The sequence below is a fragment of the Rhinolophus ferrumequinum genome, chromosome 19 (assembly GCF_004115265.2).
Source record: "Rhinolophus ferrumequinum isolate MPI-CBG mRhiFer1 chromosome 19, mRhiFer1_v1.p, whole genome shotgun sequence".
Lineage (NCBI taxonomy): Eukaryota > Metazoa > Chordata > Mammalia > Chiroptera > Rhinolophidae > Rhinolophus > Rhinolophus ferrumequinum.
Genome location: NC_046302.1, coordinates 54,775,502 through 54,919,680, shown reverse-complemented (window position 1 = coordinate 54,919,680; position 144,179 = coordinate 54,775,502). Strand labels below are relative to the sequence as shown.

Below are 144,179 nucleotides of genomic sequence, written 5' to 3'. Positions count from 1 at the left end.
ATGAAATGACATTTCCAAGTGGAAAGTGATGGATCTATTCGTTACAACTCAGTCCTAGTCTTAAATCTCCACCTAGATATGGGCTGCTACAACTGATATTTGTATACTCACACTAAAAATTTTACCTTTCTCATCTCCCTATTTAGTCAGTCAACAAGTATCTTTGAGCACTTACCGTGTGCTCGGTACCATTGTAAGCAAGGAAGATACAAGAGTGACCAAGATAAACCAGGGCCCTGTCTTTAAGGAACCAATACATTGATGGGCTCAAAATAAACATTTATAAGCCTTTTAAGAAAATTAAAAGTTCTCATACATTCAAAAGAATCCACTTAAGTAAATCCTGATGACAGATGATAATCCAATGATCTAGAACTGCCTGTCCGAACAAGGTATCCACCAGCCATATGTGGCTGTTTAAACTTGAAATAATTGAAATTGAATAAAATTATTTTCTTTTTTTATTAGTTTCAGGTGTACAAAACAATGTAATAGACATTTATCATTTATATCCCTCACACAGTGACAACCCCCTCCCCCCATTCACTACCCCTCTGACATGGCTCACAGCCATTACATTTCCACTGTCTCTATTCCTAATGCAGAATTCCGCTTCTTGTATGAAAGAGGACTTCCAGAACTGCTGCAGAAATAGGCAAGAACGATGAGATACATGTGTTTGAAACCAGGGGAAGTATTTTTGAGGGGGATTAATGGCAACATGTCTGTCACTGTAATTTTTTTTTTTAATTTAAACATTTATTTAAACTAAAAATGGTAATACAATCAGTCTGGGTTGGAGGCAGAGAAATTTGGTTCAGTGATTCAAGGACATTGCTCACAAAACAGTATCTAAAATTGATAAATTAAGAAATAAAAATATAAACACATTATTTAGCAATATATAGAGGGTAATAGCAGAGAAAACGGTTAATAGAGTTAAAGTGGCTCCCTATAAGAACTGGAACTAGAGAAGGGGGAGGGATGTTGCTTTTCATTATAAATGTCTCTGTACCTTATGATTGTTTTAACCACACCCCCAGGACATACTGAATCAGGTGCTGTGGGAGTGGGCGCCAGCCCTCTGGTTCGATTGGCCTCCCAGTAGATTCAAGTGTTTCTACTTGAAACGCATGTATGCTATGAAACGCATACATGCGTTATAACAGTCCCTAGTCTCTGAGTCTTCCTTTCCCTCCTCTCCCCTAGAAAGACATAACATCCTAGCGGTTTTGTTATCGGGACCATGTCTCTCCACGTCTCATGTGAAAGAAAACACTCAACTGTTTGTCTCTTTCCTGCTCTCACTAAAGGATGGTTTATCAGCATCCGCTTGCTTTGTTGAGTGGGCTCTTGAATCACTCAAGTTCAAGAGCCACGATTAAGGACACAGAGAAAAAACTGGAAAGAAGAGACACCCAATCATTAATGAGTAAAGCTCCAGGGAGAAGGATTTCTCTGTTCTTGGTTTTTAATTGGCAGGTGTTATTTTCATATTAAATATGGTGGGCAGATGTAAGTATGTATAGTGTGTGTGTGTGTGTGTGTGTGTTTGTGTGTGTTTGTATGGAAAAATGTAGAAATTTTTCAGAATCATCAAAATGCCCATGTAAATATGCTTTCTTCCCCGGAAAAATAGATAGGAAGTTACAGAGAGATGTGCTCTCTAGACACTGGAAGACAGACAACCGAGAGAGAGTTGAACATACGTACAGATACAACAAGCATACCAGAAGTTGATTAAAATGCTAAATAAGTGCATATACAGCAGCAGAAGTATTGCTCACCACCTCGGTCTGGCATGACGATACCTATGTCTCTGGGATTCTTCCATGCCACATCCATACAACATACACCAGTAAGATAACTGTGAACTAACCAAAGTAGATTTCGTTTCTTCCTTACAAATGTTATTTCAATTCTGGCAAGAGACCCAATTATTTTTCAAATATCTTTAGTGTACTGCTACTCACCTTTGATTTTCACAAAGTTTAACATACTTAATCACAGCCTTTTTGATCGGTGATTCCATTCAACTCAACACTTTTTGGATTGTGTTCTAATATAAAGAAAACCTTTAAGTTCGAGAAGTTCTCAGTACTTGGGATTAAAGCTATTTGTGTATAAAGTAGTATAGGAAGAAGAGGCAGAATTGAAAGAACCAAAGCAAAACTAAAAGGAGAACAAAGAAAGAACAGATGACAAGGATGGCTTACTGTGATTCAAGTTCAAATTAAAGAGTAAAGCAGTTATAAAATGAAAAGAATGAAGAAAAAAGACAGAGGGAGTCTGCATGCCCCCAAAGAAACCTGACGTTAGAATCATAAAATGAAATGGACCTGGAAAAAATGGAAATTTTAAAACCATCGTTATATTTGATTTATATAATCCACTTTAACTGCCTGTTAAAAAAACATTTGGTGCACATCTAGTTGCAATTTTTTTTAGCTGTTCTCTTTTTAGAAGATTTATTTGCAACAGTGCTGTGTGGTTAAAATTCCATAACAAAAGGTGAATGTCTGTGTAAGTATTTCCCAAGTTCCGAAATCGGAAAATTTTTCTTTCTCCTCTTTTGGAAGCGCAGAAAGTTCTGAGATCTATTTTTAAATGATAAAAATTAAAGATGAAATATTTATTAAAGTCAATCAAAGTAAATATACCTTAAATCTCCAACAGCGGCCCATGGCATATTAAATGTCTTTTTTAGATTACTCCCTCTTCAGGAAGTAATACGCTGAAGGAATACGCTGTAATAATTAAAATATATGTGTGTTTACAGAAGTGCAAGTCATTAGACAATGTACTTTCAATTTTGCTAATGAAATAAAACCATAAACATTAACGAGCAGTCTATTCTAACTGATGTTTGGGGTGAGCCACATCCAAGGATTCTTCCTGTACAGCCATCTCTTTTCTGGCCTCACTGCAGTGCCTATTTTTGTGATCATTATTAGTACTGAAATCTCAATTCAACATCCATAGCATACAGCCTTAAAATACAAGCGAACACTTTATAACAAAATTATAGACAAACATTACATAAAATTGAAATTGCCTTTGATCAGTTAATTAAAAGTATCTGTAATTCGTCCATTTCCCCTCAAACTATCTTTCGGACAAGAACACTTTATTCCCTCATGTTGATCTAATAACAAATCCCCATGCCTGACACACAGCAGGCCTCCAATAAGTGGCTGTTGCACCAAATTGAGCCCAGGTCCATGAAAACTGTTTCCTTAGTCCTTCTGTATTGTACCTATTTATGTGTTGCTAAGAAATGAATGTCTGCATCCCCCCAAAACTTCTGAGGAAACACTAACCCTCAATGTGATGGCATGAGGAGGTCATGCGGGGGGAGCCCCATGAAAGGGATCAGTATCCTCATAAAAGACACCCCAGAGAGCTCTCGTGCCCCTTCCACCATGTGAGGACACAGCTGAAAACAGCATCTATGAACCAAGAAACACCCTCACCAGACACGAATCTGCTCACGCCTGGATCTTGGACTTCCACCTCCAGAACAGTGAGGAATACAAGTTTGTTGTTGAAGCGCCCCGTGTGCAGTTTTTGTGTTAGAGCAGCCCGGACAGACTTAATGAATAAGATTTGCTAGATTTTATGTGGTCCTCGGCTGTGTAATCATCAGCATATACGTATATGATCACCAACACATTTCTCTGTTTTTTAAAAGCCTTTTTTTTTCAGTTGAAATGAGGCCAGGATATTTTGAAATAAAAGTGGAAGAATTGCTTCTGACATCGAAGTGTAAACACTATGATAGAGCAGAGCACAAATATGCACGTTGAAAAAAAAGACTGCTAACAAATTGCAAGACTAGACATCACCCTAATTGAACACTTAACTGTTTTCGTCCAAAAGGTAGACTGTGCACCCCGAAGCAAGGAACCAGTCACAGGCTTGCACTCACAAGTACAGCCCAGGAAAGAAATCTCCACCAGTGGGCGAGTGCTGAGTCCCCCAGAAAAGCAGCCCCTTTTGTGGAAATGTGGGTGACAAACCTTTCAAGCATCTAAGCCCCTCTGCTCATAACCCATGCTTGCTTACAGACCTTATGATTAAGTTTTTATATTTCCACTGTTAGTCGATTGGAATCCTGATTTTATAAAAAATGGGCTTTATAAACCTGGTTCATGAGCTTGACCAATGTGACAGCTTTGTTCTCAGAATGCGGACAGGATCAGCTTCCCGGCCCTGGTCCATTTCCCAACAATAAGGAATCCAGGCCAGTCAGGTACCTTTGGGGACAAGAGGAGATCTCCCCAGGGGGTGCCCTCTGGCGCCCGTTCTTTGAAGCTCCTCAGAGAGAGCGTCCAACTTCACATCACACGGAAGGAAAATACATATTTTATGTCCTATTTTACCAGATTGACTCTTAGAATTTTATGCAACTTAGATTTTTCCAAAAGTGGAGGCCACTGAGACATAGAGATAATCATTGACTCCCAAGCCACCTGTTGGCTTCTTAGCACTGTCCACTCCACTGTGCCTCAGGCCAGATGAACCAGAGCATGGCCCATGGGCTGCGAGAGTCCCAATGACACCCCTGCTCCCTGTTATGTACTGGGGGGTGTCTCTCGGCTGCCATGGAAACAGCGGGCGTGGGGTGGAGGGGTGAGTGACCTTGCCTGCAGGGGTGGAGAGAGACGTAAAGTTTGCCCTGTTTGTCATAACCACCCTTAAAGTGCCCCGACGTCTGTGCCCGTTGCCCTGTGTGAAGCCCACATGTTTGGCAGGTAGTTGCTCTGCAACACTGGGTAATACTTGCACTAAAGAAAATACCATTCTTACAAAACTAAACAGACTAGTACAATAACACCCAGCAATCCCCCTCCTTGGCATTCACCCAACGGAGTTGGGAACAAGCCCACACAAAACCTGCACGCAGATGTTTACAACAGCTTATTTGTGATTGCCAACACTTGGAGGCAACCAAGACGTCCTTCGGCAGGTGATGGATAAATAAACGGTGCCATCACCAGACAATGCGATATTATGTAATGCTAAAAAGAAATGAGTATCCAGCCATGAAAAAAGCCTGGAGGAGCCTTAAATGCGTGTTGCTAAGTGAGAGAAGCCAATGTGGAAAGGTGGCATACTGTCACCATTCCTACTCTGTGACATCCTTGAAAAGGCAAAACTATGGCGACAGTAAAAAGATCAGTGGTCTCCGGGCATTGTGGGGAGAAGAGGGTTGGATGGGTGGAGCAGAGAGGATTTTAGGGCAGAGAAACTACTCTGTATGATACTGTAATGTTGGTTATGTGTCATCACACATGTGTCCAAACCCACAGAACAGACAACACCAAGAGTGCACCGTAAGGAACACTATGGACTTGGGGTGACTGTGACGTGTCAGGGCAGTTCATGGACTATAGCAGATGTCCGCTCTGTGGGGGATGCTGACGGGGGCGGGGAGGGGAGGCCGTGCATGAGTGGGGGTGGGGACAGTGGGAAATCTCTGTGTTTTCTATCCAGTTTTGCTGTGAACCTAAAATTTCTCTTCCGAAAAATTAGTTTATTAAAAGTGAAAAAAAAGAACTTGCTCATGGTTGATCTGAAAATCAGTTTTAACAGCTGTCCTGCATTTTCACTTGCTAAATCTAGTAATCCTGTTGGTTAAGCACAGAAATTTCAAGTTATAAAAATCATGATGAATATGTGAATGTATTGGACATATTTTGAGCCTCCTTCTCTACCGTAGGCAGGTGTCCCCCATTATATATTCAGCTGAGACACCCCAACTGAGTAGAGGGAAAGGTTTAGGTGGGCTGGGTACCCAAAAACTGGAGTTTGGCTCCCTCTCATAAACCCCAGGATTTAAAATAATATTTGTACATTAATTTCTAATCTCCTGAACCCTCTTTGTTTACATAAGGTTTACATCTGTTTACAGGCTTTTTAATTTATGTGTGTTGTTTCAGTAATTTCATTAAATCATGAATCCGTGAAATCAAAAACTGGGGGTTCAATTAGTGCAGCGCTCCCCAGTAACCTAATGTGACACCCCAAAAAAAGGCTCTCGATAAATACTTGCTAAATATTTCTTCTCTTGTCTCAGATATTTTCAAAGTAACACATCTGCCTGTACCGTGACATGCTTTCTTTCCATTAATAGGGCTACTTCTTAGAAGACCATTTATGAGATATCCATATAAATGTAATACATTATTCATTCAAGCTGCAATCGCCACCGAACTTTGCAGAGCCCAGATTAGAATCTCTGTATTTCTGGAGTCACCTCGCCACAGCCACAGTTACACGATTACATTTGGCAAACGAAACTCGGAGGCAATTCCAGTGGCGACAGCTATGCCTAGTCTGAGACTTCAGGGGTGGGCACATCACCAAGCTAACAAGAAAGCTCATAAACCTGGCCCTGTTATCTGCCAAACACATCTCTGGATGCTCACATCTGGAGAGAAGTCTACTAGAGAGATGCTGACGCACATCACAGCCCCCACCAGCCCACTGCAATATTGTAATATTGTAACACAATTGTAATATTGTAACACAATTGTAACAGCTACAATATCACTACTGATGGGACACGCCCACTAAAGCTTGTCATCGGCCGTCATCAGCTGATCTGCCGGGACAGATTTAATTTCCTGACACAAAACATTCTCATTTTCTGCTTTCCCAGGTGAGGCAGATGCCTGAGAGGTCGTGGGGAGTAATAATTCCCACCCTGGGGGGCTGACTGGGGGTCACCGATTACGGCCAGACATTGGAAACTCTTTGCTACAGAAAAAAAGAAAACTATTACGAATATGAAGGGACCTTCAAGCTATTCATAGTCTTTCTTAGATGCTTTTACTGAGAGGCTTTTCCCAAACCCAAAGCCCAGATAAAATAGCTCAGCATAGCATTCATTTTTCATGACTCTCAAGCCAGAACATAAATCCATGTTCAGTGTGCATTAACTCTCATCAGGATTTTATCAACTAGCCTCAATCCTGCTTTGCCCACACGGGGTGAAAGTCGTCCTCCCACTCACGGGGCTCCCAAGGCAGGCCTGGGCAGAGAGCTACAAAATCCCTAACAGCTGACTGGAACTAGGGAAACGTACAAGCAATTTTCACCCAGTGAAGCGCGCCTCTCCTTCACCGTGTAGTCCTGTGTGGACCTCGCCACTTACAACCCTCCCGAAGAAAGAGAGACAAATGAATGAGGGGCTTGGTTATTCTCAGTGAACAGAGGAGCCCTTAGGGGAGCAAATGGGCTGCCAATGATTCAGGACAAGCAGCCCACTTAGGAACCAGAGCTTCAGTCTTCAGTGCTTCTGGAAAGAATCTAGAAAACAATGCTCTTGAGCAAAATCTGAGAATTCAGACCCAGCAATGTCAGCGTATGTCATTGAGAGCATCCTTGGAATGATGTTGATACAGCAATGCCCAGGAATAAAAATTATCGCTGACGTCAAGCTGCAGATGTTGGCAATGCCATGCTAGTCCAAAACACAGGCTAGTCCAAAACGCAGTAAACGAACGGCACGGCCTATCGACAGCGTCCTGGACTTGACGGGACGAATTAGCCACAATGAAGGAAACGACCAACCCTTTACCTGTGAGCTGACGTGTAGATATCATTCTGTGTGCCTTTGGGGACTATCTATGGGATACGGAAAATCCCACCAGAGGATAAAATACATTATTGAGAATAAATGAAAAGTCCATATCTGCGGAAAGAAATTGTTCTGTGCTAAATTATAGCCTAAACTTGCTTTTACACGTAGAAGTTCAGTACCCTCATGTAAAACTGAACTTCAGGTGTCATGTCTGGGACACGAAGCATCCACTGCTCGTAAATCACCTGCTACGGGCATGCAGTGTCTCTCTGAGACTTTTCATTTGCTCTACTAAGTGAGGTGTGTACGTCTTATGAATCCTCTGTGATGATGCTCCGAGGACAGGATGGAACTGTGCCTGAAGCACAGGCAGCCACGTATAACAGGAAAAAAGTAAGCTGGTTACTCCAGCTGGTGATTTAATTATTTTTCACTGTCATCCACCTGCCACTCGTCCTGTCAACCCTAAGCCACACCCATGTAGTAGAAGACTTAACATGAAGACTCACTGTCACATGCTGTCTTGACCTTTGGTGAGCAAGAGGGCCTTGGATGGGTTGACCTCAAGTTCCATTCCCCACTCAGTTCCTGAAGAAAAGACCCCCTTGCAAGTGGTGCTTTCACAGGGACCAGGTACAGCAGGTGCTTCCCTCAGTCGTGGTTTCAGTTTCCAGCCAGCCTGTGACATTACTCAAACAAGCCAAACACATCCTCCCACAGGCTCCAAGGGGCACCTCTCCCTCCTGTTACTAGGAAGCCTGCCTCCCACAGCCCCTGCTATAGTTCACCCTGCTCCCGAGTGGTCCAGCAATGGCGTGTGGTGTCCTCTGGGCTGTGACTAGTAAGCTGCTATCCATTCATCTGCCCAGCAGCCGGTGCTGTGTGTTCAGCCATCCCCATTCCCTAGGGAGGGAATCTCTCCCTCATCAACAGGGTGAATAGGAGGAGATTAAAATGACACATTTCATAACTGGTTATTTCCCTAAATTTCCCTCAGCTTTAGCCACATGAAATCTGAATTGTTGTGACCTCCCAAACGGGTCAGGGGTAATTCAGGGGCTCCTCCCCTCGTGCCATGCCAGCTGACCCTCTGTTATTCAATTTTTAAAAAAAGAATAATTATATGTAGAATCTGATCCTCTTCTTGAGTAAGTAACAATTTCTCTACAGGCACAAGTTCATGGAAAAAACATGTTTCCTCTGTTAAAAAAACGTTCCGGGCAAAGGTTTCTTTCAGGTTAGTGCTACGCAAAACAGTAGCTTCTTCTCCCTTCCTCATCTTTCTTGCTTATAATCTTGATTTTAAGAACTTCCCACTGGCAACATGATCTTAATTCATCTGTGACAGCCATTAAAAAAATGAATACAGCTACGCTTTTAGCCATGGATGTTCCATGGCTTAAAGAGGGATTTATAGGGATCCCGGAGAACTACAATTTATTACATTATATACTGTGTTTCCCTGAAAATAAGACCTAGCCGGACCATCAGCTCTAATGTGTCTTTTGGAGCAAAAATTAATATAAGACCCGGTCTTATTTTAATATAATATAAGACCGGGTCTTATAATACAATGTAATATAATATAATATAATATAACCCGGCCTTATATAATATAATATAATGTAATATAATATAATACCGGGTCTTATATTAATTTTTGCTCCAAAAGACACATTAGAGCTGATGGTACGGCTCGGTCTTACTTTCAGGGAAACACGATACCAGCTCATCTCCATACCCCATAACCACTTGCTGTTCCCTAAGCAGATAAGTGACAGTCACCACTGAGCCATCTTCCAGGGAGCACAGGGGTCCTCCCAACAGCAGTATTCACTGGAGAAGCTGGAAATAACTTGTCTGTGAGCCAGGGCAGCTCCTGGGGACGTGTGTGGCCGCCCTGCAGGCTCAGCACTGGGGGACGAGGGGGGGGTTTGCTCCCAAGACCACGCAAACCTCCAGAAAGAAACAAGCTAATGATTAACACTATTTACACAGCCCTTTGAAAAATCTGCCACTTCGGGGCACCTACCAAAACGCACGCTATTGGAGCTTTCTTGCCACTTCGCTTATTAAAAGGAACATGTATTGCAGACCTACTATTTAGCATTGTCCCAGAGTCTAAGGCTACGAGACGTGAGGCTGCAGTTCTTCTCCTCTGCTGGCTCCTAGTCATGGTGACACAGGGAAAGAAGCAGTGGCGATTACATAGGAGACCGGAGGTGAATGCGTGAACAAACCGTGGTACAGCCACACACGAAATGTTACTCACCGATAAAAAGGAGTGAGCTATCCAGCCGTGAAACGGCAGTGAAGGAAACTTAGATAGAAATTGGGATGCCTGAGTTCTTACTGTGTTAGGGGCACTGATACTATTGAGACAATGAGACCTGAATGCCTGGCCAGACAAGTGGGGTCCACAGCCTTCGTGCCCCCAAGATAAAACAGAGCAGGCCTGAGCTGAACATTTCCAGTAACTAGGAAGCAATGACTTTTTATACTGACTCCACGACCCTTCACTGTTGATCTGGGCGGAGAGAAAAGGCCTCCTTGGGATAACAATAATTTACATGCATTAATCACTTTAAATAAATGACTGTACAAATTCAATGATGCAAAGCTAATCTTTAGATCACTGAGCTATAACAGCCCCAGGCTGTCGCTAGTCTTCCCAAAGGAGTCTGCACCAATATTCTACCTGTCTATAATGCACCAGTCCCAAGGAATTCCTATTCCAGTAGTGTCACCGGTCCAGAAGGAAATGTAAGACACCGAACACCTAGTGGCACAGCAGAAGTCTATCTGCACAGACACACGGCCACAGAGCGCGCTCAGAGACCCAGGGGGTTGCTCACTGCACAGGGGCTAAAGATCATTGGCTTTCCAATTTTAAGACAAATCACGATTTAATCTAAAGTAGTTGCTTCATCTATATCAAAATCTCAACACACTGCATAACTGTTATTTGGCATTATTCCAAGTTAGAATTATTTCCCTTAAAAGCTTCCCCAGAAATATTTAATGGTCTGAGTTAGGCGATATCTTATTTATACAACTGAACTTCTATTGTGCCAAGCAATAAACCTACGTGCAATAACTATATTGAGCATGGATTAAAGCATCAGAGATGGTCTTTTTGATTCCATATAACACCTATCAGAGTAGGAACTTGTTACAAACTGCCACTAAACATATCTGATAAATTAGTAAGAAATCATCAGAACCCAGGTTTGGGCATATGGGATCCTGTAAACAAAAACTTTCTTGAATATTTTCCTACTCTGAGAAATTTGAAGTAGGTTCATGCCAGGGTTTATGACTCAGGCCTCGGTTCCTGGAGGCTGTCTTCGCTCTGCAAATGTGATGGAATCCATATTTACATCAAACAGATGAGCTATGGCAAATCAGGTCAGCGGCATTTCATGGGCCAGTTCAGTTTGCTCCTTACATGAAAAAGCACAAATACCGTGCACTGACCTAAAGCGCCAGCCATGGCTGCAGAGGGCTTTCCACATTGCCAAGTTTAATCATGTGCAGATGGGTTCAAAACTATGATACCTTGAAAAAGTTTTAATGGGAAGATGGAGGGACAAAAGTATGCTCGTTAAAATGTTTTAGAATCCTCAGATTCCTGGGGGGAAATGTAAATTATCTTTGTAAACAGGTATGAGAAGAATTTATGCAGAACCACAATATTATTATACTATTAAGACAATAATGTCTATCTCAATGTTTAATATTAAAACAATAATATCTATCTCTATGTTTAAAAGAATGTAATACATTAGGAATTGGTTTCTTTAAGATTCAGAAGTAAACCACATAATGAAATAAAAAAACATTCTCAAGAGAATTTAGAAGTAATGCTGATTTATCAGAAAATCAGTATTATATTACCTTCTCTTAATAGATATAGCTACATCCATTAGCCATGTAGACATGGACATACATTTTTTTCCTCTTTATTAACAAATAATGAGAAATTATACTGTTTATCTCATTTACTTTTTCGCACTCCTCTTTTAATTTCCGACAGATTTTTATCTGAAACAGTAGCAAAACCCTTGCAAACACATGAGTTACACTGTAATACTTCTGGAGCATTTGAGGATTTGAGCAGCCTGAGTAGACACTGTCAGTATGCAGTGCCCTCTGCTGGCCGATTTAGTAAACATTGCAATAAAAAAAGTTTGAGTATCAATATTATGTATAGTGTGAAGACAAAAAAATAGTAAGGATTTTTTTATATTAGAGATATAATTCCAGGTAGTCATTATCCACTGCTGTAATTCCTTTATTAAGCAAAAGGTTACTGAACAAAACAAATGAAAAGTTACCGTGTATAAATATCCATGCAAAAAAAAAAGTACAGAGGGTGCCAAAAAAATGTATACACATTTTAAGAAAGGAAAAAACTGTATTAACATTGTAATACTCAATATATACAGATAACAAAAGATGGATACAAGTCATGTGTATACATTATTTTGGCACTTCCAGTATTTAGACTCTAAGACTTCTTACACCTGATTCAAGCCCCAGGTCAAAAGTTACCCGACCTGTGCCCACTTTCTCACTGTCTTTCCCCAGTGTTCTGTGCCTGTCCGTGGTTGCACTAAGTACTTGTACTCTAATATTACAGCTTGTGTCTTTTCCTTTGGAACTGTGAGCTCATCCACGGCATGGACACAACTTGCTGATCTTTGAAACCTTGAGCATTAAAAAACATTCAAGAAATGTCTATCTGATTTTTTTTTTTTTTTTTTTTTACAAAAGATGTAGAATTAACCAAGGGGTCAAAATGAGCAATACTGAGATAAGCTTTAGAAAGTTGTCCTGGGCTCCAGAGGTATATGATTTCTAATCCTGAAAGGTGGTGAAGAACAGAGTATATACAGCATATTAAACCTCTGGTTGTGAATTAATTTAGAAAAGAAAGCAAGCACAACACTGTGCTTAGATGGGTTCCTGCCTGACGCCCATTGGAGTTCCAGGCCAGACAGGATGGGGGCAGGGGGAGGAAGAGAAGGCACCCCTCTGTGACAAGGCGAGCAGACCTCTGTGACAGAGGGCAGGGAGGCAGGGCTCTGGGACAAGGGAGAGAGCACTCTGGGCTCCTCTCTTGGGCGCAGATTGACCTGATTTTATCGGGAGTAAAACAAAAGAAGTCATTTTAATAAATCCTGATGCACTTCCATGTTCGTTGCAGCATTATTCACAATAGCCAAGACATGGGAACAACTTAAGCATCCATCAGGGGATGAATGGATTAAAAAAAAAGTATATAGATATAGATATAGATATAGATATATAAAATGGAATATTATTCAGCCATAAAAAAGAAGGAAATCTTGCTATTTGTGACAACACTGATGGAACTTTAGGATATACATTAAGTGAAATGCATCAGACAGAGAAAGAAAAACACCAGGTACCGACAACAGATTGCTAGAGCACGGCAGGTGGTGAACAAAACGAGTGAAGGTGGTCAAAAGGTACAAACTTCCAGTTCTGAAATAAACAAGTCCTGGGGGTATAGTTCACAGCATGGTGACCATAGTTAATATACTGTATTGTATGTTTGCAATTTGCTGAGAGAGTAGATCTTAAAAGTTCTCATCACAAGAAAAAAATATATTGTAACTATGTTTGGTGATAGATGTTACCTAGACTTACTGTGATGATCATTTCACAATATATACACATGTTGTGCTCGCTTTGGCAGCACATATACAATATACACATGTCAAATCATTATGTTGTACACCTGAAACTAATATAATGTTATATGTCAGTGATCTTTCAAGAAAAATAATTTTTAAAAAACTAACAACATAAATTTGAATAAAATTTGCAAATTGAAAAAAATGTTAGTTTGTTGAAAGGCATAATTTTAAAAATAAATGTTATTTGAAAATATACAAATAAATAATTTCTATGGGAGCACTGGGAAAATCAAGTCTTTGTTGATGATATTGCAAACAATATACCAGGAAGTCTTTCAAATAAGAAAGGTTACAAAATTATAAAGATAAAACTGTGTGATTTGACTACATAAAACAGCAAGTTTCACCCCAGTCAGAATGGCTATCATCAACAAGACAAATAGTAACAAGCATTGAAGAGGCTGTGTAGAAAAAGGACCCCTCATACACTGTTGGTGGGAATGCAGACTGGTGTAGCCACTATGGAAGGCAGTGTGGAGGTTCCTCAAAAAACTACGAATAGAATTACCATATGACCCAGCAATCCCTCTCCTGGGTATCTACCCAAAAAATTTGAAAACATTTATCCATAAAGACACGTGTGCTCCAATGTTCATTGCAGCTTTGTTTACGGTGGCCAAGACATGGAAACAACCAAAATGTCCTTCGATAGATGAATGGATAAAGAAGTTGTGGTATATATACACAATGGAATACTATTCCGTGGTAAGAAAAGATGATATAGGAACATTTGTGACAACATGGATGGATCTTGAGAGTATGATGCTAAGCGAAATAAGTCAGACAGAAAAAGCAGAGAACCATATGATTTCACTGATATGTGGTATATAAACCAAAAACAACAAAAGAACAAGACAAACAAATGAGAAACAAAACTTCATTGACACAGACAATAGTTTAGTGGTTACCAGAGGGTAAGGGGGGTGGGGGTGGGAGATGAGGGTAAGGGGGATCAAATATGGTGATGGAAGAAGAACTGACTCTGGGTGGTGAACACACAATGGGATTTATCGATGATGTAATACAGAATTGTACACCTGAAATCTATGTAATTTTACTAACAATTGTCACCCCAATAAATTAAAAAAAAAAGAATAAAAAAAAATAGCAAGTTTTCACTGGGTGAAACAATATTACCCAAATGTCAAAACAGACGTGACACACAGGGAATCTTTTTGCAACATATAGAAAGTCTTTACTAATTAAAAAGTATTTATGCAAACCAGTAAGAAAAACACCAGGCACCTAAAGAGACACACATGGGCAATTTTCAGAAAGGAAATACGGAATGTCTTTAAACATTGTAAATACACTCAACTTCACTAATGATTAATGAAATACAAATAAGACATACTTTTAATCTAACAACTATCAAGTTGATCAATACAAAAATACTTTGTAATTTTTGTGTATAATGCAGGTATGGGCAAAAAACCTCCCTAAATATGTTGTTGGCAAGAAAATAAATTTCTGCAATCTTTACAGAGCACAGTTTGTCAATATTTATCATAATCAACCTTATAAATATGCCCACACACATCTATTCACACTGGTACAAGGATAGTCATTGTATCCTAAGTTGTAGCAGTAAAACCCTGGAAACAACCTAAATGTCCATCTGAAGAGGCCGAATAAATAAATCCTGGTACATCTATACAACCGAATTCCATACCATGTGGAGTGGGAATAGAATTAGATATACCAAAATGAAAAGATTTCTAAGACACTGTTCATTGGGAAAATGTGCAGAATAAAGAATATCATCCAGTCCCATTTGTGTTTAAAAACAAACAGAAATGCTTATCAACAGCACGGCTCTGGCAGAGTGGAGTGACCCCTGGGGGGCGGGGTTGGGGAGGAAAGACCTGGGGACATCTGGGTTCTACTGTGTAGTAGATATACTCTGGTGCTGCTTGATCTTTTTCGACCTTATTCTTGTATTATTCTTTCAAAACATAAAAACCATATGAGAAAATTAAAAAGAACTATCTCCCTCAATTCTACGTCTGCGATGTAAATGTCGTGTGTACAGCAACAAAGAAGTCATTCTGCCCCAGCTTCTAATGTGTGACACGTAGCAAAGGGTGGAAGGAGGGCGAGAGTGAGCAGACCAGCACGCAGCCTCCTTGGAGGGGGCCAAGGGGTGTGTGAGAGTGAGAACAGGACTGGGGGACCTAGGCAGGCCGCTGATTCCCCTACGGACCCCGCCACCTCGGGAGTGGAGCGCCCCCAAGTGGCAGTGCTGGCGTAAGGCTTCAGGGCGTCGGGTGGTGCGGAGGGCTGTCTGAACGCGCTGCGGAAAAGCGCCGAGCGGCCATTGGCTGCTGCAAGACCTGCCAAGGCCCCACAAAGCCTCCGGCTCCCTGGAGCATGGGGACCGCGTACCCCGGTACAGCCTGACCACACACACACACACACACAGCTTGGAGGCCGAGGGCCAGCCTCATGTTGGTGATGGATGGACGCCTTTCACCAGCGTGTGAGGTTTTTCCAAGGGCATCTCTATCCTGGCAACACACAAAGTTTGATGGGCTGCAAAGTTGATGTGATTGAGACACTTTTTAAACGGCTTAAAGGAAGCGAACAGTGCGGACAATACAGAAATAGATATGAGTTATTTCTGATGAGTTTATCAACTGTTGTCAACCATTTTGACTGTGGCGCCCTATCCATAAAAAAACTTTTGAGTATGCACCACAATCTATGTATATTCTCATAAAACTACGTATGTGTCATTGTACTCGATATAATGCACCTTATAAAAGACACAAAACAGAACATTTTAAAGTTGAAGGTGAACTATAAAGATGAATAGCAGTTTTGCTGTTTTCACACTCAGCATTTGGAAACCATTAATGGCTGTTAGGTGCAAAAAGGGACCACCGATTATTAGTGAAATTTTTTTAAGTTGTAACAATTTTTTTAAAAAATAAATCCATGTTAAACCTGAAACACGTTTTCTTTCCTGTCACTGAGAAGCATGGCATCCAGTTCCACGGGCTGCGTCATTCACAGGACACTAGGTTCATCTCCTCCTAATAAATAGAATATTCACAGTTTTCTGGAAAAACAGCAAGTGTTTGGTGACTACCAGTTAGTCAGATTACTCGGCTTGCTCCTGGCTTCAGAAATGGTGAAGAAATTTTTACTGCAAATCACTTGCAGGATTGGATTGATGCTAAATTGAAGGCTTTTCATAATCAAAAGCTGGAAGTTTGAATTACATAAATTTAGGAAATCACAGAAAATAGATTCCTAATCCTCTCTTTGATTGATTTGACTCTGGAAAGTATTTCTTCATGTTCTGTGGCAGCTTTAGGACGTGGATTATAAATATTCCCAATAAGACCTCATTGATTTCTTTCTCTGCGTAGTAGAGGAAATCATCAAGGACCGGGAAAGAGTGAAGCTCTCACAGGCCGGGTTATTTGTGTACCAGAGTTTGGGCTCTGTAATAAATCCTGATATTATATTCTCAACAATAAAAACTGCGATCATTCAGTCGAAGGTGATAGATTCCGGCTAGCCCAGAAATTACATCCTTAAACCACCCAATATCACAGAATCATCTTGACTGGCTTTATCAATAACATGAAGAAGTGTTTACCTCAGTGAAAATTTATGTGAATAACTTTCCCATCGGTGAACAATGTGTTTTGGTACAAAAAATAAAACTAAAAATGCAGTTTCAAAGCCTATTTCTTCACTCAAAATATTGTAAACAAAAACAGTCAATAACTATGATTTCATTTGACTCACAATTTTCAGTACTTCCTTCAAGAACAGATCAAAATGGGGAATCACGCTGTTGACCACTGACTTTTCTCTTTGCGTCAAGACTGCCCTGTAGGTGTCGTCTCTTTATGTTTATATCAAAACACTTGTTGACCAAAGCCATCTTTGCTGCCTTAAAAATGCAGCTTAGGTTCCAGGCTCCATCAGAGCTCATAAAGTGTGCACTAAACAAACAATACCTCTCACATTCTGTGTTTAAATATGTGTGTAAAGAGCCACCACGTGCTTCCGACCTGCTTCCTTCCCACTTCACTGGAGGTCAAGTCCAGACTCCTTCCTGTGTGTGGCTCAGGGCCGGGGTCATGCACCTGCAATGCCGCAGCCCCCTTCCGTTCCGTTCTGCTCTCCTCACACTCACGGTCCTCTGGCCACACGGCCCACATTTTGGGGTACACGCAGTGTCACTTCCCACCGAAAGGCCTGACAGGTGCTCTCCCTTCTCTCAGCCCTCTCGGGAGGGGCCTTCCCTGACCCCACCAGGAAGGTCTGTTCCCTGCTGTTACACTGTGCCCAGCTCTTTTTCCTTATGGCACTAGTTACGTGTTATAATTTTTCTGTTTGTTAACTAGTTTACATACAGTGTGTCTCCTCCGCCAAATTATACATCCCGTGAGAGCAAGAGCTGCATCCATTTTGTTCATTGCCTCGTGCGTGGGACAACACATGGTCTACAGTGAACTCGATGTATGATGAATGACTTAATGAGTGATTTGGCCACTGACTGGCTGTGGGAAGCAAGGCATGACCTAGTTTAGAGCAGTGATCCCTGCAGTGCCATCTTCCCAGCGGTGTGCTAGTAACTGGGCTCTCCTTATGATGCCCTTCCCCACAAAAGCCTATGACACTGGCTCTTCCGTTGTCCCCATTGTAAGGATGAGGAAACTGAGGCTTAGTGAGGTCATACAGCCAATTCACAGCAGCATCAGAAGTTGAACCACGTCTATGTGGTTCCAAAGTCCAAAGTCTCAAACATTCATTTAGATTGTCGGTGGTCCCATGTAACTCCATTCAGAAGCACCGTCTTCAGCCTGCCCTACAAATGTGTGTTCCCTCCCCCTTACTGCCACCATAATTACTGACCACCGAGGTCAGCATCCAGGGTCCTGAACTGGGTTCTTAGCATCTTTGCCAAGAAAGGTCCCTGTATTATACTGTTCATTCATCCACAGGCTTATCCATCCAGGTTTATTCCAAAAATAATCGAGATTGCGGATATTCTTTTTTTTCTCTAAAAATAGATGGTAATATCTTAAATAGCAACGCTGACTGCGTGTTAAGAGGAAGAAGAGAATAGACAGAAGATGGTCCAAAACTTCTGCCTGCAGAAAAAGGCATAAGCTGAATGATGATTAGTAAATAAAAAGGCCACATTAAAGAAAATAGGTTTAATAAAATGTTGATGAGCTCCCTTTCTTCAAAGGTTAATAGCCGGTAACACTTCCAGGCTGGTATTTCACTGGCACCTCTAAGTTGTAAACACGAAACTCACTCACAGCTCTGATGCTCTTCATCAAACCAGAATTCAGAGCTCCTTAAATGAGCGCTGGTTGCTGCCATTAATGGCAATAAAAACACACGTACATTAATCATGAACATAAGCTGATCAGGGAATGAATTTCTTCTAAATCATCTTGCTCACAAGAGATGATCTCCTTATGAGAGTCATAATTCCATAGAATTATTAGCTGCATTTTTTGTTTAAAAAAAGCATCAATTTCTCCTTCAGGACATGTGTGGTTTTGGCATTGAAGAACTCGATTAATCCTACATTAATCCTGAGGCTGTAATCCTCTTTTTATTTTCAAATCTGTATCGCTGCAGTGTGAACAGCATTTAAAGAGCCTGCCCCTCGTCCACTTGCCAGTGTTTCACACGCCAAAGAGATTTTCCCAAGGACACCTACCGTCTTAAGGTCACACTTACCCAGATCCCGGGAGTCTTCTGAATCGGTCCAAAAAGAAAAAGAGCTGGAGTTCAGAGTGGCCCCCCGCCCTGATCAGAAGTTACGGCCAGACAACCCCCAGCATGTGCAGTGGCTGGCAAGTCCCAACTACCAATGCCGGGTCTCAGCAGAAGCCTTTGCTCCTTCCAGAGCAGAAAACTCCTCTGTGGTTTATCAAGTGTATCTGCCAGCTGGCCTCTGCTCGGGGCTGGGAGTCTCAAACGTGCTGTAGGAGACCCAGAACTGGCAGAGGCCTCACCTCCGTGACTGTATCTGAGCGTCTGGGAGTTCACTGCCTGGATTCTGCTGGCAAGCTCGACCCCATCCCCACGCGGGTCCAGCTGAATCAAGTCTCGTGATTACACCTGGAGTCCTGCCACATGCCATCTGTATCTTACGGTCAGGACTTACGGGGAGTGATTCCTTTACATCTGCAGGACCTGTCGCCAAACTGACCAGTCCTACACTGTCACTTTTACAACACTGTAATTATCATCAATAGCACACTAATTCAGAAAACATCACCCCGTGTACGGTGATGTTCTACAATTTTCCAAAACCCAGAGTTTAGCAAACTTGCTGTGACTCTCGGGAAATCTGTCAGGCACGCTCACATGGCACCTCCACAAACATCTGCGGGACAGACAAGGAAAATTAATTTTTTCATACCATATCATGTAGACCAAATCTCAATGAAAATTCTTAAGGACAACTGGAGAAAATGTTTCAATCTGTAAAACAGATTTTAAATACATTCTCCATGTACAAAGGACATACACTCACGTGGACATACAAAAATCCTAGTTTCGAATCTGCATCGTTTTCATTTATTCTGACTCTTTCAAAGAACAGAGTCATCCTCTCTATAACTACTAGGGAACGATCAACAATGAGAGCTTTCTGCCTGGTTTGAGAGCTTTCCGGGAGGCGGTCCCTTCCCCAGTGTGTCCAGGACAAATGTCAGCTGGCAGGAGCCCTCTGTGGACACCTCAGGAGGTGGGAACCCATTTGCCTTCTCTGCACCAACCCCAAACACTTGTAAATGTACACTAGGTGCTTGATCATTTGTGAAAAGCTTTCCCTCCTACGTGCTGAGGGTATAACCCAGCCTCTTTCCAAGTTTCGGCTGAATGTATCATTAACTGCATTTGTCCTGCACCTGGGAAATCAGACTGAGCCACTGAGCCTCTCATAGGCACTGGGGAGTTTCTTCTTAGCCTACCCGCCCTGTGGGGACAGGGCCCCAAAAAGCAGTTTCCAGGCTCTCGGCCTCACATAGAAAGGTGCTGGCTCAGGTAGTAAATGGCCGTCGACTGTGATCAAATGGCCATCAACTGTGGCTAGTTGGCCGTCAGCTGTAACCAGTGAGCCATTGGGCACTAATATAACTGCCGTGGCTAGGCTAGCAGAACAAAGGGGGGGCTAGCAGGAAGATGGTGGCTGAGCCTGCAAGCGGCGCAGTGAGGGTTGAGAATTGTGTGGCTCCTGTTTCCTGTGTCTCCAACCCAGCCGCCAGCGAGAGTATAGTGGTGTGACTCCCCTACCTATGGCTCTGTGAGTGTTCCTTTTTGGCCTCACCATGTCCTGCGTTCTTGTGTGGGGAGCGGGACCAGAGACCCCGCCTGACACCCTGCGTGACACATGGCGAAGTCGGCAGGATCCCCTGCACTACACACCCCCACTGTTGGGATCCGATGGGCGTTGTGCCTCAGAGACCCTGTCAACTGGGAGCCTGCTGGGCAATGAGCTCCGGTCACTCCCATCTGGGGAGAGGACCGTGGCGGGGATGGGTCCTCAGATGCCCACTTCAGGACAGACCGCTGCCAGATCTCGACTTGGCATCGGGAACGGGCATTTTCTGAAGCTGCCAATCCCTGGAGCAGCCTAATAGCCACCCCAGTCACCCTGTTCTCCCGTCCCAATCCTAATTCTTCTTTGCATTTCTTAACCTACACCTTTTGACATTTGACCTTAACAGATAAGTCACTTCCAGCCTTGTCCTTGCTCCTCTCCACCCAGGCTGTGCCCGCCCTCGCCTTCAGTTCCAGGGGGTGGGAAAGGGGCAGTGACACACGTCATCCTGATGCCGCCCAGAGCCGCAGAGAAGGTACAGATGTTGTCTCAGACCTGCAGGGGAATTCCTGCTCCATCGTCACCAACCCATGTGACAGCTTTGGAAGGACTGTCCATGGAGTCGTGGGGTGTTTCCTTCTGGCTGGTTGTTTTGTTTATATTCTAAGAGAACCTTGAACTAATGGGAGTCATGTGAATATCAAAAGTCTTTCATTAAGAAAGGGAGTCATTCTGCTAGGGGCTTCTCCTAATTATATTTTGCATTTTAACCCTGATGATCCTTAATCTTTGTTTAGGACAGTGGTTCTCAATCTTGGCTGTACAGCAGAATCACCTGGGGAGTGTTTAAAACACTGCAGGTCCTGGCCACATGCCAGACCAATGAAGTCAGACTCAGTGAAGGTGAGACCCAGGCATCTGTACTTTCCAGACCTGCTTGGTGATTCCTTGTGTGCAGCCAAGCTTACAACCACTAGTTTAGAAGAACCTTCCTTAACTAGGTTTTAATCCTTCTGATTTTAGCAATTTATGTATGCTGAAATACACTTCTTCACGTAGAATTTTAAATAATGATAATAACTAATTCCCTTTATTAAGAGCTTACTCAGCCAGAGCCATTAGATATATAAGAGTTAAGCATAACTATTTCAATCAAAATGAAGTAAAATGTATGCACTAAAAAAACCAAGAAGATTTGATGTTTGTAAACATCTATAAACCGACATATTTTGATATGCATAGAAGATGTTTGGGAGGATAAACATCAAAATTATAAGATGATCCCATCTGGGGTGTGGAATGAGATTAGAAAGGATGGCCTTTTAGTGGTTTTTAAAATATTCATCCTTAAAATTATTAGAAGACTTATTTTGAAATTTAAAACTACAAGATCAATGAGGAGAATTTCTTTGCAATTGGGGATTTTGAGCTAGGAGCTAGGACATAGGGTTTGCACAGGCTGGCCCAGTGAGAAAATACGGACAACTCGAATGGTAAAGGAAGTAACCCCTTAATGACTTGGAAGAACAAGATTCTGGCAAGTTAATATACATGAGCAACAGGAAAATCAGTTTTTAAAGGTAGCCAAATCTACCAATTGCGAATAAGCAAGGGTAATGATTTATGGTTATATAGAAAAACTAATTGCAGTCAAGGGTCAGAATATGAAGACTGTAAAAGATTCTGACGCAGATAGGAAGGTGACAGGGAAGGACAGGAACTGGGGCTGGATGACAGACCAGGAGGCAGGGAGGTGCAGAAATTAAGTATAGCTGAGCAGCCCAAGGGCCATGGCAGTCTGTGTCACACATCCAGAAATGTGAGGAAGCTGAGGACACACAGGCCGTCACTCACGGTGAACATTCATCGGACGGGAGAGATGGGGGAGGGTCAAGAGTCTGTGGCCGACACTCAGGAGCCCGCGGGACGAAGGGGAGGTCTGCTCTGGAAGACGTGGCCCTGGAGAGCGGGAGCCCTGCTGGGGCACAAGGCGGGGTGCTCAGAGAGGAGGCACAAAGAGAAGCAAGTCCCCTTCCTTTTTATTTTATTGTGTTTTTAATAAAATAAAAAGTGCTTAAGGTCCACACGTGATGTTTCGGTACACGTATCGATAGTGAGATGACCACTGGTCAAGCTAATTAGCATGGCCATCTGGTCACACAGCTGGCAGTGCGTGTGCGTGTGTGCGTGCGTGCGTGCGCGTGTGCGTGTGCGCATGTGCGTGTGCGTGTGCGTGCGTGCGTGTGCGTGTGTGCGTGCGTGCGCGCGCGTGTGCGTGTGTGCGTGTGCGTGTGCGTGCGTGTGCGTGCGTGCGTGTGCGTGTGTGCGTGTGCGTGTGCGTGCGTGTGCGTGCGTGCGTGTGCGTGCGTGTGCGGGTGCGTGTGCGTGCGTGGCAGCTGAGATCTACTCCCTTAGCAAGTTTCCGGGACACAACATAGTGTTATTAACTACAGTCACCAGCGTACGCTGTACCTTTGTGACAACATGAATGAACCTAGAGACTATTAAGCGGAATCAGCCAGACACACCAAGAACAAGACTGGATGATCTCACTTAGAAGCAGAATCTGAAAAAGTCAAACTCACAGACACACCGAGTGGTGCTTACCATGGGCAGGGAGGCGGGCGGACGGGGAGCTGCAGGGCAGAGGCTACAAAGCTGCCGTCCTGCAGGAGCAAAGAGCCCCCTCTTCATGATGAGGGTTCGCAGGGGGCTGAAGGCGCTGGCAGAGCTTGGGGCTGCAGAGAAGCCAGAAGCTCTGACTGTGAACATGAAGCTACAACACGAAGGACCACAGGACCCCACGACCACCCTGACAGGCTCCAGCCTGACTGGCAAAAAGGAAACTCAAGAAACAAAGCATGGAGGCAACCCAGGGTGGGGGGGGGGTGTCTGTGTGCATGGGTCCTCACATGCCCCAGCCTTCGCAAAAGCTGGGGCAGACGTCACGGCTGCATTTCTTTCTTTCTGTAGCTTAGGACTAGGGGAAGTCTAGAAAGTGGTGAGGAATGACTGGCCCCAGCTCCCAAAAGCGTGGGACGGCTGAGGCCCAAGACGCCAGGCGATGTGGCCAGGCACAGGGCAGTGTTGCTCCCAGGGAAGCGCACTGTCCACCTGCCTTAGCAACATCTGGGATGCTTGCAAGAAACACAATTCCTGGGCTTCTTACCAACCCCACTGAACTGGAATGGCAAGGGAGCAGGGCTGGGAATCTGGATATTTCACAAGTATCCAGATCCGACAGACTTTCATTCGCACGGCTGAAATGGTGGTGACTAGAATAAGCTGTATCCAGGTAAACCTGAGAGACATGCCTCCCAGCCCTTGGTACCCACGTGACGCAGGCAAGTCACATGACACGTCCAAGGGATGGCCCTAATGCCACAGAGCAGTCCTGGGGAATGATAAACAAACCCCAGTTGTTACCACAAGGGGAAGGACACGCAGCCTGTTCACCTCAGCCTTCACACACACTGGCCAGGGGCCCACACGGCACCACTTTTTCCAATCTACTTTGATAATTTAGGTTCTTCCGAGTTCTAGAGTGCTCAGCAGGTTCTTACTATCTTCACGACACGGTTTACATAAGTCATACAAGTGTAAAGATCCAATACAGTCCTTTCTCGTGAGGCAGATGCAACATTACATCAACAGAAAAAAAAAAAAAAAACCTATTTTTTGGCCCCGTCTCAATCTAGGAAATATTTCATTGTTTCTAAATTGTCTCGGGCCAAACCCTGTCACTGACAGCTGGACCATCTTCCACATCATCTTCACAGACTGACAGCCCACTGATAATGAACCTTCATTTCAGTAATGAACCATTTACTTTTATTGGGGGGAAAAATATAATTTGTAAAGTATTCTTCCACATATGTAAATGAATGGCTATGGAGGGAAATTTCATGTAAGGCATTGCAGAAATTTGTTAGGAATGAAGTATTTAAATATGCATAAGTGAGAACTAATTAGAAGTCGGAGGCGTGTGCATGCCGGAGGTGTGCGTTTGCCCCGCGTTGATCCACAGTGTGAGGGTCTGGGAGTCAGTGACACGTGCCTGTGACCCGCCTCCCGTGCACTGCGCCCACATCACCTGCGACGTGGGAGAATGAACCAGACGTGTGGTTCTACGTTCCCCTGGTGTGTCCGGGAGGGAGTTTCTGGGTGGAGCTCGCATTGGACTCGGTGGCCTCAGTGAAGCGCGTCGCCATCCCCACGGCGGGGGGCGCCCTCCCGCCACTGAGGGTCTGAGCAGAGCACCAAGGCTGCGAAGCGGGAGTCGCTCTCTGGCTGCCTGTGAGCTGGGACGTGGGTCGTGTCCCGCCTGAAGACTCAGACCCAACCTGGAACTTAAACGACCAGCTCTCCTTGTTCTCAGGCCTAAGAGTTGAGACTGGGACTGTGCCAGCTGCTGTCCGCAGCCTCCAGCTGGCCTTATGCTAAATAGATATGCATGCAATAAACAGGCAATAAATGATAGCATATTATAGTAATAAATGATGTATTATAATATTATATGTATGGTGTGTATATATGTACATATATATCAAATACAGAGGATGCCAAAAAAAAAAATGTATGCACATTTTAAGAAAGGAAAACAACTGTATTAAGATTGGAATACTCAATATATACTGATAACAAAAAGATGAATACAAGTCATGCGTATACATTTTTTCGGGCACCCCCGGTATATATTATATATTTATCCTATTGGTTCTGTTCCTCTGGAGAACCCAGCCTCATACATTAAGCATGTGTCTTAATTTATAAAATGAGGAAATTGTATCAGCTGTTCTTCCAGGTCCCTTCATTTGCATACTCAACGGGATTTGAATACCGACTGCTCCTGTGATTCAAACTTCTTTGGCAAAACCACTGAGCTAGAAGTTCAATGTTAAGAGAGTAACTAAGTAGTAACGTGGAGGAACAAGAGACGCTGAGGAAATTACCAGCCATCTCTGGTGCTTAGTTTCCCGGTAAAATAACCCTGTTATTAACAAACCCACTTGTATTGTTGAGTTTGCCAGGAACATCCCCTTTTGGTCTGAAAACCTACTTGCCTTTGCCACCTTTCTGACCTTTTCTGAAATTAGTTAAAGTCCATGGATCTTAAGTAACGACCTGGCAAACTGAACATCGTTATAACACAGTGGTTTGACAAAAACGACAAACACTGGAGTTTTAGCAATACATATACTTTAAAAGGAGGGTGGATTACTCCTGTTGGATTCCCTTCTCCAGTCCTTCAAAGCCTGCATACTCCAAAAAAAAAAATGAAAAACTCAGGCTTGCTCCCCAAATTATGCAGTTGCAAGGGACTTGTTACCGGTCTGTGTTGTTGCAGTTGAGCTATTAAAACCCACTGATTGGAAGACAATTCTCCCTGGACCAGGGCAGGAAAGACCCGGTTTCAGCAGAGATCCGTGCCTGCTGGAACAACCCCCACTTCCTTCTGAGGCATCATCTTGCTTCTGTGGCAAGAAGGTATATATAGTGCTTTACTCCCCTATGTGGCTAAGAATCCTCCTTTGATTTCCTATCGGGTCTTCATTCATTCCGTCAGTCATGTGCTGAGTGCCAAGTGCCAGGCACTGCCTGAGATATATCAGTGAATAAAGCAAAGCAGGTCTCCTGACCTCTATGCCCTAGTGGAGGACAGACAGACAGACATAATAAATAAGTAAATTAAACAGCATACTAGGAGTTGATAAGTGCAACAGAAGAAGCTACAGGATAAGGAGGGTTGGGAGTGCAGGCAGGGGCTGGGTGAGGTGGGGAAGGAAGGGAAATTTACCTGGGGCAACCGACTGCCAGGTCTTCCAGTGGATCCCATTGGCCAGTGACCAGCCTGGCCCACCATCGCAGTTACGCAATGTTGTAAGTTTGCATTTTTTTAAAACTGTGAAGCATTATAAAAACAAAAGGATCCATTATAGCAGCCATCATTACCTAATTTGAATACAGGCACTAAGAATAATTGGAGAATGTCCCTTCTCTCTCTCTCTCTCTCTCTCTCTCTCTCTCATACACACACAGACTAGTCCATTCATATTACCAGACTTTGTTACCCACAGTTTTATTCGATGTCACGTGTGACCTTCCAGGAAGCAATTCTGTGAGTTTTTGTTTCCGACACTCAGCGCGGCCTGGGAGTCTCACCTTCCCCCGGCCCCTTCTGAGGCCACATCTCAGCATTTGGTTGGCCCAAACCAAGAACGCAGTCACATTCAGATTACGCCCCACTCCTGTCGTAGGGGGTTCCTATGGCCCTCCAGGCCAAGTTACGTTCCCTTTTATGACCTCTTTTGTGTGAGCGTCAATAGGACTTCTGCTCAATGTGGATACGCAATTGGGAACATGTAGGATGATTTCTGGGGTTTTTGGTAACACGCAGGGAAAAATGTCTGACCATTTTTCCATCCCTACCCTAATGATGACTGTGCCTCCAGCTTCATGCTTCTCCTCGGTGGTTTAGCTGATTTCTTCATTACTGTTTTTCTTACCTGCTAGGGAGGCTGAGCCATTGTGATCTGGACACCTGATTGCTTGGCATACGTTTCAGACATGTTTGCATTCAACCTCCAGATCACTCAGACCCCTGGTTCTCTCAGCTCCTTTCCTTTTTGGTGCATTTTAAACTTCAGAGACTTTGAACTTTCCTCTCCTTCTGAAGTGGCCATAACCTGTTATATGTAAGAGCATTAACGCTGACACAGATAAAAAATTAGCCCTGAGGCTGGCAAAAGTCCTGGAGTTCCGAATCCCCACTAATAAGCCTGCCCTGCAGTTAAACGGCTGCAACAGACAGTAATGGCCTATCCACATCCATTATACAGCAGGATGCCCGCTGCTTTATTGACTGGCAGAAAACAATTCCCATTTCATGAAACAATAAAAATTAAATTGAGTGTAAACTCTCCCAAGGTCACTGCCTCTAAACTTATAACAGCAGCAGTGAGGACTGTAAACCCCATCATGTCCCACGTGATCCGGAAGAAGCCGGAGAATCGATTCCTGTGCTGGGGTGCGTGATGGCACCCCGTGCGCGCTCAGTGGGGCACTGCCTCCCACCGAGCTTGTTGTCAGGAAATGGCAGCAAGACGCCTTCCTGACAGCACCTGCTGCCTGCCCACCACCCAGTAATGCTGCATGGGTCTGTGTTTTCTTGAGAGTGACCTTGGCAACCTACACTCTTGGTGGCATAAGGAGTGATGGCTCCTGTATTGACTTCATCTCACCATCGTGACCTCGCCAGCCTCCAGGACGGCCCCAGCCACTCGTTCTCCTCCAGGTCACCTGTGGACCTGCCAGGGAGAACTCAGGAAGATGCTAATAACTGACAAATCAATAACCACAAGCTTCTCAGTTGTAAAGACCCACCCTCCCTTGGTCATATATATATATATATAGCATGGGGCAAACACTGAGTGGAATCTGAGATGAAAAGGGAAACTCAACAGTAATCTGGCCCAACCGCCTTCATCCCACCAGAAATGCCCCCAAAACAATCCCAGTTAAAAGTATCAGAATTATAAAAACATGGGGAAATGCTTGGATAAAATAAGCATATTCAGTAAAAGCTCTATCAAAATCAAAGCAAGCTTTGTTGTAGAAATTCATAAGCTGATCCTAATATGTATATTTTTATAATGCAAAGGACTGAAAACAGCCAAAACAATTCTGAAAAAGAAGAACACAGTTGGAGGACTTATGCTGCCCAATTCTACAAGGACTGTAAGTCATAATAAACAGTGTGGGACCTGCGTAGGACAGGCACATAGATCAACGGAACAGAATTGAAAATTCCCAAATAAATCTTTACATTGATGGTCAGTTGATTTTTGACAAAGGTGCCGAGGCATTTCAACAAATGGTGCTTGGACAATTGAATAGCCACATGCAAAAAAAGTGAAAAAAAAGAGCTGAAACCCTTATCACACACTATACACAAAACTTAATTCAAAATGGATTATACATTGAACTGTAAGAGCCAAACTATAAAACTTCTACAAGAAAACAAAAGAGAAATTTGTAATGGCCCTGGGTTGGGCAGAGAGTTCTCAAGTACAACACCAAAAACACAATCCACAGAAGAAAAGAATAACAAATTTTACTTCAATGAAATTAAAAACTTTCGCACTTCAAAAGACAGCACTAAGAAGGAGAACTGACTCTTGGTGGTGAACACACAATGGGACTTATAGATGATGTAATACAGAATTGTACATCTGCAATCTATGTAACTTTACTAACAGTTTGTCACCTCAATAAACTTTAATTAAAAAAAAATGAAAAGGCAAGCAAAAAACTGGGAAAGAAATACTTGCGAATCATATATCTGATACAAGAATTGTATCCAAAACAGATACAGAACTCATAATTCAACAGTAAGAAAACAATTTGATTTTTTAAATTGGCAAAAGATCTGAGCAGACATCCAACTACAGACGATGCATGAATGGTTAGCGAGGACGTGAAAAGCCTCTCCCCATTAATAGTCACTAAGGAAATGCAACTTAAACCCTCAATGACAAGTGCTCTGTACTAGAACGGCTGTATGAAAACAATCACCAGTGAGGGCAAGAATATGGACAAACATGGACCCTCATCCATTCCTGCTGGGAATGTGAAAGGGTGCAGCCACTGAGAAAAGCAGTGTGGCCATTTCTCCAAAAGTTGCACATAAAGTTATTGTACAACCCAGCAATTCAACTTCTAGGGTTTTACCCCATTGAAGTAAAAGCACATGTCCACACAAATCCATGTGCATCCATGTTCTCAGCAGCGATCTCCACAACAACCACAGAGGTGGATGGATAACAGAACATGGCATACCCAGACACGGCAATGCTTTTCCTGCAGCTGACATGAGAGACGTTCTAACACGTGCTACAATGTGGAGGGTCCACAAAAACATATGCTAAGTGAATGAAATCAGGCACACAGACTATGGCTGTACAAGTCCATTTGTCAGAAATGTCCCAAAAAGGCAAATTTATAGACTGAAAGCACATCAGTGGTTGCCAAGGGCTGAGAGCAGTGAGGACAGGATTTAACTGCAAATGGATAGGAGGTCACGCCTGGAGGGAAGGAAATGTCCCCAAACTGGATTGTGGTGATGCTTGTGTAAGTTTATACGCTTGCTAAAAATAATTGAATTGCATGTTTCCAATGGGTAGATATTATGGTCAATAAGTTATATCTCAGTGAAGCTGTTTGATAAAAAACAAAATCTAAAATCTCAGTATGAGGTATGTCTCAAATATTACATTACATATGGATATGTCTTTCAGAAGCAATAATGACAATGCTTCCCAAATACTAGCAGTGGTGACCGCTTTTTTGTGGAATTATGGGTGATTTTCGTTTTCTTTGTTACACTTATCTTCATTTTTCAAGTACTCTATAAAAAGCATACCTTCCTTTTATAATAAGAAAAATAAAAGGTTATTTTTAGGTAAGCTATGACCTCTGAAAGTAGTTATCAGGAAATAGGAATATAACAACTTCCCCTAAAATATATTCTAGGACCTCAACATACATGGTGTCAATAATCAGTCCTATGTGTCGGTGCAAGGTCAGTTCCTAAAATTATTTTAAGAATCAATTTGCCGATGGTGCCACTTACCCCACTACGTATGTCTGGCCCCTGCCAGTCTGCCCTTCCATCTCCTTCCATCTTAAGCATCTACTCTTGCCACGAATCCAGCCCCGTCTGTCCTGGTCCTGGGAGTCCATCCTGTCTGTCACATCCACACAGATCGTTCTGGATGTTATGACAGAAGCAAAGAGAAACTGTGCTGATCGCGCTGGCTGCCCTTCCACCGCAAGCTGGGGGCAGAAGGAGGGATATGGGGCTGGCAACCTGTAGTCACCAGCAGCACCCCCAGCTGTTCAGAGAAGGGAATCAGGAGACTAGCTGACGTGCCTGGAGCTGACACAGGGCACGGAGGTTGTGAGGCCCAGGGATGCCCACCGCCGCTGACCTCTGCCAGCTGACCTCAGCGCCGTCTCACTTCCACGTCCGTCTCAGCCTCTCCCGCTCCAGGTGAAATGCCCTGTGCCTCAGCTGTGACTTTCTCCCATGGCTTTGAGGGAAGCCAAACTGAATGCAAACTGTCCTTTCTCTCACCTGGGTGAAAGGGCTCAGGACATGCCACCCCAAAATACGCCACTTTTGTATACTGATTATTTTGAGCTGAAGGTCCATGAAAAACAGCCCAGGCAGGCTTTCTCTGAACTCCCCATCTGTGCCCAAAGACCGTTTCCCCAAAAGGATCCCAGTTGTCATCAATCCCCTCCCGGGGAGAATGGCACCATTTATCTTCCCTAACAAGTATTTACTGTCCCCTATGCCAACTCCATGTCCCTGCCCACCTCTAGTAGATGATAATAAGCTCTCATATCTCAAAGCTTTTTCGGTATTCACTCTTTTTCCCTGTGGTTTCCCCATGCATGTAATATTAAAAGTTAATAAATTTGTACACCTTTTCTCCTGTTAATCTGCCTGTGGTCAGATTATCTGAAAGACCCCGCTACCTACCAAACCTAGGAGGGCAGAGGGAAGGCCCCCCTCCCCCCCCATGAGTCACAGACAAGCAGGGCCGCCTGTGGCTCTGACTCCGCCCCTACTCCCCACCGCCCGCCCACGGACCGGTCTTCACTCTTCACAGTCCGGGTCCTGCCACCGGGCCAAGCCAACCAAAGGCGCGCTTGCTGCAACCAACTCGAACTTCATTAGCTAGAACGAATTATCGCCGGAGCGGGATCTCAGAGACCCAGCCTGGATGTGAAGCCAAGTCATGATTTGAACTCCTCGGGAGAACATTGCTCCTTTGGCTGTTTTCCTTTTCGTTATGGTGTGATTGGAAGGAACACGTGGCCTTGCCTGGCATGAGGTGTGGCCAGATCCAGAGATGCAGATTACCCCGCAGCCCTCAGCCCAGGCAGCCTTTGTTTTTCTTCTGTTGGCAAGCTCCTAGCGAAGGAGTGTTAACACCAGTCCCCAAATCAAGTACTAACATAAACAGACTGGGGGCTGTTTTCAAAAGGAAAAGAGTAATTTCCACAAAAACTGAATACACTCCAATGCTCATTCCTAGGAAAGGGGAGTTCCAGAAAACAAAGTGCAATTTTTATGGCAACCTTGCGGGTGAAATAAAACTTGACCAGCCTGCAACTTTTTTGTCGTTTTTTAACCGTTTCACTTTCTTCACAGACTCAGAGTACTGCAAAACCACCCCAGGGAAGATCACTGTGCATTGCTACCAATGCACAGTGATTTGCTGAGCACAGGGAGAGGGACAGAACACAGCACATGGTTTATCATTATTCCACCAGGCCCATGGTCCGAATACAAGAAGCAACATACATTCCCGGTAGCAACGGGCATTCCAACACTGTGAATATGTAGTAAAATAATAATAATAAGAGAGTTTAGGGTTACAAGTGGACGGCATCACGATGAAGTTATGGAGAGATTGCTGACCCAGGATCCACGAGAACCTTGAGGCAAACCCTGCAGCTCCCCTGCCTGCCCACGTGCCCTGGATCAAGTCATTTAGTGTTGAATCTACATCTCCGTATCTGTGAAATGGTACAAACCCCCTCACTCCAACACATACGGGGTCGTCATTTGGACTGGGTAATGTGATGTAATGTAATACAAACATGTGGGTTACTAAAAAGTGCCAAACAGACGTGCTCACATGTTATTTTGAATACAGTTCGCGTAGGAGTTTTGCAAAAGGACGAAAAGAAGGAGACTCTTGCAACCCTGACTGGCTGCATTTCTTCCAGGCCTTGCCTAGTGTTAACAGACCTGATGGTTTATTAATGCTGATGAAGATTTCATGTGAAATTTTCATACGAAAACATTGAACTTGTGTAAATGATGGCCCTTTCAAAGAAAGAAACTGGCAGTGTTTGCATGTGGGCGAATAATAGACAGTCTGAGCTCTGTGCATGCATTAAAATAAAATTTTCCAAGACAACAAGCTGAGAATTCTTTACTCAGTACCATTTGGTGACTGACAATTCATTAGGATAAAGTTCAAATGTTAAAACGTTCAGGATCTCCTAATTTGTTAACTAGTCATAATAGACTAAAAACAAGCTGTCCTAACCATCCCATTGTATTAAATGATATTGCACACTACCGTAGCAAGAAATCACGATTTTAAATTAAGAGTGGACTGAAAAACATTGCAATTAATCTGTCTCAATCTGTCACATTATCAACTTTTCTGAGAACAAAAAGTAATTATCTCTAGCCTTTTCCTTAGTGAGAAAGTTAGACACGCTAAACATGACGTGTCACTTAAATCAATAGTTCATGGCCCGTGAATGGTCAAAATTGTGAATCACAGCATTTCTTTCTCGTATTCTCAATTCTTTTAAATTGTTTTCCCCGTTTTCATATGTAGCCACTACGCACAGCCGGCATTCTCATGTTTTCTAGTTGTCCGAATCTCATAAATTCATTAACCGAACCTTCTTAAAATGCTGTTAGGCATCCCAATAGCAGCATTTTAAAGAAGGGACACAATAGATGGGGGAGTGTTGGGGGGAGTGAAGAGAAAGGAAATACAAATTGGTAGTTACACAATAGTCACAGGCATGTAAAGTACAGCATAGAGAATATAGTCAATAATGTTGCAACAACTATGTATAGTGCCAGGTGGGGACTAGACTTACTGGGGGGATCACTGCATAAATTACACAAATGTCTAACCACTATGCAGTACAGCTGAAACTAATATAAAACAATACTGCACGTCAACCGTACCTGAAAAAAATATAGAACAATCTGGATTGCACAGCATTATGTCGTAGATAACTGGATTGCCAAGAGTTGCTTTTTGAAGAAAAAAATGTGAGGAGGAAGAGAAAAGCATAGTATACGACATATGACCTCATGGTTAAGATTCTGGGATTTGACCTAAGCCAGATTTTAAAGAGCACCGTCACCTTTCAGGTACATGATATTGGTCAAGTGATCTGGTTCCTGTAAGGCTATTTCTTTAAGTATAAAATGAGACTAATTTACAGCACTCATCGCACTGTGAATATCAAGAAAGATGACATGTGCAAATGTGAGCACAGTGCCTGGCACAAAAGTGCTAATAAATTTGAATTAATATTATTAATAAAAAATAAAAATAAAAGAAGGGGCACGGTGAGGATCCCAATCAGCATAAGGTATGATGTCAGGGCTATTTCCATCAGGAGCAGGAGAGAACAGTGTATTTGGCAGGCTTCTCTAGAGAAAGAGATCCAACAGATCTATACAGGGATGTGTTTCCCCGAAAATTAGACCTACCCCAAAAATAAGGCCCAGTTAAGATCGTCAGCCAGACAGACAGACGCCTTTAGTACATTATGACGATGTTCCAGAAGAAGATGACATGACTGTATTTGAATAAATGTAGGTTGTTGTACATGAAAAAATAAGACATCCCCTGAAAACACACCCTAATGTGTCATTTGAAGCAAAAATTAATATAAGACCCGGTCTTATTTTGGTGGAGACACGGTACATATAAGAGGAGAGTGGTTATAGGGAGAGGCTCACGAGGTTACAGAGACGGAGAAGTCCCACTACTGGCAGTCTGCAAGCTGGAAACTCAGGCAAGCTGGTGGTGTAAATCCCCGTCTGAGCCCAAAGGCCGGAGAACCAGGAGCACTGACGTCCAAGGGCGGGGAAAGATGGACGTCCCACCAAGCAGAGAGTGAATTTACCCTTCCGTGGCCCTTTGGTTCCATCCAGGCCCCCACATGACTGGATGGTGCCTACCTGCATTCCTCAGTCCTTCTCTTCTGCAGACACCCTCTGTCGTGTGGGGGACTCTGCTCACTGGACCAGTTGTCACACGGGGCGGCCTGCGGGGTCTCTGGTCCCACACCCCACACAAGAACGCAGGATATGGCTAGGCCAAAAAGGAACACCCACGGAGCCATAGGTAGGGGAGTCATACCACTACGGTCTCACTGAGGCTAGGTTTACACGACGTGCGACCTGCTGTCTGCTTCTCTGCCAACCGACCGACTCTCCTCCACTCTCCTCCACTCTTCTCCAGTCTCCTCCTCTCTCCTCCACTTCCCTCCGTAGCCGCGGCAGTTATATTAGTGCCCAATGGCTCACTGGTTACAGCTGACGGCCAACTAGCCACAGCTGATGGCCATTGGATCACAGTCCATGGCCATTTACTACCTGAGCCAGCACCTTTCTATGTGAGGCCGAGAGCCTGGAAACTGCTTTTTGGGGCTCTGTCCCCACACCCTCTCATACACACCCAGGAATAATGTTTTACCAGCTATCCACCTGGGCATCCCTTAGGCCTGTCAAGGGGACGCAGAAGATTAACCCTGCCAGTTAGGTGCCGGGAGCGTTACAAGGCTCAGCTGGCAAGGACTCCAGGAAGCCACGTGTCTGAAGTCAGTCCAAGTGGCCACTAACTAACCTGGTGATGCTGTGAACACCCTCCAGGTCTTAGTGGATCTGAGTTTACTCATCTATAAAGCATCTAACACAAGGAGGAATCATTGACTCCTGGATCCCAGTACGTGATTTATTATTTTACAAAGAACTAAAGCAAGACTACAGCAAAATTTCAGTCAAGGTTTGTGAGTTCTTCCATATTGATGAAATCCACTCTCAGTCTATTAAATTTGTGTCAAATCCTTTCCCAATTTGTGTGTGTGTGTTGTTGTTTTTTTAACTCATTTGGTATATTACTCATATATTTTTATTTTATTTCCAATTCAAAGTATCCTTGAGTTTATTAAAAACAGGTGAATTCAGGGAGAAGAACTGGCTAAATTGCTTAATATTCTTCCATGGAGAATAGCTGTCATTGACACTTTATCCTAGAGCATTCTGAGCCCCTTGGAACAGGACGGGTGGCATTCATTTCTCACCTTGTCATAGACAGTGTGTGAAGATGAAGGGTTCAGGGAAACAATGGGGGGGGAATATAATTTCCCATTCCAAAATGAAACAGCGCAAACCCTGTAAGAAAATGTCTGAGCCATCAGAATACCCAGCTGGCAACATTGAAGAAAGAAAAGGCATTAAGTTTGATCACTTCACAAAAGGCTAGATTGTCTTCCTTTAGCTTTGCTCGTGGCCTAAAATATCCTCCAACAGCATAACCAAGTCTCTCACAGAGGGCTGCTTCTCTTGTCCTCAAGGAATAAAAAAGTTCCTGGACTTTAAATTTGCATTTTTAAATAGATAAATAAAAAGAATCAAGAGTTCTGGCAAATACCCTTGTCCACTCGTTGGCTCACACACACCACAGAAACTCAGGAAGGCAGAAAGTCCTGGCACTGTCCTTCCCACACCCCGCCCACCTCGCCAGATCAGCACACACACCTGCGGTGCACACACGTGCACAGGTGCACTCACCTTAAGAAGGAACAGGGATTTTCCAAAACGAGGAGAGATCAGTAAGAGCTCCGCTGACCACGTCCTGGGCTTGGGATCAACTTCACAAAAAGAAGTCTTTGCCAAAGAAGTCACACGAATTTAAAATTTCTCACATGTTTTTAAAAATCGCATGTTGCGTGGACATGCGCAGGGAGAAGCTCTCCAGCTGACCCCGAGCAGGAGGGGGCTGCCCCCTGCACCTCCTGCCGCAGGTGTGAGCCAGGCCCGGTTCCTCCCACGGACACTCAGGAAGCCACCGTGCAGAAGCCGGTGACAGTGTGCGCGGACAGGGACCGCGGGAGCCTCTTCTCACTGTCCAGCAAGAGCGGAGCTGAAGTCTGTGGCCTCGGCGGGGCGCCAGTTCAAGTGCAGCGTGGACTCCTGCCAGGAGACCCCTCACGCCCTGTTGCTCCTCGGCCAGAGCGTGTCCACGCCAGTGACTCGAGCTTTCCCCCAACAGCGACAGGCTTGCCCCTGGATGGGCCTTCGCAGAGGCCCAGGAGCACCTGCGGCAGCGCCACGTGCAGCCCCAGGAGATCCACGCGTGGCCTCCTTCGGCAACACCCCACCCCACGTGTGCGCAGTCTCTCCTACCCCTCCCCCGGGCCTGGGGAGGCGCGGCGCAGGCTGCAGGCAGCTGGCGGCCACACCTGGCGGCAAGGGCCCCGCGGGCCTCACGGCCACGTGCGCCGGACGCCAGGCCTCACGGCCACGCGCGCGCTCCAACAGCGGCTTGCCTGCCACTGTCAATTATACTACATGGCCCGCGTGCAACCTGTGCTGGCCGGAGCCACTCCTCCAGTTCCACCTGGCTGCCCCGTAACTGACTGGGACCCTGGCCGGAAGGGAGGGACTGGCCTCCCCGGTGACGTGACGTGGGGCCCCCAGGAGTGTGTGTAGGACGTGACCAGAGACAGGCAGCCGGCGCCACGGCCCCGCCTGCTGCCGCGTTTGAGGCTTCCGCTGGGCGACCCGACAGCCCAGAGTGAGGCCCGGGGAGCTGCAGGCCCGGCGAGGGTTCTGGCGGGTGGACCCTTCGGTCACCGCAACACACTTTGGACCTGCGAGATTGGGGAGTACAGGGGCTGTTTGTCCTGGGCATCAATTCCCTTCAGGAGACAAAGCAAGCTTGGGGGGGACCGCCAATGGCCACAATCTTGGGTTGATTTCTGTGGCCTAGAAAGTTTTGGGTTTCTTTTTGGCGAGGACTACCTGCAGTGATCCTGGCAGGCTCCGAGGGCCAGCAGCCCACACAGTGGCTAAAAGGTGGTATGTTGTGGGAACTACGCACTTTGCGTCAGGCTGGGTCACCAGCAGGAGCTGGTGGTCCAACCTGCCTCACCTCTGGGAGGAGGGAAACTGAGGCAGGAGGCAGCTACGGGGGTCTGGAGAGGGTTAGGCTTAGCCCAGTCCCTAACAACTTACCCTAAGCTGTGGAGATATGCACGGGCGGGAGCCCAGCGGCCTGGGGTGGGACACAGACTGTGCCCCTTTGCCCCCTGCTGTGAGGAGCCCTCCTGCCTGGGGGCTTGGTCTTCAGAGGGTGCTGGGCCCAAAGCAGCCACAGTCAAGTCCGGTGCTCAGGCCCCAGGGGTCTGCTTGCAGGGCCCTCACTGGGGGGAGGAGCCATGCATCCCTCCTTTCCCATCCCTCCAGATTTTTAGGTATTTTGCACTCTTATCACCTGCCAATAAGGATTGTCTACACTGGGGGGAGAAGGGGGAGACACGTTTGGATTTTTTTTTAATTGTCATTCTGTGATATATCCTTTAACTAGATTAGTAGTAAATAAAAAGTAATTTCTTGAAATAATATAACAAAAAAGATAGCTGTGCTACCAGCTCCCATCTTGGCTCACAGACACCCTTAAAACACAGGATCAAACCAGAGAGCAAATTCGGTGAAGGCCTAGAAGAAAACCCTGTGAGCGAGGACTAAGAGAACAAGTCCCGGGCGTCTCCACGAGAAGTCTGACTTTTCAAGAATAGACGACATCATTGGAAAACTGTCCGGTGATTTCCGTGTAAGACAGGATTTCCCAGAATCTCAGCAGGAGGAATTTCTACTGGACCTGCAGAGCATGGACCAGGGTGTGGGTGCTGCTGCAAAGAATGCTTAGGCAAAGAGCCCCCCGGAAATCGCCCAGCACTGCAGACCGCCCCCTGTGGACTGATGACAGACTGTGCTGATGGTGTCATCATTCAGGGGACTGAACAAAGCTTTCCTCTTTTGTAGTGAAAAGCCACAATAGCAGCCTAGAGAATGAAAATCTATTTTTGCCTCCTTACATAGGTTTCCCTTACCAAGAGTATCCCTTTGTTACAGGACAGTTGCACTCAGTTAAGGAGCCACCATACTCCGTGTGCTTTATGCCAAGTGTTCGTACAAATGAAAAAAAAAAATGTTTTTAACTATCATCAGGTCAGGTCAAAATTTAGGGACCATCTAGAACAGAATACCACCCTACATTTGAGATTAAGGAATGGGATAAATATGTTTGTCTTCCTGTCTTGTTTGATATTCCTCACAGCACAGCATAAACATCAGAGAGGCTTCGAGGCTTCCGTGGTGACTGATTGGACAGGTAAGCTTACAAGTGCAGCCCCAATTCAGAAAAAAACCGGGCTCTGCAAAACCAGACTCTTCTTTTTTATCTTTTTTTTTTTTTTTTTTTTTTGACATTCTGCTCCTAAAATGAACTCTGATGAGAATATTGCAGTGAGTCATACCAAAGCTAGTTAGAGGTGAGGCACATACCTGAGATTGAAATGGAGTTGATTCTGCCTTTCTGTGCTGATGGAGCCTGGGAATTGGACGTTAGAATTAGAACCACAGCGACTATTCACAATGAGAAGGAAAAAAGCTCTATTCAATTTACTGGATTTATTTCTGTATTTAAAGCACTTTTCTTTTTAATGAAGTAAGTTACTCTTCATCTTAAGTTAGCAATACCATGCAGCCCGTTTTTCATGTTACTCTGTGCATTTATTCAAGAATTCTAGTCCTTAATCAATAAAAGCCAGGCTGTTTTTCACTTTCTTGTCACTTCTCCCTCCACTCCCAACTGACATGCTCTCCCTCCCCTTCCCACACTCAGTGTTGGTGGAAGTTACTAGTGGACGCACCTTCCCGCCCACTGCTGTTTTTCTGCCACCCAATTCTTAGCGTTACTCCTCTCCAGGTGTCGCCATCGAGTGTCATGTCTTCAGTGTCATCGTAGCAGAGATCGTTTCAGGTGATTGTTTTAAAGTGGCATGAAGGAGGACATGTGGACTGCCTGGTGCCAGTTATGTACCAAAAGCAAGAACAAGATTATACCTCTTTCTTCATAGCATTTCACTGATGGTATATAGCTCATCCTTTCAATTTTTTTCAATTTATTTAATTTATTAACAAATATTTATTGACTGTGCTATACATTCGGCCATATTCATGTACTCAAATAAGATTCAATATTGCTCAAAATGGGGTGGGGGGGGAACCTGCCTTGTGGAACTTATATTCTAGAGGGCAGAGACAGACAATAGTAAAAACAAGTAAAATATAGAAATAATGAAAAAATAAACTGTGTAATACATGACAAGGTGCTAAGAGGTATGAAGGAAAAAAAACAAGAATATGGACTTAGAATTAACTAAAACTTTTAGAAGGAAAATCAGAAAGTCATTTTGAACATGACAAGATGAGACATGTATTAGACAAGCAGAGATTACCTACCCAGAGATTCAAGAAGGCAGCTGGGTCAGCAAGTCTGAAATCGGGAGATAGAGCTGGACTTAAAAATATAAACTGGGGAGTCATTTCCATAAAGATATTTAAAGCTATGACTGGAGAGATTTAAGAGCAGCAAGAAGGGATGTGGATAAAAAACAGAGAAGTCCAAAAATTGAGCTGACGGCACTTCACTATTTAGAGACCAGAGAGATGAGGGAAAGTAGTCAGAAAACCAGAACGTGATCCCCACTTTCTGTGATCAACTGCATCGAATGATACTGATAAATCGGATGAAGAAAGAGAGTCGGCCAATGGATTCATCACCATGGAAGTCCTTGCCAGGAGCCGTTCAAGTAGCAACACACCTCTGACTACCAGTTACACGTCTGAGGCTGGAACCACATCAGAGGCTCCGCTGCCATCACGATAGACCAGTCGGACCGCCCTGGGTTCTCACTCCAGCAGCCCCATCCCTTCTGAGGTGCAGGGCTCTGGATAAGTCCCTTAAACTCAGTGGGTCTCAGTGTTCTCCCTGAAATATGAAGATGGTGCTAACACTTCACTTCAATTGGGCCTAACCATGTGCCAGGTCCAGCTCTAAGGGTCTTATCTTACTAACTTATTTAATGCTCTCAACAGCCTTCTAAGGTAAGAATCACTGTTTTAACCATTTGACACATGAGAACCCTGATCCCAGAGACGTTAGTGATGGAAATTAAGCGGGGCCTTGCCCACTGACCCCACGGTAGGAGCCTCTCAAATGGGCCCCAGTGGCCCCAGCCTCCTGCTATTCATGCCGCCCATCAAATGGGAGCTAGACTCAATTCTAACAAAGTATGGCAAAGTGACGTCACTTCCAAGATTAGGTTACAGAAAGACTCTGGCTTCTGCCTTACTAGCCCTCTCTTGTTCTCTCACTCTCTTCTTTGCTCTCTCTGGGAGAAGCCAGCTCCTATGTTGTAAGCTGTGCAGTATGGAGTCCCACAAGGAACTGATGTCTCCAGCCAACAGCCATCAATAGCCTGAGGTCTGCCAACAGCCACGTGTGGGAGCTGAGAAGTAGACTCTCCACAGTCGGACCTTCAGATGAGACCACAGCCCAGCTGACACTTGGTGAGCTTGTGAGACTCCCTGAGCCAGAGGACCCAACTGAACTGTGGCTGGAGTCCCTACCCACAGAAACTGTGAGATGATCCATGAATTAGCTGCCAAGTGTGGGGGTCATCCATCACCCAGCAATATAACTAATAAAGGTGACAAATGGCAGAGACTGAATTAAAATCCAAACATTGTGTTGCCAGAAACTAATTAAAAAGAGAGAAGGCGTGGAGAAGAGGGCTGTTAAGGTCTTGAGAGGATTACAGAGTTCCATCATTCTCAATCGCTCCCTCTGTGGCCTTTACAAAGTCCCAAATTCAAGACGAGACACAACTTTGGAGTGAAAGGACTGAAAATTACCCTTGTCTTCAAGGTTCTGATCTCCAGAGTGATCATATTAAATAAGCAGCAGCCTCCAATATTAACAAATGTACACAGATAAACAGAGCCACTGTCCCCGATACATTTCTTTTCCAAGTAGTTAAAATTACCCAAATTCATTTCAGCGGGTCCCAGGATTTCATATATTTCATATTGTTAAACATTTCTTAGAAAGGGCTTTTAAATGCAGAATTTAAGTTTAAAAAAAATCAAAGCTGTCTAGCACAAATCATACCATGGATTCCTCCTCTATATATGAAATTGGATTTTTAAAAATCAACACATTTGCCTTTGATGGAAAATAAGGGAAGGAGAAGTCATAAAAAATAGTTAAGATATATTAATCAGGGAGATAAGATTAGGTTGCTTTACAGGGAGAATAGTTGGTTGTGATGGACTAATAATTACAATGTAAATTAGCTTTTTTTCAGCACCACCACCTGACTCCCTTCCTTTCTCCCAGCAGCTGCCTTACTTAGTCACTGCCCTTCCCCTCCATTCCTGGTCCTCACAGTACTTGAGATACATACAGAATAAGGTCCTGCCAGGGGGAAGGGAAAGGGAGCGTGTTCCATGAGCATAGAGTTTCAGTTCTGCAAGATGAAACAGCCCTGGCCATGTGTTGCACAAAAACATGAACATAGTTAACACTATTGAACTATACCAGGGCTGCCAAAAATATATATACAAATGGACACTTTGGTCAGTGTTGCTCAAGCAGTAGTTCGCCGTAATCAGAAGTATCTGGATGCTGATGGGAACCACTTTGAGCACCTCTTATAATTGCAGAAGTCAAACGTGACTTGTGTTCATCTTTTGTTATCAGTATGTATTGAGTATTCTAATTTTAATAGATTTTTCCTTTCTTAAAATATGTCTACATTTTTTGGCACCCTTTGTATACACTTAAAAATGGTCTACATAGCAAATTTTATATCACGTGCATTTCACCACAATTTAAATAGATTGATTGGTTGATAGATAAGAAAGCAAAGGTACGCTGATATTAATTAGAAAACCCAACATTTTCATGAAGTTCTAGAAATCTCTTTAAAAGGTTTTTCTTCATAAAAGAATATAGTCACGATGGACCTTAAATCAGGGATGAGTAATTTTATAGTTCAAAAGCCAGCAGGTCACGGATAGTAATCCAAATAGTCTATTAGAGATACAGGTTTCTGTAGGAGTTACGGTTATTTCTACCAAAACGGTTTTCACGGGGTAAATCCAAAGCACTTCCTAGAGAAACTGGAGTTAGACAATGCAAGTTCAAGTATCACTTATTCTGCCAGGGCCCAGATGAGAGGTAAAGAAGCTGCAGACAGAATTAGTAAAGGAACCGGACACCAACCGCTCCAAGAAAGAGTTCTATTTTTCCCCCAAAGACACATTGAAGACACATGTAAACCCAGCAGGATTTTTAAATACACATAAGTATGCTTATTAACACACACATTCACACACACAATTGGATCTGATTATTTCTACACCAAGCATTCATTTAGTACCTCTCAAAAGGCCGGGCAAAACTGTAGTTTAAACGATCTCTCAATGACCTTCTAATCCAGGGGTGTCCAAACCTTTTTCAACGTTTTGTACCAAGGGCCATATGCAGTAAAATACACAACAGCCGGGCCACTCACTCGAGGTGAAGTACGTATTGCCTCACCTGGTTTATTCAAGTAAACTAAATGTATTTTTGGAATTTGCTGCGGGCCAATTAACAATGGATTGCGGGCCGCAGTTGGCCCACGGGCCGCAGTTTGGGCACCCCTGTTCTAATCTAAATCATTCAAACAAGGCAAACACTTGAAGGACAGATGGAAAAATGACGATAGCAATAGGAAACTTTGATGACCAAAAGGAAAAAGTTGCCACGCAGCAGTTTTAACATTAATTTCGTTACATACCAAAATATCTAGAGTTAGAGCAAAGCTCATAACCCCATATTCAGCTCATGTGAAATGCGTTCATTTGGAGTTTTACTTTTCTGATTTGAAACATGGATGTGTGTGTTTTTTAATAGAAATGTAAGGCCTACAGTAGCCCTAAGTTGTAGAGTCTATACCTCTCATATGTGAAATTTCTATTCAAACAGCTGAATTTCTAAATAATTTCACATAGAATTTAAGTTGATTATGAGCTTATAAGGTATTGTACAAGATATAGATCTTAGTAGTTAATGAAGAAGTCTTGAGAATTTGTATCCTGACTTCAAATAAAGATAAAAGGAATGTGATATCATGACATGACAATAAAAACAATTTAAAATATTTTAGTCTTGAGAAAAGCATATTTTAAAGTCAAAGTAGTCAAGTGTTTAAAAGCAAGTCAAGTGCAAGGATTTGACACAGGTTTTTGCCACTGACTCAGTGTTCACTGTTATTAAAATATCTTCAAATCTTACATGAAACAGGCTCAGTCCACCCCAAGCCACCGGCTCCAACCTTCAATTTAATAGTGGCAGACCAGTTTCCCGTGTCTTAAGAATGGACTTTAGGCTGAACTAACAGATACAGCAAGAGAAAAGAATAATTAAACTAACAATTTGAAAAACAAAATATTGTTTATAAATCAAATTTAGCCTCTCCTTGTCCTTGAAATGTTCTTTAGGATGAAGAAATGCATGAAAATGCCACACGGGGGCGCTGCCGATAAACCAACAAGAGGCCTTTCTCTACCACAGGGATAAAACGCAGCTAAAGAATCGTCCAGTTGCCACCCTCCTGGAATGGCGAGATAAACTCGGACAATACACAAAAGAAGGGGTGAGATTTTAAAATACAAATGTATTCGAGAACATATATCCAGAAATAGAACATCAAACATAAAAACAGGTATCAAAAGGCAAACAGAAGGGAATACCAGGCCCTTTACTTTCCTTTATCTTATTTTCTCATCACAATCTTTGCTTCTTTTCAACAGAGCCTTAAACTTGAGATATATTTATTCTTCATTCTCTTTAGGGAACGAATCACTTTTTAAAAACATCTCAAAAGCTGTGCATTTTAGGGGGAGTCGTTCATCCAACCCCCCACCACTTCCCAGCCCGCTTCAAATCACACGGCACAGCATTTCAGTTCAGACCACTCTTACCTTATATTCTCAAGGGCTACGGGAAAAATAAAAAGCAAACAAACAAAACCCTTACTTCTGAATTTTCAAAATGCAAATGGAGTTCTGAAATTCTGAGCCATGCTTTGTTGTACTCTGAATTAATTCCACTATGTTTAAAATCCCATAAGTGAAGTCACCAAAGAATCACTGAAACGTGAGGTCTAAAAAGTTAGAAGCAGTTTTATTCTTTAGCTTAAAAGCTTTCCTGTGAGTGACAATACAAAAACGAAGCTTCTCTCACAGTGTTAGCTTTTTATCTTTTTAATAAAAGCATTTAGTTGATTGATAAGACCTGTGATACCTGGAGGTTCGATGATTTTCCAAGAATCATTTTCAGAATGAATCACAAAAATCATTTCCTTCAATCTTGTTGACCTCACAACTATCCCCAAATCAACCGCCATTTAGCTATTTTAGATAACTTCCTTTTTGGCCCCTGCTGCTCTGAACTTTAGAGGACAAAGCACGAATTAAATGCCAATAAAATTAAATGGGTGACAGAGCTGAGCATGTAGTTAGAAGCTAAATAATTATTAGGCTTCCTTTTTTGTCAGTGAGAACAGCGCTCCCTTTGCTTACACACAAAAATGGCTTTGTCTACAGATGTCAGCCTCCCAGATGCTGTGATGTAGAAAGACAAAAATGCAGATGAAGAAGAGCATTAGACATGGGGTATCTTGAAAAGTAACTTGATAGAGAGAATAGGAGCTGTAGCTTCATAAGGAACAGCCGAGCCCAGGGCCTTCGTGACACCTGGTTAATAAGCAGACTCATTTATACAAATAGAAGGAATGGCGGGAAGTGCAAATACAAGGGGAAACAACCACACACTTAGAGGGACCACACTCCAGACAGGGCGCCTCCTGCTCTGTGAGGCTCTCCCACAGGCGTGGAGGGTTCCCCCGCTGTCGTGCAGGGCGGCCTGCGGGGTCTCAGCTCCCACTCCCCACATAAGAACGCAGGATATGGCTAGGCCAAAAAGGCACACCCACGGAGCCATAGGTAGGGGAGTCATACCACTATAGTCTCCCTGGAGGCTGGATGCACACGACGTGCGACCTGCTGTCCGCTTTCTGTCTGCCAACCGACCGACTCCCCTACCTATGGCTCCGTGGGTGTTCCTTTTTGGCCTAGCCACATCATGCGTTCTTATGTGGGGAGCCCCGCAGGCCGCCCCGCAGGACACTTGGCGCAGAGAGTAGCGTTGGAGACATAGGAAGCAGGAGCCACAGGATCTGCAACCTGCCATCCACTTCTCTCTGCCAACCAACCTCACTTGCTAGCTGCAATCCATCCTGCTAGCTGCAATCCGCTCTTGCCAGCTCAGCCACCATCTTCTTGCTAGCCCCCATTTGCTGCTAGTGTAGCCACGGCAGTTCTATCAGTGGCCAATGGCTCACTGGTTACAGCTGACGGCCAACTAGCCACAGCTGATGGCCATTTGATCACAGTCGATGGCCATTTACTACCTGAGCCAGCACCTTTCCACGTGAGGCCGAGAGCCTAGAAACTGCACTGCTGGCTTTGTCCCCACACCCACACGTGACGAAGAGCAAGAGGGTCCTTTCTATATTTCCTTGGTAAGCAAGAATTATAGATGGACCATATCAACATTGGTAAATTACAATACATTTTGTGGACTGAAAACGAATATTGCCATGACAGATAAATTATTAGAAAGAAAACTTGGGGTTTTACAAAAAAAGGGGTAAAAAATGTTAACACCCTCCTGGCCACAGGAGGTCAGTGTTGCTTCAAAGCAAAATCACCCTAAGTCCCTCTGGGGGTATAAAGGTCTTAAAGACATGATTACATTTTCTTCTTTAAAAATGTTAGTTCCAATATATCTGATTTTTAGACTTACTGAGTGACAGATGGTTACAGCATGATATAAAATATCAACTTGTTAAAAAAAAATAAACTCGCAAAAAATATATCTATTTCATGCAAAAATGAACTTGGATCCTCGTCATTCAAAAGCAAGAGGAGAAACTAAAGGAAGGGAGAAATTTATTTATATATATAACACATTCATCCATTCTGGGGTGTGTGTGTGTGTGTGTGTGTGTGTGTCCCAAATCAACTGGGATCTCAGCGCCAAAGAAAAAGAAAAACCATGTCTTTAGTTACTTACCCCTGCCACTGAAGAGGTCAGACATACACTCATGAAATCTTTGGGTAAAAAAACAAAAATACAAAATAAATGCTCTACTAGAGACAAGCAGGGAGGTCAGTATTGGCAGCATCATTTGCATCTTCTTCATTCAAAGACTCCGAGTCTGGAGGGGCAAACGCATTGCACGTTCAGAACCACAGCAGCTTTAAGCTTGGCACACGTGATATTCACCTGGGTCTCTTCCTGTAAGCATCAATGTTATACTGTTACAAACCATACTTATAATAAAATGTAACAGAATACTTACAACATTGTCTTGCATTTGTATTACACTATTTGTTATTTTCAACCAGTATCCTTGTGGGGACAGAGCCCCAAAAAGCAGTTTCCAGGCTCTCGGCCTCACATAGAAAGGTGCTGGCTCAGGTAGTAAATGGCCGTCGACTGTGATCAAATGGCCAGCAGCTGTGGCTAGTTGGCCGTCAGCTGTAACCAGTGAGCCATTAGCCATGAATATAACTGCCGTGGCTAGGCTAGGAGAAAAGAAAAGGGGGGGAGCTAGCAAGAAGATGGTGGCTGAGTCTGCAAGCGGCACAGTGAGGGTTGAGAATTGTGTTGCTCCTGGTTCCTGTGTCTCCAACCCAGCCGCCAGCGAGAGTATAGTGGTGTGACTCCCCTACCTATGGCTCCGTGGGTGTTCCTTTTTGGCCTCACCATGTCCTGCGTTCTTGTATGGGGAGCGGGACCAGAGACCCCCCGCAGACCCCACCTGACACCCCGCACGACACCTGGCATAGTCGGCAGGATCTCCTGCACTACAATCCTCATCTGTTCCTACAACAGAAGGAGAGGGGTGAAGAGTCGTTCGGCTGTTTCTTAGAACAGAGACAGTGATGGCGATAAGGCACAGTTTTACGCAAGGTTCAGGCAGAGGGAGATGCTTACAGGAGAGTTGAGATCAATACAAACATAGGGCTACAACTCAACTGTTGACAAAAATCCTACTGGGGTGATTTTGGAGGCCAGTTTTTGGCAATGTTGTGTAATTCTGATGCACCCCTGCACCCCAGTTCCACTCCAATGTGACATTTAAGTGGAGACCTGAGGACCAGACAGGCCGAGGGCTGTGCTCAGTATTTCAGATCTTGGGTCCCCCACCGCCAGTGTGGATGGGTTAGAGGGAGTGCGAAGGAAAGAAAACCCCGAGGCTGGAGAAATGTGGATGTAATCCCAAATGCTATGGGAAGCCAGTGAATGAGGAGACTCAACCCAATTTCCATTTAATGGGCGATGCGGGGAGAACATTCTGGTTACTGTAAGCATCATAAGCATTGTTTATTGTTAGTCCTCAACAACAAAAAATGAATGTTAAAACCTCCTTAAAAGACTCTTTCTTTCTTTTTTTTTAACTATAGCTGTTTCTGTTTCATCTCAAATCCTGAAATCTGATTTTTTAAGGATGGGATCCAGGCATATGCATTTTACAACTCTCTAGGTGATTCCAGCTTCGGAATTTCTGCATTTCTTTGATGAACATTAGGTAAGAGTTCAACGGTAGTGGTCAAATAAATATAATTCATTTTAAGGTACTTTTTAAAATTGAGATTTAAAAAATATAACAGTCCTTGTAAATTAGCAAGGTAAGAAATGCAAATAATCTGCCAGTGAATCAATCCTTCTGTATGGACTTTTTTTAAAAAGCAGCAGTATATAGATTATTTGTCTGCTTCTCCCGCCACTCATTATTGCAGGATCTCTGTCCCCTTCCAACTGGAGATGTCCAGGAGGCACCTCACAGGGCATCAGAACCCACCGCCCAGCTGCCAGCATGGCGACTTCCTCATCTCTGCCTCCTCCCCAGTGCCTGGGTGCTCTGTAAAGGCTCCTGGCTGCCACTGGTGCCCTCAGCCAGCAAACCCAGTTGACATCCCAGCGTGCTGGGTCCTGGCATTGAGCCAAAGTCACTGCTTTGCTGAGATCTCAAAGTGCCAGCCCTTCAATGCACATACACTGTGACCTGCTGTGGTATTCAATGACAAAGACATAGAGCGTGTACCTGTGTGTGTGTGCACACACACACAGCTCGGGGGTCACGCTTCTAAGTGCTTTCTTATGCTCCAGTGCCACTCCCAGGTTTCTGTAAAATTAGCAGTTTCTGGTTTTGGTTCCCAGATTTGACAACCTCACCTGGAGGGTGCGTGAGTGGAGGCAGGGGAGAATCTGAGACGGAAAGGATGAGGAGAGCTGAGGGACAGCTGGCGGCTCCGTTTGAATTTCTCTACTCTCCAAATCTGGGGTGTTTCTATCACACTCAGTTTGGCTCCATGCTCTCCTCCCTTATTTCCTGGAGCTACTCAGTAGAAAAGGCTGCTCCCATGGATCTGGCAGAAATCCTCACATTCTAGCTAGACCGTAATTCAGGTCCAGGCTGGGCCCTGCTAACATCATTCCCAGAGTCCTCCAGTCACTGTGGGAGGAAAATCTGACAGACCGGTAATATCGGAAGGAAAATTATGGAAAAGCTAGTTTTATTTACAAGTAAATATATAATTCAGACCACGTTTACAGAGCTCTCCCAATATTTACCTTCTATTCTTCATAAAAATGTGATAAATCGATAACGTTATCCCTTCCACTTCCTCTTCCACTCAAGAACAACTTTTTATAGTGGTAAAGACTCTGCTCACTCTCGTGGGAAACGATGCAGCCGTACGCTGGTCCATTAAGCCAGCGAGCGTTCCAGTAAAGCTTTCTTGGTCAAAGCCGGTAATTCCCAAGGTGACCCTGTCTCCCCTGTGTGAATGCTCCCACGTCAGACATTGCTAGTCCGGCGAAGTGTCTGTACTTCCCCTGATGTGTGTGGAAAACTCCCGGCACCAGTCCAGTCACGCAGAGTCGGGGCAGGGCTCCAGGTACAGGTACGCCTCAGCAAGGCCTGGCACCCTGCAGCCCTCACGGTGTCAGCTCTCCACCTGGTGACCCCAAGGCGACACTGTCTGTGACATTTACACAAGCACACATTTCCTTTAGGGACTGGCTACAAGTCAAGTAAGATGCAAACATGGGATCGCGAACAATTTTTTAAAAAATTCTTTCTTTTGAGGTGATTTCAGACTTACAGAAAAGTTGCAAAAATAGTACAAAGAATGCCCAGGTAGCCTTTAGGTAGGTTCCCAAATGCTGACATTTTATCACATCTACTCTGTCTTTCTCTCTGTGTGTCTTACTATGTAAAGTATGTTTTCTGTCTGAACAGTCAGAAAGTAACTTGCAAATGTAATGGGCCCCCACTCCTAAATACTTCAGTCTTATTAACCACGCTACAATTATCAAAAGCAGCAAGTTAGCGTTAATAACTCCTATTATCTCTCCCATAGATCTTATAACAGTTTTGCTAAGTCATAAGGTATGCTAGGTACGCTAGGTCATTTCCAATTTTTTGAGATACCTCCATACTGATTTCCATAGTGGCTGCACCAGTCTGCAATCCCACCAGCAGTGCACGAGGGATCCCTTTTCTCCACATCCTTGCAAGCACATGTTGTTTGTTGATTTATTGATGATGGCCATTCTGACTGGGGAGGAGGGTGGGGCTGACGGAGAAGGTGAGGGGATTAGAAAGCACATGGGTCCTCACAAGATTGTCATGGAGATATGGAAGTCAGCTTGGGGAATATGAAACACATGCAGGGATTTTGTATAAAGATTTTGTAGGGTATCCGTTGGACACTTGTCTTATTAGGGAGACCACTTCGTGGACGGTGTAGATGCCTGACCACTGCAGTGTACGCCTGAACCTGAAGCTGATGAATATCAACTATAATTATATATATATATATATATATATATATATATATATATATATATATATATAGTCACAGGATGTGGAATACAGCATAGGGAATAGAGTCAGTGGAATTGTAACCGCTGTATACAATGTCAGAGGGGTATGTAGTAGATTGGGAGACGGGGGTTAGCACTTTGTGAGGGGTGTAAGTGTCTATCTACTACATTGTTTTGTACACCTGAGACTAATAATAAACTAAAACAAAACGAGCTTTGCTAATTGTCCCACTAATACCCTACATAGCAAAAGAAAAGGAAACAGGACTCGAAGGCTTTGGGGGAGAGTCACAATGGCTCTGAGATTCTTTCTGAACAGGGCGGCTTAAGAATTAGGTCTCAGTTACACCACAGCCCTGGTCAAACCCCCTGGTATTTAGGCCTAGGACATACACATGCTGGTATCTTCTTAATTGAAGAGTCAGAAATGAAGACCCAGAATGTGGCTTATGTGCCTCTTCACTCTTCCCTGTTTCTCTTTTGAAAACTTAACTCAGCAACTCCTTACTGACTGCCTGATACGGCCGTGGCTCAGGAGTATACAAAGTTATACAAGATGCAGTCTGTCACGCAGGGTGTCAGGCGGGGTCTCTGGTCCCGCTCCCCACATAAGAATGCAGGACATGGTGAGGCCAAAAAGGAACACCCACGGAGCCATAGGTAGGGGAGTCATACCACTATATTCTCGCTGGCGGCTGGGTTGGAGACAACAGGAACCAGGAGCCACACTATCCGCAACCTGCCATCGACTTCTCTATGCGAACCAACCTCACTTGCTAGCTGCATTCCGCCGTGCTAACTGCAATCCGCTCTTGCTAGCTCAGCCACCATCTCCTTGCTAGCCCCCATTTTCTGTTAGTGTAGCCACAGCAGTTATATTAGTGGCCAATGGCTCACTGGTTACAGCTGATGGCCATCCAATCACAGTTGATGGCCATTTACTAACTGAGCCAGCAACTTTCCACGTGAGGCCGAGACCCTGGAAACTGCACTCCTCTTTCAGTCTTAACACCCCTGTGAATCAAAATGTTATTAAATTATCAGTAGCTAAATGGAAATAAAATAGTGGTATAGGGCTATAAAGGATTATTGAGTCCTTACTGGTTGATAGCTACCTTACCAAATGATTCATATACATACGTCATTCACTTGTTACACAAATATGGTGACATTGGCATCAATTGCCATATTTTATGGATGAGGGCACTGAGGCTCCTAAATCTAGAGATCTTCCAGCGTCCCCAGAGTGAGACTCAGAGCCGGGATCTGAACCGACGCCGCCTCCAAAGTCTGCTCTGCTCGGCACAAAGAGACATAGAAACATGGAGAGAAGATGAGAGAGGCAATGAGAGACTGCCAAGCACTAGAGGGAAGTCTTTCCAGGCCTCAAGGACAAATGCATATTTGAACACAGACTGAAAAATGCATAGGAGTTTGAGAGCAAAGATGAAAAAACACCCCAGACAAATTTCAAGCCAGTTAAAATAGCTGACTGCACTGTCCTACGCTTTGACTCAGCAAAACGACCAAATTAGGTTCCCATGACACACAGCGGAAAGAGAGTTTCTTAACAGTTTGCACTGCCGAGGGGCCCTGCACACAGAGCTCCGAGAGCTCAAACACGTGATTCACACCATTAGGCAGGAAACGGCTTCTGCCTGGGATCCGTGGTCAGTGGTCAATAAGCCTCTTTTCACCATGCAGCTCTTTCTGATTTCTTTTCTTACAAGGAAGACTCACCAGTTAAGACACAGAGAATCAGACAGTACTGGAAGCACTTTTTTAACGGTGGGTTAACATTTATGTGTCTGCCACAAAGAGATGCTGTCAGGTTACTTTTGCATGTTCTAAGAAAATAATACACAACAGCTTTATCAGCAGGACATTGCATCCTGGACAAAAATCTTATTGATCACACTATCGTTGACTTCTGAGAAATGTACCTTGAATTAAATTTGGTTTGTAGGTATATGACTATAATAGACTAGTTGAATAATTTTCTATCATTAATATTGAAATTATGTTACTGACCCAGATCAGCATTTTTTGAAAGATGCTCATTTTGAAGTTTGAAAAGTTACATAGGACACAAGCTTTAAAAAAAAAAAAAAAAAATTTTTTTTTAAGATCCAAACTCAGTTTAAACTATAAAGGAGAAGCTTTGGGCACCATTAGCCTGTCCCGGGCTTCAGTACTTCCCCTCTTTTCACAGGTCACAAGAGGAGAGAGAGTACCCCATGTGACATTCTCAATCTCGCGTTAGCCATGAAACATCATGGTTCCCCTTTCATGGTGCCATCAAATATTCACTTCCCCATCCCCAAGTTCAACTTCATGAGTTCTTTCTACCTTTTTTTTTTGATACAGTACTCACTTAATTTGATAAAATCATGAATGTCTGACAAGTGATTATTGAAGTCATGTGTTATCTTATACAGATAGCTTGAGATTCCCAGCTTTATAGGAGCCAAAAACCATTTTGCTAGAAGCTCTCCTTACACGTGGTTTCTATTTGTGTCTTCTTATGTGTCTAACCGTCACAATTCAAAGATGAGAAAAATAAAAACATCCCTCCCATGCACTCAGCATTGCTAACGGTATTAACTCACGTTCCCACTTAAGTCAGGGACAAAAATGCCCCTTATCAAGGAAAACTAGTAACACTTCTTCTCTTCAACCCTGTATCAGGGCATAACCAATGCAATTAAAATAAGAAAAAGAAATAAGTCGTATAAAAAGTGGAAAGTTAGAGGTAACATTTCTACAAAATTCCTAATTTCTAGAAAATATATCACCATTAAAAATGCAAGGAACAAATATATGGTGATGGAAGGAAAACTGACTCTGGATGGTGAACACACAATGGGATTTATAGATGATGTAATACAGAATTGTACACTTGAAATCTATATAATTTTTCTAATAATTGTCACCCCAATATATTTAAAAAAAAATGCAAGCAAAATTTCTAAAGAGTTCAGCAGTACCTTTAGAATAAACAAATAACAACCAAGCACAAAATTTAATGAAAAAAAAAAGAAGCCAAATAACTAGTAACCAACTATAATATACAAAGGACTATATCCTTAAAATTATGGGCAAGACCTTTATGGAGAAAATGATAAACATCATCAAAGAACACAAAAAAGTTTTGAATAGTAGGGGCATACTCCATATTCTTAGATGCAAAGACTCATAAATACATCTGAATTTATCTTTAAAAAAATGAAACTCCAATTTAAATAAGTCAACAGGGTTTTTCTTATTGTTGGGCACATATATTGTAAAATTCATAAAGAAGAGCAAAGAGCAAAGAATAGCAAAAACATTTCTGAAGAAGAAAAGCTGGGAGGAGATCGAGAACCTGCATATCAGATATTTAATACTACAAAACCAGGGCCAACTAGAGGAGTGGATTTTGTTACAGGATTAGGAAAGTAGACCAGTGCTTCGCTAGCCCAGGTATACACAGGTCTTGTGAATAAATATGAGACAATTGATCGCCCATGTGGACAATATTATATTCCTCACTCTCATCCTATACAGCGATAATTCAAAGTCTATTAAACACCTAGGCATGAAAAGCAAATCCATTACAACTTTAAAAATAAATATAAACACAAGATTTTATGACTTTAGGTTAGGTAAAGGATTTCCGAAACAAGACTCATTTCAAAGAACGAATCGTGAAGAAAAAGATAGGTGTGTTTGACTACATGAATTTTTTTTAAGTTTCACTACACAAAAGACACTATACACAAAGTGAAAAGATAAGACACAAACTGATAAACATATGCAATATTTACTACAAAGAAAATGTAAGCATTCAGAATCCACCAAAAGTGATAAATTAAGAAAAAGATAAACTATCCAATAGAAAGACAGAGGGTGCGGACACAGTTCACAGAGGGGACACACCGATGGCCAATAAACATTTCATAAGACGCTCAGTCTCACTAGTAAACTAAAAAGTGAAATTCCACCAAATAATGAAATTAAATGATTTCACAGCCATCAGATAAAGCAAAAATTTACTCTAATAAAAATGAGCGGATGCAGACAGTGGGGAAATAAATTGTTACAAACATTCTAGAGAACAATGGGACTGGGTCTAGAAAACTTAAAGGTGTGTCTACCCAAAATTCAGCAATCGCACTTCTAGGTATAGACCACTGAGAAATTCTTCCCCACGCAAAGCAGAAGGCACATGCAGGAGTCTTTACAACCCATCACTTAGAATGATGACAAAGTAGAACCATCCTATAAGTCTTTCGGCAATTGAATCAATAAATGTATTTTCTAATTAACACAGGGTAATTACTATGCTTCCGGAGTATTGTAATGGAAGGACTTTACAAATATGAACTCATTTAATTCTCAAAACAACCTCATGAGGTAGGTAGTTTTTTTCTTGTTTGTTTTGTGGTAATTTCACTCTTCCTAGTGACTATTTTTCCGATTTTATAGATGAGGATATTGAGACACAAAGATATAAACCCAAGATCACACAGCTAGATAGTAATAAAGTTATATAAAGGAACTCTGCGGAGCAAAGAAAATGAATGAAAGAAAAATGCATGTATAGCATCATGGGTAAATATCAAATAATAAGAAAAAGTAGGTTGTAGAATGTTTTGTACAGTAAGATCCCCTTCCATAAGTTTGAAAGATGAAAAACAATATGGCATTAGTTTCCTAGGGCCACCATAACAAATTAGCACAAACTCGGTGGCTTACGACAACAAAAATTTGTTCTCTCACAGTTCTGGAGGCTGGAAGTCTGAAATCAAGATGTTGAAGGGCTGCACGTCCTCCAAAGGCTCTAAGGGGGATCCTTCCTCGCTTTTCCAGCTCCTGGTGGCTGCGGAATTCCTTGGCTGGTAGCTGCGTCTCTCCAATCTCTGCCTCCATCTGCACATGACCTTCTCTTCTCTCTCCTATAAAGACACTTGCCATTGGGTCTGGGGCCTGTTAGATAAATCCAGAATCATCTCTTCTTGAGATCTTTAACTTAATTATATCCACAGAGACCCTTTTCCCAGATACGGCTACATTTCACAGGTTCCGGGGGTTAGGACGTGGACATATCTTTTGGGCGGCCACCATTCATCTCTCTTCAAGTATGATTAAGGAATTTATAGAAGCATACCTATGGGACAAAGTGATTTTTTAAAAATAGAAATCACTCATGGAAATGATCAAGACCACACTCTTCTCTGGGAATGGAGAGAGGCAGGATGGGAACAGGAGACGAAGACTATCCACAATGCGTCCTCATGTTAATCCACCTGAAGGAAACACTGGCAAGGGTCGAGCTTTGATAGGGATAAGCGGTACATGTATACGTGCTGGGTGTGTTCTACTCTGGAATTTTCTATAATTATGAAATATTTCATAATTTTTAAAAATCGAACAACACAAAGATGTTCCCTCCTTTGGTTCTACGATGGTATTTGGAGGAGTTACTTTTTTTTTTTTTTTATTGGGGAATACTCAGCTCTACCATCCCATGCAGGAATTGAACCGGCAACCTTGTTAAGTGCTCATGCTCTATCTAACCAACTGAGCCATCCGGCAGTCCAAGGAGGAGTTACTTTTGACAAGCCCTTACCAGCCTTGTTCCCAAGCTGTTACTAAATCTCTCTCATATAATTCATTACCCTGCTCAGCTCTCTGCAAGCCCGTGGAATCTTCCATGCTTACCTAATTCGCCTCTTACAGTTTCCAGCCTTTCCTCCCTACCATTTTGCTCACTTTGGGTGCTTTTCTTCTCATTAACAGTGTTACTGCTACAGTAATGGCGATTTGCTCTCCAAATATCAAAAACCATTCAGACACTGAACCACACAAGCAAAGCCAGCAAACAAACAAGGCTACTTCATGATGTTTCTGTGCTTCTACCAAATACCTTATCGTTTATCTTTTATAAAACCGGTACTCTGGCCTTTTGAGAACAGGCGCCTCTCTGAAAGAAGCTGGGGCATCACCTTGTTGATGGGCTGAGACTCATTTCTCTTAGGGACGCCTGGCAAGAGCAGAATCATTAGCACAGTCCACTCTAGGGCACTGCTTTCTGTGTTTTTCAGATCCCCTTTCTACGGTATCCCTGCAGCCAAAAAACAAAGGGAAAGACAGTTTTCCTGACCACTGCCTCCTTCAGAATGGAGTCACTGTTCTTTCTACACCCAGTCATTCAAATCAAGACAATTCCCTGAGATGTAACTGTGACATTTCAAAAACTGTAATGGTTGAAGGAACGCTATGGTATTTTCTCTTAATCTATTTTTTATTTCTCTGTATGTCTGCTCACAGTGACATATATTCTCTTCTCCTCCTGCCTCCCTCCCTCCCACACCCCAGGAGTAGTGTCCCACCTTAGATTATGGAGTGAGCAGGGGGTTGTAGGATTATTTATATGGTGCAATTATAAAAGTAACATAATCGTTAAAAATTAAAAACAAAATAACTGTGATTAACAGTGTCACTTTCAGAATCGGAAGACTTTAATCTGCTCCTGCAGTGATCATCTGTGTGACACTGAGCAAGGGACTTCGATCAGCCTCAGTTTCCAACATTGAGATTATAACAGCACCTACCATGAATTTGATAGAGGCATTAAAAAGTAATAAGCATTCAATATATCTTAGCTGATATTCATCATTAATATTAGCTGATATTAATATGATTAATACCCTCTAAGTCAACCTCTACTGTTCTTCCTGTGCACGTTGATTGTTTTTGCTCGGATGTCAGAGAACACCACAATGCCCCTGTGGGCTGCACACATGAAAATTATATCGACAGGTGTGACCAAAATTAGGAGAATCTTCTGACGTTTCCGTTTTATAAAGTGATCATTAGAGGTATATGGACTTTTCTGTCCTGCTTTTTCGTGGAAAAGAAGCATAACCCCTGTTTTCAATACTCCTACCGGTATTTATAATCGCCACTGTCCCGTGGCAACATTGTAACAAGTGGACGGGGGTGAGGGGGTCAGCGCACAAGAAGAATGAAACAAACATTTAAAGAATGAATTGAAACCTTATCAAAATGTTGGGATTACACTCAGAATAGTGAAAAGTGTGTCCCTGCAGTGTGCTGACACGCCATGTGCTCACCAGACAACACCCTTCAGTGAAAGATATTTATTTGGGCTTCTACATGACCATCAATGACCCGTTGTCTATGATTTGGGGAAAACAATATCCCACAAGAAAGAAGACTCCCCCAAGTCAACACCTTAAAACAAGTGACAAACTGCAGCTTTTCCATGAAGGATCCATACCTCAAATTTACAACAAAGCTTGCAGCTACGCCAATTGACGGCTCGCTACAACAGTTTTAAATAACAGCTTTTCCTTTTTACAAAGCGATACATTTGTACTGCAGAAAACACAGGTAACAAAATAAAGAAAAACAATGTAAATCAATTGTAACATTACCACATCCGGGATAGAAACACGATTAATTTAGCTGTTTTGTATAACAGCCTGTTCTGGTGTGTATGTGAGTGTGTGTGTATGAGTGTGTGTTTGAATTCACCCTTCAGTTCATGTGTTACAAAACGAGACATTTTTTACTTAACAATGTTGTACTAATTTCCTATTGTTGGGGCAGACGGGTGGCTCAGTTGGTTAGAGCAGGAGCTCTGGGCAACGGGGCTGCCAGTTCAATTCCCACATGGGCCAGCGAGCTGCGCCCTCCGCAACCAAGATTGAAAGGACAACAACTTGACTTGGAAAAGTGCCGGAAGTACACACTGTTTTCCCCAAAAAAGTCCTGTTCCCCTTCCCCAATAAAATCTTAAAAGAAAGTAAAAACCCTGCTTATACCATTAAAAAAAAAATTCCTATTGTTGCTGTAACAAATTACCACAAACTTGATGACATTGAACAACACAAATTTATTATGTTAACAGTTCTTGAAGTCAGAAGTCAGAAACAGATCTCACTGGTTTGAAATCAAGGTGTGAGCACAGCCATGTTCCTTTCTGGAGGCCTTAGGAGAGAATCTATTTTCTGACCTTGTGCAGCTGCTAGAAGCTGCTATGGTCCTTGGCTGGTGGCCACTTTTTAAACCATCAATGGTTGACTGAGTTTTTCTTCACATTACATCCCCACGTTTGGACTCCCAACTCCTTCTTTCATGCATAAAGACACTGGGCCCACACAGATAATCCAGGAAAATCTCCCCACCTCATGGTCAATTCATTAGCAAGCTTAGTTCCACCTGCAACCTAAATTTCCCCTTTCCATGCAAACATATTCACAGGTTCCAGAGACAGGTGTGTACACCTCTGGGGGAGGGGGCATTATTCTGCCTAACACAAATATACTCTGAGTATCCTTCTACTCTTGAAATATTTTTTCTATCTGTGCGTTCCTTTTTAATTGCTACAGTGCATATTATTGTATTGATATGCCATAAGTCTCTGTACCAATTTCCTACTATAAAGATATTTACATTGCTGTAATTTGCAGTTCCTGAGCAGTAAGATGTATTTTTTATATTAATATTTCTGAGAAGGCAATGAATGAGTTTCGCAGCAGTTTATACTTTCTCCACGCAGGGGGGGGCGACGTTTCCCGATGCCCTCACAGACAGAGACCGTTATCTTTCCTTTCTAATCTCTGCCAAGTGGAAAATTACTTTCCAGTTTTATTTGCCTTTCTTTGGTTTCCATTGAGGTTGAATGTCATTTCATACTTATGTTGGCCACTCGGTGGTCTTCCTGTGTACAAGGCATCTTCTTGCTCAGTATGCAGCAACCTTGGCAACGAGACTTTGTGGGAGGTACCTTCACTCTGAATGAAAGCCCTGGACTCGACTCTCCTTCCATCTCATGGTCACAACATATCAAAGCCCCACGCTGCTCCTACACTGTGGCATCCTGAGAGAGCTCTATCCGCACCCCTGGGTGTGACACAATTTCTGTGCCCACTGTCACTCAGACAGTGAGATCATTTGATACAGGTGGTGGGGAGATCGTCGTAGCAGTTCCCGGACTCCAGTCTGATTGATTTTGAGTGCCAAACCCTCTCCAGGTGATTCTTCCTCTTGCAGCACATGTCCTTTGTGTCCTTACATCTCTACGCGTGTGTCCCTGAGCGACCCTCCTTCACAGAATGGATGGTCACAACTGTATTTCTAAACTGATAGAGAAACCCTGTGGCCTGATGTCTGGATTTATCAGAAATTTCGTCCAGCATGTTATACCCAACCCTTGTTTTAGAAGCTGTTCTTATAATTATATTAGTCGTGACTATTCACCACCCTTTGTTTATTGTTGTTCTGGACAAAACCCTAAGTCCTACGCAGTGCGCTGCACAGACTGGTGAGAACACAAGGAGAACACAAGGCGCTCTGTTTGTTACCTTACGCATGGTTAATATAGCCACGCTTGTTTCTAGATTTTATATTCTCTCATCTCTTTCTGCCCATATTTATTCACCTAAAGGGGATGGGGGGGGGGACAAAAACACAAAAAAAAAAAAAAGAAAAAAAAATTGAGTCTTCTCATTTAGAATGCATCCCAGTGTTAAAACAAATAAAAGAATATTGTGCACAATTCTAGGAAAAATTGAACAAATATCAAGACTCCAAAATGCCTCCATCCCAACTAGAGGCAAGCATTTTGCGGAAGTCAGAGGAGGCAGAAAGTCAGGCTGCAACCGGGGACCAGGGACAGTCTGGGTTCCTGACCCTCAGCGTCATCAGGGTGCCTCGTCCCAGGCTGGGGAGGAGCCCTGTTTCTCTGGTTTTAGAGGTTGTGTTTCAGAGGCCACCCCACATTTTGACCATTCCTGTGGGTAGGTTTGAAAAGCTGAGCTAAGCCCGGCATGCCCCAATTCTGTTTGTGGATGGTATCCTACCAGTATCTGAATGTCACCAACACTGATTTTCATACTTTCTCTGAAAGACCATATTTTGACAGGCTACATGTGGACCCTATGTGCACGGCAGCCAGCTGCATACTCAGTGGTTGCGTGTGGCCGCAGGAGTCAGGTGGCCCGGGGCATCCTGGCTCCCCACAGAGTCACAGGGTCACCACCCCACCCCACCCCCACCCCCACTCTCACTTCCTTATCTTAAAACGAGAGAATGATAGGGACGTCCTCACAGAGGGTTTTCAGAACATGTCATGTTCAGAGCAGTGAGTGATAAATATTAGTTTACCCAAATTAGTTTAGCCAAATATAAACTAATATAAATATTAGTTTAGCCAAAGACGTGAGCACATACACAGGTATAGTAGATAAAGCCTAATGAGTATTTGATCTGTCCATTAAAACAAATAAAAGCAGCAATAATATCAGCTGTTTACAATTTAGGAACTAAGTGGCTCTAGGCAAGAGTTTCACTTTGACATTCAGACATCACCCACACTCTCGAGGTACCACCCACGATAAAGGTTCTGGAGAAGGCAAACTGCCTCCTCTGTCTCCCTCACTCCAGCCATAAGCACACAGGTGAAAGCCTCTGAGCTGTAATTTGGGACCCACTCTAAGTCTGTGAACATAACCCTATTTGACTGAGGGTTGATTTGAGCAAATTATTTAGATGCTGATTCACTGTTCAGATTAGAATTAAACAGAGTAACTTTTTTAAAAATTCAATCTCACAAATATTCCTCACGCCACCTTCCAGCAACCCTTTTCTCAACAACATTTCCTCAATCCTGAGTCCTCATTCTTAGTCCTACCCACTAGTTTGAGGTTATCATTCACCCAAGTGACACGCTTTAAATTAAAAAGCAGGAGTATGTATGGTCCTTCTCTCAGTGCTAAATCATTCACTGTAATGACACCAGAGTCCACTCACCGAAGGAGAGGAGGCGTCCTCTTGTAACACGAATGTCGTTCCTAGGTACTTGGTCCACACCTGAATCCTGATACAAGTCAGAAACACCCTTCCATTACGGGCACTTCACCTGAGCCACCTTTTCTACATTCTTGTTCCTAGTAGCTTTAGGTCCTAAGAAACTTCTTAAACTATCTATTCCTTTAGGAGAACCTAGAAAACCTCAGTTATGGAACCAGCCTTTGCTGGGCACCTGCTCCGTCCTGAGCTCTCCTCTGGGAAGTAGGATGCACTTGGACAAAGACGTAGACCAGCCCTCGGAGGACTCACAGGTGAGGCAGGAAGGGGAAGGAGGATGGGAACAAAACACAGGGAAAGGAAGGGGCCTGCTATGCTGGCTCCGTGTGCAGTCAGCGTCTCTGAAACGGGAGCTCTTCACTGAGCCTGACTTATTGACAAGACATCGTTCTTCCTGTGGACGGGACAACGGCACACACAGGTCTACCAGATGGCCCCGGCCAGTATGCAGGTGGAGATGCGCAGAAAATACCGTCCTCAGAGCTGGTCACGTCCCGCCCCCGGCACGGGCACCGCAGCTCGGAACACAGTGGTCACTCTGGTGATGGAGCACGCCTCTGCCTCCCGCTGACAGGCAGCAACTGTCACCCTTTGCCCCAGAGGGCATTTTCCTGGACTCTTCTAAAAGCCAGTGAGGAATATATCGCTGCCGGCAAATGAAATTTGTTTTCCTGCCATTGCCAGGGACTCGAGAGGAAAAAAAACAGGAAGAAAATCAGAGACTTTCTGAGGCATCTCACCTAGGTTGCGTGCTGGCGCTCACTGAGAAAGAAGAGTGCAGTGCTCAGCATCAGCCCGTTGGATCGGAGCCGGGCAGCGGCGGGCCAGGCCTCAGGAACACCGCATCCATTCTAGAGCGGGGGCTGCATCCTGGTGTCTTCCTCCATAACAAGATGATAATAAAATACACTTACATCCACAGGAAGCTACCTAACAAGCTGGCTTAGTGCTTGGAAAGGACTTTGAACAGACTCGGTGTTTACGAGCTGTGGAAGGACAGCACATTTGGTGAAGGGCCTCTCGCTGTGAAAAGCCAGCCACCTGGCCGAGCAGCAAAGTCACAGTAAGTTTTCCAAACCTAGTCCACAGACCACCCTGGAAAGACGGTGACGGAAAGGAGGTCTTTGAAAATGACCGTTTCACAACATATATACATATATCAAATCATTATGCAGTACTTTTAAAAGGAATACAATGTTGTAAGCCAATTATATCTCAATAAAACCGAAATAAAATGTTTAAATAAAAATAAAAGAAAACAATACATTTTCAGGACCTTGGAGGGAGAAAGAGTCAAGCATAAACAGAAAGGGATCAGAGGATGACAGAAAAGCAAGGAAATAAATGGTGTCACATGGCTTTAGACCAATTGAAGAAAAAAGCCCATTTAAATGATTAAAACATTCATTCAATAAAACATTTCTAAATAAATTATGTTTTTCTTTTCACATACAAATAGAAACATAAAAGAGACTAATAACATGACGATTAGTAAAGGTGCTTGTGACTATCTTCTGACGTGTGAGCTTGGTAGGGCTACAGTCCCCCGTGTTCAATCCCACACTCATCTGTGTTGCTGTGAAGGTGTTTTGTGAGTCCAGTCCATAGTCACTTTAGTTAAAGGAGATTATTTTACTTAATCTGAGGGAACCTGATGCAGTCAGTTGGAAGACCTTAGCAGGAGAATTGAGGCTTTCCTGAAGAAGAAATTCTAGCTGGAATAGTAGCTTCAGTGCATTCCAGAATTCCCAGCGGACTCACCATCTGTACAATTGCATAACCTTGCAATAATTCTCTTAATATGTTTCTCCTGCTGGTTCTGCTTCCCTGGTTGAACCCTGACCTGTATAGCTCTGAAAATTCTCATTGTCGTTAATGCGTGAGAAGGAATTAGTAATAGTATATCGTGCACGTATAACAGCTAGTGCTACGCAGCGTCCATTTGAGTGGTTTAAAATTTTCCCTGCATGTGTGTTTACTGATTAAACTCTCAGTGAAAGGACTCAGAAGATACCTCACTGAGCCCAAGTAAATTTTAATATTCCATTTGACTTATTCTGAATAAATTCTGTATGAGTAGCGTCCTAAGTTCCAGAACGCTGAGAGAGAGAGAGGAAGAGAGAAAGAGAGAGAGATGGAAAGAGAGAGAGAGAGAGAGAGAGCGCTTCCATAGGATTTAAAGCACATATCACACATACACACACGCATGTGCGTCTATTAGAAGGTGCCAGAACCCCACGGACATGTTCATTCATCCAAATAGCATTACTTGCCAATGACAACCTGAACGAACATCGTTTATTTTGTGACTTAGACAAATCACTTAGCATCTCTCTCTCTCCACTTCCTCATCTTAAAATGGGGATACAGTGCTTGCCTGTAGGGCTATGGGGATGATTACGTTAGGTGATGTTTGGAAAGGCTTAGAAGAGTGTCCACAGGTGGTACACGACATGTATTTGTGGGTTTGGGAAGCTGGCAAGGACTTCACAGAGAGGGTGTGAACGTGCTGGAAAGACTTGGATTAGGTACGGAGTTCGGGTACAGTTCTGAACAGCGGGGAAACAGGTTTGAGCAGAGCTTCGGGGCAGGCGTGAGGAAAGCTCGTTATGTTGGCCCTAATCAACCAGCCTGCCTGCCATGAGTGGTTCTTACCAGCACCCCTAGGAGAGAAGCTGAGTGTCTGATTACGGTCAAAGCCGGCGCGGATTCTATGTCTAAAACCCCATATTCAACATGTCTTTAAAACTACATGGTATGTTTTTCAAAAGGAGTTTGCGGTTAACCCAGGCTGCAAAGCAGTGTTAGGTAAGACTACCAGGTTTCTTTAAAGCAGGAGGCCCCCAGTTAGATTAGTGCTTAACCTGTGAATGTGCTGACACTAAAGGGCCACCTGCAGTGGTCCCCACAATGGGCGACCCAACCCTCCTCTCCCAGGACAACAGTTCCAAGGGGCACACTTCTGCAAATGCCAGTTGTTTCTGAATTCTTGATGCTCTGGCATCTGGGGCCTCGCTGACCTCCAGGGTTGGCCAATTCTTAATGACAGGAAACTGCCCACCTGGGAGCTCACCTTTCCTACACACACACACACACACACACACACACACACACACACACACACACACGGAGCCAGAGTCCACACACCCACCCCGCCCCACACTCCAGGAGGTGATACAGTATCCCTCCAGCCTAGTCGTCCCAGGGCCTGTACCCAGAAGCGAGGGGCAGCCTCTGCGCCCCAGAGACCCCTGCAATTATGTAAACGAGCCAGTTCTAAGCCTGCTTATGCTGCCTTGCCTTCCCTTTCCTGAGGGAAGCACGATAAAGGCTGCTGCCCATACTCTTCCATCCTTTGCCTCCTGACCCACCCACTGCGGTCCTGTGTGGCCTGTGTGGCATGGCCTAACCCCTCCTCTTGGGAACTGTGAGGAACAAAACACCTCTCCAAAGACGCCGGCTGATATGTTGATGTCACCGTGCCTGAATAATAAAACCTCCATTTTAAAACATCGGTCTCGGCAATGAGGGCTTTTAAAGATTTGAAGCCCAAGAGTAGCACCACGATGTTGTAGAAGAGTTCATCTGAAGCACCTCCATTAGGTACCACAGCCAAAGCAGCGTCAGAGCCCCGGGAACCCCGGAACTAACCGGAACGTTTGATGGAGAGATGCAGAGCGATCTGCGGAGCCTGAACCCCCACTAGCTAGAAGCCCTGACACATGTGATGAGCCTCCGGAGCACACAGCACCTAAGGTGGGCCACCCCCTCCCAGCTGGGTACCCCGGGACCAGGACCGTGGGCCAAACCCGCAGCCACAGCGTAGGCGACAGTCAGTCAGCCAGCTGCAGTTTCTTCACTGTGTTTCCATAATTCTGGAGGTCAATGGCATCAGGATTTGTGACTCACCTAAACTTCTCAATTGGAGATTACACGAGAATTGGGGACCTGTCTCTAAACACTTTGGCCTTAGTATTATTATTATTATTATTATTATTATTATTATTATTATTATTTCATCTGCAATATAAAGGGGTCAAATCAGCTATTTGGTAAAGTACCTTCCACGTCTGAAATTCTGTGATTCTCAATGACTCCACAGAGCTACTAAGTCCAGCAAATTTTATAATCCTATAAAATGGTTCTAAGCCACAAACAGGGTTGATGTAAAATTTTCCCACCTCTATTGACTTTTTTTCCCTTTTTTTGTACTAGGCCAGTTCTCCAAAGTGCACTGCCCTTCTGTGAGTTACAATCACCTCTACTATTTTTTGTGAGCCAATCAAAATAAATATTTTACTTTCGAAAAGGAAATGTGTGTTTTTCCAAGAGCAGTGCCAGCCTTCATCCCACACCTTGCCCCATCATTTAATCCACTGTGAGCTTTATCTGCACTTGGAAAAGACATTAGGGAATTAATGACTCGTAGCCCCACCATGGAGCTTCCCTCTGCTGGGTCAAGAGGACGAAGGCTGCACCCCCATCCCCAAGGGAAGCACTTGGCAGAACTCTGAATGGGAACTGCAGTGACCTTTGCTTGAAAGTAAGGAAATGAGTCACAGGGCTTGACCATGAGTACTAGTTCTCTTGTTACATGAAGAAACAATGATAAAAACTGATGGTTACCTGATAAGCAGATTGGAGTAAAGAGTGGAAGACGGAAATACATCAGCTTGGTTATCTTCCGAAGGGAGAACTTTGCACCTTGATGGAAGGTGCTTTGCTGGGCTGCCCTGCAAATCAGTGGCCTGTCATTTCACGTCAGGTTGGACCTCAGGTGCCTCAGATGTAAAATGTCAGGTTTGGAACTGCTGATGTTTCAAATTAGTATCTTATTTAGTCATTAAATATGGAGCTCAGAACTGGATCCCTTGACCATGTTTTTTTCCAATAAGAAAAACAGATTCCCAGGTGTTACAGAATTGTACCAAAGCTACAAAGAAGTATGATCCTTGCTCAAAGAAGTATTTCTCCAGGGGTAAGAGACCTATCGTTAGGAGTATTAATCTTGGCCTCAGCAAGCCAAATTGGAGTGCCCTATGGCACAACTGGAAGGAGAAAGAACAAAGAAAAAGACACCTGACATTTATCCTGACCAATGGATCATTAGTCATGAGAAAGGTAAAGACGATACTAAAGTAGAAAAGATGTGCTCTGTCCCACAGCAGTGTAGAGAAGCTAGTGTAAATGAAGGCAGCACACATTGGGCAATGCGGACCGTGTATTTCCTGTTTTCTGGAGACTCCAGTGCTATAAAGATTGCTTCCGTGGAAGGGTTCACCTACTGCATCCAACAACAGAATGAGTCTAACTCCTGTAGGGACCGCTGTATATATCCAATCAGTACACTTATTGGACATCTACGTATACATAACTGAACTAACCACTCACCGTCTATAGAGATAAATAACTCTTGCTTTTAAGAAGTTCACTAGCAAGTGAAGGAAATGGCTAATGACAACTCACTATACTTAAAGTGACATGAAACGAAGTATAAATAAAAAGAACAACAGAAAACTATTCTTACCAAAGTCCTTATGCCGCAGATGAGACTTAAGCTCAGTTTTAAAGAATGGATACGATTTTGGTGGGCAAATTGAGAGGAAAAGCATTCTGGGAAGATGGAACAGAGAAAAGTGGTGTACAGAGCTCTTCCAAATCTGATCTCCTGTGACATGTCCTGCTCATAATTCTTTAGGTGGCGTCTTTAGTGGGGGAAAGTCCCCAAACACACTCACTGCATCTTTGTATCGTTTTTAGTCAGCTCCATGGATAAGGGGACTTACTGCCTCTTCAGATAAGTGTGTCAGCACTTGGAGTCCAGCATCACAAACCATCGCTCAGACTTTCAGAAAACTGATGCCATCCCATCAGGCATGTGCTTTACTGGTCAAGAGAAATCAGCTCTTCGATTTTATGCTTGAGAGTCCTGGGAGAGTTGTGTTTCAGAAGGAACACGTACTGTGGGGCTTTACCTGGACGAGCAATCGCAAAGGTGATGATCCCAGCACAGGCTCGTGGACACAGCTTGGCTGAGTCCCTCCGGCAGGACTACAGGTCCCAGGCCTGCTCTCTGGGGAGCTGCTCTCAATGCAGGTCGCATCTAGGAGTGAACCAAGAACATCGAAAGAAGATCATTTCGAGTGACATAGTAACGTAAACTTGAGGAAGGTTTTAGAGATTGTTTTCTTTAACCAGAACACCAATACTTTCATGTCCTCTGATTTTGTAATGCTCTCTTTAATTTTTTTCAAAAACTCCAAAACAGTTGTTTCAAAGCATATTCAAGAGATGTTAAAGATATAATCTGTTACCTGTGGCTATATCTGGAGGGAGGGATTATAGGGGTGGTTCCACGTTTTCATTTTCTACATGGTGAATTGTTTGACTCTCTTACAGAGCAAATATATTTTTCAGAGTGCACATATATCTTTTGCAATCAGGAAAAGTAATCTTCACAGGTTGGAAACTTCCTAATGCGCTGTTCTATCTAAATCCAGCTCTGAATCTTTCAGGGAATGTATTACGTGTATATTTGTGCCTACGCCTGATGCCATGCCGTACCTAGTAAGTGCTCATGTAATATTAACTGAGTAAAAGAAGTGGCAACGGTTGTCTCTGCGCAGCAGGAACGCTGTAGGCCAGCCCATCACGGTCTTATCATCGTTCCGTAGCTGAACCCCACCGCGGCCCGCTCTGGCTGCCTAGTGCAGCCCCTGTCTGACCCCCACTGGTGTCCGGCGCCCTAGCCACCCTGGTGGGAAAGCACATTTCCACCCTTGGTCCGCTGCCATGAACCGTGGAGCGTGCCCCGTCTGGCATGGAGTGCAGCACCATTTCCATAACACACCACCACCACTTCCTGCCCCTTGCCGCTCCACGTTGTGCCCTGCCTCCTGGAGAGACACTTGCTCTGCCAGACTGAGTCACCAGCCACCAAGAAGCTGCCCTCTGCAGCCTGACTGCTTTATGAAAGAGTTGGCTGACCACTAGCAAGTGTGCTATTTTTATGCAAAACTCGGGATCACAAATAAGCTTAAACCTGACTGGGAAATTATGTCAAGAGAAAAAAAGAAATGCTGGCTTTGCTTTCTGGTAACAGAAACCAAAAGTTCTTGCAGTCCTGCAGGCAGACGTCTGGGTGGGCAACACCACATAGTTCAGTGGGTGGCAGCTGGTCAGTGCTCGCTGGGGAGGAATCAGCCCAGGGATGTGAGGCCGTGGCCACCTGGGCTCCCATTACACCCACACAGGTGCTACCCATGCTGGGCCCGACTGGAGAGAACCCAAAGCAGAGTCCGGGGGAGACACATCAGCGTCATGGGCTCTGGAATGTTCCCTGGCTCCCACATCACTACGTCAGCTGGCAGCCTAATCCAGAACCAGAGCCCATGGTGAGTAACTGAAGCCCCTAGGGGTTTGGGTATAAAAAACCAGAAACAGCCCTGAGTGCCTAGAGCTCTGGAGAAAGAGGCATAACTGATTCTTTACCCATCGAGGTTTACAGGATCCCAGATGCTCCCACGTCCACTTTTCCCTGATAAGCTCCCACTGCCTCACCGTTCCATTAAAACATACACGATGCAGGACCTGGCTGACGTGTCCTTGTAGCCGGTGGTGCGGTGTTTTAAATCTGAGCCAACAGATTTAGGACGAAGCAAGGACGGAGGTGAGAGGGGACTGAGGATAGAAGCGAGCGTGATCCTGATGCACGGAAGGGACTCTGGGCAGCTGTGCCTCCGACGGGGCATGGACGGTAGGTGATCTCAAAGCCTGGAATGTCCTGAGCGTGGAGGCCCAGGGCTGCCAGGCTGGGGGAACCACTGACGAAACCCAGGACAACGTGAAGAATGAATGAAATGTGGCCACTTCTGTTTCTTTCTTCTCCCACCAGTAACTGACTGCAGTTCTTGCTAAAATGATGTCTGACCAAGAAGGACAGGAAATACTTATTACAGCAGTTTTATTTGTTTCTGCCCCGATGAATTTAAGTGCAGGGGCTGGGACAGAATGTTGCAGCAGGGCGAGTCTACGTCCTGACCCTCACCTCGAGCCTCTGGGGTTCACTGTGTGTTTCCTTTTCCATCAACTCCTTCGTCTCCGGTCAGTGACTTCCTGTTTTCTCAATCCCTCCCTGGGTGAAAACAGACATATTTTATATTTGTGAATGAAACCTAGTTGTACAAAACAATGTTCCCTTTGCCTCTCAGCTGTAATATTATGAGCCAAACACTGTTAAAGAGAGGTTATGGCTGCTATTGTCTTATGCTCAAGCCTGGTACTGAAGGTCAACCTGTGTGTGTTTACAGGTAGTCAGAAGAAATTTCCAGAAAGAAGAGTAGCAGCTGGTGCTTTACTCACGAGACCTCCCCTGGACCATGGATGCTGAGCCTAGTCTCGGAAAGCCGACGTCAGAGCAGCCTGTCCACGGGTGGAGGACCCCTTGCCCAGGTCTCCAGACTAAACAACTACAGAGGGTGCCCCCAAAATTGTATACACATTTTAAGAAAGGAAACAAACTGTAGTAAAATTGTAATACTCAATGTATACCAATAACAAAAGATGAATACAAGTCATGTGTATACAGTTTGGGGGCCCCCGCGGTATTTCCCATTTTCCATCACTTTCCTTCCTTAATGGACACTCATTCCCTCTTCAATCTTGGTAAGAAATCCCAAGACTTCCAGGTGCTGGAAACCCAAGAGTCATTATTCTGTCTTGTCCTGTGTCATCACCACGTCTTGCCCAGTCTCTTCCCTTCAAGTCCAGTGATGAAGGTGCTAGGCTCCAGGTAAAATGCAGCCCCACCGGGGTTTCTAGGAAGAAGAGAAGAAACGGGAGGTGCTGGAATGACTGAGCCTCCCGGCAATGCGAGTGCTGTAATCAGCTCAGACCACTATAACGTGGGCTTAAATAACGGACATTTATTTTCTCACAGCTCTGGGGGCTGGAAGTCCCAGATCCAAGTGCCAGGTTGGTCTCGGGACGACTTGTAGACAGCTGCCTTCTCACTGGGTGCTCACATGGCCTTTCCTCTGGGTTCAGGTGGAGAGAGAACTGGAGTCTCTTTTCTTCTCCTTGTAAGACCACAGTCCTGTCAGCTCAGGGCTCACCCATATGACCTCAGTTCACCTTCAGGAGCTCCCTAAAGGCCCCCGCTCCAAATCCAGTCCCACTGGGGGTTAGGGTTTCAACATATAAATGGGTGGGGGTGGGGCACAGTTGCATTCATAACGGTGAGGGAAGGGGCACGGTGGCAAGGGTTCCAGAGTCCAGTGATGGCCGACTAATGAAAATGGTGCTGAGGTGACAACGACGACGGCTATGGTGCAAGGTTACAGATGTTAGACAAGCGACAACATTCAGAGAAAAAAATAGCCTCCATTTAGCTATAGGTGATCGAGACCCGTATTAATTATAATCATTTACTTAAAATTTGAGAGCAACTTGAAAATGAAGGGTATAAAGTGCACTTGCCCAGTTAAATCACACAACTTAACGCTACTCTTCATGTGACCTTTTAAGTCCCACAACATCAACTGACGGATTGAGTGAAACACTGAAAGAATTAATTGCTTGGAAGACGCAATTGTCAGGAAAGGAAGTGCGGGGGTGGGGAGAGAAGGGAGACAGTCTAACGTGGTGGCGGTTACCTAAGTACTACCTGCCAGAGAGGGTTATAGCCAATGAAGTCTTATATCTCATTCATTCCTTCGTGCATTCATCCCATAAACTGATTGACTGCTGGAGCTTGATGAATGAGACAAATGAAATCAGGTTGGCATTTTAGCAAGATGACCGATTGCCCTGAAGAAAAAGAGTGGGAAGGGGCAAGACCGGAAGCAGGAAGAAGAGTTAAAGGCTGCCGCAGTAAGCCTGGTCAGGAATAATAGCAGCCTGAACTACCTGATGACTTAGAGAGCGAAGGCAAACTCAAGGGGTAGAAATTGGAGAGGTAGAATCAGTTCCTTTGTAAAGATAATTGTTAGCACCAGGAAGAGAAACTCAAGCTGTCCACATCCAGGACAACTTCTTCAGATGGAGGTTATAAAAATGCTAGTTAAAATTAATGAGTACTTATCATATGCCTTTATACCCTTCGTCTCTGTAGCAAGGCCAGGGTAGTCAGCAACATAGCAGTTAGGAGTGTGCATTCAAATCTTAGCTCTCTCTCACTAGCTGTGTGACCTTGGAAAAGTTCTTAACTTCTCTGTGCCTCAGTTTCCTTGGCAGCTTCATACAGATTAAATGAGTTAATGTATGTCCCTGACCTCGTGTACTTTTGCTTCTTCTCATCTAGCGCATTCTTTCCTTGACCTTAAGATCAGCTAATTCACCTTCTCACAAAGCAGATATGCCAGACCATGGATACTACATTATACTACAACTCTGTTCATTTTTAATCTGTGTTATCCCCAGGGCACAGGTCAGATCCTGGCACGTTCTAAGAAATTAATTGTGACACAGCTGAGAGGTCAGCAACATGGCTTCTCCTAACCACCCCAGCGTTGCCCGTACCTGCTGTGCAGTCACTTGCCATCACGTACAGGAGCCGTTTCCTAAGAACCACTCCTGACGGGGCAATTTAGAATCATTAGTACATAGATATCAGTTTAACTTTTTAAAAGTTATTTAACCATTCGGTATTATTTGCTTAGTATTTATACTTTGTTGCTTCAGCCGCAGGGTCTGTTTTAGGTATTCTGTTTCTAAACAGGTCAGGGGGCAAGGAAAGCTCTGGAAGTCTGGGATGCTTCACCCTCCATGAATCCTGTTGGAGCCTTATTACTGCAATGTTATCTGGAAGCATCCTCCTGCACTATTACTAAATATGGACGTTTCAGGTTTTTCCTCCTAGAGGTTAATAATTTAAAGCATAATTAATTACATTTTCCATTTGATTTTTAGTACTTTTTAAATGATCATGACACCTAATCTGTCCTATTGATTTTTATTGAATTTGATGACGTTGATAATTTGCTTTGGGTTCCTTTCACCACCCAGACTTTCAACCTTTTCCTTGTAGACGGGGGCTTTCTGAGCCTATGTTGGGACCCCTCGCCCAGTCCCTCCTGCTGCACAGGCTCAGTCATGAACCGCCCACTCTTCTCTGTCATCTTGCTCGCAGGGACTTAGTAGCTAAATCTACTAGTAGCTTCTTACTCATAGCTTTTATTACTTTAGAGAAAACTGGTTTTCTTCAGTTTTTAAATGGCAATGTCCTCCAATGGCTAAAAGGCCAGGCTAAGATGAAGAGAAATGTCAAAATGCTTCTATAACTAGGACCGGAGGCTACATTCGATGAAGTAATCAATAGGCTGAACTTCGGGAAACATTACCTAAGGAGGACAGGTATCTGCAGTAGACAGTAAAAATACTTAAAGGATGAATCATCCGGGATAGAGGAATTGTAAATATAGATCACCAGAAACAAAGTAAAATCAAGATTCAGTTATTATACGTCAGTTATTATAAGAATGAAGCTGATGGAATTATCAAACTAACTGGAAATGTGGGAGAACGTCATTTTTTTCAAAAAATAGTAAAGACTGGATTCAGGAGGGGACCCTCATGGCGCAGAGCAATGGGATTCCCTGATGCTGTTTTGTACCTTTTTCAAAATACACCTTGAGAAGGGACTCCTCTTCTCAGACGTAGCCAAATAAATTAGAATATCTGAGTAGAAGGGTTGACTTTCCAAAAAAAGGATAAATATAAATCATCAAAATATAAAGACAAATCACCAAACTGGATCTCAAAAGAGACACAAAATAGAAATAGACCAATTAACATCATTGTCAATCTATTAACCCCCAAAAGACTTCCAGATCTAGACATTTTCACAGGAAAAGTTTACCAAACTTGTAAGGAAAAGATTACTCCAATGTTATTTAAGCTGATAAACAGAAAAGTTTAAACAAAAAGAAAAGTCAGAAATTCATTTCAGGAAGACTAAATTCTTGATTCCAGTAACCTGGTAAAGACACAAGACACACACCTATTCCAGATACATTTCTATTCTGAACACTGAGTGCAAAACCTAAATAAATTAGTGAACAGAATCTAGCAACACATTAAAAGAATAATACATCTTGATCAAGTAAAGTTCATAGCTAAATGAGGAAATTGTTTACTATTAGGATATTAACACAATTTGCCATATTAAGAGAAAAAAATCATATAATTATCTCTATAAATGCTATAAGGCATTTGATAAAACTCAACATTCTTAAATTTTAAAAATCTCAATATGTAAGACAAATATATAAAACTAAAGATATATAAGCATACGCACATTATACTTAGTGGAGAAATACTAGATGCATTTCTTTTAAAATGAAAAACAAGGATATCAGCATCACAATTATTATTGAAATTGTTCTGGAGTTATTAGCCAACAAAATCAGGCAAATACAGGAAAAATATACAAAACTGTAAAATAACAAATGATATTTGGAATTAATTTCTGATGATGGACTTGTATACAGAGAAAACCCGAGAGAACTGACAAAAACTTATTAGAAACAGGAAAAAAATACATCAAATTAATATAAATCCATCACCCAGTGAGTAAAGAACACCCCATTAGCAAATATGATGGAAGGGGGATCCATTCTGCAATTCCAGCCAACGTGATGGAAATACCTGGAGATGAACATTACAACCTAAGGACAGGCCCTGCTCTTTTTTCAATGTGAATGCTACCAAGGGACTCTGATAAAGACTGCTTATCTGTCCCTCATTGCCCACTTCCTCCTCAGTCATGCAGCCCCTAGATTTTAGCTGGGCACACAGCCATCCAGAATAAAGACTCTGTGTTGCAACCTTGCTGGCAGTAAGTCTGACCATTTGGCTCAGTGCTAGCTCTTGGAGGTCAGTGTGAGTGGGTTGTGCTAGTCCAGGGAGGGGTCCTTACAGAGAGGAGGTGGTGTCTCCGCTCTCTGTCCTCCTCCCTGAGCACATGGAGGTGGATGACGCTGGAGTTGCCATCGCGTCCACCAGGCAGAAGCTGTGTGGGCGACAGTGGAGTGACAGAGAGTTAGAAGCTGTCTCCAATGGTGGCATGTAGCCAGGGTAGAGCCCTGGACAGACCTGTCTGTGTTCATGAGGAAATGCTCTCGTTTAAGGAATTGTTATTTTGTGCCTGCTGTCAATCACAGCTGAATTTAATCTTGACGGAGAGACCCAAAAGAAGACCCAAAATCAAGACAGGCTGAAGCAGTTGTTCCTAATAGATCTCCTTCCCACGTTTGCTGATTTCACACCACGTCCCAACCTCCCACTCGTCCATCTCCCCATTCCCCACAAGAACATGTATTTCTATTTTGTATTGTGTTGTTATGTTTGCAAATATTTTAAAATAAATAACCTCTTAACCCCAGTTCTAACCCCTTTCTTCATGGCCCCGATGTGACCCAAGCATCCATCCTCCAATACTGGTCTGACTTGTCTCCCTAAATTACAGACGCGATCCTGCAGGCCCTGTGTTTAAATTAGGATCATCCGTCAATCTCCACCACTTCAGACACCGCAAATCCTTCATCGTCAGGCCCTTGGCTCTTTCCTCCGCTTCCCTCCCAATCTACCCCAAAACGACCCAGTTTCATCCCAGGGGAATGCGTGGCTCTTCAGTGGCCCCGTGGCCCTGTGCCCTCTTCCCACCTGCCTGGAGTGCCCAGGCCTGCCCTGCTTCCTGCACCCATCTCGGCCCCTGTTAGGACCGCCTCTCACGCCACATCTCCATCCCCCAAACCAAGTAGATGCTCCTCTTCAGAGTCCTGTTCTGGCTTTCCTTAGTACCCCGACATAACCTCCAAATGCTGCCAGCACTGGTTTCTCATCTTCCTGCCTCCACTAGAACACACACTCCTTGAGGACAAAAACTAGACCTTGTCCACATTTGTGTGGCAGTAATAGCAGCAAGTTGAGTGGCGTAGCAAACTCTTAAAGTAACTACTGGACTACTTAGCCAATCTCTAGAGCAGATTTTCTCAAACCCTGAGGATCCACAGGCCAGCTTAGGAGACTGCCTTGGCCTAGTCTGCAAAGCACTGCATTAGAAGCTAAATAGGATCACTTTAAATGATCACCGAGCATCATCAGTTCATTCAAAAACCAAATACAGAAGCTAAAACTGAAGAGTAATCCTGGACGTGGTGAGGTCATCCAGATGGGCATGAATAAGTCTATGGGTTTTGAAAAATTATTAGCCAAATAAATTATCCAAATATAGCCAAAAAAAATACAATTTTAAAATACTTTCATGACCATTGCACACCCCTTAAATGCATGTTAGTGGATTCCTATTTGAGAAGCAGGGTTATTTAGTATTCCTTTAACAGTCACATACCCGTTACCCCAGAAAACGGCACATTCTGCAAAATAGATGTGGACGTGGTTTCATAAATGCCTCAATCCCATCATGAAGCTCAAGTTAAGAACTCCTGCTTCGATGAAATTCCCCAAAAGGCCTTCATCTGCTATTGACTCAGGGAGTGCAGGCTGATTGAAATGCAATGGATCAGTAGCCTTTCATCCCCAACAGAATCATCACTGGGCCAGGAGCCAACTTTTAGGAAGCAGTCGGTGTGTTTAATGGCCTGTCCAATTTTACTAAACCATCTATGACTCCCCGAAGGATCACCCCCAAGGCTAAACACCGTGTGAAGAACTTTTATTCTGGACCCAGGCTGACTAGGGCTTAGATCTGAGTTCAGCCCACCTTCTCTAAAAGACCCCCGTCAAAGGCCCCCAAAACGTTACATTTCCTGGGGTGGCTGTACATACAATGCACCTCTAGACCATCAGAAGTTTAAGTGAGAAACTCAAACACCCAACCGAACACGAGAAGCGTCCAGGATAGAAAGCAGAGAGAACCTAGTCCGAGAAGATTTGTCTCCCATGACACTGGAAATCTTTGTAAGACAGGAGGGTTTCTTGGAAACAAGGTGCAGCCAGTGTCTCCCGGCTGGTATGTGTAAGACCCACAATTTGTGGAGTAACTCACTAAGGCAGCCATAATGTACGGAAAAGTAAAATCATTGCCTGGAAGAGTCACCAGGACAAGTACTCAGGTCAGTTCCGTGTCGACGTGGAAGAAAGGAACCTCAACAACGTGAAGGCATATTTTGATAGTTAACATGTAGTTAATCAGAGCATGCCTCAAAGGATGCAAGCACATTTTATACACTCAGATGATTTTCACAAGGAAAGCTAGTCTTAAAATTGCAGTTTTGAGCAGCCATGTGATAAATGCCTTTTCTTCCTGACATTTAACTCTGTAGTGTGGTCAGGTCATGAGCTTTAATTCTACATTTTCATACTGGTAAGATGACAGCGTGAAATAAGCCACAGTGGTGTACACCAGGAGGGTCAAGTGCTTAGGGGTTCAAGTGTCGCCATAGGTCTTTAGTTGGGGAGTAACAATCAGAACTTAACATTTATCCTTTCACTTCTTCTAAACAGAATTCTCTCACGTGTCACCATCTCGTTTATATAAATGAGATCAGATAAAATGAATTAACTCTAATATCATTAGATCATATAAATGACATCAAACACATAATTTTACTATTATAATCATCAAAATTTTATAGCAGGAGATAGAAAGGACATAAAATAAATGCTTATTTCACTGGTGTCCAGTGAATTGATTAGAACATATGTGAGCAAGACAGTAAATTTATTCCAGAAAGAATGTAAATAACTGGCTACTTTTTAAATTATATTCAACTGCAACTGTATATTGACTATGACTTAAATTAATATCCTAGGACTTTAAAAAATATGGTCATGCTATTCCTGTTGAAACGGCTTGCTCCAACAGGCGTGACCCTTCTCTCTGTCTGAGATTACACTATTATTGTGTACTTATAAGTGGTCATAAATTTTTATGACAACCGCTGATGGAAAATATGTCAGAAGAAGATAATGATACATGTACACATAGGTTAATTATTAAAAGGAGCAAATCGAGTGAGTAAAAGTTATGGGTATATAAAGAAAAAAATGTGGAAATAGCAAAAAAAAAAAAGAAGTGAGAAAGAAGTAACTTAAGATGCACAAAGAAAAGAACATGAATTAGGACAATAAACAATGTTCATGATAAATGTGAGGAAGACGAAGAAAGAGAAAATGGAACATGAAGAAGGCGGAACTGCAATTCTCAGGTTGCAAACCCACAGCACAAGGGAAAAGAGAGAGAAGAGACCAAAAGGTACGGGCTGCAAGGACCAGAGTAGACAGTGGGCACCCCACCCAAGTCATCCTTGCCAGCCCCGGTTGCTACAAGTGTTGGGGTTTGCCATCTCTGCTGAAAATGATCTGGAGGTCATGAGCTCCCCCAGGGGTCACCTTCAGCCAGGAACTGACTGCAAGATTCTAAAGGCCAGCCCTCTGTACTGTCATTCATGCTTTGGAGCCATGGTGTGCAATAGAAATAGAATGAGGGCTAAATATGTAATGTAAAATCTCCCGGCAGCCATATTTTAAAAAGTAACAGAATAGATTCCAGAAATAGACCCACACAGACATAGCCAACTGAACTTTGGCGAAGGTACAAAGGCAATTCAATGGATGAAGGTCTTCGTACAACTGGCCATCCATACACCAAAAAGGAAAAAGAAAATGAACCTCAACTTCACAAAGAGTAAAGAGTAATGCAACAAAGAGTAAAGCAAAATGTAATGCAAAGAGTAACGCAAAATGAAACAGACAACTAAATGTAAACACAAACTACAAAACTCGAAGAAAACAAAAAAACTCTCTGTGATTGGGGTTAGCAAAGAGTTCTTACGTAGATATGACACCAAAAACACAATCCATAAAAGAAAAAAAAAAACTGATAAATGGGACTTCTTCAAAATGAAAACTTGCTCTGTGAAAACACTGTCAAGATAATGAAAAGACAATGCACAAAACTTGGAGAAAATATTTGCAAATCACATGTACGACAAAGGGACAGATGAAGAACTCTCATAACTCAACAGTAGGAAAATATAACTGAATTTCAAAAGTGAGCAAAATACTTGAATAGACATTTCACCAAAGAGGGGATGTGGGTGGTAATAAGTAACTGAAAAATGTACTTATCACATCATTAGCGATTAGGGAATGCCCACGAAAGGACTAGGAGACAGCAGTATACATCTACTAGACTGTAAAGAAAGAAACCTGACAATTCCAAGGGCTGGTGAGGACACACAGCCACGGGAACTCTCCCATATTCCTGGTGGGAATGCAAAATGGTGCCGCTACTCTGGAAAACAATCTGCTATGTCTTATAAAGTTAACCACACACTGAACATGGGACCCAGCACCTCCACTCCAAGAGGGAAGAAAGCATACGCCCAAATAACAACTTGCACACAAATATTCACAGCAGCTTTACTTGTCATAGCCAAACCCCAGAAATAACTTACACCTCAGGTTCTATTTCTAAGGTTCCTGATTTTCCAGGTGGTGACGAGTCATGATTAAAGCATGAATAGATAAACAACTGAGAAAACAAGTGCTGAAAAGTATAAACAGAGCAATAAAAAAAAATGTGGAATTGCAAAGAAGTCACAAAGAATACTATCAAACTTGTATTTAGACTCAAATTACCTTTTAGGCAGGGGACAAATAAAGATGTTCTAAAGGGATGAAAACGTAAGAATGGGATTATTTTAAATAAATGGCTCTCTATAAGCCACTCTGCAGAACAGGTCGGCAGTTCCTTTCAAAATTAAAAACGCTCTTACCACACAACCCAACAATTGCAATCTGGACATTTATCCCAGAAAAATGAAGACGTACGTTCACACAGGAAGTTGTATATGAATGTCCATGGATGCTTTAGTTGTAAAAAGTGAAAATTGGAAACTACCCAAATGTCCTTTGATAGGTGAATGGTTACACCATCCACACCATGGAAAACTTCTCAGCAAGAGAAAGGAACAAACGGGCCCAAGCTGAATCTCCAGGCAATTATGTTGGGTGAAAACAGCCAGTTCTGAAAGGCTATCTACTGTACGACTGCGTTTACCAGTAATCTTAACTAGCCTGTAATACGATCCCGTCTGGCTTAAATCCTCTCCTGAATTCCAAACACAAAAGAAGCCTCAAAACTTCTTCTTGGGAGCTTTTAAGATCTTGTTCCCGGCATATGTGGTCAGTTTGGCTCAAATACACTCATAACAATTCTCTACAGGTTTGGACATTTCGTACATCCACATCAGTAAGATTACATTAAATTCGTTTTCCCACGATCTGTATTAATTATTATAGGAAAAGCTTGCAGGAGTGTTCAGTGATAAAAGCAGCTTAATTAATTCACCATCTTGATTAATTCATGTGGAGATAAGACCATTAAGATCCTTTTGGCTGATAGGCCATTTAAATTCTTTTGGCTATAAGTAACAAAAGTTCCTATTCTAAGTAACTTTAAAACGAGTATGTGTTATCCTGTCTCACAACAGCAAGTCTTATTCTGAGGCATAATAACAGATAGGGCTGCTGAGTAACAATTCCAAGGGTTCAGATTCTCTCCATCACTCTGGCCAGTGCTTCCCAGCTGTGTTTCTTTCATTGACTTATGAAACTTCTCCAGAACATTCCACCTCTCCCCTACTCCCCCAGGAGCGCGCCATGAGCCTGCTCACCCAGAGGGTTGTGGTAACGACGATGGCCTTGAACTCATGGGATTTCTGCCCTGAGCTCTGGGCCACGAGGGAGGGACCGCTGTTAGAAAGGAGAAAGGGGGCAGGCCGACGACACATTGGGTCGAAGGCGAGGAATAAGAGGAGAAGGACAGGGGACTTGCCACCGATCAAAAGAAAGTCCCTTAAGCGTAAGGACCACCTCTGGGCCACAGCACGGCACTGTGGAAAGAGTCCCTCTCATTGGGGATCCGACAGAACTGGGTTCAGAATCCAAAGCAGCCACTTAATGGAAAATTTCACCTTAATTTATGTAAGCTGGCTAGCATTCGTTCTCTTCACACGTTCAGCAGAGATAGTAGTAACCCAAGTGGATGTCAGGACTCAGCAAGGAACAAATAATAATGGCAGCCACGTGTGCTGAGCACGTCTGGGCTGGGAGGCACGGTCCCTGTCACCCCCCATCAACCGAATGCAGCTGGCACCTTGCTGTCCTCATCCCACGGACAGTAAACTGAGGGGTGGAGACGTAAGTGACTTGCTCAGAGTCACACGGTCGGCGAGAGGCAGAGCGAGGGGAGAAGGCGGCCTGACTCCAGAGCCGGCGCCGTGTCTCCACCGCTGCCTTTCGAATGCCACGCCCGGATGAAGCCAGGCCCTCAACACGTGCTCCTCCTTCCAAACTGCAATCCTTCAGCCTCGATCACGGCCACTCCTGTGAGCAAAACAGCAGTGCCATGTCCTGTGCCTCGGTTCTGTTCTCCGTGGACTTCCTCTCGGTCCTGACACCGATGACAGACACACCTGTGTCATCTCTGTCACCTGAATACGCTAAAAAGGAAGAAGGTATGCAAAACATGGGCTGGAGGTAACTAACCCACGAGAGAGACAGAGAGAGACAGAGAGAGATTTAAAGAGAAGTGTCTCTACATTTGTCAGCGCAAATTACATTTTAAAATATCCAGTGTGTGTGGCAGCCGAGTTGGACATCTCAGTAGTGGCACAGGGGACACAAGACACATTCCTACAGTTTTCAAGGCTAATTATTGCCTAAGATTCATAATGTAAGTACATATCCTCGTTTTTATAGCGAAAGATCCTCAGGCTGACACTCTGCATGACCTGCGTCCTCTCACATAGGTAGTCTGTGGGGACAAGGCCCGTGGCGCAGTCCAGGCAGCTGTCACATTCCAGTCCTGTCACAAGCCTCGCCAAGGCCTGAGCTCCACCATCTTCCTCCCATACAGCCAGGCCCTCGGCTGACAGATTCATTCGTCCCAGCAGCTTCACCAGAGGAATAAATGGCAGGCAGCGCATGAATAAATAAACATGAAGTCCTATTTATATCCAAACCCAGGATATAAATTCTTTCCTTTCGTCCCTAGGGCAATCTCGGTGCCAGTCCGCCTGGGCACAGGCCTACCCTGGTTCCTGCACGGTCACTGTGACATGAAGAGTTCCCTTTCCACTGGATCTCAATCACCCCCGTTTCTGCTAAGCTGACACGTCTGGGTTTTTCACTGGCCTTGTACTGTGGGTCCTACTTCCTGGCAGGGCCTGTGTTTCTTTGTTTATGTCTACTTTTTGTGAAAGCAGTCTTACAATTCGGCAAGCTTCTATATTTTATAATCCTCCCAGAGTGTAAAAAGCAGAACCTAGACAAGAACTCAAGTTTCCTACCTTCCGATTACATATTTGTTCTACTTGATTATTACAAAGTTTCATGACACGTAACATGAATTTTGTAAGAACCTTAATCTGCAAATATTAACTGAGTCCCAGGCTCGCTGCTCAAGGATCCCTAAGTCTAGGGGGTAATGGAGACACGCAAGCAGGTGATACCAGTAGTGTGTGTTTAATCTCGTGCTGGGAAAAGCACAGAATACGAAAGGAACACCCAGGCGTGTGCTCCTAGACAGTCTGGAGAATGAGGAAAACTTAACCCCGAGCCAGGAGAGGGTTTCATGTTTGGGGAGATTCATTCCAAGCTGAGGGGACATTATCGGTGAAGAGAGGGGAGAGAGAGTCCAGCCTGCGCAGGGGAGCATAATGTTCGTTCTGATGAGGCTGAGGCAAGAAACACAAGTGAAGTTTGCAGTTTGTGCCATGACAATGGTAATCACTGAAAGGAGTTCAGAAAAATTTGGGAAGGGATTCAACGATGCATTGAACCAAGGAGATAGGTGTATAAAAATGATGAGGACACATTCCCTGGCTCTGGGGAGCTTGTCACCTCTTGGGAGAGACAGATACATAAATAAATCATTACAGGACAATTTGTTTAGTTTTAAATATAGTCCACACAAAGGGCCGAGGGGCCCAGAGGAGGAAGCCACTGGCACTGTCTGGGAGAAGAAAGAAACGCTTTGTGGAGGTGACAATTGAGCAAGATGACAGATGAGTGGGTGGCAACCAGTCCTGGCAGAGGGGGTGGCCCCTAGGGCAGACCAGGAAAAGCACCTCAATTCATTACCCAATATCAAATTAAGCCAACGTCTGCTATGGTCTTTACATTTCAATCCTCAGGAATTTGTCTCCTCGCCTTACAGATAAGGGATGTTACCCTGTAATTTACAGCTCTCTTTCACGGATTTTGAATGTTTGTTTACAGAGAACACCCTATCTGGTGCATTCTGTACACTTTTCAGAAGTATCTGAGTACCGGGAAGCTCTGCTCCTTTCTGGAAGCCATAATCACAACATCAGAAGCAAGTAGGACAGTGTGGGCTGGACCTGGGTGGGGCCCATCTGCACCCACCCAGGCTCCCCTGACAAACTGAGTCACAAATCAGTTGTCCAAGGCATGGGATTAGAAAGAAAGAATCTTCTTTCTCTTTAGCAGCATCCAACTTTGCAAAGGATTCATCTGGAAAGAACACCCCACGTACTATGCTCTTCATATAGTCCAGCAAGTCCATCACTTCCACATAGAAAATCGTGGGCTCACAAGATCCTCAGTGTTTTCTGTACCAGACAAGGTGAGGCTGAGTTTCCCTGTCTGCTGGCAGCACAACACCCCGGTCGCTTTGGAGAGAGGTGAGGTCAAGGTGGAGTTACTAGATCAGCAAGTTCAGTGATGTGTGGTAGCCATTGTGGAAATGTTGAAACAGGAACTATAGAAATGGGTTGAAAATAAAGGGATAGGCGATGACTTATCAGGAAAACACACAGACACACACACACACACACACACACACACACAATGATGTAAGAATAGCACTATGAATAAAACATAACATGGAATTTAATACCAAAAGTCAGAAGGTTGTTTGGTAATAAAAAAAACAAAAAACAAAAAACAAAAACCACGACAAAGATATTCTAATCATGAATCTTTTGGTGCTAAGTAACATAGCAGTAAACACATATGAAAAAAAATCTTACATATGTAAAGGTATTTTTTCTCATGTCTGTAAAACTCTTATTGGTATGTTTAAGCTAGTTTTTAAAATTTTAATGTTAATTTTCATGAATTGTCCAAGAAGGTAAAATTAAATATATCTTCTGTCATTCCACATAACACCAATATTGTTTTTAAGGTTATTTCAAATGGAGTTTGCTGTGGTTGACGTTTTCAATCCACTAACCTTAGAGTCTTCTCTATTTGACAATCTGCATCCTAAGATAAGAGACATTACCCTCCATGGACTGCAATAATGCACCAGCACCAATCACACTATTAAATGTCAGGCAAATAAGCAGCAGAAAATGCTGCTCCTGTCAACATGGATTGGAGGGGTCCCCAGACAACAGAAGGCACAGCTGTGAAAGATGGTGCATGTCTGCACGTAAACACAGACCTGCAAAGGTCTAAGCAATAAGGACACATGAGAAGGAGCCGAAAGAGTTCACTCAGGTAGGGAAACTTTCTGCTCATCAGCTGTGTGGTGCAGGGTAGCGCTTTTTCTCAGGATGTAAGTAAAAATGTAATTAGGTTCCAAGAACTGGCTCGAGTTTTTCTCTCATGCTGTGGTTTCTCTTAAAACTGTTCCCCTTTTTAATACGATCCTCTGGCTCATATTAACTTGCAAACATAAATTCAACAAACAATTACAATGGTTTTAAAAAGGAATGGGAGGCCTGGAATGTTTGCTTGTTTCACTAAATAAACTAGACTCTACTATCTACCTATCATCTATCTACCATCTATCCACCTATCTCTCTGTCTATGGATTCTTGCCTCTGACCTTCAGAGAATGCCACTGTAAATCTCTGTCTTCATAACAAATATTATCCCCCTTTTTACTTTATCTGTTTTCAAGCAGGAAAAAAAATGTAAAACCAATTTCAGGTTTTTATCAGTTTGAGATAAGAACAATGAATAAGCAAAATTATAGACTACTTAAAAATGTTTAAAAGAAAGATTACCCTCATAGCCCAAGCATGAGTCATTTTATTTTTGCATATCTTCCCATCTTCTTGTCCATAGTTAGTTTTAAACATACTATAAGTGCAAGTTTATATTCTGCTCTTTTCTCATTTAAAATCATAACATTTTCATAAATGTTCATGGTATAATTGTTTTATAACAGTGACTTATTTCTGTACTAAATATTTTGGTTACTCTCACTGTTTTACTATTATAAATGGGGCTGTAATAAATATTTTAATGCAAATAGAACAGGAATGTTTAACCAGAGGTTGATAACCTTTTCATAGGGTTGTCATTCCAGTGTGTCTGTGTGTGTGTGTGTGTGTGTGTGTGTGTGTGTGTGTGTGTGTTGAGATGCTACATTGGAAAATCTTTAATGTCTTTCCATCTTTAAATTCTGCGATTCCCTCCACCTCCAGAGAAACCCCAAGTGGTCTCACTTATGAGCCAATCAGACACCCAACGGCCAAACACCAGGGATATTTACTCTAGACTTCTCAAATCTAATCAGGGCCATGAAGGATTTCAGAATCACAAAGACAAACTTAGGGCACAAACTGTTGTAACTATTAAAAAATATTGAAGACAAAAAATCCTACAGGGTGAAAAGCCGAGGTCTAAGCTTCCGTAGCCCAAAATGGAAACGTAGTGAATTTCCCGCCGTGGTTGTTTGTCCCAGCAGATCAGGAATGTATAAGGTGGAGAGAAGCTCAAGCACAGAACGGGACAGACCGACAGGCTGTGGCGTGGAAGAAGATGAGCACACACTCAAAACTTCCTCACACGACTGTGAGTGACACTGACTCCCTGGTGTCACCCAAACAATTCTCCTGAGCTTGACCCTCCCAGGACGCAAAGTCCGTGAGGGGTTTGTTCTATTAGCAACCACCTGATTCTGGAGAAGCTATAAATAATCCAAGATATAATTTCTAGAATACCCATTATGTGGTTTTGTTACTTCGACTCACGTAATCCTCACAGTTACTCCCATTGAGGAGTTTTTTAACCTGTTTTTTGTGACATCCATCTAAACCCATTATGTTGGCAATCAAAGACATGCACCTTCCCTGATAAACCAGCATCCTATCTGGAGAAGGACGGAGAGAGGAAAAGGAAGAAAACGTGGTCATCCTTACTGCTATCTTCAAGAAGCGGCAAGTAGTGCATCAAAGAAATAAAGCCAGAGAGAATAATAAATTTCCTAGATAAACGGGGGTGTGACCTGACCAGACTTGCATTTTGCAAAGATCAGGCTGGATGCAACGTAGACAATAAAACAGAGGGTAGAGATCAGAGGCCAGGAGAACTGTGAAGAGACTTCTTCTGCTCTGACCCCTCTGCTCAAGCCTGGTTTCTTATCTCCCACTGACCTCAGGTCATTTACGTCACCCATCTGGATCTCCTACTTATCTGAAAGCAAGCTTGTCATTGTAAGGTGGAGAGAAGCTCAAGCTTCTCTCAGCCTCATGAAGTCACTTGCCCCGCAGATTTCCTTTTCGCGTCAATGGCCACACATCCCATTCTCTGAGGTCGTGCAGGCTCAAACTTCTCTTTTGGCTCCCGTCTCTCCCTCCCTGCATCTTCCCTCTCTCCCTCTCCCCACAGCCTATCTATTCTTGCACGATCCAGTTCTTCATGTCAACGCCTACGTCCACCACAACTTCTCTAAGTTTAAAACAAATTCGAAAGACGCCCTGGGAGTCAGAAAGAGGAAATTATTAGAACCCCACTCGGCCTCTCCCTTTCCACACCCATCTCCTCTGCTTCCTTGACTCTGTGTTTTCCTTGATGTTTATTTTAATTGATTCCTTAAGAGGACAAGGGAGGGAAAGGGAAGGAAAAGAAATGCCTCTGTAACTGAAGCTGACTGGGACCCAATTACCCAAGTACTTGGCACCCACAGCAGGACACTCTCCTATCAGCTTCTAAACAACAATTAGTCTTCACCGTGCACTTGGCATTGCTCTAAGTTCTGTCAATTTATGAACTCACTGAACCCTCACAGGACCCCCATAAGAAAGGTACTGTTTCACAGATGAGGAAAGCAAGAAGCAGAAGGCTAAAAAACTGCCTGTGATCACACAGCTGTTAACTATAAAACCTGAATTGAGCCCCAAACCTTCAGGTCATCTCCAGAGCCGTGTGCTCGGCCACCATTAGATTGTGCTGTTTCCAGACATTTCCAGAACTTTCCTCCAGTGTCTCGCACAACCTGCCCTCACCAGCAGTCTCTTCACCCCTGGGCTCCCTGGTCCCCCTTCTCCCAGGCCAGACTCCATTTGGAAGTGATTTCTCACTCTCTCTTGGACCATCTGAACTCTCATAGCAATTTTTCTGCTAGGGTACTTATTACTTTCTATTTGTATAAGCTACTCATGTCCTTCAGCCCTGGAAGTTTCCTCCAGGTATTTCTAGATCTTCCCAGAAAAGGAACCACCCACCCTCAGAGCCTACTGCCAGCCAGCTCCCTCAGGCACGGCCCTCGGCCTCCTCAGCCTGCTCCCAGCACCCTGCCTGTCCCAGCAGTTCCCTGTTCCACATAGTGGGGAGAAGGAGGCCTCCTCTTTGATCCATTAATCTGCTGGATAAACACCGGGGGCCTCTATGTACCACCTCCTACTTGGGCCCTGAGGATACACGTGTGGTCATAACAGATGAAAATCCCTGCCTTACAACTTTCATGTAGTATAAAGAATATGGATGGAAAAGGGGCCACATGTTAAACATGACAAGCTCAGGTGACTGAAAACAAACACATAAGATGGTCTGAACCATAAAATGTTCTAACTAAAAGTGACTCATGGCCGGTAGTCACATGTGTGGCCGGTAGCTTCCTTAACAAAGGTCAATCTTTACCTGAAGTGAGCCTGTCTGTCGTCTTTTTGCATCTAAGATAACATACTCTTGGAATATCAGAGAAATCTCTTTCTCCAGACCCCCCAGGGGACACAACCCACCAAACCAGAGCAGGAGACTACAAAATCCCTCATTATTATCTTGTTCCCCAAATATTATCTCCATGTGCTATAAAATGCTATTAACTATCCTATACCTACCAATGTAAAACAAGTGTGTGTCTCTCCATTTTGCTTTTTATCCAATCCCAAGGATTTCCCCCCAACTTTGGTTTCTCCCACCCCCTTAATCTACAACCAATAGATTTCATGTAACCCTCCTCCTTTGATTCTAATGTATAAAATAAGTTGCAAAATGGCCATTTTCCAGAGCATTTTCTCAATCCGTTGAGATTTTCTTCCCAGCAATTGTTATCAGTTTGGCTCAAATGAACTCTTACAAGTTTTCTCTTAGGCTGGATGTTTTTCGTCAACAAGAGTCAGGTAAGAAACATAATAATAAGAAACTGCATAGTGCGCTAGAAGGAGAAAGTGCTTCTTAGAATGGAGAACAGTGAATAGGGTTAGGGAAGCAAGTCCCAGCGGGGCTGCAATTTTGAGTGAGTGGCTGGGGGTCTCTGAGAAGGTGACATACTTGCAGGAAGTGTGGGAGCTGGCCATGTGGGTACGTGTACTCCAGGAACAGGGGAGCATTCATGCTCAGCCCTGCAGGGGGTGCCCCTGGGTGTGGAGGGAACACTGACGGCCCTGCAGGCCCTGGAAGAACTCTGCTTCCACTCAGAGTTAAAGAGGGAGTCAGGCAGCGGTTGTGGGTTTTGAGCACCGGACCCCACTGAGGTTTTAAACCTGGTTTACTATCCCTCGTGTATCTGTCTCTCATTCCAACCCAAATCTTCTACCTCAGGAAAGGAACTCAACGCACGATCTCTACAATGCCCGCTCCCTCCTACTCCTCCTGTTCATTCTGTGCCTTCACTTCAACTGATTCTTCATTCCTCCATGCCTAGCCCCAAACCCATCCATTTTCCTGGACCTGGCCCAAATCCCACTGCTTCCTCCACGAAGCCTTCCAGACTATTACAGCTCTGTGATGACACCTGTAACCGTCTTTGCCCAACTAAAGTATCACTTGGTGTAATTACCGCCTTTGATTTAACTTGTTATGAAATTATGTGTTGTTTGTCTAAAGAAACTATTGATACTACCATGTTTCCCCAAAAATAAGACCTAGCCGGACCATCAGCTCTAATGTGTCTTTAGGACCAAAAATTAATATAAGACCCAGTATTATATTATATTATATTATATTATACCCCGTCTTATATTAAAATAAGACCTGGTCTTATATTAATTTTTGCTCCAAAAGATGCATTAGAGCTGATGGTCCAGCTAGGTCTTATTTTCGGGGAAACATGGCAGCTTCCATGATATACCCCTTTGTATCTGAGCTACCCCTGGTGCACCGAGTGGATGAAGGAGTCTACGGTACATGCAGAATTTCCTGTAGCACTTTCCTCAAGCCTTTTTCTAATTGTCACAATTTAATTATCATAAGATGATTTCAAATACCTTTTAGGAAGGTCGCAGCTATCATAAAAGGAGGGCTTTGTGGTTTGAATGCCTCTCTCATCATCCCCACTATTTATACAGCACCTAGAGAAGCTCACACACTTTACTCATTGCCATAAAATTATTTTTAAAAAGCAAATGTGTTTTGTGCTATAGATGCTTTCTGTACCTTCCTGTTTTATATTCTTCCTGAGCAGTAATAGTCATCTCACGTATTTTATTTCCACTTCTGGCTAATTACATTTTCTAGTTCCTATAATCCAAATAGTGTTGCTAATATTTTTTATTTCCAATTCTCTGAAAATTTTAAAAGAATTTTAAAGATTTTTATTGACCTCACAGCTCCTTGGTGTTCCAACTATAATAGTAAATCCTCAGTTAGGGGCTTAGCAGGATTTATAAAGGCCTAACTTCTTAGTTGTGACAGAAGAAAAACGGACAATTTAAAGGTTTTAGTGTCACAATGGGAAAAACACACTATGCATTATTATTTACCTAGGGGCTACTCGGCAACCAAATTTCTGTTTTACAGTAAGGATTTCAGAGGAAGTTTTTATTGTGTTAAAGACTTCTATGCACAAGATGCTATAAGATTTCTTTCTGGTCTAGTTTTTTCAAAGTTGAAGTTTGCAACCTATTATATATTAGTACCTATACATTCCAAGAGGACAGAAGTCATGGTTTCTTTTCAGTGTAGCCACTTTAGAAAAGAGTCTAGTAGTTACTCAAAAAGTTAAACACAGAGTTACCATATGACCCAACAATTCCTCTCACAGGCATAAACCTAAGAAAACTGAAAACATGTGTCCATACAAAAATTTATACATGAATGTTCATAGCAGCATTATTCCTAATAGCTAAAAAGTGGAAACAACTCAAATGTCCATCAATTGATGACCTGGTAAGCAAAGTGTTGTATATCCATGCGATGGAATATTATTCGGCCATGAAAAGGAATGAAGCGCTGATACCTGCTTAACATGGATGAACCTTGAAAACATTATGCTGAGTGAAAGAAGCCACCCAAATAAGGGAGCATATTACATGATTCCTCTTATATGGAGTGTCCAGAATAGGCAAATCCATGGAGACAGAGAGTAGGTTCGTGGTTGCCAGGGGTTGGGGGGAAGATGGAGTTGGAGTGACTGCTAATGGTTTTGGGGTTTGGATGGGAGTGCTGATGAAGTTGTGCTATGAGATGGTGATTATTATACAACCTTGTGAATATGCTAAAACCACTTAACCGCTCACATTAAAAGGGTGACTATTATGGCATGTGAACTATATGTCATAACTCAAAATATATATTTCAAAAAATTTAAATGAAATTAGAAAAAAATAGTCCTACCCATTGCATTACAAGGAGGGAAGCATTAAATGGCGGTTAAGAACTTTCTTAAATTATGAATGCCTAGATTTTGAAGGCAAGGATTATGTCTTATTCATCTTTGGAAGCCCAGGAGCTATTGTGCTTCCTAGCCTGTATGCTATACCCTCTGCATTAGTTAAGACACTTCCCATTATCAGTTAAGGAAAATGCAACTCAAATTCACCTAAATAATAGAAGAATTATTAGTCTATGTGACTGAGGAAGTCCATACTTCTTAGACTTCAGGTAAGGATGGGCCATCAAGGACCCAACTTCTCTCCATATCTCAATTCTGCTCTTTGGACAACTCTGACCTCTGACGAGATTCCTTCTTGCTTCCAGTAGTTTCTAGAGCTAGAAGCTTCCTCGTTTACTTGACATCCAGGAAGTGATAACTGTTGCTCTTTCTTGAGCTGACTTGGGTCTAGCACCATAACAAAATGAATCGCTGAATCCAACAGGACAGTGCCAGAGAGCAAAGCAAGAGCCCAGAGCTGAGCGGCAAAACCGAGGTCGTTTCCTTGCTGGGAAGAGAGCCACTCATTCAGAAAGTGACTGAAAGAAAAAAGGATAGATATACAGAAATAAAGGGGTATTTATTCCACAGTAGGAGAAAGTGTAGACTCCAAGTGTTGAGTATTTGTGTTTGTAAGGGATTGAAATTCCTCCTTTTGGTGGGTCATTTTTAAAAATTATGTGACAAAGTGCAGGCGTGGTTTTCCAAAAGGTCTCAGGTGAGATACTTTAGGCTCTTTCTGGCTCTTACAGGAGTCACTTTCCTCTGTAAGATTAGGGCTAGGCAATTATGAATCTTTTTTAAAACAATGGTGAGCATGTATTGTTTGAAATCAATGAGGTTCCACCCCTGGATGGTAGGTGGGGTCAATCCCACCAACATGACTTTTCTGTGAGAAAGAGGAATGAAGAGATGGTTGTTGGAGAAGGAACCATGTGTGCTGTGCTCTCCGAATTCATTCACCCAACGAGTAAGAAAGGCAAGAAGGCATTAAGGATGACCTTTGACAGCAGCTCACCAAGGAAGAGAAGTATACAAAGACAGGACTGCGTTGCATGGGAAGTCCTCAATCTCTTGGAAAGAGACCAGTTTTGTAGACAAGAGACCAGTTAAAAATGTGCTAGTTTTAGCTTCAGTGACTTACCTACTAATATTCCCCCGTCCTTCTCACATTTAGAGATCTGCAACATAACACAAAAATGATTGAAATGCTGTCAAGTAGCGAGATAAGTCTTTACTTGCTCACCATTACAACTGGGAGTCCACTTCGCAGGGAAGACTCTGTGTTGGGAACAGCAGAGAAAACCCCAGAGCAAAAGCCTTTCTCAAGGAAAATCATCCAGAGCAGATCTCAAAGCACCGAAGTTTCACCAGCAAAAGGAGCATCAACTACCAACATTTTCTGTCTCCTCATTCTACACTGGCCATCTTGCTTCCTGTTTCCAACATTGTTTTCCAAATTTAAAACTGATTTCTCAATTACTGAATTTTTAAAAGCAGGTGGACAAATACACTAAGTAAGAGTTTACAAATGTGTTCTCAACTGTAAGACAAGGCCATTGTTCAACAAACGTCAGAATACAAGTTTCAGAGTCAAAAAGAAGAAATCCTGTCTCTGCTGCTCACTGGCCTTGTGACTGGAGCAAACCACCCGAACTCTCTCTTGTCCCCTTAAAATGGTGGCAACAACATACTCCTAATACAGTCACATTGAAAATCAACTGAAATAATGCGTGTAAACCACACAATCTAGTGCCTAGAAAAATCACTCAATAAATACTTGTTGCTATGTTGTCATTATGATTATTCATAGGAAATGTGTTCCACACACCAAAATGCAACCATTTATGTATTTAAACATTACTTAATATCCCCGTGATTCTAAAATGTATACATCTGAAAAATGAAGTAGAGCTTCCTTCATCTATCAGATGCAAAAATTGAGGAGAGTTGTGTGTACCTATACAGATAAATCTATGGCAGAAACCAAAAACAAATTCCCTCATATCAGTAGTCTATACAACCTAAAACTGCCAAATTATGGGAACACAGTCGCAGAGCAAGAGGAGAATGCATTGACTAACTCCATTGTTTAACGGATATAACTATCAAGGCCCCGAAAGTCAATAGAGGGCAAAAATCAGGCCAATTATTATATTTAATGATCTAGCTACTTAAAGTAGATCTTGTAACCTCCTCATAAAAGCATAAAAGTAATAATAAGCAATAAGCAAATATATATATAAAACTATTAAAATTATAATATTCAATATATACCAATAACATAAGATGAATACAAGTTATGTTTGACATCTGCAATTACAAGAGGTGCTCAAAGTGGTTACCATCAGCGTAATTTTAATACAGTTTTTTTTGTTTCTTAAAATGTGTATACAGGGAGCCAGTCCGGTGGCCCAGGTGGTTGGAGCTCCGTGCTCCTAACTCCAAAGTCTGCCGGTTCGATTCCCACATGGGCCAGTGGTCTCTCAACCACAAGGTTGTTGGTTCAACTCCTCAAGTCCCGCAAGGGATGGTGGGCTCTGCCCCCTGCAACTAAGATTGAACACGGCACCTTGAGCTGAGCTGCTGTTGAGCTCCCAGATGGCTCAGTTGGTTGGAGCGCATCCTCTCAACCACAAGGTTGCCGGTTCGACTCCCGCAAGGGATGGTGGGCTGTGCCCCCTGCAACTAGAAAACGGCAACTGGACCTGGAGCTGAGCTGCGCCCTCCACAGCTAAGACTGAAAGGACAACAACTTGACTTGGAAAAGTCCTGGAAGTACACACTGTTCCCCAATAAAAGTCCTGTTCCCCTTCCCCAATAAAATCTTTAAAAAAAAAAAAGTGTATACATTTTGTTGGCACCAATGTGCCTGCTGATGATGAACCACAAAAGACTGTCACCTGAAATTGAAAGCCAACCAGAAATTTCCCTCTCCCCTCCCCACTCCCCAAGCCCCGCTCCTACTACCTCCACAGCACTTCCAAAACTCCTACCCTAAGAGAAAGTCCCACCCAAGTAGGACACTAATCAATCAATCAAAGCCTGTCTTAAGACTTCCTCCTTTTACTCTATAAAACTCACTGTCCCTTCAAGTTCTTTGAGTCTCTAGCAGAAGGAATGCAATAATTGCTGCCACCCTTACTACAGATGGTTCCTGCCTTAGGATGGTTCGACTTATGATTTATCAGCTTTATGATGGTGCAAGAGCAATATGCCTGCAGGAGAAACCATACTTGGAATTTTGAATTGTGACCTTTTTCCGGGCCCGAGAGATGCAGCACGATACTCTCTCGTGATGCTGAGCAGTGTCTGCGAGCTCAGCTCCCAGGCAGCCAGGCGATCCCGTGGGTAAACAAGTGCACTGTGTTGCCAGCGTGTCATGGATACCGTGTGCTGTGTTTTGGCTTCCCATCATGTCTACAAAACGCTCAGCTGCGACTCCCGCTTCTGGGGAGAAGAGGAAGGCAGTTACTCTTGAGATGGGACTGTGGGTAAAGGAAGTGTTCTGAGCACGTGTAAGGGGGCTGGGCTCAGCTCTGGTGTTTACTACGTTAGGTGCGTTCAATGCTTTTTTTGACTTATGACATTTTTAACTTACATGGGTGGAAGGGGATGAAACCCCATTGTTAGTCAAGGAGCATCTGTACAGAAAACTCTGAGTAAACAGGCTTTGATGAACTCTGTAGGTGGCCTTCAACCTTTCGATAATCCTCAACTTCCGGCATCTACGTGGTTAGTTAACATCAGTTGTGACAACTCCTCAAAATCAGATATGGCACCTGTATTTGTTTTCCCTATAATTCCACACTCCTTTGTATTGCAGTTTACTTTCAAAAGAAAAGGGGAGGAAGTTACAGGTAGCTTACACAGAACCTAAGGTGCCTCCTTGGGCGTCTTGCTTAGGAAGGTCTGTAATGTAATGTGTGTCTCCTGGGGAAAATGTTGAAGATTGCTGAGAATTCAACTTTAATTCTACCTCAGTGTGTTAGGCAATGCCTTGCCCTCCCCACAGTAATGGCTGTGTATTAACATTGTGAAACACGGGCCTGAATGATCAAAGACTGAGTCACTCCAGCAGACTCAATAAAAAGTATTGCATTGGTCCATCTGTCTTTATTCGATCGCTCCCATCCCATCTGACCTCAGCTACTCATTCTTCACGATTAATTCAAGCCTGCTCTCATCATACCAAACTGATTAAACTCCCCTTGAAATTCTTATAGTTACGAGCCTTAGAAAGAAGGAAAGAAAGGGAGGAAGAGGGGAGAAAAACAGGAAAGGAGGGAAGAAGGAAAAAAGGAAGATAAACCTGTTTTAGAGTCTTGCTGAAAATGAAGGGGAATATGACCAAAGAGCCTGACAAGGACATATCCTCCACATTTTAATTTGAAAGATGACAGTCAGAATGGCATATGACACTGGTCAGTTTCTCTCTCTTTCATACGCCATCACATTTCTCAGCGTTTACACAGAATTGCTGCTGTGCTTCATGTATATTTTTTCTCCAAAGTTCCTAACAGACACTTGTGAACCATCACTCAATTCTGAATCAACAAAGCTTTTACAAAAACAAATGCCGTGTTTGTTTTTACAAAAACAAACACTGCAATGCCCAGTCAGTGCGATGGTCTTTTCTGTCATTTTGTGAAATAAGGTTTAGGAGTTTCACTATTGGTATGAGATTATGAAATCCAATTGGAGGCATCAGCTCAATACAAGCAACGCCTTTCTGACATGTTATTCGGAACTGGCTGACTTACAAGATCACAGTGTCTTGTCTTTAGATGTCCATACAAAGAATCTAGAGGCGGTCTACTGGGGTCCCTACAGGTGGGAAGCTAGAAGAGGTGACTTCTCTAAGTCTTTCCAACTTGAAAATTTGAATAAGGTTTCTAGGACAAAACATAAATACAGAAAAAGAAGGAAAGAATGGGGGAGGGGAAGTTAGGAGAAAAAATATGTTCGCATTATATTATCGTGATTGAAAAAGCCTTCCCCCTGTGAGGCCACTGGTTTGGAATGCCTGTTCCGCTTTCGGTTCCCAGAATAAGAACCTTGGGCTGCCGATTCAATTGGGCTGTGCATACAGCATCTCTGTGGCTCTGTTTGAATGCACTGCTGACCTGTGGCCTGTGACAGCATCCGGAGTGTCCCCACAGACCCCGCCAGACAGCTGGGTCAGGCACAGCACCAAATGGGCCACCTGGTGCCTCAGAAGTTATTCCTCAGCCTTAAGCTCAAATCGTCTCCAGGTCGGGTCAGGGCTGACGGCTAGTTCCAAACAGGAAGCCAGGAGGTTCAGCCCCTGAAGCGGGGAACACAGCACCCCCGGGATGAATCTAAGAGCCCTCTGACAATCCACTGACTTCTGTCCTCCTAAACGCACTTAGCATCCACACGAACCTTCCCTTCCTCACCAAAACTGGGACCAGATGTAACACTGTGCACATAAAACAAAGAAAACAGACTTCAGTGCTGCTCCGAAGTAAACACGAAGGAGACGGCTACTGTTGCTTAGTCGCAAAAGCAAATAAAGTGGTAGATTCATTTCTGACATCTAATCATTTTTACTTATATTTACTACGGCAATAGATGTTAAAAGCAGTGACTAACAAATGAAACACACACGATAAATGGCCTGCCTGTGAAGGGTGTGGTGTAACTGCTAGTTGTTTCGGCAATATCATTTCCCTATTTGATCCTCACGCAGAGAATTTCAGTGTTTACAGGAATGGCCATATGTCCAGGTAAAAACCTACAGTCCACCAGACTCTCTTACAGCTAAAGGTGGCAGGGGCACATGGTTTGGGGCAACCAGATGTATGTTTCCTGGGGTTTCTGGAAACGTTCCAAACTTCATAGAGCCTTATCCTTCCTCCTTCATCTTCTTCATTCCTCGAATGCTGACATCATTCTTAGATGCTCAGTAGTTATGTATGAAAGGCAGCAAAACAGAAACGTAAAATGAGCCTGACCTGGGAGCCACTGCACTGGCCCTGAAACGACCACCTCCATTCTTTTTGCAAGAAAAAATAAACCGCTTATTGTTTAATAGTATCCAAGTTTCTGTCACTCTCAGTGAAAGCAATCCCAAAGAGAGAGTGTAGATCAAGAAACACCAACATTGTCCAAACTTCCCTGGGTTTTATTCACATCAAATTGTTCCCTTTTTTTTTAGATGAAAGAGAAAGACGTGCCGGTGGCCTTCACTGCAACCACCTGACCCATGAGGAGGAAGACAGGTTCGGGGTCCCGTCATTGTGATGACAAAGGTGAAACTAAATGATAGTGACTTCATCACACTTCTCTTCCAAGATGAGCTACCAAATTCAGTATCTTATTGACTATAACAAAAACAAAGAGAAATGTCCCTGATAGTGATGCCAGTATATGTTTCCTATATTCTTGTCAATAGGAAACTATTCAAAAATTAATACGTCGAGTTGATTGTATTGTATGTTGTCTGACCACCTGGTTATCCCACACCATTCTTCAACTATTTAGAGCCAACAAAACACAAATTTCAACGTAAACGCAAGGAAATCAGAGAAATCAATGTAAAAGCAAGGAAATAATTTAAAAGGAGAGACCCATGTATTTCAGATGGACTCCAGCTATCAATGGACCTACACCAAACGTGCTTTGGACAGAAACCTTACAGTCCAGGCACCTTTGGTTATTCGGCGCCCAGAAATGAAAGTTTTCACATCCAGTTCCTAGAATTAGAATCGTTAGCCCTTTCACTGCTCATCCCTCATTTATCAAATCAGTCGTATTAATGGTTGCTGTCTCCTTCACTCGGCAGTGACGAGAAATGGATCGAAGCCAGTATGATTTCCCCCCTCTATCCCTCACCTTGCACAGTTTTGTAGTGCTGTACTGAGCAAACTTCAAAGCAATTTAAATAGATATGTTTATCCACTCATGTACAGGAGCTGATTACCTTTCCAAAATTGTATAAGAAAGTTCGGAACCCCATTCTTCCATCCCAGACAGAACTGTCAACTGTCGCGATGGTGAGTTTGTCAGAATCCATCTCCAAACCTTTGGGAAGCGTTGGCAGGCAATGATTTCTGCGAACGGAGTAGAAAGGGAAGAAAGACATAGAGCCAGTCAGTTGTGACAAATGCCTTGGTTGCTGATCCCCCCTCGGTCTCCTTGCCCACCTTCCAAAGTAATTACTGTAAAAGGAAGGTGCTCCCTTGTCCCGCGACCCTTGCATCTCAGAGGCCATGAGACCCTCTTCTGTCCAAACAGCTGGATGGTGGAGGGACTTCTGGGAAAGATTTCTGTTTCTCGATAAAAGGAGAAGGCGTGTTGTTTCCTCTTGCCGTCATGACAGACCCCCTACTTCAGCAGTTGTGCAACTTCATGTAAAGATTTGCTATCTGTAGGTGTGGTAAGCATTCAATGACCATGAAACAACAAAACTACAGACACAAATTAAATGTGCTACTGATAGGGAGTGGAAGGAAAGGAAGAACTCGGCACCCCCATGACACGAAGTCACCAACCTACCTGGAAACGCCGCCCTCTAAACGCCTTACTGAGTTTACCATAAATGTCCTTTCTTAAGAAGTAGATTGCTCCACGCAGTCTAGTATTCTACATCTAACAGAAGCACATACTGACTCAGATTTAGTATCGGGACCTACACAGTCACAGGGGTTCTGAAAACATACGATCAAAGGAAGTCAAGAACAATGCAACAGTTAACGCCAAACCCTTGAATAACCAGTCTAAAACAGCTTGTTCATTCATGGAAATATTCACCTGGCAGAGTAAGAATCAGCTGGAACAATTCCAAGACTCCTCTGCCTCCAGGTCAATTTAGAATAAATGCCAGACTTCTCCGAAAGGAATTTCAAAAACACCCCGTTCATTGAGAAAGTGCTTACACGTCCTACAGGCCCAGACATAAGACCAAGGGAATTATGAGAACTGTTTCTTGTATTTATAGAGCAAACCTCTCTGGAGAGATTGATAATTTCATTTTGTTTTAATAATAATTAATCTTTGCAATATCCTGGTGGGGAGGAGGACGGATAAAGGGTAATTGCTGCAGTTTTAGAGGGGAAAGGATACAAAGAACATGGAAGGAAGTGACTACCTTTAAACCATAGCCAAAATGTAGCCCCATGTAGAACAGCCAGTAAACCAGCCGAGGTTGGATTCCAGAGGTCTTAAATCCCAACCTAGCCTCTGCCCCTCAGGCACTTCCCTATTGATGACACAGCTCACGATCCAAGGGAGCCGCTCAGCCCTTGCACCTTGCAGGAATGAGGCGAGGACAGAGAGAACACAGATGGAAAAGGCAAGTCAAACCAGCTCACTCACTTCTCTGTAATTAATGCACTCTACTCATTTTCTTACTTCTAAACCTTTGGGATAAAAAAAAAAACAGAAAAGGAGAACAAAAGTATAAGGAAAGTGACAATACAAAGGAATACACAAGAACTCTTAAAAGTCAGATTTTCAAGTAATGTCTACCAAGCAAGCAAAAATGGAATAAATAGGAGCAGCAGAGAGGGAAGAAATAGTTTAGAACTACATTAAGTACTACTATTTGAGAGTTCACAGAGACTAAGCCAGCATGTTATTTTCATTTGTTAATAAGGCATACTACAACTCTTTCAAAATATGTGAGGTGGCTTGAAATAAAATCTACAGAAACCAGAGGGCCTTTAAAACACAAATAATACTGCCCGGGTGCAAATCCTGGACCACGTGACGTAACCTCTCACAGCCTCAAGTTTACCAATCAAGTTTACCATGGGATTAGCGTTTCCAGGGGGGAGTTCCTGCCTGTTCTCAGGAATTTTTTTTCTGCTTTCCCAATCCCAAATCCTGAGACAAGTTGGTCGGGAAATCGGGAAAATTGGCTTCTTGTACCCCGGTGGTTGGTAGTATCAGCTGTCACTTTGTGGAAATGATTCATCATGGAAAACAGAAAACAGTTTATGTCTCAGGATTCAGGAACAGGAAAATGAAAAAAATTCCTGAGAATGGGCGGGAATTCCCGCCTGGAAACCCTATATGGGATCAATGATGGTACCAGCCTCAAAGGGCTCTTACCTCATTTAAGATTAATTTTTCAGAGTAAACTCAGAGAACACCAAGCAGGATAAATGCCAAAACAGAAAAACAAAAATGTACACCTACGCATATCATTTTCAAACTACGGAGAATCACAAAGAGAAAATCCTGCAAGAAGCTGAGGGGTGGGGGGGTTCCCCTTACCTATAGAGAAACAAAGATAATTACGTCTCACTTCTCCTCAGAAATCATGGGGCAGGAAGAGAGTAAAGAGGCAGATCTAAAGTACTGGGAGAAAACACTCCACAAACTAGAATTCTGTACCTGGAGAAATTATCCTTCGAAAATGAAAACGAAATAAAGACTTTCTAAGACAAACAAAGTTTGCGGAAATATGTCACCCACACACCAGCCTTGCAAGAAATGTTAAAAGGAGTTCTTTAGAGAGAAGGAAAATAGTCTAAACCAGAAACTCAGAACTATGTAAAGGAAGAAAGAGCATCAAAGAAGGAATAAGAGAAGGTAAAATAAAAAGTTTTCTTTTTTGTATTCTTAATTGATCTAACAGATAACAGTTTGTTCAAAATATTGATAGCAATAATTTATTCAATTACATATGCTTATGTATAGACATGTGCCGATGTATGAAATAAATGACAGCAATGATGCAAGGGACAGAAGAGAAGAATTAGGACTATTTTGTTTTTATAAGGCACTCACACTATCAGTGAAATGATGTGTCATTAAAAGGTGGGCTTGAGTAAGTTGTAAGTATATACTGCAAACTCTACGGCAATCGCTTAAAAAAAGGATAATCGCTGTGCTACAGAGAGAAAATGGAATCATATACAATGTTCAATTAAAACCAAAAAAGTCCGATAAGGAGAAGACAAAAACAGGAACAAAAAAGGTTAACAGTCATAAATATGGTAGGTACTAATCCAACTGTATCAATAATCACTTTGAATATCAACGGTCTAAATGCATCCAGGAAGAGATTGTTGGAGTATGTAATTGTTTATTATTATTAGAAGAATTGAATAACATAATTACCAGATAGTTTTTAACAATATTCACATATATTTGTATTTAATATAAACATTTGGAAGATTTAAAGAACTGATCATTATCTTAGGACACTAAGAACACTTCAATTAAATTATAAAAATTATGTGACATAAAACCTTCTCCGGCCATAGTGCAATAAGTAACCAGTTAATCATTTTTAATTGGTAAAATTTAAACCCGCTGCCTCCCCACTCCGATCCGCCACCACTAAGACATCTTGTTTTATGGGGGCGGGGAATTGGTTATTGGTGGTCATTTTTCCTGCCATGCATCTGTGAGAAAATTTCCTCTTTTCTTTTCTAAGTAAGATAGTTGGTCTGAAGGTCCTTGAGTTCTGGATTCCTTGCCTAGAGAGGAGCTAACATGTTTGTGAGCCACATTTGGGGAGATGAGTCTTGTTCTGAGGGTGAGAAGAATGTGGCCCTTCCTGGGGGGCTGGTTGAGGGTTTCTGTAGGTGGATGACCTGGGCTGCAGGCTGGCTCCTCCGCCCCCAGTAGAGACCTGAGCACCCTGGGTTTTGGAGCTTCAGCCGAGATCCGCAAGCACCAATGTGATGTTGTCGCTGTGGAAGCCACCATTACAAATTGCCTTCTAATAAAATATTGCTGTAGACATCTATTGTTACATAACAACCTATGCCAAAACTTTACATTGTGGACTTAGGACAAAAACCAGTTGAATATATCTCATGACTTTGTGGGTCTGGAACTTGGGTACGGATCAGCTGGCTGATAGTTCTGTCCTGTGTGGGGTTGGCAAGGATGAAGGACGACGCTGTCATTTAACAGGCAGATGGGCTGCCCTGGAGGGTACCACATGGCTTCGTGCACAGGAAGCCTTTGCCCAGGCAAGGACGGCTGAAGAACCAGCATAGCTGGGTCTGCTGAATGGAGCACAACATGTGACCTCCCAGCACCCAGCACGGCGACGGCAGTGTAGTCAGGCATCGAACCTGCTGGCTCAGGATTCCAGGACTGAATAAGGCAGAAGCAGCATGGTCGTTCGATCCCCGCATGGGCCACTGTGAGCTGCGCCCTCCACAATAGATTGAGGGACGACTTGGAGCTGATGGGTCCTGGAGAAACACACTGTTCCCCAATGTTCCCCAATGAAAAAAAAAATTTGCAAACACCGCAATTTCTTTTGCACCAACCTAATAATAACATGTTCTGTGGATTAGTGATGAACATCAATGGTGGGGGTGGGGAGTCTGTCTATCACACGCACTACTCCCCACCCCAATTCCAAAGTCTGGGGGTTTTTTTGCTATATTAAAAGAATATACTAGTATTTCTCAATTTTCTTGTTTAGTTTAAGCCTTAACATTAAGAAGATAATAATTTAACTCTTGTACGTGCCCACGCATTCACACACATACACATTCCTTCCCCCATTCTCCCAATAGTTAAATCACAATTTTTTGCTAAATCATTAACCAGGTGTTTACATTATTGTAAGCAAGTAAATATTTTTATAACTAAAACAGATATTATGCTATTAGTTTTTGTCTTGTATAACTGCAGTCATTATTTCTCATTTCTTTCAATTAATTTTTATGTATTTATCATCTTTGAAGTTTTCATCAGAATTGGAAGTCAATTCTCAAGACATTCAATTTTTTTTCTCTTTTCTGGAAAACATCCCTCCTTGGTCTTATTCCCTTTCTTCGGAACTTGGATTGATTGTTCTTGAATCTACTGTAGCCTTTGACCTGGAGATATTCTATTGGTGTCACTTCCAGGATTCCCTTTACATTTCTCCTATGGCGAGCGTCACCTATCTCTTGCTGGGCTCCCTCTTTTTGTTGGCGCACATTCTCCAGTAGCTGAGAAAAGGTGCTTCATTGTTTTTTAGATTGCATGCCTTAAAAAATGGTTTTACTCTACCCTCCTCACATTTGTTTAATGGTTAGGCTCTATAAACTACGCTGGGTTGGAAATCTTTCTCCCCCATGTCCAAAGTGATGTTGAGATTCGAGTGAGGATGATGTGCAGAGTAGTCTATGTGGCATCCTGTCACAATGGAGTAACAGAGGAGGACAATTGTGAAGGGGAGTTAGCCGGTTAGGCAGAGTCCACCACGAGCATGTTCTGGAGCAGATCACTTTTAGAGTAGACATGGTACTGGAGGATCTGGGAAATAATTCCCTTAAACTAGCCATGCCCGCATATTTTAGGACAGTTTTCATGCACTTAACCTCTAGACTTTCATACCCTTAACCCAATTTGAAGACTGCAATTCTAAAGCATCAACTCTTCCTGGAAGTGTGAGACCCAAGGGGTAGAGAGACACAAAAACTCTGGCTTTCTCATTCTCTTTTTTACTTACTATCTCTCAGGACCAAAAACAAAGAGCTTTAGCTATTTCTTCTGTATCACATTCTCCCTCCATTCTAGAGAACAGAGGTAAAAGCAGCTTGAATGACCTCTTTGTGATTCTGATGTTCAAAAACTCAAATTGGTCTAGTCTAGAATACTCAACTATAATGATCAATGATCACGATTTTGCTTTCTTATTTTTCGTTTTTAAATTTATATTGGAAACTTGGTCCCCTTTGCTACATACGAAGAATTTTTAAGATATATAACATTATTGATTTTTTTAAAAGATTATTTTTTTTAAAAGATTCATGATTAAGAATTCAAGATAAGGAAGAAAGACTTCTAATCACCCAAACCTTTACTATGAACAATTCTGGCATACGTGCCTGCTAATGAAAATTTATTTCTAATTGTAGCAACATTTTAAAGAAAGTAACCAAGTCCTAGACACTGGATATTATGGCAATGTTATAACCTTATTTTCCAGGTTTTTATAATCTCTTTGTGGAAACCAGAGTTATATAGTGAACATTTAAGTAGTCTATGATTAACTGCTAAAATGAGGGCTATAAACATCCAATAATCAATTCAGTATCACGAAAGACCTAGGCCATTAGGAAATTGGCTCCAGAACTTTATCCTGTAATCTATTTAGATAAAAATAAAATTTACTACCGTGTTTTCCTGAAAGTAAGACCTAGATGGACAATCAGCTCCAATGCGTCTTTTGGAGAAAAAATTAATATAAGACCCGGTCTTATTTTAATATAAGACCCAGTCTAATATAATAAATAAATACAATATTAGCATAATACCGGGTCTTATATTAATTATTACTCCAAAAGACACATTGGAGCTGATTGTCCGGCTAGGTCTTATTTTTGGGGAAACAGTAAGCTGTAAGTTTGTGAGATATGCAATTAAAAAAGTCATACTAAAATTCAAACGGATTACTTTAATATATATTCAACTTCTGGGTCAAAGCATATTCATTTCTAGCACAAGTTCTGAATAAAAACAAACATGATGATTATTAAAGTGGAATTTTTACCTTAAGGATAACATGGAAATGAAATCTGAAAACAACAGTACATGTATTTCTTTGACCCAGAATTTTACTTAGGAGTTTTTAATTATTTGAACTTTTAGACTTAGACATCATGCATTTTAACTTCCTCTGAGAACAAGAGAGACTCCCACCCTGTAGACTTATCACCCAGCTCCTACAGAAATATCCTTCCAACTGAAACAGGTTAACCTCAAAGTTAAAATCCAAGATTCTATCAATTAATGATGAAGTTTAGCAAGTTAGTAGTTGATAAATGTTACATAGTTAATGGAGTTAGATGAACTCTTTCATGCCTTGAACTAATAAATCAAATTATTTACTTAAATGCAGAATTGAATTTAATCTTCCCTTCACATGGCAAAAAGAGATAGCACGAAAAGCTACAAATGAGTAGAAATAAATGTGTAGGTATTCCAGTATATAAAGCAGAACAGAAAAAAAAAAATCAGTATCTTGTTCAAATTGTTCTAAAAACTCAAGTTCAGATTTCCCCTTCTAGTTGACACTGGCTGAATTTCTGGATTCCACCAATTGTCTTTAAATTCTAAACAGTGAAAAACTACTTCCTCGGACATAGTGGGAAAAAAAAGTATTGATTTGTAAGTTTGCCTTGTGCTTTGCCGTTTTTTTTTCCATTAAAATGGCTTCGTTTGGAGATCCATAAGGAAAAGCAGTGCTGTACCAAAGGAAAGAGGTTGTAGATTTTTACTTTTAATGGAATACTTTGAGCAACTTAAATGTCCTTTTACCTTTTATTTATTCACGTGAAGACTGTGTGTGTGTGTGTGTGTGTGTGTGTGTGTGTGTGTACTGGAAACCTTTACCTCCTCTGGGCTGGGCTTCCTGATCCACATGCAGCAGCACCTACAGGGCACACCCGCCATTGCTCCACCTTGCAGAATGACCCTCAAGAAGGGGTCGATGAGGATCAAAATGTGTTTACCTGACTACGGTGTAAGTTTGTCAAGTCCAGCTTTTACACAATTCTTGAGGCCTGACCATTCTTCCCACAATTTCGCATTAGCTCCACCACCAGCAGACAGATTAAACAGGACATTAAATATAGTCAGTGCTGCCAGCTGACACCAGCTCTGGAACATCAGAACGTCACGTTATTTGGATTCTATTCAAGTCACAATTTGTGATACTCTGAACAAGGTCATTTTAAAATTTATCTCTGAATTACCAAGGATAAAAAAAGGACCTGTTAAAAAGCAGAACAAGGAAATTTTCAAGTGAACGTATAGCCCAATGTGGTGTTTTAAGAACTTTAAAAGTGTATCATTAAAATCCAGTGGATGTGTGAAATCCTTCTAATCTATGAATTTCTAAATGCCTTCTACACAATGCACTTTGATAACCTGGTTCCAGATCTACGAAATACCATTCATGTTTTTCGAAATGTTACGATCCAAACTTTTTTCACCCTAATCTTCGTTTAGTGAGGTTTTATGACTGTTAATTTAAATGAGCTTTGTTCAGAGGCTCTGCCAACTGCTTCAGCCTTTATGTGCTCCCACATAAGGATATTAGCAACACCAGCGGCTTCCTAGTTTATTCGATGTTTCCCACGAATGACACGTCACTTTTCCCTTTTTACTAAAACTTGCTAGTCCCTACCCTCCACACTCTGCCCAGTTTATGGGACATCCAGAAATAATCTAGTTCACCCTGTACTAAAATCTGCATCCGGGTATTAAATAGACTACAAAGCAGATTTGTGAACGAAATTTTTATTTACACACTGTATCTAGAAGCAGATACATAAATTCTTATACAATTAATTTCCAAAAATGTGCAAGAAATTACTATAATTTGTTTACAAACCAAAACACGTATTAAAATCAATGGACTTTGGATACTTCATTCTGTGGTGTTCTCAGTACAAATGGTACACACCTGATTTGAAACATACAGAAAAAATGTAAACTACAGCAATCTGGATTGCAAGTATTAATTTCATGGCACTCCAACGACTATAAAATTTCTTTAACCCAACATGGATACTTATTACAAAACTTTGTAAGAATTCTTCATTTCTGGAGTTTGGATCACTTTTCAGAAACAGCAACTACACATTCGCCATGTTGTGACTAATAAAAAGGATGTTTATAAAAAGCCTTCCTTACAGGATTAAAAAAGTATTCAAAGAAACCAAATTTGTGATTACTAGCGTACCAATACTTTATTTTAGAATTTTAAAGTTACTTATGGAACCGGTGATTGTTCCTTATTAGAGTTTTCAACGAAACTGTCTATTGCTGGTAGTGATTTCATTTTCAAATTAAGACTTCACATTCAATGAAAAGCCATTAAGATTGAAAATATATTATTTGAATCATTCATAAAGTATCTCTTATACAATGTGAAATGCACAATGATTAACACTGGTGTTTCCAAAAGCACTGCTAAAAAGATATTTAGACTTGTAGCATGAGCAGAAAACACTGCATAAAACCTATGTAAGATTTTAGTAACTTTTATCCTGTTTCAGTAATACTGGCTCAGAAATTATAACGTATACTTCGCTTTATTTCCTATATGCCAACGATTTAGCCTTTTGGCACATGATTTTCTTCAATAGCAAGACGGTTGCCCTGTGTAGCTGGTTTCCTTAAAAACTATTTTTAGTTCTATGATCATTTCCTGTGATATAATATTTTTGTTCTTCTAAATCTTCAGAATTATTGCACCAAGTAGAAAGAGAGCAGTTTTCCTTAGAAAGAGAAAGAGGGAGATATTTTTAAAGTACTTTCCATGCTGTCTTTTTATAAAAATGCATAGTGTCCTAGTAAGCCTGGAAATAGCTTCCGTCATGTTTTGTGATGAAATAGTTGATTAAAAAAAAAACACACAACTCTGATTCATTTATTATGGCAAAAGGATAAAACTTTCCTGTCTTCTTTTTCTCGCCTTGAACTCAGATTTTCAGAAGCACATATTCAAAAATCAGTCACAGGTCGTGTCCCTGTCACCTAAGCCACCGTTCAATAGAATCCAGAAATTTACCCAAATTGTATCTAGACCGAAGTGCAAGCTGAAGGTTTACCTCTTTTTCCCGGAACCTCTCCCTTTTAACCCCGGTTTCAGTGCCCTAGAACGCCAATCGTCACATTACGTTCTGCTGCCCATGCCACACGGTCCTCTCTGCGCAAAAGCAGAAACTGTTGCAACACTCCTTTGCTTGTAAATAATTTCTTGGCAAATACTTTTCATTTTTATCGATACACTATCAGACCCTAGCCATTTCAAATTGGATTAGAGTAGGGCATTTTACTTTAAAATCTTTAATAGTCCGAATATACAAATGCACAAATACAAAATTTAGATTTTGGCTTTCTAAATTAGAACAGTATCAAGACTTGCCCTCCATAAAAACACAAAACACAATTTTAAAAACATTCAGATGAAAATCAGAATAATCTTAACTGGAAACTAAAAGGCTAGATCTTCAACACATTCCCATGAGGAAAACGTGGGGGACAGGCTACGCCCACATGCTGAAACGGGGTTCGGGGCAGTCCAAAGACCTCTGTGCACCATGGTCTCACAAAGCGTACATGTAAATGCTTCTAGAAACACGGAGAAGCCATTTCAACACCTATTAATACACAGCGACTCTGTGACAATACCTGCCATCTAATATAGATGCACAGGGGCTTGTAACTCACCCTAGATATATTTTAAATTGTTTAAAAATAAATAGTTTTGCAAAAAAAATAGTTTAAATGTCTTGCATTAATTTGATAGGTTTACAACTCTGTAATAGTCCTTAATCCAAATAGCTTATAGTGAACACTTAAATTATATTATTACAGTATACTCAATATTCCATCTTATTAGGCGAAAACATATCAGAAAGTGAAAGAGGAGTCTCTGTAACAAGGTACAGTCAACATTCCACCAAAATTAAGTACCTTTTCCCCTTGAAGTCAAAATACCATAATATGATAATGGTGGCATTGTGCCTTTTCTTGTTAATCCTCATCAGTTCCAACCTCAAAAAAACAAACAGAGTAAAAAATAGGGATACTGGTAAGTGTGAATAAAAAAATCCATTAAGTTTGACCTACGACCTTTACTCTTATTCTTAAATGGAGGTACGAGCTACTAGGAAAACTGAGTGGCAAAAGAAGAAATGTCTTAAATTATATATTTCATCTGAGATGGAAACATTTTCCTTTGAAACGGTATAGCTGGAAACATTTTCTGGTTGGGACAATCCTAAAATACTACACTAAAGAATTGTGGACTAAATACTACATTTCAAAACAACTAAAAACTATGGGGATAACATCTCCCCCCCAAAAAAGGACTGAATCAAAAAGATAAAATAACTAATGATGCCAATTTACTTAAGACTTAGCTATATTAAAAAAGAAACAAATAGAAAATCTATTTTTAAATGGTAGTATGTATGGTAGGCAATAAGACTTCCATGTATGATATGGTTTTAATATTTTTCTTACATGGTGTTCCACAATTTCCACAATTTTTCAGCTGAAGTCATTGGGTTTGGGTTTTTTTTTTTCCAGTGGGATGAATATAGAGTCAAATCTAGCATATCTTAACAGTGACTACACAAAAGAAAAATATAAATCCAACTTTAAAACAATGTTTTCTTTCTATTCAAATTAAAGTTAGAATTTTATATAAACTTTAATGTTTCAAGAGAATCTAGTCCATTTATGAAAATCAGTTCTACATCAAATTTACCCAAGAAAATGTTGACTAAGCTAAAGAAATCACAGATAAAACATTTTACCAAAGGAAAATATAGATAACACAAAAAATTGCTATCACAGGAAACTATGATCATCTAGTATTTCTTTAATAATAGTTCTAGTTCCATAGGTCTTTATATGTTATGCCAATTTGTAGCAGAGCTAAATGACAGAAAAGGCAACAATTTCTAAATTGGGGGTATATATCTCTTTACAAGTTTTTAATGTAAGGCCATTTATTAAAACAGACAAACCACAAGATGAAAATGAAGGCAACAAAAAAATTCAACTTTCCACAACCAGAAAAAAAAAAAATTAAAACGAAAACAGCACAATTTTAAAAAGAATTTAGAAATGAGTGTTGTAAGAGATGTGTGGCAGATCTGCATTCCATTACCCAAGATGATGTCAATTCATAATACTAAACAAATCTTCCTAAAGTTGAGATTAAAAATCATTTTCAGTGTATGTGTAAATTCTGTGTTTTATCACACGGGTATGTTTACTCAACACTATCTTTGAAAATATGGGCCATTTAAAGAGACATAACAATTTTCATTCTATAAGTTTCATTCAACTTTACTTAGGGTTGAATACACATGAAATGTGCTTTAATGCATAAAAATCACAGTGGATAGCAGCAAAGGACGGGGAGGGAGGTTAAGGAGAATCTGACAATTCACATTGTGATTATTCTGCACGACGATGAAAGAGAATTCACACGTCTAAAACCTCAAGACTTCCCTTTTTAAAGAACTAAAATAAACCCAAGACACCTTGCCAACGTTTCCCCGCCCCGAAACAAACCGATTACTCTTTCACAAAAAAAACTGAAATAGTATGGCAGCAAAAGATTTTGATAGCGATGAAAGTTTGTAAACTGTATTTCAATCTCTTTTTCTTATTCCCAAAGTGCAAGATGCAGGGTTCTCATCATCTTTCAGTAGTGCTTCTCCTGTAAATAATCCTTCATTTTGTTTGGCAAAGGCAGTTTCTGAATTAGGTCTATTCTGGTGTACTGACGTATAACGAAACGACACAGGTACTGCAGAGAGCGCACCTGCATGAACCGTGACACCGGGTTGGTCAGCCTGACCGGGTAGGTTGCAGATCCAGGCAACCGAGACCTGGAATAACAAAAAGCTCCATTTTCAGAGTCCCTGATTGAATGCTCAATTAGATCAACTATAGACGTATGTCCTTCCACATCTGGCTGTTCGTAAAAGCTAAACCTACCATTTGAATGTTCAATTCTAGTGTGAAGTGTCTTGCCATGGGAGCGAAAGCTCAAGCTTAAAAGGTAACGGTCATCAGAACTATCCCGCACAAGGAAAGAACCGTCTGGCACACTGGCTAGCTTCCCTTCTGCCTCCCAGCGTGTGATTGGTCCCCAGTACCATCCTTGTTTCGCAAGTTTTTTCAGCTCCTCTGTAAGGCTTGTCACAACCATGGGCCCACTACTCTGCACTGAGTCATAAACTCTTGCAACCCCAGGAGCAGAGTTAGGATCAAAATTCAAATGACAGCGCACACTTTCGGCCACGTGGGCATCTGTGCCGGTGAGCCCACTGAAGTTCCTTTGGATCTGATTCGTCTGCATTGGAGGTAGCAACGGAGAGAGTGGAGGGACGTCATCGCGACTCGCTCTGGGGCTCTGCAGCATGACTCCCGTGGTGCCGATCAACAAGCCGTTCACCGACTGATCCACGAAGATCTCGGGGGCCACGACAAGGTCCTGGTCCCCCTGAGTCTCGTCCTCAGGGAAGGAGCCGCCGCCCACCGGGGCAGGGACTGCAGAGACCTCCATGGGAGAGGAGCTGTCCAGACAGTAGCTGCGCGAGCCTTCCAGAGGGTACATCCCCTCGTCTAAAGGCACAGTGTACTGGATGTAGTCCTGAGGCATAAGTCCAAAGACGACAGGCACATGTTCCTCGAGGTGGAGGTGCAGGTCCCCACTGGGGGACTCGGAGCTCTTCAGTGAGTGGCCTGGCTCTGGGCACACACTCTCAGACTGAAGGTCGTGGAAGTCCTTGCGGACCCCGTTCAGTGCCGGGCTGGGGCTGGCGGAGTGAACCAGGGCTTTGACTCTCACCTCCATCTTGATGCACGTCTCCTCGGAGTTGGTGGGCCGCAGGGGCCACGGCGTGGGGCTGTAGTGATGGGTGCGGAGGGAGGTGGACCGCATGGGCCTCTGAGCTCTCACGTCCTTAAAGACCAGCGGTGCCGAGGAGGACGAGAAGGTGTCCTCATCGGCGGAGCTGCCAGGCGGGGCGCTGCCCTTGCCCTTGTGCTTCTGCTTGGCAGAGAGCCGTCTCTTTAACGTACCCATGAGGCTTTCACTTTTGGAGCGCGTTTTCCCACCTTTTTCATCTTCACTGTTGATATCGCAGCTGGTCATCTCTTTCCCATAGCAGCTACCAAATAAGGAGTCATCTTTTCCAAAATCACTGGCTAGCGAGGGCTGTTGCACTACCATGAAATCCGTTTCTTCTTTACTTTTATTCAAGTTGAAAGACTTCCGGAAGGTCTTCAGACTAATTTTCTTCATTATGACTAATTCCCTAATCCAAGGCGGTCAATTTCTCTCTGGAATATCAGCCTCAAACATCCGGGCAGGCTGCACGTAATGCTGCATCTACGTATTTCTCCAGCTTCATTTACCCTTTGGAGCCATTTTCTAAAAAGAAACAAAATAAATTTTTTAAAAAGGGCACATGAAAAAAGTTTCCACAAAAGTTTTACTGTACTCAGTTTTAAGCCCTTAACATCTGAACCAGGACACCTGAGTACGTACGCCCCTAAGAGGGTCAGTTAACTCACAGGGTTTTTCCATTTCACCCAGACAGTGCGTCACTACGTACTACGTGATCAGCACTGGACAAATATTGGAGAATGCCTGAAGCACACACCCTAACCTCCCTGTTTTCTTTTTGCACCTGCCTTTGGTTTTCTCCGTAGTTATCAGAGTGCCCAGCTTTCCTTGCACGCCTCTTCAGCACTAACCCACGCAGGGCCCAGCCACCAGTCTGCGTCCCACGAACAGCAACCACTCCAAGGAGGCACTTCGCTGAAGTGGGACAGTAACAAATCTGGCTGATCCCTCAACAACTTGTACACATTTTTAAAAACGTAAACATCTGTAAAAATGAATAAAAAGCATTCCACAATCTGTGATAAGGTATCTGGCTAAAGCCTAGCCATGTCCCTCTAGCCCTGTGAGTTCACTGAGAATAGAGGCCATTCACCTTCACATCCCCAGAGCTCGGGGGCAGCTTGGGAGGAGGCGGGGGGAGGAGAGAGAGAGAGAACGCTTGCAGCTGGAACAGCTGGAACACCGTCATGGCTGGGGCTCTCCCATAACAACTAGGTAAGTCTAGTGGAGATCTATTTAGAAGAAGATGATGACGCATATTTCCAGAATTATTATGTCTTCCTCTTCTTTTGCAATTTCCCATGGCAAATTTTTACTTCTGTATCAAGAAATATAACTTCTAAACTTTTTCCATCACTGAAATGATAGGATTTGAATTCTGTAGACTTTCTGAAAGTCATTTGAAGAAAATTTTTGGCCTCATTGATGACAGGAATGACTGCTTTGCAAAAACATTGTGCTTCAATTATGCAGACTTTCTTTCCTCTGTGGTCATTTTCTGCAGTTGTACAATCATGGAAGTATAATGTCGTAACAAGATCATTAGCCTGAACTCGAGCAAAGTAAAACGAAGACCAGGAGTCTGACCCCCACCCACCAGTTAAGCACCACTCAGTTTTTTGGCAAAAGACAACAGCGCTGACCTTGATGACATTCATCAATTCACTACGCATTACGAAGCCCCTACTACGCGCCCCGCACTGCATACGCGGGTTTTATAATGAAGTGTTTCTGGCTTCAGAATTCAGCAGGAGAGAGATCTATGAATGGATGTATCGCACACAAACCCATTAGGAATGTAGTGGTTAACACACAGTGGGGGTTAGGAGGAGAGAGAGACCTTACACATGTTTACTTCAGTTATAGACAGGATTTGCTTCCTCTGTAGACAGAACCTACGTGAAATCATCTGTACTAAAAACCATTCGATCAGACAACCTATTAGGGGGATCAGTAGTATCATTTCCATAAAGGAAGAAGCAATTTTAAAAAGTCTTAACTATCATGTAGTATGTTTTTGAACAAGTTGTAAGAAATAAAATAAATATAACTATTTGGAGCACGAGTTATTTTAAATGTTATTGTGTATCAGATGACCTCACTATGCACGTACTATTATCTTCTACGCAAGCATAAAGATGTAACATTTAAGTCATCAACACAGACTATTTGTTTGAAAAAACATGGCCATTCATAAACATGAAGGAGATAATACAATGACAATGTACTTTAGCTGGCGAGTCACTGCTCCCAAGTAGACAGTGTAGGTTTTGCACTCAACGTACAAGAGATCCCAATCTAATGTCTTTAGACAAGAATAAGACGCCATACACCGTGGTTGTGATAAGTACATTTGTAAAGGTAAAACCATCATGTAATGGAATTTCGATATTTTGCCGATACATGATTAACATGAATTACTACCTGCCATTAGAAAGCAGCTTATATAAAATATAAGTAAAATAATCGGTTCACTTGGCAATAATAATACCTATAAAATTATGTTGAAATTTTAAAGTCAACAGAAAAAAAAATAAACAGAAATAGTAGGAGACAAGGAAGTAAATAAATAATATAAGTAAAAATGAACACATTGGCTTTCTGGTAAAAATCTGTACAAGGTATTTGTGTCATGTGCGCCAGACCTGGAAGCCTGCGGCTGAGCAAGCCCCGGAGACTCACCACTGCGTCCCTCCCCCCGCGGGCCGATCCTGGAGGTGTCAAGCAAGACTTGCCACAACTTACCACACTGAGCATTTATATACTAACTTTGTATCAATTTGCTTTTCTACAGAAACATTTTAGGAAGGTATAATATCTTCATGAAAACCTGCACATTGCATGTTCAAACTCCTTCATAATAAAAGGAAGCTTTTAAAATGTTTGAAAGTCAGTGACAAATTCTGCTGCAACTAAATGATGGTCTAAATTAATACAAAATCATTGTGTAATGTTACAAATATGTCTATCATGGAAATATTTGTAGAAATCATTGTGAACAAAGAAAACACCATCACACACAGAAGCAGAGCCATGCATACATGGAAACCTGAAGACAGAAGGCAGGCCAATGGAAAAACTGATACTAGTTAATGGATGGTGCCAAGACAACTGGTTACGTATCTGGAAAAACAATAAAAGTGGATTCCATACCTCACACCATAAATGAAAATAAGTTATACATATATTAAAGATCTAACTGTGAAAATCTTAAGTTTAGTTAGAATAAAATATAAAACTATCTTTAAAACTTCTTTAAACATGGCACAGAAAGTATAAACAATAAAACTTCAGATCAAACGATGCCACAAAGGAACTGAGATTTCATGTGTCAAATTATTTTGTGAAGCTAGGAAAAACAGGACAACCTAAGTACAACAAAAGCTTCATTAACTTTTCTTAATCAGAGAGAACTTTGCAGCACAATTCTTCGTAGTAGTAGAAACTAGTAGTATTTGTTTGTCTTAACAGGCTGGAAATGGTGAACTGAAAGATAATAAAACCTCTGTGTATTAAGCGATAATTTTCTGGCTCATTAGCAATGAATCCAATTTTGTCCACCAAAAACTGGGCATCAATTCACACAGAGCTTAAGAAAACTTAATTACCAATATCCATAAAACTAAAGCATGTGAGTAAAAGAGAAAACAAACATGTTTAGTCCCAATAACAGGGATGTTGCAAAAAAAGTATTATTTATAATAATTGAAAATCAGCAAATTCTTGACAAACTAGATGAATGGATCAACATCTGGAATGGCTTATATACGGTCGGTCTGGAGTGTCACCCCAGCATCTCTACTACTCAAGCACATAAATCAACCTAAAGCTTCACCTACAGGGTTAGGCCCAGCTAACTCTCTAGGAATGGTACAAAATGTTAGTTCAGTTTCAATCTTAATTACAAAGACTTTGGTTTTTCTGTTTGTACCTCGGTTATGTTATTCCCTTCTCCTGATAAATGGTCTTTTCCTCTTTCTTAATCCACCATTGAGGGCATTCCTTAAAAAAGATACACTTCCTCCTGAAATCTGCTCTGATCACCCAGCCAAAAGGGAGTTCGCTCTCCCTTCTCTGGACTCCAAATACTCAATCTGTACCGCTTCAACAGTATGTCACATAGTGACTTAGAACGATCTGACTGCAGTCTAGTCATATCTTATCTCCCCAACCAGATGGTGATACTGAAAATGTCTTATTCATTTTTATATTCTTAACCAGGAAATACCATTAGATCCTTAATACATATTGCTAAAATTTTTTGATACCAAATAAATATTCCTTGACTATCAAGTAAAATGAATAGATAGGAAAATCCACGTTGTACAAAACTGGCTAAATCTCTTCTTATCAAAATGAAGCAATCTGTCTCCTATAAAAATCAAAAGTCGTTATTACAATTGATCAAGGATTGACAATTCCATCTAAAAAGGTCACACATGAAACACCTGCTTATCAGTTAACACATCATCTATTCCCACACTTGCACATGGTATGTATTCAGACATGTAAAGACTACCAAAGTTCTACCAAATAAATACCAGTAAAGAGAAGGAAATATATTAAATAACCACCCCACAAATACTTAGTACTATGTAGTTGTATAAGTACATCTAAAAATAAAAATTATCTTTGATCCCCAAAGTTGAAGATGGATGAAAAGTAGAGCAGCTATGGCACTACCTCCAACCGGGATGCGCTGGCATCAGGAACCAACAGAAACAGAAGATTGCACTAAGTATCCGAATATTACAGTAAATGCTATAGACTGTAATTTCTGCTTATCAGCCACTTTTCATTAAGCCCTCCACTGCCCTTTTTCTGCTCCGTTTGTAAAACATTTTACTAAATCCAAGAGGAGTTAAGATATTTGATGCAAAACTAAGAGATAAGAAACTACAGGCTCCGAGACAGGTCAAAGAAATGACAGGAAAATGCTGGACAGAGACAATCTGATAAAGTATTCTTAAGCAGTAAATCCTGACATGACGAAAGACTACAAGCTGTGGTATAAATCAGACGAGATTATAAATAGAGACATAGGGGAGGATACGGTGATTTGTGACTTTGCTTCCAATTGCCCCTACCCGCTGAATGACAGGGTGTGGGTAAAAGCTATGAGCACGTCTTCAAGTCCCTGTGAACCCCTGAACTCACAGATTGAACAGTCTGTTCTTTTCTCATCCATCATTGTCCGATCCTCAGGGCAGTCTTGACCCACAGCAAGGTCTATCTTCAGAAAACGTAGTAAGTGGGAAGCACGCTCCTTGGTGGTAAGAGAACGCAACAGCCCTTGCCATCACTGATCACCATTTCCCGGGACAGGTCGTCTGGGCAGCGCAGACACAAAACAAGTAAACCAAGGAGGACATGATGACTGGTCCTTGTGACAGACCCATGAAGGAGAAGGTGATCGGAGAATACTGGGTTCCTACTCTAGATTCCACGAACACCTAAGACCCCTCCTTGGCCTCTCTGAGGAGCCAGTATTTATGCCAACGCGGGACTGGAGAGAAGGAGCCAGTCATGCAGAGAGAAGGCTGAGGTGGAAGACGTGTACAGAAGCCCTGAAGGAGGAAACTGCAGAAGCAAACACTGAGAAGCCCGATGTGCCTGAAGCCTGGGTGTGAAGGATGAGTGGGGCACACGGCCAACTTAAGGTATTTGGCTCTGATGCCAAGGGCAATGAGAATTGAAAGGTTTTCAGTATCACACGGTCTAGTTTACAAGCACACTTCCCAGTTTTGAGGCCACAGATGCTCTTCAATACCAAGAATGTAACTCTGATGACCACCCCCCCACCCCGAACCCCAAGGGTTTCAAATTGCCTTGTTTAAAAAAAAGACGAACAATTCCTTAATAAAATGTACAATGTTAACACAATCACTAGGTGAGTACTACTCAAGATCCTTAACAGGCCCCAGGCCTCTTAAATCTTTCTAACAATGGTTGGGTTCAGAGTTCAAGTTCAACACAGACTCACTGGAGAGACTCAAACATGAGGTAACTGAGTATGAAAATTTTATTCATACCTGATTCCCACTTGCAAGTAATTCTCCATAATGCCACAGTTTTGTGATATAATTTTAGTGCCACTAAAGTAATGTTCAACTTCAATTAGAATTATAAATCGGTTGAAACATGACAGTTGGTAGGAGACAGTTGTAGATGCAGACCCTTCTGGGCATACTAGTCATTACATTAGACGTGTGTGTGTGTGTGTGTGTGTGTGTGTGTGTGTAGGTGTGTAGACACTGACAATGCAGCTAGGAACACATACAGACTCATCTCAGGGTTGGGTGGAAAACATACGGCGCACACGCCACATACAGTACCCCCAGGCTTAGGGATCCCTAATTAGGTACGCTCTGAGAAGCAGGTGCAGAAGCTAAAGACCCCGAGTGTGAGGTGGGAAGCAGGTCTGCAGGCGAAGCGTACAGCGGAGGCTCTGGGCAGCCCACCAGGAGGCACGGCCTCATCTCCTGCCCACATCTCGCTGGTCTTTCTCAATCAAACCCAACAGCCAAACTTCAGGAAGAGTAAAACTCCAAACAGCTTTCCATGGCACTCAGTGAAAAGCCGGTCTTAACAGAGGTCTGTAAGGAAGCCCTCCTACAAGGCCCGCGGGCCCCCATGGTGGAACTCTCCCGTCCTGACACCAGTGTTCCCTTCCCTCTCCACTGCCTCCGTGAGGCTCTGACAAAACCACAACATGCTGCCATTCGGGCTGGTGCCGGCTGCCAGTGTCACACAGCTAATCCCCTCACTTCCCTCAAGTCTTTGCTCAATGGTCACTTTCCCAAGGAGACCTGCCCTGACCGGGCCATTTAAGCTGCAGCACAAACCCTCTCACCGTGTTGTATTATTTTTTTCTAGCGTACAATAGGGCTTTCTGATTTATTATGTTCTTTGTCTTTCTCCCCCTTTATATTAAAGAATTTAAGTTTTACAAAAGTGGGATTTTAATTGTGCTTTAGCCACTGATGTCTCCCAAGAGTCTAGGAGCGTCCCAAGGGCGTCGAGGTGCTCAGTAATTATGAATAACTGAATTTCAGACACGCGATCCCATCGGCACAGTGATGAGATACCCTGCCCACCTCCACCTCCCTCACTCCCGCCGCGCCTCAAGGAATAACTTGTGGTCATTTAGGATCAAGTCATGAAAGGCCTTACCATGCATGGCCCGGAAGGTTCTCTACTTGGTGGTGTCTGCTCCAGTCACGCTGCAAGCATTCATCTTCACATTCTCCTAACACGGAACTTTTTAACACGCTGGCCCTTTAATCTGAAATGTGTCCTTTTTCATTCTTCTCTGCTTACCTTGTTCAGACCTCAGCTCCCCTGTCAGTTCCTCCCCGGCCACACCCTGCTCCTCCTGCGCAGGTGAAACCCCCAGCCGCCGGCCCGGGGAACACTGCGGACCTGTGCCGCCTAGCACTTCCATCGGTGAGTGTGCTCCGGCCTGTCTGCATCATTATTTGACTGTCATCTACATGAACTCAGAGACTATGTCAATTTTTTGTCTCAACATTTTACCCCCAACACCTAGCTCATACCTGGCCCAAAAAAGGTACTCAGCAAGCACGTGCTGAATGAAAACGTAGTGAATGGAATGAGAACCCTGCGCCACAATGACAGGTGACCTCCCTACATCTGGGGTCCACATGGGGCTGCTTCCCACTATCGTATTCCTTTCACAGAAAATGAGATTGATAACCACAGGAACAGGGCCTGGTAATTACCTACCGGATAATTATTCTGTTTTCAACCACCAATCCACATGCAAGTCAAGACTAACATTAAATAAACAAAATTCAACTCTAGACCTTAGAAACCATAAAAAGTTCTATTAGGCCATATGGTCTTCTATCTCTTCTCTTCATTTTCTAGGCAAAGATTACTCTGGAATTTTTAAGAGTATCTGTTTTTCTGTTGCACTTCCAAAAATATATGCCATCTTTTTATAGGATTACCATCTGTCTCCTCATGCCTAAGTAAATGTTCTGAATTAGTTTTACTGCTTTTCTAATTGTAAAATTTTAAGTTTACACATATACTTGAAAATGTGTATAAAGGTTCAAGGGAAACGTTTTAGACATGAATGTTTTATTCATATGGGTAGAAGGTAACATCTTCAAGCAATTTTAAAATCTCTTTTTTAAGAAGTGATTGGATGGAGCCATGCCTGTCACTGTAACACCTAATGAAAAACTTTGACAACATCAAACTACTTAACTTTCAATGAATAAAACAGCTTATTATCATTTTACAAGTGAGGAAACTGGGTCTCAGAGAGAATAACATTTGCCCAACCAAGTTAAATAATTTGCCACTAGGAAACAGCAAGTCCAGAATCTGAACCTGGCTGCTCCCACCAAAACTCACATCCTTCCACTGTAACAAGCTGCTTGCTGGTCGGTCTACTGCTTAAATCAGCGGCTCCCAAACTTTCTGGACTCAGCACCCCTTTAACCTCTTACAAATGACTGAAGACCATAAAAAGATCTAAGTGGGTTATATCTGTTGAAATTTATCCTATTAGAAATTAAAACTTCTAAATATTTTGTAGAAGGCAAAATATTTAATTGCTAATTCATTTAAAAATGACAATATACTCATTACACGTTAACAAAACTTTCATGAAAAATAAATACATCTTCTCAAACAATAAAAATTCACTGTGTGGGGGTAGATGGCTCAGCTGGTTAGAGCGAGAGCTCTGGACAATAGGGTTGCTGGTTCAATTCCCGCATGGGATGGTGGGCTGCACCGCCTGCAACTAAAGATTGTAAACAGTGACTGGACTTGGAGCTGAGCTGTGCCCTCCACAACTAGATTGAAGGACAACGACTTAGAGCTGATGGGCCCTGAGAAACACACTGTTCCCCAATATTCCCCAGTAAAATTAAAAAAAAAAAAATTCACTGTGAGAAGTGGTAGTGTTTTACATCACTGTACATCTTTTTTCTGTCTGACAGAAACAGCTGGACTCCCAGGTCTGCCTCTGCTTTCAATCTGTTCCCAATATGTTGTTTCAGTTAAAACATAAGAAGAAAATTCAACTTCCTACAGATATATAGCTGGGAACCGGAGGAACGTTTTATGCAGTAACCTTTTCACATGAGTGTGGACATTTTCCTGTGATACCATACCAAAAATCAACAAGTGACAGTGTCTTAAAAGTTAGCTGCACTGAGAAATCTGAGACCATATTAAGAATTTTACTTTGAAAGTTATCACTTTCAAATCCGTTAGTCTAACTTGCATTTTGAATGAATCCTTTCTGCATGCCTATTTCTGTAACATCACATACCGTGTTCCCCGAAAATAAGACCTAACTGGAAAGCAAGCCCTAGCATGATTTTTCAAGATGACATCCCCTGAACATAAGTTCTAATGCGTCTTTTGGAGCAAAAATTAATATCAGACCCAGTCTTATTTTCAGGGAAACATGGTATTAGTTATTTCATTATACAATATGAAAAGCTTACATTTGTTGTTATCACCACCGATCTCATTAGAACTGGGAGGGAGTTTGGCTGACAGTATAGATACAAGCTTTCCACAATCCTAATTTGTGCTGGAAAGGTTGAATTTATCATTGGCATCAATACTGTCAGTGAAATGACAGGCTTACTTTGATCATTTATGAGATAATAACTACTAAAAACTGAAGCTGAACAACCATAGTTTGTCTGTCAATTGTTCCTTTAGGTAAAAGCAGTGTTTCATGAAAAAGTAGCTATCTCAGCTAGCAACTCAAACAATGACTCAAGTTCCCCCTTGAGACACCTTTCTTTGGTATGTGATGGAAACCGCTTTCTACAGACTTCCATTTCTGCATAAAGATTTTGAAAAGATGTGTACCCAGCGTCAAGATTTAATACAGTAAGTAATTTTTACAGCTTCATCAATGGCTTTCTCAAATGTAATTAGAACGTTCTTTTTACTACAAGTGCTTGGAGGTACAGAGGACATGACTATCATGGAGATTTACTACTGTTGCAGCTGGTGCCTTGTTAGTGGTCAGGCACCATCGGTTTTATCCATCACTGCTCGTGTACCCTCAGTGACAACGGCAACAGTGGAAAAGGCGAATAATGTTTTAGCAGTATTATGTTTCAGCATTAAAGAGGATCCAGAGACCACACTCTGAAAACTGTTAGCTTAAATAATCTGTGAAGACAGTTTAAAAGAACAAAGAGAAAGACTTTTAATGTAAGAAAAGCATCCCTATAAAAAGTTAGTAAGACAGCTTTATTTACGGTGGCCAAGACAAGGAAACCAAAATGTCCTTTGATAGATGAATGGATCAAGAAGTCGTGCTACATATACACAATGGAATACTATTTGGTGGTTAAGAAAAGATGATATAGGAACATTTGTGACAACATGGATGGATCTTGAAAGTATGATGCTAAGCAAAATAAGTCAGACAGAAAAAGTAGAGAACCATACGATTTCACTGATACGTGGGATATAAACCAAAAACAAAAGAACAAGACAAATGAAGGAACAAAAACTCAGACACAGACAATAGTTTAGGGGTTACCGAAGGGCAAAGGGGTGGGGGGGCTCTAGAAAATGGTAAACAGAGTCAAATGTATGCTGACGGAAGGAGAACTGACTCTGGGTGGTGAACACATAATGTGAGATGTAGATGATGCATTACCAAATCGTACACCTGAAATCTATGCAACTTTACTAACAATTGTCACCTCAATAAAATTTGAAAAAAGAAAAAGTTAGCAAGAGAGATGCTGTCGTCCATGTCCTTCTGCACTAAAGGTCACACTGCCAGTTTCTGAGCCAGATTTGAGCCCTGGTTCGTGCCCTCCCCTTTCAGTTCCTTGGATCCTACTCCAGTGTCCCCGAACCTGCCAGTACACTATTGCCATTACCTTCATAAAAAAGGAAAAATAAAGAACAGATACTGAAGCCTTTCCAGAAAAGGAGAAGCAGAAAGGAGGGAAAAGTAAAGACCCTATAATGAAAAAGAAAAGAAGGGCAATGGCCAACATGACATGAAATATGATAGAATTTAGGTCCCAATGTTTGTCACACCAATAAATATGAATGGGATAAACTATTAGGGGGGAAAAAAAGATTTTCAGATCTGGTTTTAAAAATCCAATCATACTATACAGAAACGCCACACTGAAACCAATTGTTTCAGAAAGTCAAAAATACCACAAAATCTCTATTAGTTGTCCTCTCTATAGCGTGCCTGTGATTCTCTTATTTTATCAGTGAATTATATCCAGTTGTATTCTACATGGGTCTCGGTCACTTGTTATATCCCCAGCACCTAGAACAATTCTTGGGCATGGCTGGTGCTCATCCAAACGTTTCTAAATTTATGGCATGATTTAAACATGCAAACAAATAAGTATATATTTTTAAAGTTCTTGCTATAAAAACAGTTAAGTGATTTGTAAACACCAAATAAATGCAGATGGCTAAAAAAATTTTCTGTGGAATTAGGTGTGGCAAAACCACTCTAAAAGACAAGAAAAACATTACTTAAAAAAAAAAAAAAAAAAAAAAAACACCACCACCGAGGCCTTTGCACAAAGATTGTTTTGCAAATATGATTAACTTCTAACTCTATTTAAAAGAAGGGCCAAACTAGAAATCATATTGGTGGGAGGAAACAATGCCAGGTACATCCCAGGATTGTTAGCACGGCTGTATATTTGTAAACTTAGTAATGTATCATAAGTCAAAAAAGCAAAATCGTATTATCACAGCTACCACACAAACACACAAAATTCGAACATCAATTCTTGAACCCCTCCCTAAAAAACTGTAAAATAGATGACACACGAAACAAAATTAAGAGCCGTAAGTAATGAAGAAATGCTGAAAACCAGCAATAAGGATGCCAATTATCAAAACCATTAATTAGCATTGTTTTCAACATGTGAGCCAGTTAATTAGACAAGAGTAAGAAATAAGTATAAATATTGGAAAAGAGGAGACATAACTGTCGTGTAACTGAACAACTATCAGGAAAAAAAAAAAAAGAGAAAGAAGCCGGTCAAGGAACTGATTATAAAATTTATAGGTAAAAAATCACTTAGTAATTATTTTTAAAAAGCTGGTAAGAAACTATAATAAAAGACATTCTATTTATAATAGTTTCGAGAAAGATTGAATTTAAAAATGTTCAAAACTACATGAAAAACTTGAAAACTCCTCAGAGGATCATCAGTGTTCTGGGGGGCAGGGGAGGAGAAAGAGAAAAAGCGAGAGAGAGACCTTGCTGTTAGATAAAACAATTCAATCCCTGTCAAAATACAGACTCAAGATTCCAATAAAACATCACCAATGGTTTTGCAAGAAACCTGACAAAACGATATTGAAGCTAACTTTGACATACAAACAATGAAAAGAGTAAAAAACAATTCTAAAGCACAAATGAGGAACAATGAACTGTACAAAATATTAAAACATAGCGTACCAGCTTATACTGGAGGGGGAAAAAGACTAGAAAGTCAAGAAATAAACCAAGACACGTATCAAAAGAGGACGTGACTAAGGACACACTGCACTGGTGCAGGAAAGAAATGATGACGAGTGAGTTGGATAACCATTTGGGAGTGGAAGGGAAAGCAAGGCTTGTACTTTATTATGTGAAAATAAATTCCAGGAGGATCAAATATACAAACATTTTTAAAAGTTGGGAAAAAATATTTAAAAAAAAATCTTGCACTGCAGAAAGTTTTTCTATATGTAACATAAAACCTTGAATCCATAAAGGAAAAGATCAATTGAGTCTAACAACACAAAATTTGTAAATTTCTAGGTCGCCAAAAAATGGCATAAAGCCAAAAGATAAACTGGAGAAAAACTGCAAACTATGACAACATAGTCTACGCTCTTAGAAATCAGTGAGAAAGGCACACAACCCTAAAAGCAAATGGGCAAAATATACAAACAGTTCACACAAAAAGAATGACAGAAGAAACAGAGAGAACAAGCGAGAGAGGGAGAAAACTAATTCCAGTGACCAATGAACACCCTAGAAGGTTCTCAACTCGTTAACCTCATAGAAAGCAACGGAATTTGGGGGTGATGGGAACTGTTCTAAATCTTGGGTGTGGTGGGGGTTGCATGACTGAATGCACTGGATAAACTCAACAGTAACCTATAAAGGGTGAGTTTCACTGTATGGAAACTGTGCCTCAACTTTAAAAACACCACTGAAAAAGAAATTCAAAACAAAACAAGGTATCTTTAGCCGATGAGTGTGAAAAGTGGAATCAGTAACAATGTTGGCACGCGTCTGAGGAACTGGGTACTCATAACTGTTGAAGTGTAAACTGGGACAATTTGTGGAGGATTATTTGAAAATACTTATTAAAATTTTAAATTTGCATATGCTTTAACCAAGTAATTATGTGACTAGGAACTTGCCTTTGGGATATATACTCACAGCAAGAAAAAGGACATAAGGAAAACGATGTGCCTACAGCATTCATTTTTAAAAAGGCTAATATTACTCAATCGTTTCCCTAGTACTGACTTACGCCTGGTAAAAATAGACCACACACAGGCCAAGTAGGTGCTGGGCCTCTTTTGAAGCCATCTGAATACAGTGCGTCTCACGGAACCCTGACAACCCTGCAATTCACTGCTATGCACGAAGAAGTGTAACACAGAGGGAGCACTCACTCCTCTGGAACCCGAATGCGTGAGTTCTCGGATATCCCAGCTCCACCGTTTAACATTGTGTGATCTTAGAAATAACAGTGTCGATCACTCAAGTTAGTTGTGAGGTTAAAATGGGTTAATACCTATATGTGATGTCCTTTAAGAACCGCTTGGCACGTAGTAGGCTATGTAGGTGCTTGTGGAACAGCAGTAACAATATTTCCATTGTATAGATGGGGAAACTGAGGCAGGGATTAATGCTCTTGCCTAAAATCACACAACTGATTCTATAGAATGAGCCCACTCAATCAGTACCCTAGACTTTTACTGCATAATTCATTTTGGTAAAAATGTGGAATTAACCTAAATATTAGGAAACGACAATAACACACATCAAAAACCAGTAGTCTAGTTTAGTAAGCTATAATCCAACCATACAATGAAATATTACGCAGATAAAGAAAGAGGTCCAAGATACATTATTGGAAAAAGGCAAGCTACAAAACGGAATGCAAACATGGTCCCATTTGTGTATATATTTGTATGCCTAAACATGTAGAGTAAATGTGTCAAAGAATATCCAAATACAGTGATTACACCTGCAGTGAACAGGAAGAGGGATCAGGGGGCCCAGTAGACATATATTTTCTACACTAGGTCTTTCTGTAACCACTGAACACGTTTTACTTTACTACAAAACCACCACCCTACCACACTTACAGAAGAAAATAGGCAGTCCAGGTACAAGCACGTGTCTGTTTCAGTCCATGAAAGGCAGGACTCTGACGCCCTCGGGGTCAGAGGTCTCAACCGCCTTCCTAATCCTTCGCCCTAAACCTTCCCACTGTTTGCCATGCTTCTAGCTTCTGACCTGACCATGTCAAGTTGTCCCCTCCACACCTGCCTGACTCCAGGGACTGCACTTCCCTTCCACAACCCAGACTCTCCTGCTGGCTCAGCTCCCTGTGGGCACCGAGGATGAACGCCGTATCCAAACAAATGCCTGACACCTAACACCCCGGCATCCGCAGTCACCCCATGCAGCAGGTGTTCTCATCACGCACTACGCTTTCTGCACATTTGCTTACCTTCCACCCACCTACTCACCTGCCTCTCCTGTCTTATCACTCCAGGTCATAGTCCTGTCTTGACACTGATAAAACACGACAGTTCCTTGAAAAGCCTAAGGAGACAGCTGCAAAGCCATAGTGAAAACACGGGCATGAAAGATCAAGTCCTTAAACTAACTTCAAGGACCTTGGATGCTAGCCTAGAATATAAGGAAACAAACATTTGCAGAAGACTATGTAAGAGAAGGGCTGTACAAGAAAGATGTTTAGGATGCTACCATCCTTTGGAGGAGATGCCTGTCACACCAGGAAGGGGGCAGGTGTCCTGCCACTGTGGCTACTACTTCTGTAGCTACTACCACCACGCCCACCTCCACCCATGCAAACGTCACTGAGTACATACTAAAAAATGCACATTAACCTTGAATCCGCCCAAGAACTCTGTTTGGAATGTACTATCTTTAGCTGCATTTTAAAGAAGAGCAAACTAAACCTTAGAAGCTCAACCATTTGCCCAAAGTCACAAAGGAGGCTGCCGAGTAACAGACACAGAGCGGACCCCTTGGCACACGACCCAGAAACTGCAGGTTCCCCGTCTGCGTTACCATAACATGGGCCTGGGAGGGCTGAGCCCAGTGACTCAGGGCACGGATCCTGGAGCCACGCTGCCTGAGTTCAGACCACAGCCACCGTCTCCCCACTGTCTCATCCACGCCTCAGTTTCCTCATGTGAAAAAGGGAATAAAAAAAGTATGTACTAAGGGGGATTCACTGTGGCGTGATGGAACACGAGGCCGATAAACCCTCTCTGCAAAACACAACTCTAAAGCTGGGCCAAACTGTCCAAAGCAACCATGTCAGCACTTTGGAAACAAACAGCATCCATTGAGAAACTCATTCATGAAAGCCACTGAACTTGGGGACTTCATTAAAATTCCAAACTTTTGTGCCCCAAACTGCATCATTAAGAGAAAGACAAGCCACACACTGGAAGGAAATATTTGCATATCACATATCTGATACAGGATTTGTACCCAGAACATAAAGAACTCTTACAACTGAATTATACGACAAATAACCCGATTTTTTAAATGGGCAAAAGACTTGAATAGACTTTTTACCAAAATTAATCATACAAATGACTACTGAGCACATGAAAAAGGACTTGATAGTACCTACTGGTCATCAGGAAAATGTAAATTTAAACCACAGTGAGACACCACTATGTACCCATCAGTGACAAAATCTGGTGTTAGCAAGAAGGTAGGAAAACTGAACCACTCAGACATTGCTGGTGGGAATGCAAAGTCAGTTGGCTTTCAATCAACATTTTTCTTTTTTTCTTATGTGGAAAAATGATTTAAATGCATGGTTTAATATGTAGAACAAAAACACTTAAGAATACGGCAGGTACATTTCAGACTTCTAGAAATCCCTCCACACCAGCTCACACAGACCTACTTTCCTTTTTCTCCAGCTATAGATAGTACTTGTGTCTTGATGTTTTATCCTTTTGAGGAACAGAAGTTTCTTGTTTTATTTTAGTCAAATTTGTCAGTCTTCCTTTCTTGTTTGCCCCTTCTATTGTCTTAAGAATTCCTCTGACACTTGAAAGCATATATTCTCCTGTATTTCCTAAAGTACTGAAGTTGTGCTTTTCACATATAAGTCCTTCATTAATCTAGTACTAACTTATGTGTGAGGCAGGAATTAATATGCATTTTTCCACATAAACAACCAATTGGCTCAACATATTTCCAGAAAAATACTGATCCCCATAAGAATCAAAGACATGCAAATTAAAATAGTAATGATTTTTCACAAGTGAAATCAGCAAAGATTTTTCTAAATAACAACAGTCGTTACATGAAAACATCTTAACCTAGTTGTAAAAATATAACTTGGTTATATATGCAGCTCTTAAAAATATTCATACTCTGACCCAAAAATGCTGTTTATAAATCTTTAAAAAAAAAAATGAAACCAAAGTATAGAGTCCCCTGCATTACTGTATATGATAAAAAATAAATTTAACTTTTAAATATCAAAAGAATCCTAATTTCTACCAGTATGACAATTGCAAACAAAATTCTGGCACATCTACACAATGGAACTTTAGGGAACCACTAAAACTGATATTTATCCAGAGTTATAAATAACATAGGGGAAAATTTCATATTGTTCATTTGTTAAGTGCAAAAACACAGGAAACAAAATTGTATGTAAAGTATGGTCTTGATTATGTAGAAAGAATAGAGAGGAAAACAGCAGAAATGTCAACTGGACTGCAGACATTTTTGCAAGTATCATTATCAATACTTTAGTTTCAAAATATTCTATAATACACATCGATGTTTTTATAATAGAATCTGTGAACTTGTTTGTTCTTAAGGTATTTTTTAAAGGGAATGGCTAAGTAAATCCATTAGGTTAAAGCAATATACAAGACCTTTTCTTGGCTTTCAGTTAAGCCATGACAGCCAAACAAAAATATAAATTAACAGATAAGAATACTGTATTACTTTTATTTTATTAGAACCTAGACAGCCTTCGCTTTTCTCCTCACCCCAGCCAAAATAACTTTTTGCACATCTGACATTTTGTTTGGTGGGGCTGAAATAGTCAAAGTCTAAAAGACAAGAATAATAATCCCACCAACTTTTCATGGTCCCTTTTTCCCTCCTTACTTCCCTTATTTTCCACGATTAATCATAATCATTCTCTAGCACATACCCTTAATTCCCTTCCCTCACTCTCATGCCGAAAAACTCCTGGCAAAACCACAACACTGGTTAAATCCAACTCTGCCTGTGCCACGCCTGTACCCGTCCTTACAGGGGAATGTGGCTGGAGAAACACATCACCGCTGATTGGCTCCATTTACAGTCGAGCAGGAACTTCAGGTGGAGCCCTAAGCTGCCTGCAAATCGCACGCCAGTTCCCTGATCCATTCGCGCTCTCACTGTCCTGCCTGACCATTTCACATCTTTCCTCATACCTGTAACACTTCCTCCTCCATCCTCAATCTCAGCTGCTAGCCCAGCTTCCTGTTTCACTAAGAAAATTAAAAAGATCACAAGAAAACGTCCAACTCCAACACCACTTGTACCGACATGGTGACACTGGTCTCCAGTCTGTTTCCATCCTGTTCCTGCGCAGACGCACGTGCCTTTCCCAAGGCTCCCCTCCCAGTGTGCACCTGGTTGTCACCTCCCAACGACTGCCCCCCTCCGCCACCACTCCTAAAAATGTCGTTTCCAACATGTGTAAACAAATGCCTGGACCCCACGTTCCCACAGCTGTGGGTGGGGAAAGAGGTCCCCCATCTTTAATCCCTCTGCAGCAGAACACTTGAGAAGCACGCATCCACGAGACCTACAATTCCCAGTGTGGGGGGAACCCACACTGGAGACCTACTGCACCACGCTGCACAGACGCTGTAGCGCCCACACTGCAGTGCAGCAGCGATTCTCAGGCCCCACGGAGGCGCTCCGGCGGCGGCGTGGGACGCAGCGGATCACTCCTCAGCCTGCCTGCACGGCTCTTCGTGTGGGGGCTCCCCAGCACTGGACTTTGGTTATTTCTTCTCCATCTCTTCGTGCCCCTTAGCAAGTTCACTCGCTCACAGGCACGTCATCCACTCCCAAATCTCTCTCTTTACTTGCCCTAGTGATAGTCAACTCCCTCCCTGACACTGCCACGTTGTTCTTATAGATGTCCCAGAAGTGACATGTTCAAAACACAACTCTGGGCCTTGCCCTTCCTTCCCATCGCCGCACCTGCTCTTCTTGTCATCTTTCCCACTTTCATTTACGGCCACTCCATCATTCAACTGCTCCGATAACCAGTCACGTCCTCTCGTCCTCTCACACTCCACATCCAGCATGTCATGAAATCCCAGTCTCAGCTATCTTCAAAATACATGCAGAATCCAATCACGTTTTGCCACCGCACTGGTCCAAGCTTTCCTGCATCGGCCTCCTCATTACTTCTACGCTTTCCATTCTTTTCTCAGCTTGGCAGTGGTGCTCAGGGAACTGGCACAAACGCTGACACCATGGCTACTGACAGTATCTTGAAGAAGGTCCTTTATCTCGGACTCAGGAGTATCGTGTCTTGTGGCAGCAACCAAGTAACTGTTTCAGGCGAACCAGTTAGTCTGCACATAGGGTAAAGTCTGCGCTGCTTCACCCTCTACACAACTACATGCAAATAAGAATAACTGAAACACAGTGAGTGCAACAGAATCACTTTGACTTCTTTTAGGACCTCTGGATCTTACCCCAATAGGCTTTATTTTGAAAAGCAATATATGAATACTTGTATGGTTACAGGTGGATAAAGAAGTTTAAAGATAACCAAGTAAAGAAAAATGGATTTAAAGCTGTCATACAATTTAAAATGTAATAAATTAACAATGAATTTATAACTACAGCAAAAGCACTAATAAATTTTGAAGTGATTCACTTCCACTGTGTAGGCTATTGACATAAAAATACAGGGTAGGTAGCACTGAGTTTGCTGTGTGACACTGAGTCTCCTAAGTCTGTTTTCCCATACACAGAGGCTGAGTTCTCAAACACAGCCAGCTCTAAAAGTACCTGATTCAACGAAAATAAAAGTACGCAGATACTTAGAAATTTAACCTGCAGAGAACTTTTACACGAGCATTTCTAAGCATCTTTTCCGATGTGTTCAATACATTCCTATTAAATTGAATATGAAACAAATGTTCATAAACTCATTTAAATGTCAATGAAGCTGGCTTATACGAATTAATGAAATACACTCACTCCTTAATTTCCTTATTTAGATTTTTAACATGTTAGATTTAAAAAGTAGTACACCTAGGTAACAAATCATCACTGTCTTCATATATGTGCATGTTAAATTTTTAATGTATATATTTTTCCACCATTCTAGGCACTTGAGAATATTTTAGCTAAAAAGGTAGCATATGCCCTAAACAACCTCACTACTTTCACTGCCTATGAGAAAGAATGACCTCACTGTTTAAACTATCGAGTAAGGAAGATCCTTTGAGAATTTCTCACAAATGCTGACAATTAAGTTTGACCCAAAGTATGATCTCTTTGCTGTTTTGTCTTCATTCTGTGGCAGGGATGCTGTATGGAACAGCACAATGCTGAAGTTCCTTCACGACTTTTCATTCAACATTTTAAGTAATTTGTTTATACACATAATCTCTTCAATATGTGGAATGACGAAATCAAAATTTTTTAACTTCTAAAGGCAACATGCACATAAAAATAAGTGAAACTTGACGCAACTGCTTTGAATGCTCTCAGCCTTTAGATCTTAACACAAAAGCTCCAAATGAAAAGCAATTTATCAGTTATTCAAATGCTTTTGCACAGATCATATAAGAGTTGTTCATTCAGTTTGCATTAGAGAATATGAACTGTCAGGAGGAGAAAATATCTTTCCTCGTGTTCTATAAATGCACTGAAATTAAGAACAGCAGATTTAGGATACAAACATAATCCACCTAAGATTTAGTAAATGTATATTAAGAGCAAAATGTAAACCTCATTCACTGGTCTTTAGAGACAAGGTGGATCCTGAAGAGCAGTAATTATTCAAATTCCTAACACAGCCCCAGTGAGCAAATAATGCAAAAGCTTACAAAATGGGAAACATTATATGCACAGTAAAATAACTGTCGGAAGTAATCACTTAGAGCTGGCCAAACATGGGATCGCTTCATGATTTTAAAATGATCCAACTTAAAACAATTTGTGTTACCCACTACAGATCAGCAAGCATTTCATATTTAAGTCACACAGAGCTCAGTGATATAGATGTGCCTTCGTGACACTAACTGAAAACCTTTATTTAAAGAAAAAATAAATGGGGGTTCCCCCAAAGTAAAAGGTTTTCATATTCACTGATGCTAGCAAAACAAACAAACAAAAACTATTAAAAAGAACAAAATAACTTTGGATGAGCTTCTTATGAAACACTTCTTTATCTCCTCTATCCAAAAAACAAAACAAACACCAGTGCAATGAAAACTGGAAAGCAAATGACAGAAGATAACAACAGTGTTAACTGGCTTAGAAAAACTGGAGAAAGCTGAAATCTAACCCTCGTGGAGGGAAGACAAAATAAAAAAAACAAGTCTTAAGAAAAGGTATCACAAATCTGAACCAAGAGTCATATGCTATTTATTTTTAAAAGTGGGGCAGGAACGGTTAGAAAACAAAAACTCCTAGCCAAAATTAAAAATTCAAAAGAAAAACAGAACATCTCCCCCACCCCCGCAAGAAAAGAACAAAAAGGCTGAGTTAAAAAAAATTTGGTTAAAAAAAAGCTAAAAAATTTAAATTTTATGATCAAGTCAGGAGGCCCAACATCCAACAAAGAGCTTCAGTCAGGAAAAGAAAAAAATTTAAGGGGAAGTAATTATAAAAAAAAATTTTTAATTTTCCCAGAACTGAACAATACAAGTTTATAGATTAAAAAAGATCCAAGGAATCTCAGTATGTCCAAAGGAGAAAAAATAATCAGGCACATCACGGTAAAATTTTAGAATTTAGGAGATAATACAAAGTACTATAAAGATTCCAGGAAGAGAAAAAAATTACATATAAAAAATGATTGGGATGCAGACGGCAACTGACTTAGCAGCAGCAATAAAAGCTGAAAGCTGGTGGAGCAATGCCTTCAAAATTCCAACAGGAAATTACTTTCAACATGGCACACAATATGGTCAATGACTTCTCGTGTGCTTCCATCTTTCTCCACGTCCTTGCAGGGGCGTAAGACTGGTTCTGGCCAATGCACTGAGCCAAATTGATGTGTCGCTTCTGCTCCAAATATTTAAGTGCCAGCCTGTGACCTGTCAGCTTTCTTTGCATGTGCTGTGGAAACCTGGAGCCACAGGGTGACATGAGGGGGGAAGTGAAGGTAAAAGCAGACTGGAGCCAAAGGAAGACACTAGAGGATGCCCAGGCTCACAGCAGACTTGACAGCAAGAAATAAAGCTTTACTTCCATACTGAGAATTCGGAGCTTCTCTGCCACTGCAGCATAACCTATCCTATGCTGATTAAATAGTAACCTAGAATTCTACACAGCCAGACTAGAAATCAAATATTTAGAATACAGATGTTTTGTGGCACGCAAGGCCACACACACACACACACGAAACTCCCCATCACCTGTCTAGGAAGTTAGTAGAAGGATGAGCTCCATCAAATCAAGGAAGTAAACTAAGAAACAGAAAACAGGCAACCCCACTGAAGAGAGAAGAATCTCTAGGTTGATGACATATATAACTCCTGTTGTCCAGCCCGTTTGACATAACGTCCCTGCCATCTATACCTCTTCCCAGTCACATACAGGTCACCCTCCAAGAGCCAGCTCAACTGTGACATCCTCCATGAAGACACAAATCCAAATTCCCTAGCTCCCAGGAGTAAATGGAAACATCTTGCATCAATGGCAAGAAGGGTAACATACACCAGACTCCATTCTGAAATCTGTACTGTGGTATGTGAGTTTGGGCCAATTACGTAACCACTCTTAGTCTCAATTTCCTCATCACCTGTGTAAAAATGAAGCTGGTTAATAATCAGAAGGGTCCTTCTAATTCTACAATGCAGTAATTCTGCAAATGTACAAAACCACCAAAATACTAATACAATTCTGTTTGGTACATGCTTACATATTATGACAGTCTGTGATACTTAGTACTAATGTTATTGTGTGTGTGTGTGTGTGTGTGTGTATTTTCACTTTAAAAGCACTGTCAATAGACAAAAATGACTATTGTTAAAGGGATATTATTTCCTTTAAAACCAAAATTAAGCTTTAATAACAAACACTTTCATTATTATAAACACCAAAACAAAATTCACAAAAGGAAAACCATGTAAAGTAGCAAGTCTACCAGTAACAATTTATCTTACTTTAAAAGTGTATTAACCCTGCTGCTTCCCCTGTCCAGCCTGTTACTGGTGTGGCCAGAATAACAACTAGCACTACCAGTATAAGCAGCACCAAGTCACAGGCTATCTGGAGAACTTCGTGAGTGCACCTCTTCTAAACAGTTCTAAAGAACAACATGAAACTCCTAAAATTGTTTTGGAAGAAAATCTTATCTAATAGGAGCCATATATTCCTCTGCCTTCTGAAAAAATACTTTAAACACAAGTGTGTATATTAAATATTATCTCAAACTGCCACTAAAGTGCTGTATATAGACAGATGCCTCTCCAGATCATCCAATTTACCTGTTGGGAGATTTCAGGAGGCCATAGTGACACCTTCAGGGTTTCATGATGCTCAGATGACTGTTTGTCTCCCAGACCTTCAGAGGGTCAGTTCTGTCTTCTTTCTTCTCCTCTACTCGATAGTCTGCTCCCCGGGACAATGGGATAGCCACTGCTCCCCAAACATAGTCTCCAAGTGTGATGCCCTTTTAATAATTTTAAGAAAAAATTTCAGTGTGATAGTTGTTAAGAATGATAAAACAATATTAAAACAGTATGAAAACAAGAGCATGGGCCTTGCAAGGCCAGATGTGGTACTTTTTTGTTTCTAGATCTCCCAGCAACCGAATGCAGTGACCCAGTGCCAAGCGGGCGACCCGATCCCTGTTCACCGCAACCATCTGCAATCCTCACACGTCTAGTGGCTGGCCCCATAAATACTTCTGTCGACGCCCCTTCTCTCCCCTCTTTTACTTCGTTTTCTTGTCTCGTTGGTCTCGCACCCTTCCCTCACAAACGGCTTACTTAACAAGAAAAACCAAGTCTTATATAGACATTGCTGATAAACCAGAATACTCCTTTTAACTGATCACAGTCTAGTTTAAACTAATTGTTATCATACTATTAGTACGTGTTATAGTCCAGGCACTGAACTCATTCACCTACATGCACTATCTCATTTAATTTTCACACCAACGCTGAGAAAGGCCTGAGTTTACAGAAAAAGCAAACAAGATTTAGAGATTATTTTAAAAACCTACCCTATGAATTTCTGCAGAACCAGGCAGAAATCTGGTAGCCCCAAAGTAAACGGCTTGCATTTTACTCTAAGCAAAATATATACTCTCAATAACTGTCAAGTGGATTATTATCCCTCCTTTAGCCCCATATAAAGAATAAGACTCAGAGGGGATATAAAATGTGTTCAAGGTCACAAAGCTAGTAGTGTACCCTCTTTCCTAAAGATCTAACACGTCCCAAACGTCCTGTGTGCGCAACGCGAGAACTGAAATCTTAAATGACTTTACCTAAGTATGTCTATTCTTGAAACATCAAGAAGACCAACAGTCACCTAAATACAACTCCCAAATAAGTAAAATTTGATGTTTGTATGAATCCCCAAAGACACTAAATTTAAAGTAAATGTGCCCTCAGTCCTCAAGCCTTCACTACTTATTAGCTAAACCAACATGCTATATACAGTGTAATAAATTAGCCATAAAAAACATTAATGACAATTTCACTCTCGGTACAATTCAAAACATGTCCCACTGCTGTTTCTATTTTACCCCCTGCACAACTCTTCGGATCAATCTCGTCATACAAAAAAGTTTCTTTTTATGACATATACTAGTATTACAAGTTCCTCCCCTGTAGAAGGTATAATTTTACAAAGGTACTCAGGCACCACAGATGCAGCATTCCCTAAACTGGAAGGAAGAGGTTAGGGACGAGGATAGAGAGCGGAAATAGACAATCTTCACTTCCAATAACAGACGCAAGAAGATGAACTCAACTCGAGGTCATTTACTATCTACCCTTGTAAAGGCTCAGTTATATTAGGTTATCAGTAACATGGGGTATTTGACCTCGTACTTCGACACAGGTGTGTGTGCGTGTATCAACCCATTTCACATGACTGCATATTTTGAAGGGAATAATAACAGTAATCGCCACAAACTCAGAAACGGACATAACATTTCCTTTTTTCAGAGTGTATTATGACTTTCAAATAAGACCACACAACTACGTCTATGAGCAAAATAAAAGATACTACTAGTAACGCAAGTTTCCCAAAAACCGACCACAGTGAAGAAAACGACCAGTTTTCTGAGAAGTGATATTACATAACAAGACAGTCCTAAGATACTTGCTTCTGTTCCCTAAACTGAGAGCCATTAAAAGGAACACTGAGGATGGTAAAATGAGTAGGAATCCAGTCAGTACAGCAGAGCTTTTCCTCCCAGGTCATAGCACAACCCAGGCTGGCTGCAGCCCAGCTCAAGGGCACCCAAACCACTTCCTTCTATGCCGCTCCCTCCCTGCAAGGTGCTGTTGAAAGGGCACCAGGTGACACCTGGGGGTGTGCCCCTAGATCCTGTGGGGGTCATGTTTAAGGCCTGCCGGTCTTCCCTCTAAAAGACGGGGGAAACCCTCCACAACTAGACTGAAACAACTACTTGACTCGCAGCTGATGGGTCCTGGAAAAACACACTTAAAATAAATAAAAGTTAAAAAAAAAAAAAAAGGAGGCAGGGGAAGGGCACTGTACTTCCCATCAACTCAGAAGGTATTTAAAGATCCTAAGAAAGGCTAAGAAGGGAAAATGTGTTTTGAAGAGTTGCACAAGGAAGGCCCCAAAAAGATCAAGTTCAGGTGAGTAACCTGTCTGACCCTTCCCCAGACCCAACAGAGCAAAGCACTTGGGAACCCAGTCAGCGCTTCTAAGAATCCTGATGGGCCCCATCAGGGAGCCGGCTTTCCCCAAGAGAGCAAGAAAACACGAGGGGCAGTGTTGGAATCAAACGGGTGAGGCCACCTATGTCATTTGCAGCTGGAGACTCTAAACCATATGCAGGGCAGGTGATGCCGCACTTGACCAAGGAGAAAGCACAGAGAAAGTATGTGTCACAGGCCACATTCTGGGGTTTTACCTGTGAAACTTGGTCACCAACGCCACTCATGTTTTTAAGTAACGCTGACCCTCCAGAGCACTAAATATTCCATTCGCAATTCATTCCTTCCAGAAAGCCGGGCATATTTCATGTTGCGGTATTTGGTGGGTTAAAAAAAAAAAAAAGTCAAGCTAAATGTAGGAACCTCTTGTGGTTGAGAACAGCTCCGAGATTTCACTTGAAGGAAGTAGATGGCTGTTTACCTTGGTATAATTATGTTTTTACTCCAAGGCGCACATGCCACGAGAACCGTCTTTGGGAAACGTTCTGTGCCCGTTCCCACGACTGCTCGTTACTATGTCCTCGCACAAGCGCCTACAGCCTCATCCAGGGCAAGACGTTCAAGGAACCTCGGCTGACCTGACTTCCACGCGATGGATTTCATTCCCGGAAGCCCGACTTCTACCACCCATTCCCACCTGGTCCTTAATTCCAAAGCGTGGGGCCGCGAAGCCCCGACTGCACGTTCCCACTACACGTGAAGTTGGCACACAGACGAGTGCACACATTCCAAGTTTTGTGCCAGGACCTGCACTGAGAAATGTCAATAGTTCTGCTACACTGAGCCACCACGGTGTCCCTGAAGTTGCCAACTCCTGAAACAAATTGAGAATCCAGGCCTGTCTCGGTTCCAGGGCCATGTGAAACGCCACCATCCCCACACCCGGCCGTGGACGGAAATTCACCCCCAGCAGCACCTCCCGCCGAGAGCAGGCTGCGGGCCCGGCGGCCGCGACCTCCGGCTGCGACGGGGACGCCGCGGGCGCGGCCGGGGCCCTGCCGAGTCGGCCGCCCCCCGGGCCCCTGGCCCCGGGCCCGAGGGGGTCCGAGGCGGCCGAGCGGCGGGCGGTGGAGCCGCGCAGGCCCCGCGCCGCCGCCCCAGGCCGCGCCGAGCCTCGGCCTCTCCTCGGCGGGCTGCGGGCAACAAAGGCGGCGGCCCGGGCCCGGCGCGGCGCGCGTGGCCCGGGAGGCCGAGGGGCCGGGCCGGCGGCGGCGGAAGCAGGCCTCGGCCCTCCCCGGCGACGCCAGGCCCCGCTGGCCCGGACGCCGCTCCCCGCCCGCGGACCCGCAGAGGCGGCGCCGGGCCTCGCGCCGCCAGGACCCCTGACTGCAGCCGGGCGGCCTCCCCGGCCCAGCCCGCGCCGGATCCGGCCCCGCCGCCCCGAGGGGAAGAGGCGCCCCGCGGCCGGCGGCCCGGTCCCCGAGGAGGGAGCGGAAAGCCCAGCGCAGCCCCAGCCCCCGACTCGGCTGCACCGACGCTCACCCGGCAGCGGCCGCTCCGCTTCCTCGCCCGGCGCCGGCGCGAATACGGCGCTCCGCCGTCCTCTCCCGCAACTCCTCCTCCCGCCTCCTTCCTCCTCCTCCTCCCCGAGGGGCGCGACTGCGGAGGAGCCGAGCGGGCTGCCCCGCGCCCAAGACTCGGCCCGCGGCGCAGGCGGGCGTCCCGGCGCGGAGGCGGGGGGCGGGGACGTGCGGGGGGGGGGCGGGGGCGGGAATGTGCGGGGGGGCGGGGCGGGAACGTGCGGGGGGGGGGCGAGGACGGCCCGGCGCGGGGACACGGGGGCGTCCGGCGGTGGGGAGACGGGGGCGTCCAGGGGCCGCGGCGTCCGGGGGCGTCCAGGGTCGGGGGCGCCCCGCCGCGGAGGAGGGTGCGGTGGGCCAGGGGCCGGTCCGGGACCCCTCCTGCAGGCCGCTTCCCCTGTGCTGGTTGTCCCCTTCTGCTCCCCTCTTCGGGGGCCCTGGCTCACGCGGTAAGGACAGTCCACCCGGGCCTCTGGCGCCGGCGACCCCGGTCTGTCCCTGCAGGGAGGGAGAGACCGGGGACGACCCAGCACGCACGCGGGAGCTGGGCCGCGGCGGAGAAGCCCTTCCCCAAGCCTCCTCTGACTTAATCGTAGCATTTGCTTGTTGAAAGGAAACTTATTGTTTCAAGCCACCTACTTTTCGGTTTAAGCCCTTTTTAGCCCATTTCACTACGGTCTGTGCCGCGGAGTTACAAGGAAGTGTGATGTGAAGTTGCTGTTTATTAACTTCACTCGTTTCTTTGGGAATTGGCTGAAGGTGCTACTAATGTGTCGCAATAACAGCAAATTTGATTTTTGTCAATGAAAATCAGCAGGAAATTTTATTTCTCTTTTGATGAAAAGCGATTAGAGGTACGTATGAAAATCTAACTTAAGCATTGTGGACTTGAAAAGTTGTGTGTCTTGAATAGTGTGGACCTTTTAAAAAAAGGAAACAAATAGGCTAGGGTTAAAAAAGTCTTCAAGTTGTTCATGTGTGAATTTATATCTGAATTACACTATACTTCAAAGCTGCTGGTTAAGAAAAGTTTAGGTTGGTGAACACAATGTGATGAATAGATGATGTATCACAGAATTGTACACTTGAAACCTGTGTAATTTTACTAACCGTTGTCTCCCCAATAAATTTTAATTAAAAAAAGAAAAAAGAAAAGTTTAGGTAATCGATCTTAATTCCAACAAATGTCTGATATACCATACGTACATAAACACAAAATCTAGTTTCATGATTTAAAAATTGGTGTGACCGAATAGTATATATAAGGTCGATGTCATTTGTCGTGTGATTCGCCAGACCACTGTCATCTTCACTTTATAATTTGTTAATAAATCTCACCATTACTGTTAGCCCTGATTTAAATGCAACTCAATTCACAAATAACTACCATGTCTCCCTGAAAATGAAACCAAACCAGAAAATAAGCCCTAGCATGATTTTTCAGGATGACATCCCCTGAACATAAGCTCTAATGGATCTTTTGGAGCAAAAATTAACATAAGACCCAGTCTTATTTTTGGAGAAATATGGTAATCCCAGAGACTGTAAACAGACTAAAACAGAATGGGCAGAAAGGTTAGTGGTAACAGATCGTAATTCGAAAAGAAGCAAACTTTTCAACCCCACCACCTCTTCTTTTAAGCCCTGACAGCAGAACCATGGGAAAGATGGGAGTATCAGGGACACCAGTGTCCCCTTACCTGATTAAGACCAGGAGGAGGAGGCTTCAGCAGACCAAGCTAGCAATGGGCTGAGCTTAGTAGGAGACGCGATGAGGACGCTGGGCTTCTGAGTCTGGCGGAGCTGGTCTGGCATCTCTGCTTTGACAATTCATGTAGTTGTTTAACTTTGACCAAATTTCTCAGTTTCTGCTTTCGAAGAAAGGGGGGGTAGCGTCGGGGTGGGGGGCTTGATATTACCTGTACCAAAACGTTGTGAAAGAATGCACAAAACTACTTAACCTGGAGCTGGTCCATAATGATTATTATTACTAGGTAATGTATATTTTAGGGGCCAGGCATTGCATTAAGCTCTTCAGTATATATTATCTCCTTTAATTTTTACAATTATCTATAAAATCAGTATTATCATCCCCCACATTACAGATGTGTATAAGTATAAGCAGCTTGTGTATAAGTATAAGCAACTCCTATGGGGCAGAGCTGGAATTCAGACTTAGGTTTCTATGATTCCAGAATATGGGCTCTTAACCACTAAACTAAAATAACAGTGATAACGATATAATAATACAGCAACAACTTTAGTGTAGATATACTAGTGGCTACATTCACGATTAAAACCTCCAGGCTTGGGGCAGCCGTTAGCTCAGTTGGTTAGAGCACGGTGCTCTTAACAAGGTTGCCGGTTCGATCTCCACATGGGCCACTGTGAGCTGCGCCCTCCACAACTAGATTGAAACAACCACTTGACTTGGGAGCTGATGGGTCCTGGAAAAACACACTTAAAATAAATAAAATTAAAAAAAAAAAAAAAATCTCCAGGCTTGGCTGAGTTCCAAACATTCCTTGGCCATAGACATGTGTTCTCATGGCTGTCCATTCTCCAACCCTTCCTTTTATCAGCAACTCAATCTCCCTTTGGGGGAGTTTTACCTTTGCTCCACCCACACCCAACTCAGCTGAAAGGATTGCCTATGGATGAGACTCTCACCCTGGACTCTGACCCTTGAGCAAGAGATACAAACATGGATGTGGAAGACAGAGGGGACCAAATCCACCAGACTGCTCTTGGTGCCAGTCCCCAAGAGTCTTATAAACCCTGTTTTGCTCGAGATAATCAATTTCTGTTGTATGCAACCACAAGTGCTGTCTGATACACTTGCTGAACGATGGGGATGGTAAAGGGTCCTATTGAAAGTAGCTGGGCCCGCCCGGTGGCTCAGGCGGTTGGAGCTCCATGCTCCTAACTCTGAAGGCTGCCGGTTCAATTCCCACATGGGCCAGTGGGCTCTCAATCACAAGGTAGCCCGTTCATCCCCGCAAGGGATGGTGGGCTGCGCCCCCTGCAACTAACAACAGCAACTGGACCAGGAGCCAAACTGCGCCCTCCACAACGACGATTGAAAAGACAACTTGAAAAAAAAAAAGAAAAGGCAACTTGACTTGGAAAAAATCCTGGAAGTACACACTGTTCCCCAGTGAAGTCCTGTTCCCCTTCCCCAATAAAATCTTTAAAAAAAAAAAAAAAAAAAAGTACCCTAACAAGGGCAATGGAGCACAGTTCTCTTCCTCCTAACGTCATAGATTATAGAGCCAGAAGGAGCCTTATCAATCATCCTGAACGTCCTCATTTTAGAGCGGAGGAAACAGACTCAGATCATGTGATGCCTAAGGTGACAAAGTTAAAAGCAGCTGAGTCCTGACTTGAACTGCTATCTCCCCGATTCAAGTCTGGCTTGATTTCTTGTATTACATGCCTTCCCTTCTTACAGAAGGAGAAAAGAGAGGAGCCCAGACTTGAGAAAACTGTGTGGAAACAGGATGGATGCAGTGGGTAGCCTTGCTACCTTGTCCTGACATTTCTGTTCAAAGCACCCTCAGGGCCCCTGGGGAAACCTGCCAAGCAAGCAAAATTCCACAACCTCTACTCCTCCCTGGCCTTTCCATTGCCCTTGGCTGCCTCCCTTCTCCTGTCTGGGGATCACAAGCCATCCACCCATCCAAACTTCCCTGTTTGGTACACGTACTGGGTTGAGGAGTGTGCCCCAAGATTTATATCCTCCTGGAACCTCCGACGATGACCTTGTGTGGAAGTGGGGACTTTGCAGATATAATTAAGTTGGTTATAAGGCATACTGGAGTAGAGTGGGACCTGGATCTCCAGTATGACTGGTGTCTTTATAAAAGGAAGAGAGACACAGAGACAGACATGCAGCAGTAAGACCGTGTCAAGACTCGGAGAACACCATGACGGCAGAGATTGTGGTGACGCATCCACAAGCCAAGGAATGTCCAGGACTGCCACCAACACCAGAAGCTGGGAGGGGGCCAGGAAGGATCCTCCCCTATAGAGCCTTCATAGAGGCCCTACCAACACCTTGACCTTGGACTCTAGCCTCCAGAACCATCAGAGCATCGATTTCTATTGTGTTAAGCACCCAGTTTGTGGTGCTCTGTGGTGGCAGCCATTGGGAACTAACAGTTCTCCGAGGCCTGCCCGCCCCCCTAGCCGCACCCCTCCCGCCCCAAGTGCCATTTCTCTGTAATGTAGTCTCCTCCTAATCAAAGCTTCTCTTTGCAGTTTCCCAATTACTAGTGTCACCATAGGTCCCAGTTTGCCCAGGACAGTACCAGGTTATAACTGTTGTTCGGGCACAAATATTAATAGTTCCACCTTTCATCTCCAAATTGTTCCAGTTCAAATAATAAATTCAGTGTTCACTCTGCCTTCCACCTAGAGTGGAAAATAGTGACTCAGTTACCCGGCATTCACAGCTCTCCAAGAGTTGGACCCTCCCTGTTTCCCCATCTTCACAATCCACTGCTTTCTTCCTTATATTACATTTCACCGGGCCAAGCTGGGTAACTTCATTTCCACACAATCCTGGCCCTGTGCCTCAGTTCATGTTTTTCTCCCTGTCTAGAATGTTCTTCCATCTCACCCCTACCCTCTAGATTGTGTCTATAATATATTAAAAATCTCATCCCTCATCAGTCAAGGTTCAGATCCGCCCGATCAGAGCTGACGTTGTCCTACTTAGAAACCCCACCGAGGTCAGCCTCCTTCAGAGCACACTGCACACTCTGCCCTGATGGCTGCAATCTGCCCCTCCCCTCCTTTGAATGCAGATGCTTTATTCATCTTTGTGTTCTGCACGCTAGGGACTCGACATGTTTGATGCATAAATGTGAATATGCCATCCTCTCTCCATCTATTCAAGAGGAGCCTGGTGATAAATGGGCTTTCAAAGTGGTGAGAGATCCACTTTGAGAGTAAGGGTGGCTGGTTTGTCTTTTGGGAAGTGAAAAATACCTGATTTCCAGGTATTAGTAAGGGAAAATGTGCTATTTCGATCAGCAGCGCGCCTCTGCTAGCTGACAACCTGCAGTCAAAGGAATGATGCCTACCTCCCAGAACAATGCGCTCTGAGGATTTGTAAGACCTGGCACAACGTGTGTGGGTACCTGCTTGTTTACTCAGAAAGGTGGCAAGACAAGAGTCCCTGGTACCTCAGGCCCAGCTTCACACTCTAGTAACATTTCAGATCAAAGATTTTTATCTGCAGACAATTAAAAACCTCACTCTTGTCTGCCTTCTCTCCTTCCAGGATCCAGGCCTCTGACGGCTTCAGCGCCTTTCACTATGTAAGGTCACCCTCTTTACTTAGGGCACAGCAATCCTGCCAGTACCCATTTATGAGGAGTTCATGGCACGTGTTTGCCTCTTCTGGAAACTTACGAGGAGGTATGTCCTAGAATAGAGAATAACATCACATAAAATCCCCCCCCCCCCAACTCAACAAGGGAAGAGAGTATTGGAATTCTTCCCTCCAATTGGCAGAGAGCCAGAGCGCCCGTGGCCAGCTCAGGGTGGCCTTGAACTACCTACCATCTCTTCCCAGCAGGACTGCTACCTGGGGAGAACCCCATTTCTTAAAGTTCTCTTTTTTATGGTAAGATGGAGTGAGTTGTTAGCTCACTGAATTCAAAAGCGAGAACTCCCTAGCAGGGTCAGCATTTACAGATAAAACAAATTTCTACCCGTGCTTGTGATTCTAAAGCAACAGGAAGGCCTGACAATTTAGATAAAAAGAAGAAAGGAGGTCCATTACCTCCTATGGCATCGACTAAAACTCCATATCAGAGTTTTGTTCCTTTAGGTTCAGAATTATTAAAGTACAAATAGCTCGGTAGAAGCAATAGCCCTTTGAGGAGTCATGAGTACTTCATTACCCCAGGATCATCTATTACTATCATATTGTTATTTGATTCTAGCATCATTTTTAACTTTTTATATCTAAGTGTTCCCCAGCTTGCCTATGCAATTTCATTCCGAGAGTTTCTTTGTAATTTTGATTTTAAATTCAATTTACAATTCAATGTAGGTTGCAATGTTATAAATGGTCATTGGATTCCCAGATTAGCTCCTCGACCCAATAATTGTATAATACAATTAAATTATACTGCTAGAATGAATGTTAAATCTTTCTAGTGATCCAACATGGGATCCCTGCTGGAAACAGGGATAGCTTTGTGTGAAAGCTATTCCACTGCGTTAGTGGTAGGCTCTTCAGAAATGACTAGCAATTGGCAACCAGGGGGTTCAATCAGAACGATTAACATACCAGGTTTCAGCCCCCACGGGGAGGGGTTTAGGGTATCAGAGCCTCAGATAAGTAAACTGCCTGGGGCTGGCTTGCAATCTAAGCAGGGAATCCAAAGTAGTAGCTCCCAGAAAAGTCAAAGTTTGAGAGGAAATTTCCCTTTGGAGCCCCAGTATAAGTACTGTGGTGGGTTTAATTGTACCACCCAAAAGGTATGTTGAAGTCCTAACTGCCATCCCTTTGAGTGGGACTTTATTTGGAATTAGGCTCTTTGCAGATGTAATCAACTTAAAATGAGGTCATACTGGATTGAGCAGGCCCTATTCACTGACTGATTCCTTAAAAGAGGAATATTTGTCAAAGACACACAGGGAGAATGGCCTAAGAAGATGGAGGCAGAGATTGGAGAGCTGTAGCTGCAAGCAAAGGCATGCCACGAACTGCTAACAGCCACTAGACGCTGGAAGCGGCAGGGAAGAATTCTCCGCTGCAACCTTCTGAGGGAGTATGGCCCTGCGACACTTTGATTTCAGATGTCTCGCTTCCAGAACTGCCAGAGAA

The 144,179-nt window shown here is 42.8% G+C and overlaps 1 protein-coding gene across 9 annotated transcripts; it reads right to left on the bottom strand.

The window, feature by feature from the left end:
- Window positions 1-69,286: 69,286 nt before the first annotated feature.
- On the bottom strand, window positions 69,287-137,493 carry SOCS6 (suppressor of cytokine signaling 6). 9 transcript variants are annotated; one of them, XR_004421060.1, is made up of 3 exons: window positions 137,298-137,493; window positions 133,380-133,564; window positions 69,287-69,337 (listed from the first exon to the last, which is right to left on the bottom strand). XR_004421060.1 is itself a non-coding variant. In XM_033087427.1 (3 exons), exon 3 carries the CDS (start codon window positions 110,790-110,792, stop codon window positions 109,185-109,187), a length of 1,608 nt encoding a protein of 535 aa, XP_032943318.1. In that variant the 5' UTR covers window positions 110,793-110,921; window positions 133,380-133,564; window positions 137,298-137,493; the 3' UTR covers window positions 105,250-109,184. The 9 variants fall into 9 exon arrangements, 5 of the variants coding, with proteins under 5 accessions (XP_032943318.1, XP_032943319.1, XP_032943321.1 ...); XR_004421062.1 differs by lacking the exon at window positions 69,287-69,337 and adding an exon at window positions 97,016-97,098; XM_033087427.1 differs by lacking the exon at window positions 69,287-69,337 and adding an exon at window positions 105,250-110,921.
- Between the last annotated feature and the right edge of the window lie 6,686 nt (window positions 137,494-144,179).

What these genes read in the sequence shown, in the direction of transcription:
- SOCS6 (XM_033087427.1), bottom strand. Translation starts at nt 110,792, where the DNA reads ATGAAGAAAATTAGTCTGAAGACCTTCCGGAAGTCTTTCAACTTGAAT.